General features: G+C 31.0%; 2 protein-coding genes across 4 annotated transcripts; one reads left to right on the top strand and one right to left on the bottom strand.

Moving 5' to 3' along the window:
• The first annotated feature begins 22413 nt into the window (after positions 1–22413).
• LOC126743126 (sodium-dependent nutrient amino acid transporter 1-like) lies at positions 22414–74521 on the top strand. Of its 3 annotated transcripts, XM_050450128.1 has the most exons (12): positions 22414–22599; positions 33414–33497; positions 46971–47253; positions 56471–56705; positions 56758–57028; positions 66121–66224; positions 67327–67516; positions 67580–67756; positions 67823–67922; positions 67986–68165; positions 68243–68328; positions 74040–74521. In XM_050450128.1, exons 1-12 carry the CDS (start codon positions 22591–22593, stop codon positions 74184–74186), a joined length of 1866 nt encoding a protein of 621 aa, XP_050306085.1. In that variant the 5' UTR covers positions 22414–22590; the 3' UTR covers positions 74187–74521. The 3 variants fall into 3 exon arrangements, with proteins under 3 accessions (XP_050306085.1, XP_050306156.1, XP_050306232.1); XM_050450199.1 differs by lacking the exons at positions 22414–22599; positions 33414–33497 and adding an exon at positions 46550–46709; XM_050450275.1 differs by lacking the exons at positions 22414–22599; positions 33414–33497 and adding an exon at positions 46586–46691.
• Positions 43604–46172, bottom strand: LOC126743319 (piggyBac transposable element-derived protein 3-like). Its single transcript, XM_050450381.1, has 3 exons — positions 45870–46172; positions 45544–45672; positions 43604–45486 (listed from the first exon to the last, which is right to left on the bottom strand). Exons 1-3 carry the CDS (start codon positions 45884–45886, stop codon positions 45129–45131), a joined length of 504 nt encoding a protein of 167 aa, XP_050306338.1. The 5' UTR covers positions 45887–46172; the 3' UTR covers positions 43604–45128.
• Positions 74522–140146: the final 65625 nt, after the last annotated feature.

The raw sequence follows: 140146 nt of genomic DNA, 5'->3' as shown, positions 1-140146 counted from the left end.
TTTTTTCTTAAAAGTGTCTTGTGTGAATTTATTCGCTAAATTCACATCTACATTAAATCACTAAGGGGCTATATACAACTAAGGATTTTAATACACTCTAATATTTTTTCAAAATTTTCTGAAAACTCAAGGAAATTTATTCGCTAAATTTCCACCTTTTACAACAGTGAAACACTTTCTTTAAAACAGTTTAATATTTTTTCTTAAAAGTGTCTTGTGTGAATTTATTTGCTAAATTCACATCTACATTAAATCACTAAGGGGCTATATACAAATAAGGATTTTAATACACTCTAATATTTTTTCAAAATTTTCTGGAAACTCAAGGAAATTTATTCGCTAAATTTCCACCTTTTACAACAGTGAAACATTTTCTTTAAAACAGTTTAATATTTTTTCTTAAAAGTGTCTTGTGTAAATTTATTCGCTAAATTCACATCTACATTAAATCACTTAGAGGCTATATACAACTAAGGATTTTAATACACTCTAATATTTTTTCAAAATTTTCTGAAAACTCAAGGAAATTTATTCGCTAAATTCACATCTACATTAAATCACTTAGAGGCTATATACAACTAAGGATTTTAATACACTCTAATATTTTTTCAAAATTTTCTGAAAACTCAAGGAAATTTATTCGCTAAATTTCCACCTTTTACAACAGTGAAATATTTTCTTTAAAACAGTTTAATATTTTTTCTTAAAAGTGTCTTGTGTGAATTTATTCGCTAAATTCACATCTACATGAAATCACTAAGGGGCTATAAACAAATAAAAATTTTAATACACTCTAATATTTTTTCAAAATTTTCTGAAAACTCAAAGAAATTTATTCGCTAAATTTCCACCTTTTACAACAGTGAAACACTTTCTTTAAAACAGTTTACTATTTTTTCTCAAAAGTGTCTTGTGTGAATTTATTCGCTAAATTCACATCTACATTAAATCACTAAGGGGCTATATACAAATAAGGATTTTAATACACTCTAATATTTTTTCAAAATTTTCTGAAAACTCAAGGAAATTTATTCGCTAAATTTCCACCTTTTACAACAGTGAAACACTTTCTTTAAAACACTTTACTATTTTTTCTCAAAAGTGTCTTGTGTGAATTTATTCGCTAAATTCACATCTACATTAAATCACTAAGGGGCTATATACAAATAAGGATTTTAATACACTCTAATATTTTTTCAAAATTTTCTGAAAACTCAAGGAAATTTATTCGCTAAATTTCCACCTTTTAAAACAGTGAAACACTTTCTTTAAAACACTTTACTATTTTTTCTCAAAAGTGTCTTGTGTGAATTTATTCGCTAAATTCACATCTACATTAAATCACTAAGGGGCTATATACAAATAAGGATTTTAATACACTCTAATATTTTTTCAAAATTTTCTGAAAACTCAAGGAAATTTATTCGCTAAATTTCCACCTTTTACAACAGTAAAACACTTTCTTTAAAACAGTTTAATATTTTTTCTTAAAAGTGTCTTATGTGAATTTATTCGCTAAATTCACATCTACATGAAATCACTAAGGGGCTATATACAAATAAGGATTTTAATACACTCTAATAATTTTTCAAAATTTTCTGAAAACTCAAGGAAATTTATTCGCTAAATTTCCACCTTTTAAAACAGTGAAATACTTTCTTTAAAACACTTTACTATTTTTTCTCAAAAGTGTCTTGTGTGAATTTATTCGCTAAATTCACATCTACATGAAATCACTAAGGGGCTATAAACAAATAAAAATTTTAATACACTCTAATATTTTTTCAAAATTTTCTGAAAACTCAAAGAAAATTTATTCGCTAAATTTCCACCTTTTACAACAGTGAAACACTTTCTTTAAAACACTTTACTGTTTTTTCTCAAAAGTGTCTTGTGTGAATTTATTCGCTAAATTCACATCTACATTAAATCACTAAGGGGCTATATACAAATAAGGATTTTAATACACTCTAATATTTTTTCAAAATTTTCTGAAAACTCAAGGAAATTTATTCGCTAAATTTCCACCTTTTTACAACAGTGAAATATTTTCTTTAAAACAGTTTAATATTTTTTCTTAAAAGTGTCTTGTGTGAATTTATTCGCTAAATTCGCATCTACATTAAATTACTCAGGGGTTATAATACAAATACAGATTTTAATACACTCTAATATTTTTTCAAAATTTTCTGAAAACTCAAGGAAATTTATTCGCTAAATGTCCACCTTTTACAACAGTGAAACACTTTCTTTAAAACAGTTTAATATTTTTTCTTAAAAGTGTCTTATGTGAATTTATTCGCTAAATTCACATCTACATTAAATCACTAAGGGGCTATATACAAATAAGGATTTTAATACACTCTAATATTTTTTCAAAATTTTCTGAAAACTCAAGGAAATTTATTCGCTAAATTTCCACCTTTTTACAACAGTGAAATATTTTCTTTAAAACAGTTTAATATTTTTTCTTAAAAGTGTCTTGTGTGAATTTATTCGCTAAATTCACATCTACATTAAATCACTAAGGGGTTATAATATAAATACAGATTTTAATACACTCTAATAATTTTTAAAAATTTTCTGAAAACTCAAGGAAATTTATTCGCTAAATTTCCACCTTTTTACAACAGTGAAATATTTTCTTTAAAACAGTTTAATATTTTTTCTTAAAAGTGTCTTGCGTGAATTTATTCGCTAAATTCACATCTACATGAAATCACTAAGGGGCTATAAACAAATAAAAATTTTAATACACTCTAATATTTGTTCAAAATTTTCTGAAAACTCAAGGAAATTTATTCGCTAAATTTCCACCTTTTACAACAGTGAAACACTTTCTTTAAAACAGTTTACTATTTTTTCTCAAAAGTGTCTTGTGTGAATTTATTCGCTAAATTCACATCTACATGAAATCACTAAGGGGCTATAAACAAATAAAAATTTTAATACACTCTAATATTTTTTCAAAATTTTCCGAAAACTCAAGGAAATTTATTCGCTAAATTTCCACCTTTTACAACAGTAAAATATTTTCTTTAAAACAGTTTAATATTTTTTCTCAAAAGTGTCTTGTGTGAATTTATTCGTTAAATTCACATCTATATTAAATCACTAAGGGGCTATATATAAATAAGGATTTTAATACACTCTAATATTTTTTCAAAATTTTCTGAAAACTCAAGGAAATTTATTCGCTAAATTTCCACCTTTTACAACAGTGAAATATTTTCTTTAAAACACTTTACTATTTTTTCTTAAAAGTGTCTTGTGTGAATTTATTCGCTAAATTCACATCTACATTAAATCACTAAGGGGCTATATACAACTAAGGATTTTAATACACTCTAATATTTTTTCAAAATTTTCTGAAAACTCAAGGAAATTTATTCGCTAAATTTCCACCTTTTACAACAGTGAAACACTTTCTTTAAAACAGTTTACTATTTTTTCTCAAAAGTGTCTTGTGTGAATTTATTCGCTAAATTCACATCTACATGAAATCACTAAGGGGCTATAAACAAATAAAAATTTTAATACACTCTAATATTTTTTCAAAATTTTCTGAAAACTCAAGGAAATTTATTCGCTAAATTTCCACCTTTTACAACAGTGAAACACTTTCTTTAAAACAGTTTACTATTTTTTCTCAAAAGTGTCTTGTGTGAATTTATTCGCTAAATTCACATCTACATGAAATCACTAAGGGGCTATAAACAAATAAAAATTTTAATACACTCTAATATTTTTTCAAAATTTTCTGAAAACTCAAGGAAATTTATTCGCTAAATTTCCACCTTTTACAACAGTGAAACACTTTCTTTAAAACAGTTTACTATTTTTTCTCAAAAGTGTCTTGTGTGAATTTATTCGCTAAATTCACATCTACATGAAATCACTAAGGGGCTATAAACAAATAAAAATTTTAATACACTCTAATATTTTTTCAAAATTTTCTGAAAACTCAAGGAAATTTATTCGTTAAATTTCCACCTTTTAAAACAGTGAAACACTTTCTTTAAAACACTTTACTATTTTTTCTCAAAAGTGTCTTGTGTGAATTTATTCGCTAAATTCACATCTACATTAAATCACTAAGGGGCTATATACAAATAAGGATTTTAATACACTCTAATATTTTTTCAAAATTTTCTGAAAACTTAAGGAAATTTATTCGCTAAATTTCCACCTTTTTACAACAGTGAAATATTTTCTTTAAAACAGTTTAATATTTTTTCTTAAAAGTGTCTTGTGTGAATTTATTCGCTAAATTCACATCTACATTAAATTACTCAGGGGTTATAATACAAATACAGATTTTAATACACTCTAATAATTTTTAAAAATTTTCTGAAAACTCAAGGAAATTTATTCGCTAAATTTCCACCTTTTACAACAGTGAAATATTTTTTTTAAAACAGTTTAATATTTTTTCTTAAAAGTGTCTTGTGTGAATTTATTCGCTAAATTCACATCTACATGAAATCACTAAGGGGCTATAAACAAATAAAAATTTTAATACACTCTAATATTTTTTCAAAATTTTCTGAAAACTCAAGGAAATTTATTCGCTAAATTTCCACCTTTTACAACAGTGAAACACTTTCTTTAAAACAGTTTACTATTTTTTCTCAAAAGTGTCTTGTGTGAATTTATTCGCTAAATTCACATCTACATGAAATCACTAAGGGGCTATAAACAAATAAAAATTTTAATACACTCTAATATTTTTTCAAAATTTTCTGAAAACTCAAGGAAATTTATTCGTTAAATTTCCACCTTTTAAAACAGTGAAACACTTTCTTTAAAACACTTTACTATTTTTTCTCAAAAGTGTCTTGTGTGAATTTATTCGCTAAATTCACATCTACATTAAATCACTAAGGGGCTATATACAAATAAGGATTTTAATACACTCTAATATTTTTTCAAAATTTTCTGAAAACTTAAGGAAATTTATTCGCTAAATTTCCACCTTTTTACAACAGTGAAATATTTTCTTTAAAACAGTTTAATATTTTTTCTTAAAAGTGTCTTGTGTGAATTTATTCGCTAAATTCACATCTACATTAAATTACTCAGGGGTTATAATACAAATACAGATTTTAATACACTCTAATAATTTTTAAAAATTTTCTGAAAACTCAAGGAAATTTATTCGCTAAATTTCCACCTTTTACAACAGTGAAATATTTTTTTTAAAACAGTTTAATATTTTTTCTTAAAAGTGTCTTGTGTGAATTTATTCGCTAAATTCACATCTACATTAAATCACTCAGGGGTTATAATACAAATACAGATTTTAATACACTCTAATAATTTTTAAAAATTTTCTGAAAACTCAAGGAAATTTATTCGCTAAATTTCCACCTTTTACAACAGTGAAATATTTTTTTTAAAACAGTTTAATATTTTTTCTTAAAAGTGTCTTGTGTGAATTTATTCGCTAAATTCACATCTACATGAAATCACTAAGGGGCTATAAACAAATAAAAATTTTAATACACTCTAATATTTTTTCAAAATTTTCTGAAAACTCAAGGAAATTTATTCGCTAAATTTCCACCTTTTACAACAGTGAAATATTTTCTTTAAAACAGTTTAATATTTTTTCTTAAAAGTGTCTTGTGTGAATTTATTCGCTAAATTCACATCTACATGAAATCACTAAGGGGCTATAAACAAATAAAAATTTTAATACACTCTAATATTTTTTCAAAATTTTCTGAAAACTCAAGGAAATTTATTCGCTAAATTTCCACCTTTTACAACAGTGAAACACTTTCTTTAAAACAGTTTACTATTTTTTCTCAAAAGTGTCTTGTGTGAATTTATTCGCTAAATTCACATCTACATGAAATCACTAAGGGGCTATAAAAAAATAAAAATTTTAATACACTCTAATATTTGTTCAAAATTTTCTGAAAACTCAAGGAAATTTATTCGCTAAATTTCCACCTTTTACAACAGTGAAACACTTTCTTTAAAACAGTTTACTATTTTTTCTCAAAAGTGTCTTGTGTGAATTTATTCGCTAAATTCACATCTACATGAAATCACTAAGGGGCTATAAACAAATAAAAATTTTAATACACTCTAATATTTTTTCAAAATTTTCCGAAAACTCAAGGAAATTTATTCGCTAAATTTCCACCTTTTACAACAGTAAAATATTTTCTTTAAAACAGTTTAATATTTTTTCTCAAAAGTGTCTTGTGTGAATTTATTCGTTAAATTCACATCTATATTAAATCACTAAGGGGCTATATATAAATAAGGATTTTAATACACTCTAATATTTTTTCAAAATTTTCTGAAAACTCAAGGAAATTTATTCGCTAAATTTCCACCTTTTACAACAGTGAAATATTTTCTTTAAAACACTTTACTATTTTTTCTTAAAAGTGTCTTGTGTGAATTTATTCGCTAAATTCACATCTACATTAAATCACTAAGGGGCTATATACAACTAAGGATTTTAATACACTCTAATATTTTTTCAAAATTTTCTGAAAACTCAAGGAAATTTATTCGCTAAATTTCCACCTTTTACAACAGTGAAACACTTTCTTTAAAACAGTTTACTATTTTTTCTCAAAAGTGTCTTGTGTGAATTTATTCGCTAAATTCACATCTACATGAAATCACTAAGGGGCTATAAACAAATAAAAATTTTAATACACTCTAATATTTTTTCAAAATTTTCTGAAAACTCAAGGAAATTTATTCGCTAAATTTCCACCTTTTACAACAGTGAAACACTTTCTTTAAAACAGTTTACTATTTTTTCTCAAAAGTGTCTTGTGTGAATTTATTCGCTAAATTCACATCTACATGAAATCACTAAGGGGCTATAAACAAATAATAATTTTAATACACTCTAATATTTTTTCAAAATTTTCTGAAAACTCAAGGAAATTTATTCGCTAAATTTCCACCTTTTACAACAGTGAAACACTTTCTTTAAAACAGTTTACTATTTTTTCTCAAAAGTGTCTTGTGTGAATTTATTCGCTAAATTCACATCTACATGAAATCACTAAGGGGCTATAAACAAATAAAAATTTTAATACACTCTAATATTTTTTCAAAATTTTCTGAAAACTCAAGGAAATTTATTCGCTAAATTTCCACCTTTTACAACAGTGAAACACTTTCTTTAAAACAGTTTACTATTTTTTCTCAAAAGTGTCTTGTGTGAATTTATTCGCTAAATTCACATCTACATGAAATCACTAAGGGGCTATAAACAAATAATAATTTTAATACACTCTAATATTTTTTCAAAATTTTCTGAAAACTCAAGGAAATTTATTCGCTAAATTTCCACCTTTTACAACAGTGAAACACTTTCTTTAAAACAGTTTACTATTTTTTCTCAAAAGTGTCTTGTGTGAATTTATTCGCTAAATTCACATCTACATGAAATCACTAAGGGGCTATAAACAAATAATAATTTTAATACACTCTAATATTTTTTCAAAATTTTCTGAAAACTCAAGGAAATTTATTCGCTAAATTTCCACCTTTTACAACAGTGAAACACTTTCTTTAAAACAGTTTACTATTTTTTCTCAAAAGTGTCTTGTGTGAATTTATTCGCTAAATTCACATCTACATGAAATCACTAAGGGGCTATAAACAAATAAAAATTTTAATACACTCTAATATTTTTTCAAAATTTTCCGAAAACTCAAGGAAATTTATTCGCTAAATTTCCACCTTTTACAACAGTAAAATATTTTCTTTAAAACAGTTTAATATTTTTTCTCAAAAGTGTCTTGTGTGAATTTATTCGTTAAATTCACATCTATATTAAATCACTAAGGGGCTATATACAAATAAGGATTATAATACACTCTAATATTTTTTCAAAATTTTCTGAAAACTCAAGGAAATTTATTCGCTAAATTTCCACCTTTTACAACAGTGAAATATTTTCTTTAAAACACTTTACTATTTTTTCTTAAAAGTGTCTTGTGTGAATTTATTCGCTAAATTCACATCTACATTAAATCACTAAGGGGCTATATACAACTAAGGATTTTAATACACTCTAATATTTTTTCAAAATTTTCTGAAAACTCAAGGAAATTTATTCGCTAAATTTCCACCTTTTACAACAGTGAAACACTTTCTTTAAAACAGTTTACTATTTTTTCTCAAAAGTGTCTTGTGTGAATTTATTCGCTAAATTCACATCTACATGAAATCACTAAGGGGCTATAAACAAATAAAAATTTTAATACACTCTAATATTTTTTCAAAATTTTCTGAAAACTCAAGGAAATTTATTCGCTAAATTTCCACCTTTTACAACAGTGAAATATTTTCTTTAAAACAGTTTAATATTTTTTCTCAAAAGTGTGTTGTGTGAATTTATTCGCTAAATTCACATCTATATTAAATCACTAAGGGGCTATATACAAATAAGGATTTTAATACACTCTAATATTTGTTCAAAATTTTCTGAAAACTCAAGGAAATTTATTCGCTAAATTTCCACCTTTTACAACAGTGAAATATTTTCTTTAAAACAGTTTAATATTTTTTCTCAAAAGTGTGTTGTGTGAATTTATTCGCTAAATTCACATCTATATTAAATCACTAAGGGGCTATATACAAATAAGGATTTTAATACACTCTAATATTTTTTCAAAATTTTCTGAAAACTCAAGGAAATTTATTCGCTAAATTTCCACCTTTTACAACAGTGAAACACTTTCTTTAAAACACTTTACTATTTTTTCTCAAAAGTGTCTTGTGTGAATTTATTCGCTAAATTCACATCTACATTAAATCACTAAGGGGCTATATACAAATAAGGATTTTAATACACTCTAATATTTTTTCAAAATTTTCTGAAAACTCAAGGAAATTTATTCGCTAAATTTCCACCTTTTAAAACAGTGAAACACTTTCTTTAAAACACTTTACTATTTTTTCTCAAAAGTGTCTTGTGTGAATTTATTCGCTAAATTCACATCTACATTAAATCACTAAGGGGCTATATACAAATAAGGATTTTAATACACTCTAATATTTTTTCAAAATTTTCTGAAAACTCAAGGAAATTTATTCGCTAAATTTCCACCTTTTACAACAGTGAAATATTTTCTTTAAAACAGTTTAATATTTTTTCTCAAAAGTGTGTTGTGTGAATTTATTCGCTAAATTCACATCTATATTAAATCACTAAGGGGCTATATACAAATAAGGATTTTAATACACTCTAATATTTTTTCAAAATTTTCTGAAAACTCAAGGAAATTTATTCGCTAAATTTCCACCTTTTACAACAGTGAAACACTTTCTTTAAAACACTTTACTATTTTTTCTCAAAAGTGTCTTGTGTGAATTTATTCGCTAAATTCACATCTACATTAAATCACTAAGGGGCTATATACAAATAAGGATTTTAATACACTCTAATATTTTTTCAAAATTTTCTGAAAACTCAAGGAAATTTATTCGCTAAATTTCCACCTTTTAAAACAGTGAAACACTTTCTTTAAAACACTTTACTATTTTTTCTCAAAAGTGTCTTGTGTGAATTTATTCGCTAAATTCACATCTACATTAAATCACTAAGGGGCTATATACAAATAAGGATTTTAATACACTCTAATATTTTTTCAAAATTTTCTGAAAACTCAAGGAAATTTATTCGCTAAATTTCCACCTTTTACAACAGTGAAACACTTTCTTTAAAACAGTTTAATATTTTTTCTTAAAAGTGTCTTATGTGAATTTATTCGCTAAATTCACATCTACATGAAATCACTAAGGGGCTATAAACAAATAAAAATTTTAATACACTCTAATATTTTTTCAAAATTTTCTGAAAACTCAAGGAAATTTATTCGCTAAATTTCCACCTTTTACAACAGTGAAACACTTTCTTTAAAACAATTTAATATTTTTTCTTAAAAGTGTCTTATGTGAATTTATTCGCTAAATTCACATCTACATTAAATCACTAAGAGGCTATATACAAATAAGGATTTTAATACACTCTAATATTTTTTCAAAATTTTCTGAAAACTCAAGGAAATTTATTCGCTAAATTTCCACCTTTTACAACAGTGAAACACTTTCTTTAAAACAGTTTACTATTTTTTCTCAAAAGTGTCTTGTGTGAATTTATTCGCTAAATTCACATCTACATGAAATCACTAAGAGGCTATATACAAATAAGGATTTTAATACACTCTAATATTTTTTCAAAATTTTCTGAAAACTCAAGGAAATTTATTCGCTAAATTTCCACCTTTTACAACAGTGAAATATTTTCTTTAAAACACTTTACTATTTTTTCTTAAAAGTGTCTTGTGTGAATTTATTCGCTAAATTCACATCTACATTAAATCACTAAGGGGCTATATACAACTAAGGATTTTAATACACTCTAATATTTTTTCAAAATTTTCTGAAAACTCAAGGAAATTTATTCGCTAAATTTCCACCTTTTTACAACAGTGAAATATTTTCTTTAAAACAGTTTAATATTTTTTCTTAAAAGTGTCTTGTGTGAATTTATTCGCTAAATTCACATCTACATTAAATCACTAAGGGGTTATAATATAAATACAGATTTTAATACACTCTAATAATTTTTAAAAATTTTCTGAAAACTCAAGGAAATTTATTCGCTAAATTCACATCTACATGAAATCACTAAGGGGCTATATACAAATAAGGATTTTAATACACTCTAATAATTTTTCAAAATTTTCTGAAAACTCAAGGAAATTTATTCGCTAAATTTCCACCTTTTAAAACAGTGAAACACTTTCTTTAAAACAGTTTAATATTTTTTCTTAAAAATGTCTTGTGTGAATTTATTCGCTAAATTCACATCTACATTAAATCACTAAGGGGCTATATACAAATAAGGATTTTAATACCCTCTAATATTTTTTCAAAATTTTCTGAAAACTCAAGGAAATTTATTCGCTAAATTTCCACCTTTTACAACAGTGAAACACTTTCTTTAAAACAGTTTAATATATTTTTTTTAAAAGTGTCTTGTGTGAATTTATTCGCTAAATTCACATCTACATCAAATCACTAAGGGGCTATATACAATTAAGGATTTTAATACACTCTAATATTTTTTCAAAATTTTCTGAAAACTCAAGGAAATTTATTCGCTAAATTTCCACCTTTTAAAACAATGAAACACTTTCTTTAAAACACTTTACTATTTTTTCTCAAAAGTGTCTTCTGTGAATTTATTCGCTAAATTCACATCTACATTAAATCACTAAGGGGCTATATACAAATAATGATTTTAATACACTCTAATATTTTTTCAAAATTTTCTGAAAACTCAAGGAAATTTATTTGTTAAATTTCCATAATTTAAAACAATAAACTATTCTCTTTAATACTCTTTAATATTTTTTCTGAAAAGTGTCTTGTGTGAATTTATTCGCTAAATTCACATCTACATGAAATCACTAAGGGGCTATATACAAATAAGGATTTTAATTCACTCTAATATTTTTTCAAAATTTTCTGAAAACTCAAGGAAATTTATTCGCTAAATTTACTTATTAAAATTGCTTTCTCTTCATAATATATTTAAAATAAAAGTTTTTTTAAGTTCAACTAAATGGAATCTCAATAAACTAATATCCAGTCGTAGATAAGCAGCACATGCATTTATAATTTATCAATTTTTTTTCAAACGTTCATTTTTGTAATTTTAAGTTTAATTATCTAATATAACGTGACCTGACTTGACTGTACCTAACTGTACTTAACTAATAATTTTGACAAAGCATGTAACCAGTGTGCTATTTTTTCCTTGAAATATTGACCAAGCATGTATCAGTGTGCTTCCCTGAATAAAATTGACAAATCATGTATCAGTGTGCTTCCTTGAATAAAATTGACAAATCATGTATCAGTGTGCAACTTTCTCCCTTGAAAAATTGACAAAGCATGTATCAGTGTGCTTCCTTGAATAAAATTAACAAATCATGTATCAGTGTGCTATTTTCTCCCTTAAAAAATTGACAAAGCATGTATCAGTGTGCTTCCTTGAATAAAATTGACAAATCATGTATCAGTGTGCTATTTTCTCCCTTAAAAAAGTGACCAAGCATGTATCAGTGTGCTTCCCTGAATAAAATTGACAAATCATGTATCAGTGTGCTATTTTCTCCCTTAAAAAATTGACCAAGCATGTATCAGTGTGCTTCCTTGAATAAAATTGACAAATCATGTATCAGTGTGCTATTTTCTCCCTTGAAAAATTGACAAAGCATGTATCAGTGTGCTTCCCTGAATAAAATTGACAAATCATGTATCAGTGTGCTATTTTCTCCCTTGAAAAATTGACAGAGCATGTATCAGTGTGCTTCCTTGAATAAAATTGACAAATCGTGTATCAGTGTGCTATTTTTTCCCTTGCAAAATTGACAAAGCATGTATCAGTGTGCTATTTTTTCCCTTGCAAAATTGACAGAGCATGTATCAGTGTGCTTCCTTGAATAAAATTGACAAATCATGTATAAGTGTGCTATTTTTTCCCTTGAAAAATTGACAAAGCATGTATCAGTGTGCTTCCCTGAATAAAATTGACAAATCATGTATCAGTGTGCTATTTTCTACCTTGAAAAATTGAGAAGCATGTATCAGTGTGCTTCCTTGAATAAAATTGACAAATCATGTATCAGTGTGCTATTTTCTCCCTTGAAAAATTGACCAAGCATGTATCAGTGTGCTTCCTTGAATAAAATTGACAAATCATGTATCAGTGTGCAACTTTCTCCCTTGAAAAATTGACAAAGCATGTATCAGTGTGCTTCCTTGAATAAAATTAACAAATCATGTATCAGTGTGCTATTTTCTCCCTTAAAAAATTGACAAAGCATGTATCAGTGTGCTTCCTTGAATAAAATTGACAAATCATGTATCAGTGTGCTATTTTCTCCCTTAAAAAAGTGACCAAGCATGTATCAGTGTGCTTCCCTGAATAAAATTGACAAATCATGTATCAGTGTGCTATTTTCTCCCTTAAAAAATTGACCAAGCATGTATCAGTGTGCTTCCTTGAATAAAATTGACAAATCATGTATCAGTGTGCTATTTTCTCCCTTGAAAAATTGACAAAGCATGTATCAGTGTGCTTCCCTGAATAAAATTGACAAATCATGTGTCAGTGTGCTATTTTCTCCCTTGAAAAATTGACAGAGCATGTATCAGTGTGCTTCCTTGAATAAAATTGACAAATCGTGTATCAGTGTGCTATTTTTTCCCTTGCAAAATTGACAAAGCATGTATCAGTGTGCTTCCTTGAATAAAATTGACAAATCATGTATCAGTGTGCTATTTTCTCCCTTGAAAAATTGACAAAGCATGTATCAGTGTGCTTCCCTGAATAAAATTGACAAATCATGTATCAGTGTGCTATTTTCTCCCTTGAAAAATTGACAGAGCATGTATCAGTGTGCTTCCTTGAATAAAATTGACAAATCATGTATAAGTGTGCTATTTTTTCCCTTGAAAAATTGACAAAGCATGTATCAGTGTGCTTCCCTGAATAAAATTGACAAATCATGTATCAGTGTGCTATTTTCTACCTTGAAAAATTGACCAAGCATGTATCAGTGTGCTTCCTTGAATAAAATTGACAAATCATGTATCAGTGTGCTATTTTTTCCCTTGAAAAATTGACAAAGCATGTATCAGTGTGCTTCCCTGAATAAAATTGACAAATCATGTATCAGTGTGCTATTTTTTCCCTTGAAAAATTGACTTAGAGGAATGGTTTTTAGTGGGTCGGGGCTGAAAAAGGCCTTAACCCCACACTACCCCGGGCCGGCCCGGGGTGTCTGTTAGCAGATTTTTTTAACCTCTCTAAAAAATAAAAAAAAAAAAAACGATGGTAAGTATGTTTCAGGCAATCCCATAGACATAGAGGAATCTGCATTAGAGGATAATAAAGTTTAAAAAGACGATATACCTGGCAAACTAGTTGGAGACATTTACAATTTAAACACTTTTGCTCGTTGCATTAAGAATTCTTCTTTCATAGGTAGTTGAGGAACCTTTAACTGCCTGGACTGGAACTACTGGATATAATTTCAAGCAGTTAACGATTAGAATATAAAAAATACATAAGTTATTAAGAAAATTTCCCAAAAATTATTAAAAGATTTGAAAAGAACACTTTAAGTATTAAGCACTAATATACAGGGAGTTCTAAAAATAGACGGAGATATTTCAATGGATATTATTCAAAGATTTCATGGCATCGCCGGTTTTCCTGAAGTATGTGGTGCTGTCGATGGAACACTGATAAATATAGATGCCCCTACTATAGACGAGCCAGCCTTATGTTTACCATGACGATCTTTTGTAGATCGTCATGGTAAACATTCAATTAATTGCATGGCTGTTTGTGGTCCTGACCTAAAATTTTATTATGTTAGTGCTAACTGGCCCGGTAGCGTTCATGACGCAAGAGTACTTCGTAACAGTAATTTATTTCGAAGGATGGAAAATCCATGAACATGAACCGGGACACCCTGTATAAAAAGCACATAGCCATAATTGAAAATGAATTGAAATCAGATTTTTTAGAGCCCATTCATAAAAATTGATCTTATAGTAAGAAGGCATACTTAAAAAATAAAATAAAAATATGTATAGTATAAACTTAAAATATGAAATGAATGGTGGATTACCTCCATTTACTGCGTTTTATGGCAGTAATTGATTCTCGTACTAGAGAAAATTTATTTTTAATCGAAATCGTTCGTTCTGGTCGAAATTTGAATCAACATCTCGTAGAACATAATTCTGTATAGAAATTGAACACCCTCATGTAAGGTACCATAATTAGCTGCAGATGAAGCCTAACCGCAGGAGAAATTAGAATTTTCTATGAGCTGGACAAAGTGGTAAATAGAAATCTGCTTCTTCGTTGTTTGATTGTTAAGCAAACTATAGGGAAAAAAAGGAATTAAGAGGAATATGCGAAGTTGTAAGTGAAGTAATGTGAAGATGTAAATGTTCCTTTAACATGTTTTACAAAAATATATTGCTACTAAGATTTAAAAATAATAAAATTGAAGTGAAAAACTTTATTAACTTATGAATACTTTCTTCTTGCTGCGGTTGAATATGTAGATATTATTATAATTAGGTAATTGGCAAAATTATCTAATGGATACTTCAACAAGAAAATGATTACTTGAACATACATGCGTCCATTGAACCAAGACTGTGAAATTAGGACTCTACGGCAACCAAGAAATATGTCCTTTTCCCGAATCTAGTGCACGGAAAGCTGTGGACTTATCTAATTCCTCACAGTATTCTATGATAGATCATTTTATGCACACGAAGTCCATTTATTAAACAATAGCATGTTACGTAAATTATCAGAAGAAAATTTATTAAGTATTTCCACATAACCATGCTGAATCATATTTTTATTAAAGACGTAGGGTCAAAAATTAGAATATTGTAAGTAATTGCATATCAAACGAGGACTTCTTAACAATGACCGGTAGCGCGAATTTTTGGAATTAATTACACCATATTTGTAAAGGTTTGTATTTAGAGTATAAATAAATTTAGATTTATTTGCTATTATCTTATAGGATGCAAAATTCATTTTAAATGTGAATTACTAACGTTCCCAATCTTAGAATAGGAGTGATGTTTCGGCAAATGTCATCAGACATATATAATAAATATAATTATAATAAATAGGAAGAAAAACGTAAAATTACTATTGAGATAAATAATTTTTAAGATTACAGTGTATTTTTAAGTTTCTACTTAATACATTTGTAAAATCACCACTGAAATTTATCTGTTTTAAAATATGAGTTGGATCCTTGCCAAAACAATTATTATTATTTTATTATTTTTAAAAAAAGGAAAAGTTTTAAAAATTTCCAATACGTTAAACTAACGAATTTCATTAAAAAAAATATTAGTGTTTACTTGTTATTTAATTTATTTCCTTATAACTTTATTTTAGGCCATTTCGTCGATGTTTAAACATACAGACTGGGGACCAAAAGACGCAATCCGTCAAATTCAAATTCAAATTCAAAACAAATTTATTTATCATGAAGGTAAATAAATAATCATATACAATATTGTAGCATAATAATATACATATGTTGTACAACCTACCAAATACATGATAAATAGGACCATGCCTCGATTATAGAGAACCGTTTACACAGGTTCATCATAAGATAGAACCTGTGTGGCATAGCCCTTCAAAAACCTTAAAAGTAAAAAGTAAAAAAAAAAAAAAGATTTTCTTAATTAATCGAGACATGCATGTGTGGAGTATCATATTCAAGTATTTAAGTAAGGCGAAGCAGGCGGGGGTTCTGGATATGCAGGAAAGGTAAATTATTTAATATTTATAACGATAATAAGTAGACAGCAATAGAAGACCGAGCGGCTCAGCTCTTTTAATTTTTATTGTAGATTAAGTATTGTTTTTTTGAGAATCAAGCAGTTTATTATGAATATATTTTTTATATGCAGTAAACGGAAAACTTTTGCAATTAGCCGGAAGTCTATTCCAAAGTTGAGAGGCGACAAAAACAAAAGATTTTTGAAAATTTGCTGTTCTATGTTGTGGTATTCTAAATAAATTTATAAATCTAGTGTTATGCTCATGAAGAAAATTTGTAAAATTGTTAGCTAAATATAATGGCTCCCTAGTTTTTATAACTTTATACACGAAGGAATACATGTGATATTTTCTACGATTTTTCATATTTAGAATTAAGTTATTGTTTAAATAAGGAGAAATGTGACTTCTAAATGGAATTTTGTAGGAAAAACGCATACAACAATTCTGAAGTTTTTGTATTAAGTAAGCGGAGTCTTCAGTCAATGAATCCGAATATACCACATCACAATAATCAAATAAGGATAAAACAAGTGTGTTACATAAAAAATATTTAGTTTTAGGAGGTAAATGATTTTTTAAGTCGTAAAGTTTTCTTAAGCGCATGTATGCAATTTTGAGCTTATTCTTTATATGTGTTTGAAATGAAATACCGCTATCAATGTATACTCCTAAGTTTTTGACCTCTCGTACTACTGGTAGCTGCTCATTACGAATTTTTGCATTTAAAGTTGTTGCTGCATTAAGGGCGTTCTTTCCACCACCCAGAAAAATTATACATGATTTAGACGAATTTAATTTCAAATTATGGTCGCAGGAAAAGTTATCTATATTTTCTAAATCCTTATTAAATTGTTCTTCTATTATGGGTAGAGTTTCACGTGAAAATGAAGTATACAGCTGGGAATCGTCAGCATATTGTTGTAACATTGAATACTTTATGCAGGATTTCATATCTGCAACATACAATGAAAAAAGCAACGGCCCCAAAATAGAACCCTGGGGAACATCGGTAGATACAGGATAATAACTTGATTTTTCAGTTGTAGAAGCCTTGTTGATTACTACGCAATTCACTCTATTATTAAGATATGACTTAAAGAAATCAATCGCGTTATTCGAAAAACCAAAATAATAAAGCTTTGCTAATAACATTTCGTGGTTTAAAGTATCGAAAGCTCTACTAAAATCCAATAATCCAAGACATGTTATTTCCTTTTTTTCCTCATTTATCCTACAGTTATAAGGAAGGTGTACTAGACTCGTGGTAGTGCTAAAGTTCTTTCTAAAACCCGATTGGCAGTCCGGGATGATATTGCAAAAATCGATAAAGTTGCATATTTGTTGGTGCACAAACCTTTCTAAAATTTTAGAAACCAGAGGCAGTATACTAATGGGTCTGAGGTCTTTAAACCCTTTTGGATCAGCCACCTTTGCTAGAGGTTTTAAAATAGCTTTTTTCCAAATTGTAGGATAAAAATTTTGTAATAAGCAGCTATTTAAAATATTTAATAATGGTTTTGTAAGATATGGTAGGCACATTTCTAGATCTTTTAAGCCTATGGAGTCTTCACCTATTGCGTTACAGTGTATTGTTTTAATGATTTTAATTAATGTTGGCTCATCCAATTGTGTAAAATTTAGGTAAGACCTTGTGTCAAAATACCTATTAGCTTTATAAAAATTAATTTTTTCATTTGAAGTTGTATCAGCTGTAGTATTTAAACCTGAAAAATAGTTCCTAAGAGCAGTTGCATTTAAAAACTTGTCTGGTAAGCCAGAATTCCTCTTACAGCCAAGGTTTAATTTTCTTGCAGCATTCCAAAATTCTCTTCCATGCTTTTGTGACATTGTGTTGAAATAGGTGATTTTTTCCCTCGCAACAGCATGCTTAGTGAAATTCCTTAATTGCCTATAGTACTGGAGGTGTGCTTCAGTTTTTTGTTTCAAATATCTACGATGAGCCTTATCTCTTTCTTTCATAAGAAATTTAATATTATTTGTAATCCACGGCGTAAACGGTTTTTCTTTTACCTTTTTGGATAATAGCGGAGCATGTTTATTTATTAAAAATAATATATTCCTATTAAATATGTCAATCTTTTTATCTATATCTTGTGTATAATATATATTATCCCATGGTAGCTGTTCTGCGTCTAAGTTAAACTGATCGCGATTTATATTATTATAATTTCTATACTGGATGTATTTAACAGTATCACGTCCCTTGGCAAAATCCAAAACAGTATATACCATATTATGGTCTGAAATGTCTGGCGAAATACTTACTGAACCTGATTTTTTTATGATTGATGATTGGTTTGTTATAATAACATCAATGAGGCTGAAACTATTTGCAACAAAATTTATTCGAGTAGGTTCTGTAATAACCTGTTTTAGGTTAAAAATTTCTAAGAGTCTTTCAAGTTTTTTTTTCGGTGAATGTTGTTTTAAAAAGTCAATGTTAATATCTCCAACAAAGATAACCTGATCGTAAAATGGCAAGGATAAGCTACATATTTCCTCTAACCAATCAATAAAATGATCCGCATTAGATGAAGGCGGACGATATACAGTTGTAAACAGAATTGATCTTTTATTTATATTAAGTTTAATGCTAGCATATTCAAAATCAGCTGAAATTACATTAAAATATATATTTTCATTTTTATATTTGTTTTTAATGTATATCCCTACGCCTCCACCCCTTCCTACTCGATCTCTCCTAATAAGTTTGTATCCAGGAATTTCGAAGCTACTGCTATCATGCTCAGGAGTTAACCACGTTTCTGACAGTCCCAAAATGTCAAAGTCGTAATCAAACACATAATTTGAAAATTCGTCAAATCCGGTATTCATCGATCGAATATTAGAATGCGCAACAGTAAAATTCATATCTACCCTCTTATAATCTTGATTAATCAAATTATCTTGCTGATTAACCGCTCGTATTGCTGTATTAACCGCCATCACCCCATAAAATATATCCTGACCCACGCACATCCACCCACCCCCTTCGCCATGACACTAAAACTAACAAATATTTAATGCAAACTATCAACCATACATTCTCAAAACATAAATTTAATTGAAACAAAACGCATATCACAACAGCAGCACTCACTATGCTTTTTCTAAACATTATTGCATAGGTGCACCTTGGCCTATTTAAATAATATTCACAAGATATAAGATTACATCCTTGAGATTTAAATACATCAAAAAGAAAATTAATAAATGAAGTGATCACATTGGATCTTGTGTCGTAACTTAGAACCAGAAGTTATTTTTTAACTAAACTATTTTATAATTGTAATTTAAGATGAAAATAATTATAATTAATCAGTGTTATATAAATATACACACCAAACTTATACACATAACTGTGATTAGAAAAACTGGATATGAAAGACAAAAGTTCATAAGCTTTAATCATTATATTATTATAATTTTAATAGAGTGAGAGTAAAAAAGATATACAATATAGGCCTTGTCCTTCCCATCTGTATAGACCCAATTACTCAAATACTGAAGATAGAGAATCTTAATACTACAAACTAAATAACTAATAACCCAAAAAATAAATGATACACAGAGAGCGTAAGTTTTTTGAAAAGCATTTTGAAAGGTAAATAATATAATATGGAGTTTCCTGATATAAACAATATAAAAAATGCAAGATACATGAACTGAAAAAAAAAATAAAACAAAAACCAAAAAAAAGAAAATTACAATAAACCGGAAAAAAAAACACCATATTCAAGTCGTTAACCTTCTTTGATCAATTCAACACATTTACACTTTGAACCCAACTTAAAAATAAAAACACTTACATTAGTAATTACTCGGGTCCTGATTGTTGTCGTTCTTCCTTGTAAGTTCACCCAGTTTGTCTTCAGAATTTATTAGCACTTTAACACCTTTATGCACAACAAACACTTGCCCCCCTTTGGTCCAGCAGGAGTTTTTATATTGAACTTGAACTTTTTTTAACAAACTATGCTGGGAAACCGTAAGCAGCTCGGATAACATGACTTTTGTCCCCTTCAACGACCGTTTACTGTAGAAAATTTTATCGCGCAACCATCTCTGGCAAAATGAGACTACAACTGGCCTAGGTTTTAAGGCTAGCTGTTGATCTTTACTGCCCAGCCGGTGACAAAAATTTATATCATATTTGCGTACCGGAATATTTATTTTTGTAGAAATGAGATCAATAATACCTTCGTACAGATCGTCATTTGAATGTTCTTCAATGCCGTGAACTAATACGGTGTTTCTATTGGTTGCCGTACTGTGTTTTGACACTTGAAGGTTTAATTGCGTAATGTTTTGACGGATATTATTTATGTTTTCTAATACAGTTTTTTCAAAGGTAGAAAATCTTACTGATAACTCAGCAATATCCTCCAAATGAGAGTTATCCCTTGAGGTGGATGTCGATGTGGTTCTTGCTTTTAGATTCTTCTTAAAGCTGTCAAATTCGGTTTTAAACTGGGACGCCATTTGCTCTACTCGTTCATTCAACTTTTGGATTTCGGGATTTTGACTTACTTGGGCGTTTGATGAATTAACTGTATTTCTCCCCATGGCTGGAACTACTTAAAATAACACCTTAAACACTTGTAACTAATTATTTTTACATTAATAGGATATAAATTAATGAAATTTATGGACCGAGGTGACCGAACGTTGTACTTATCTACGCCGGTGCATAATCCCTTTCCGTCACAGAAAATGGACCGAGTTTAAAACTCTAAAGAAAGCAGACAGAAAAATGAAATTAAGAAACAGATTTAAGAATCAACTTTGTATTTTAATAGGAAAATAAAAATATTAAAATAATTTAAATATAAAAACAGTTTTTTTTTAATTTAAAGACAGTCAAGGGTACTATTAGTTATATAATTCGATATTTAAAGGAATTGACTATAACGTCTAATTCCAAACTTAAACCACGTAATTAATCATTTATTACATTATTTTTGGGAAATAATTAAGCTATATAATTGGTTTTATATTTTGATCAATCTGCAATAATTTCATTCAATATTTTGAAAATCAATTAAGCTTTTATTGATCCAATTAACGATATTCACAACATTTGAAATTTCGCAATGTAATGAACATAGAGTATAATATAAAAATTGTTTTTTTTTTAAGTACCACTAGTATGTATATATGACGTAGTATATAAAGTAATATGTTAATAGTTATTTAACTGAATATTGAACGGAAATAGCTAGTAACGTTTTTTTATTCTAATAGTAAATAGCGAATAACCCATTTTATACTTTATTTTTTGTAACTGGGCGATATATTTAGTTTTATATACTCATCGATACGAAAAACGAAGCACTTAACATTTTATAAATATTTTTTTTTAATACTGAATTATTTTTTTAAAAGTTTTCTGGTTAATTGTTGTAATATTTTACACATAAATAAAACAACATGTCTTAAGTAATTTCTAACAATAATCAACCAATTATTAAAAAAAAAAATTATGGCAACACTACGAAAACATTAAGGAAATTAATCGTTTGTCAAATTAATCAATTTAATTTAAAATTTACAATATTTAAATCAGTTCATCAACATTAAATTTCTATTTAAAATGCGTTCAATGGAATTTAGTTAACAATTTGCTATAATATTATAGTAATTTCATTAAATATGTAATATAAGGAGAATATAGTTAATACATAAAAATATCCGATACCGTTAATATTAAGCTTTGAGACATTTTTTTTTATTGACGCAAAAAGCGATATCTAACCAGACTGATAAAAAGAGGAAGTTCAATTTTTATGTCTAAGCTAAATTCCTTAAACAATAACATGTAAGCACCTTTCATATCAAATATATATCCTTTTTGTTTTACGACCAATAATTAGCGGTTTTATCTAATTAATAAAGTACGGCAATAAATATTAATCACCATATAAATAATAGAAACTTTCGCAAAGACGTTCCTCCCCCCCACCATTTTCGATGATTTGCGCCTGTATAATTCATAAAAATAATTGGCTCTTATGCTTTTCGTCTGGCGCTGTGAATGGAACGCTATTTACAATAGATGGTATCTATGTGCGGAAAATTATTACAAAGTCACTTTTACTTATTAAAACTTTATTTTTTGTCGTTTGATTTTAAAAAGTTCACTTGACTAGTGTGGAAATTTAATAAAAATGTCAAAGGTAAGATATTTTAAACAATATAATTTTTTTAAATAATAATCAGATTTTTAAAAGTTACTAGTTTACTTTAATAACCACTTTGTAATAAGAAACATTTATTTAAAGATAAAAATTATTTTAAAATTAAATAATAAAATATTTTCTTATCACAATTTACATAATTTTTAACATATTTTTTAAGTATTAATAGTAAATAATAATTTAAAATGAAAAAAAAAAAACAAATAAAATATTTATACAATTATTGCTTAATGATTGTTGTAATATATATTTTATGATATCTTATTATTTCATTTCTGTTAAAAGACTTTCAACTTTTCAACATATAATTTATTGCTTATATTTATGTTATCTTTATTAATCTAAAGTTTTTTTATAATGTTTGAATTTTGGATACTATGAAAAGAAATCAATAAGAAAGTAAATAAATAATTAAAACTACATTACATACTTAAATATTTTTCATGAAAAATATGTAATATAAGCTCAACAATTAATTGTGTATATAATATCATAAAAAAATAAAAGTGTTTTTATATACATATTATTTGACAAACTAATTACATACTGATATAATTTTTTCAGGTGTTAGAACATTATATATATCTTTAAAATAAATATTTTTATAGAACTTAGTAGGAGTTTAATTAATGTTAGTAAAATTTATTACTGTTCTTAGTAACTTAAAAATTTCCTTTTTCTAATTAATGTTACTAGTTTACTTTGATATAATATGTTAATTGCATCTTAATAACCAATTTTTATTAAAAAACATTTATCTAAAAATTAAAATTATTTTAAAGTTAGATAAAAAAATATTTTCTTATCACGATTGACATAATTTTTAACATATTTTTTAAGTGTTAATTTAAAATAAAAAAAAAACAAATAAAACACTTATACAAATATTGCTCAAATTATTTGTTTTTTTTTTTAATGATTGTTGTTATAATATTGTATATCTTATAATTTCTTATTATTTCATTTCTGTTAAAAAACTTTTTCAATTTATCAAAAGATAATTTATCTCGAGAAATCTCGTCTCGAAGGCGATTTCTCGTCTCGTCTCGATCATCGAGACGAGATTTTAAGAAACTCTCGTCTCGATGTTTTTCTCGCTCTCGATTCGAGATTCTCGAAATTGTTAAAAACAATTATATACAATTTAAACAAATAATCGATTATTATTAAAAAATACCATGTTGTATATAAAGTCTATACTAGATTTTTTTTCTGTAAAAAAATACTTGAAAAAAAATACAGAGCTATAGGTATAGTATGAACTAAATACTAAATATGTCACTTGTAGCCAAAAAAAACGCAGAAAATAAAAACATATTGTTTAAAAAAGTATAAATCCAAACGAATCGTAAATTTTTTAATAATAATATTTTATCCATGGATTTAAAATTGTTTAAAATTAAAATTTAGTTGGTTAAATACAAAGACTCCGCACTGCGCTACTTGTTCTTCATTGATTAACATGACATGACTTTGATGATTATTATTTTATTAAGGTAGGTATTAATATTTTAATAGGCGCGGTAAAAAAATCCATTTTAGTTACAGAACACTTAAATCTATTAAACAATAAAACACTTTTAATTGATTATGCTTGATATTGTTATGCTCGCTTGATAATTGGTTATTTTTTATAAAGATTAATATTATGTTTTCATTTATAATAATGTATTTTGCCCTGATCGTTTTGGTTAAGTCCAGAAATAAACATTTATTTCCAAATACTTATATTGATACAACGTCTTTTCTTTTGGACACAAAATCTACTAAATTATAGAGAATAGCATGTTTTTTTTAATGGGTCTTAAAGAGAAGGAACAAATGATGATGTTGGTTGTTTTATTTTTTTTTAAAACACCCCATAATGGCATCTACAGGCCAATAAAAAAAGGCAAATTTTCATCATTTTTAGGAGGTGATATTTTCATTTTTTTTTATTTAAAAAAATTAAAATAACCAATATAAAGAGTAATCCTTGATGTATCCAAAATGGTTTATACATTTAAAAATTTTTACATATTAGCCGAGTTTGAAGGTCCGAGAAATGCCCTGTTTTTCATGCGATTTTCGAACTGAGTGGGCCTCTTATCTTAATTATCGTTGTGTCTTTTACAACAATAATTAATAAGTTTTATAGCTGACACCTGCAGAAGCGATGATGAAGACGAGAATTACGAAAAACTTGCCGATACTGAAATTGTTGATGTAAACAATAAATGGCCAGTAGATAATATTAGAACGCTAGCTCTTAAATGTAAACTGGGCTATGGTAAAATATATACTAAAATATGGTAAACTGGGCTCTTAGAATGAAAAAACGTCTAAATATTTTGTGTTAAAATAATGATGACTTAAAGGATTATCTTATTTCGTCTCAAGATTGGGAGCTAGTAAGCAGAATTTTTAATTATTTAAAAGTGTTTAAAACATTATTCGATTCATTTCAAGGCGAAAAATACTGCACATTACCTATGGTCGTCTTAGGAGTTAATATGCTTCTAGACAAATTGGAAACCTGGGCTTTTGGACTGGATAAACGTCCAAATAGGAATACAACCGACGAAAAAGTTATAGAAGCTCTTCAAGCAGCAAGGGATAAAATCGTCAAACACTATTCAAAAACCAATTGGATATATTGTGTTGCATTAATATTGGATCCACGACATAAGACTGAGACATTTAACTTTACGAACGAGGGAAAAAACTTAAAACAAGAAGCCATAACTAAATTCGAAAACTTATATAAAGAAATATATTACGTTAGTTCTAATATTGATATTCCTTTAGCATCTCAACCTTTCACCAATGATATTGATGACAATACTGATGAACTTAATCTGCAAAGTTTGTTTGAAAAAAGCAATGGCGACAGAGGGAACTGAAGAAAAGGGATATTGGGTATCTAAGAGAGCTGAAGGCAATCAAGATATTTTAGAGTGGTGGAGAAAGAACGAAGCCATTTATCCAAATTTATCGAAAATGACTCGTGATTTTTTAGGTATACAAGCCACTTCAGTTCCTGCAGAAAGACTGTTCTCAAGGGCAATACTGACAATTAGAAAAGAACGAAGCCGATTGACTGGAGAATCGGCTCAATTTTTAATATGTTTAAATCCTTGGCTATGCAACAAAGATATATTTATGAGTGCATAAGCAATAATTTTGTTATCTATACTTTTCATATTTTTTATTAATCTTTATTTTATGTTTTGTTCATTTTTAAATATTTAGAATTTATGTTTTAGTTTAGAAGTTTTTTTCCTTTAAAAATATAAAATTATTTGAGTTTTAGCTTTGTTATGCTTCTTTTGCTTTATTTTCTAACATAGTTTTTTATTTTCATTCTTCTAACCTTTTAAAGGCTGTTGAGTTATTGCAGCATCTACAGTCTTTCGAGATCGAGAAAAACTCGAAAAAATTTCTCGATCTCGAAAAATCTCGAAGTGATTTTCTCGCGATCTCGTCTCGAAAAAACAACCTCAGTCTTGTCTCGATCTCGTCTCGAAATCGAGACGAAACGAGACGAGAACTCTCGAATTTCGAGAATCTCGTGAAACCCTAAAAGTAATTAAATACTGGTATAATTTTTTCAGGTGCTAGAACATTATATTTATCTTTAAAATATTTTTATAGAACTTAGTAGGAGTTTAATTAATGTTGTTAGTAAAGTTAATTACTATTCTTAGTAACTTAAATATTTCCTTTTTTTAATTAATGTATTAAAATTATATAAGAACTTTTGATTAAGAGGTGTTTAGAAATTCATAAATCAATATACAGGGTCTTACAGAATAAGTTGCTGGTCCTTAAGGGTGTTAATCTTTATAGGCCGATTTAAGAAAAAAATTTCAAATAAAGCTATGTCCTAAAAAAATCGTAGCAACAGCCATTTTTGGATATTGTACGCCACTGCTTTTCCGTTAAATAAAACCTATTCTTATAATTCCCATTCATTTAAGGGCTAATTTGATTTTTTGTCTTTTTTTCGTCCGACATTACCGCGTATAAAAAACATTTTGATGCATGATTAATTTATAAGTAAAAGAATTAATTTTTTTTACAATTACAGTGTAACAAACTCTAATTATAGAAGTCTTGTGGCACCATAATATTAAATAGTTTTACACCCTTAAGGATCAGCATTTTATTCTGCAACACCCTGTATGTATGTAAAAAGTTTATATAATTAAATATTTTGAAAAAAAAACAAAATAGTATACAAGTACATACGTCGCCAAAATGCTTGGACCCCGCCATTTTTTTAGAAAAGGGTCAGTTTTTTTTACATCGCTAGTACCCTTTTTTTATTCATTGAATTATGAAAGATGCATTTTGGTGTCCTAACAATTTTCTACACAGGGAAAAAAAACAATATGCACAAAATCAATAACATTTTTATAATGTTACATAAAAAAAGGTATTAACGCGTTTAATAATCAATATGTCTTCCCCTATTCTGCCACAAGAAATTGACTATGGATGTCTATGGATAGAAACATGGATTGAACATAATCCCATACATTTGTCTTCGGATTCATAACAGGAGAGTTGGCCGAAAGTCACGTCTTGCGAAAGATACAAAGTATCTTTACTTTCGCATGGAATCTTTTTTTATTTTAATAAAAATAATAAAATGATATTTAAATAACATGTAGAAAGTTAAAGTACTCCCTTGGAGGCATAAAATATGATAAAAAATATACAAAAATGCAATAGTTTATAGAGAATTTATAAAGAAATTGTCAGTACCCTATATTTTTTTAATAAAGAATTCTTTTATTTTCTTTTTACCCCTAAAGGGTTCTTCTAACTAGAACACAAGCCTTAATAATTAACGATAGAGCATCTTCTCTTTATACACTTAAACTTTTATTTACTTTAACGTCACTTTACTGCTTTCTTGACGCAATATTTGGAATATCTTAAGAAACCATCGAAATTAATTAAATTGGCGAAACTTTTCCAATAAATAAATCGATTTGATGTACCCTGTCAACAAATATCAGAAAATGTAAACAGAAGTTAATGGAAAAAGTTTTTTTTGCATCTGATTAAGATGAAGTGTTTTGATTTAAATAACTCTTTTAAAATCCTTTTTTTTAACAAAGAATATTTAAATGGAAAATCTGTATTTTAGGCTTTATTCTACAGGACAAATATTGTGTTAAATGTGATTTTATTGTACCAATTTTAAACCAAGACGTCTATTTTCTACAACTAGTTAGAAAGTAACACGCATCTATTTAAAAAAAAATCTCCGACTTCATGTATCACAAACCTTGACTGTTTATTGTCCCGAATTTCCCAAGTGTTTATATTCCCAATAAAATCTAAGACTTTCTTTTTATGCGAAAAAGGAATTTCGTCACTAGGTGCCTCGATCAACGCACACCTACGCGGATTTAATAAGTTTTTATTATTTACTATCTAGATTATTATTAAAGCGTTTATTATTTTACGAGCCTCATTGAAGTCGTATCGCGCAATAATTGTTTACCACTTTGTTAATTTATTGTACCCTAATTATTGATAATGCAAGAATACTGCGGTGCGTGAATGTAAGAAACTAAGTATAATTTATGTAAATTCATTTTTCTATACTTTTTTAGGATTATTCACAATGAGCGTAAACTTAGATATTATTCTTGTTAAAGCATTATAAAAGCAAGGACAATTATGCATAATTTTTATTACATTTTTGTATACTTTTTAATTCAGTTTTCTTGCTATTGGCTTTAGATCAAAATAAAATAGTCATAGATGACCAACATTTATAGGCTTCGTTTTGACCTTTATTTGATCATCTTCAGGACTCTACAAAGGAATAAGATCAGAAAAATGACAAAATCCTTAAAATATGTGCTAATACTAAAACTAAAAAACTTTAATAGAAAAACATATTTAAATGATTTCTATACAAGTAACTAAAAATATTTTCTTTTAAGCACTTTTTAAACTCTATATAATAATTTTCGATTTTATAAAAATATTTATTGCAACAATTTAAAAGAATTGAAAAAATCAATAATACTAAAAATAAATATAGAGAAATAATATGAAAAGCAAAGGTTTAGAATACCTTTTATTTTTAAAAGACCAATTTGTTGGTTATCAAAGAAAACTAAACTTTTAAATTATACACTTTGAAAAAAGTGAAAAGGCAATACAATCTATTATATTATACAATACAAGAAACTTTATATATAAATAATTATGTTAATGTTTAACATTTTTTCTAAATTCAAACCTGTCTCTATGTTAAAAATGAAAAATACTCTAAAAAACTTATAAAATGTTGGTGGTGGTGAATCTGGTATATCAAAACATATCCTCCATGTGATGTCTCTCTTGTGGTTGGTCATAGATTGTTAGATATTACTAATACTTCTTTGTCTAACGGTGCTTTCCCAGATGATTGGAAACTGTCTACTGTTATTCCTGTTCCCAAAGAACAAAACACAAATGTGCATAATGAATTTAGACCCATTAACACGGTACCTGTCTATGAAAAGCTCCTTGAGAATTGTGTTAAGGAACAACTTGTTGAGTTTTGTGATAAAGGCAAAATAATTGTTCCTAGACAGTCGGGATTTTGTGAGCATCTATCTTGTGAATCCGTTGTCGTTAATAATTGTGATGATTTTCTCAAAGCTATCGACTGTGATAATCTTGTTTTAGCGGTATTTTTAGATTTTAAGAGAGCCTTCAAAACGATAGATAGACAAATGTTAATTACCAAACTACAGCAATTAGGAATTAGGGATAATGCTTTAAGTTGGTTTAAGTTGTATGTGTCCAACAGAGTTCAACGTGTAATGTTTAAAAATAGTATATCTCAGTGTGTTTCTGTTAATTATGATGTGCCTCAAGGAACTGTCATAGGACCATTGTTATTTCTACTGTACATTAATGATATAGTAAAAGTTTTTGAAAAGTGTGGGATGGTATTATTTGCAGATGATACAATGGTGTATATTATAGGCAAACACTTACAGCAAATGCAAATCGACCTAAATAATGAATTGAACAGTTTATTTGTATGGCTTTGCACTAACAAATTGTGTTTAAATACAGCTAAATCGAAGTTTTGCATATTTGGCAAAAAGTCACGACTTAATCAAATAGACATGGATAGTGTGACCACTACTGTAAATGGGGATAGAATTCTTTATGAGAGTGAAATTAAGTATTTGGATACTATTCTAGATGCCAATTTAAACTTTTGTGCACATGCAGACTACGTCATGCGAAAATTCTCCAAATAAGTTGGATTTATCACCAGAGTGGGAAGAAACCTCTCCATGAACACAAAGTTGCTTTTGTTTGATAGCATTGCACTTCCGCATTTGCAGTATTGCTCCACGTTGTTGTTTAATCTGCCACAATATAAAATACACCAGTTGGAAGTAATACAGAATAGAGCTATGAAACTGATTTTAAAATGTGATCGATATACACCAATTAAATGTATGTTCAAGTGTTGTTAAAGTGTTCTAAATATGATGTCTGTGACTGAACGTTCAGTTACTTAATTTGATTTTATTTAGAGGCTCAATAGAATTTAATTAATTGCCTGTGATAATGAACCAGTAAACCAGTTTAGGAGGCTATTGAGAAAACATCTTTTAAAAAGGGATAGCTAAGAGTATTTCTATTTTTTTTTGTGATGTATATTATATTCTTTTATGATTTTAGTTATAAGTTTGATTATACCATTTGTGTTATTCTAGGTTAGGTTTTATTTATACCAATCATTGTTGTGTACGTTTTCTTTTATTACGCTGATTACCACTCTATTATACCTAATGTAGCCCTGTATGTAATGAACTTTTATTGGTTTATTATTATTATTGTAGTTTATTTTCTTTGTAGACTTTAGTACTCCTTTATATTAAAATTATAATTATTGTAATATATGTAGCTATAAATAAATTTCTTTATTTATTTATTTATTTCTAAAAAATCCAATTTTACGTGGACGTTTAATTAAATACGGGTGATCAGATCCATTTAAGTTATGCAGATTATCTTGTTCATTCTAGCTTTCTATCGAATAAGAATAAAGTAATTAAACAAATAAACAGAATAAAGCTATACAATACAATATACAGCTTATTTGAAAACTGAGTAATTTAAAAAAAAATAATTTCATTTAAAATTACGATTAAATTTTTTTAAATCAAAGAAATTAATTAATATACACGAATAAGGTATAGGAAAAATTATAAAATATAACCAAAAAATGTTAGCACAAAGTTTTTTCTGTTTTAAATATTACTTAGGTTAAAATTTATAATACATTTTTATATATTTTTGCTATAAAAATAAAAAATATTGAAACAGAAAATAAAAATATTAAAACATTAATATCTTGGTATCTTAGAAAAAGAAACAAAATGTTATACAATACAACAAATTAAATAAACAACATATTTTTATATTTATTTAATCATGTTATGACACATTATTTTAAATGTGCGTAGTGATAATCTTTTCAATTATTAATAATTTATGTTCAAATATATTTTATTCTATTTGTAAATAACAAATTATTTATATAACAATTTTATTTTAACATCGTTTCATAATGTAAATGTGAATGACCTCATAGAAAACCTTCTATTTTAATCTAAATGGAACAACTTAATAAAACTTAACACAAACTGAGATCATGGAGAGTTACTTAATATATTTCTTATATTTTTTGTAAAAGTAAGTATATTTCACAAAATTATTTATGCAAAAATTAATAAAAAATATGTAATTTAGTCACAATAAATTGCAAATATATTTTTCAGGTAAAACCAAGTAAGTGTACAATAATCAATAAAATTTCAACTTTTAAGCTAGATTTATTTACTTTTAAAAATTATCAAGAAATATGGATTAGTCGCAAGTTAAGTCAACAACGTGTTAAATATTTGTTTCTTACTTATTAAAAAAATGGCTTATATTAATGCATTCATTAATGAATATTGTAGTTATTAAGGTAGTTTTTGTTTTTATGCTGCAGTATGTTAAATTGGCTCAAAAATATCTACTTAGCATCTAAAAAAAGTTGTTTTTTCAAAAAATAAAACTTAATTTTAGCATTTATTATTAGAGTATCTTATAAATATATCTTTAAATACTAATAAAAATTAGTAGCCACAAAGCTGTATTTTTTATGTAAAAGTCTGACCATGGGAAATTAATTACTTGTAAAATTAAGTAACTAATATAGATATTAATCTTCAAATAACCTTATAAAACTTTAGAAGAATAGTATTATTAATTTCCATCTAGGGTCATATTTCGCATAAATATTGTTTTTATTATGATCGTATCTATTACATTATTAATTGGTGAAGCAAAGCGTCTTTGCATGAACCTGCGTGAAGCCAAGCACATAATATAATATAACACCTAGGTTAAAGTATATTATGTGTGCTTGTTTTATTCAATATATTATGTGCATCGTTTACTATATGTATTTTAAAATTATATGTATCGGAAATCATTTTTATATTAAAAATATTACTATTATAAAATAATGTGTAATGAAATAGAACAAAAAATATTTATGTATAATTAATTATTAATTTTGTAATGTTCTCTTATTCTATTTTAATTTTTGTTAATTAAATAACTAAAAAAATGTAATGTAAATTATTCTGTAAATTATCATGTTTTGCAAATTTTCAATATTAAAATTAGGAATTTTTAATTTTTTTTTAACTATCTGAGTTTTTAATTAAATAGAACTCAAAACAATGTAAAAATTTCACTACGATTTTTTTATTACATCCCATTCAGTAATTTTTTTAATGGAAAAACAAAATTTATTTTATGTTATATTAATTTCCGCTAGCGCAAAAGCCATCAGATGGAGATCTTCATATAGAATTGCACATATACAGTCGTGGTCATATAAATAGCACACCCTTAATTTTGCAAAAAAAAAATTCTCTATTAATTATTATAAAGAACTAATACCGCATTTTGAAACTTCAATCCAATTCTCAGTTGACGTGTTTCGGCGATTTTTTAAAAAAGTTTTTATAATGCCTTTTTGTCACCATTAAAAAATGCTATAAAAATGTAACTTTTTTCTGTGTAATTTTAGATCAAATTTACTGATCCCATTCGAAAGAGCAGGAAAAATTATATACCCCCTGAAAATTTCATGACAATTGAACCTTAAATAGTCTAGATATAACATTTTAAAAATGAGAAAAATCGCCTATTTTTGCAGAAATCGTAAAAAAAGCGGTATTTTTGCCATTTTTTATATCTTATATATAGACTATTTATTGGTCAATTGTCATGAAATATTCAAGGGGTATATAATTTTTCCTGCTCTTTCGAATGGGACCAGTAAATTTGATCTAAATCTACACAGAAAAAAGTTACATTTTTATACCTTTTTTTAATGGTGACAAAAAGGCATTATAAAAACTTTTTAAAAAAATCACCGAGACACGTCAACTGAGAATTGGATTGAAGTTTCAAAATGGGGTTTTAGTTGTTTATAATAATTGATACAACATTTTTTATTTACAAAATTTAGGGTGTGCTATTTATGTGACCGCCACTGTATAAAAAACATCACAAATGTTATAAGAAATTATTTTTTAACTGTAATATAAAACCGATGTTTAAGTAAAATTTTAAGACTTTTATAATGTGTTTTTCATTGTTCTTTACCTAAATAATGGGTATTACAATAGACTTACATCCTGACTTAGCTTAAGTAGTTAGACTCCTTTACTTTTAGCATGGACTGCTACATTATAATTAATTTTTATTTATAGGCAAACGGAATCGATAATCCATCATTTGTAGGACAAGAGGAAACACCAAATGGAAATAATATTCAGAATATTATACAAAACGAGGTTAGTAGAAATCCGAATTTTTATGTTTTATTTTTCCATGTGCCTTCTTCATATTTAAAAAAACAAATTTTTAACGCACTATATTTAGATTTCATCAAATTACATTTCAATCACAGAATTTATTTTATTAAGTGCTCAAAATGTGCTTCGTTTTATTTATCGATTGTTGTATTTTTGGCGATAAGTAATTGTTTTTTTGATCGTTGTCATTTGTTATGATAATCGTAACTTAGCGGTAATTTACGGGTTGAGTCAGAGTAGCTTACGACTAGACTTCGCCGAGCGGGTTTCTCGAATCTGTCTAAAAAAAAGAATGTATTTTATATTTCTTTTCCTATTCTATAATTATTATATTATGTGTTAAAATTTGCATTTATTCAGGAAAGGCATTATCTATCTATCTATCATCTATGTTAAATGGTGATCGATTAGTTGATTGGTACAAAAGATTTGTTTAAAGGTAGATGTTGATTTTTACAAAAAAGTGCCTGTATCTCAGTAGTCATTCATGTTGAAATTTTAGTTAGTTTAAAAGAGATATTTGTTAACATCTGGATTTTCCCTATCCCTTATATTATACAGGATGTTTTCAACGTTAAGTCATTTATTTTAACTGCTTTTAAGACTCGTCAAAAGGACTTGATATACCAAAAATAAAAAACACCTATATAAAAGTGGCGTAATCAAAGAGATAATAAATCCTTAAAAATTCGAAAAGATAAAAATATCAATAAACAAATTTTTTGATATTCTCGACGATTGTCGTGTAACTTCTTAACATTTTTTGTTTACCGCTCTTACCGTTAATCAAAATTTGCGTTATTGTATACTCTTCAGTACCAACCTTTGGTTTGATCAGTTGTAGCAGTCTTTAAATAGTGCGTATTTTATTTGGTTAATTATTTTGTATAAAAAAATGGCCATATTTACGAAATTGATTTAAATTTTTCAGATGTTTCTTTAAATATGATACAGAATATATTATATAGATCTCACATGATACTGATCCATCACATTTTAGACGAAAAGTTCGTGAACATCTAAATATAAAATTTTTTATATAGATGGATATAGCGTAATGGACACATTTGACTTGGTCGCCTCACTCCCACGATTTAACGCCTCGCGATTTTGTTATGTGGGGCTATTTCAGAAAGTTGGTGTATCATAATGGAGAAATTATAAAAAGAAAATAATGGAAAAATTAAATACTCAGGATCAACTTCAAGCGCCCATTGAAAATTCCTGTGATTTAATTTGTTGATTTTAATTTTTGTCAAAAAGGTTTAAAAAAGTATATTATTTTTTTTTCACGATAATTTTCAATAATGAGTAAGTACCTCTTTTATTATTCAACTTTTATATAGGTGACTTTTGGTATATTAATTCTTGTAGTATTTTTGACAAATTCTACAAGATGTTAAAATAAATGAAGCCATATTTCCTATAAGAATTTCCCAGCTATTTGTTAAATGGGCCAAAAAGAAGTTTCCAGTTATAAAAATTGAACATTGCTTACAATAGGTCTAAGATAATGGCTAATCTGTAATTTCTTCTTTTCTTATTATTTATTTAATATTTGTTAAGACTGTAAGAGACAAACAACGTAAATATCGAACAAATAACAAATATGGCCAATATACAGGGTGTTCGAAAAATAGATAGAGATATCTTAATGGGTGATTTCTTGTAAAAAATTACGAGAAAAGGTTTCTATAAACAGGGGTCCGGAAATGCACAGTTTTCAAGATAGGTGAAATTTGACAGTATTATTTGTTGTATTAAGAGGCTAATTTAGCCCTAATTAGATTAAAAATTATTGGCAAAAAAATGTACGCCATGAAATATCTCCGTCTATTTTTCGAACAGCCTGTAGAATGGCAAATATACAAGAAATTAGCAACTTTTCTCCATTTTGACTCTCATTTAAAAAATACCACGAAGTGTTAGTGATTAAACCTTATTAATTTATTGGACACATTTAATGTCTACATAAAAAAATATATATATCAAAAACGTTGAACCAACATTTATATGTCATGTTTATTTTAATAATACTAATCCCATTAATCTCACAAAAGACAAGATCCCTCTAGACATTATCGTGCAAAAACCTATATTCATTTATTAATGTAATATAGTAAGGAAAATCCTTATTTATAATCATTGTTAATGTTATTTTAATCCAAATAATCAATTTACTTCGTGTGGGTGAACCGAACGTATGTGTATGACTTGCTTAAAAAATCTAATCCTTTATAAATGATAGGGATTTACTCTTTAATTTCAATTGCCTAATGCGTTTAACTTAGGGTATAAAATGCGTAAAATATGTAGTCAAATAAGGCGTTTAGCGCAATAATGGCCTAAGGTAAAAATTACAGTTTGTAGAAAATTGAGTTGAAAAAAATTGTAATTTTTGATTTTTATATTTTGATATCTATTTTTTTATTATTTCGATTTGTTTTGGTCAAAATGCTAAAAAAGCTATTTTTTAAACTAGGATTCGAAAGGAAATTGAAAATATTGTTTTTCTTTTGTTTTTAAATAAGGTTTAGGCCACTTTTGCACTATCATTTTGGTAAAAAAATATACAACTCATCTGTTTACAATATATTTTTAGTCATATTAAGTTTTGAACAAAAATGAACATAATGAAACCAAAATGAATTCAAATAGGTACTTCGTTAGATTAGGAAGTCAAAGGAGTATCTTCAACCGAGTACAGAACATTGTCGTATGTGTTATCTCCAATGTTATTATTCTGGCTTTCCACATTATTAATGTCTTTAATTTTTAAATTATTGTAAAATGTATGTAAATAAGGAGAAACATACGCTAATAATTCTTGCAGATTGTTATACTTGTTATACTATAACGGTCGGGGTTGCGCTTTATGAATTCATACTACTCTGTAGCACGCTGACGTGTTAAAATGCAGGAGAAATTAAATGAATAATTGTTTTTACAATATCGCAAAAATGCTACCACGCGTCAGCACAAATATTGCGTAGTGATTTAAAAGTAGCGCGCGGAAAGCACCTCTATAATTTAACGATCAAATGAACTTACCTGAAGTTCGATCGAAATTATATTAGTCAGCCAGTCCAAAGATGTTAATTATTTTACCATGTAGGATGTTTAAAGATTATTCAAGGTTATGAATTAAAACATCATAATCATATCAAATCCCAAAATGTGTATATAGAAGACCCATTTTATTTGACAAAACTTCCATATATATAGATTAAATGCTTACAGCTTAAATCCAGTCTGCAACTTAATTTTAAATTAAAATATTCGCATAAATGCATATGTTAAATAAAAATATACATTTACATGTGCAGCAAAAAATATTTAAGTGTAGATAGAATAAACAAAATAACAAATTAACTGTTAAAAATACTAAAAGCAAATTGGTCTCTTTCTATTAGAGGCCGATCATAAAACTTCGCAAAGGTACTCGAACTTTTGCTCCATCCAGCAGAATCTTTAATAAGATCTATCGATACGCCAGCTCTTCGGGCTGAAGATGTCGAAGCATGCCTTCCTGAGTACGATGTAAATATATTCGTATCAATACCAGCTAGATCTAAGGTACATTTTACCCAACGACTGAGGGTTGGTTTTGAAGCAGTCTTATGTGGCTTTTGAATGGTTGTAAATAGATAGTCACTATCTTTATTCCTCAGATTCTCTGTAAGTTTCAAGTATTGATGTAAGCAAGAGACAACGCATTGATTTGGCAATTCTTCAATTTTTGGTAAATGAAGGCAAGGTTGTTTTACATTTACACCGGACGTTTTAATTCTATCTTCAATTAGAATTTGAAGTCCTCCTTTGTAAGGTCTAATATTTGGAACTCTAATAAGGCTAATGGTTTGTAGCCTTTGACCTGTGGCCAGTACTAAAAGAGTGACCAACTTATAACATAACTGTATTAAATTCTCGGCAGGATTTTTGTCGAAATAATCAAAAATAGTTTTTGGATCCCAAATAGAATTATAACGAGGTGTTTGGGGCCTCATCCTTAAAACGCTCTTCATAAACCGTTTAATTATTGGGTTCTTTCCTATTTTAATAGGCAAAATTAAAGATAGTGCTGCTCTGTGAGAGTTAAATGTACCATATAAATTCTGGGATTTACTTAAAACATTCTGTAAAAACAGTATTACCTCTTTTATATTTGCTTCAAACATGTTGAGATTTTGTTCTTTACAAAACTCCCACCAAAGTTTGTAAGTGACTCCGTATTGTTTAATGGTTGCCTCCGATAGTGAGAGTAATGTTGTCTCAATGGCACACTCCGGTACTTGTTGTAGTATTAGAGACTTCCGGATAGTCTCGCGGCTACCAAGGTAAGACTCGCAGATAATGGGTGGGGCTTTTTGCTAAAAGGACAAACCAAAAGATTGAGGTGTGGTTCAAGTAAAATTGGGTCTTCGACGCAAAGTTTTACGAAAAGTGGATACCATGCTTGAGATTGCCAATACGGTACCACTAAGATACCCTCCGCCTTGTCTTGTATTATTTTTTGTAAAACCCTTAAAATTACCGCGAATGGAGGGAAGGCTTAAAAATGTAAATTTTTCCATGAAAGGGTGAAAGCATCGCAAGCATAGGCACCTGGGTCTCTTAGCCAAGAAATGTATTTTCTACATTTGAAATTACTGCTGGAGGCAAATAAGTCCACATCTGGAACCCCGAACCTTCGAGTAATACGATCAAATGCATAATTAGCTAAAGACCATTCAGTCTCGGATTGTAAAGCTCGCGACTCTAAGTCTGCCTTCCAGTTGTCCTTGGTATTAATATAGGATGCAAAAACCCATAAATTGCGTTGCTCGCACCACTGCCAAATCATTCTGGATAGATCGTGCAGGTTAGGGTATTTTACGCTGCCCATGCGGTTTATACAGGCCACGGCTGTTGTATTGTCACAACGTACCAAAATGTTGCAATTTCTCAATGATCTAGCAAAACATTTAAGACCTATAAAAATAGCTTGAATTTCCAAGAAATTTATGTGATTCTTTTTATCTTCAAAAGTCCACCAACCATGAGTTCCCTCATTATTACAATAAATTCCCCATCCAGAAAGTGAAGAATCTGTAAAAATTTCTAAATTAAAGGAATCTTGTTTGATATCGTTATAAGAATAGTCGATGTTTTGCAACCACCATGAAAAATCTGATAAGGAAGGAATTATCATAGATTTATTAAAATTCATATCATTTTCCTGGAGAGCTTTTAATTTTTCCCTTTCGAATAATTTCGTATACAGCCAGCCATATTTTATTGCAGGACAGGCTGAAATTAATAATCCTATAAATTGAGCAAATTTCCGGATTTTTGTTTTATTAGGTTCTTGAAAATATAAAATCCAGTGTTTAATATTTTCCCTTTTTTCTAAAGGAAGCTCTATTTTTAAGGAGTTAGTATCAAAAATGAAGCCTAAAAATTTACACCTTTTTGAAGGTACCAAAATGCTTTTTTCTGGGTTTATGATGAAACCTAAAGATTTTAGAATATTTATAACTCTTTCAGATTTAATTTTACAATCCGTAAAAGTTTCACCAAAAATTAAAAAATCATCCAGATAATTTACACATATGATGTTCTGCATTCTAAAATATTGTACAACTGGTTTAAGGATTTTGGTAAATCCATGAGGCGCTGATGATAAGCCGAAGGGTAGGCACGTAAATTCATATAATTGATTTTTAAAGACGAAAAGCAAATATTTTCGATATTCATTTGACATAGAAACCAAAAAATAAGCGTCTTTCAAATCAATGGAAACTAGAAACCAATCTTTCTGAATGAGCCTTAAAACAGTTCTAATATCTTCTAGTTTAAAATGGGGAGCTTCGACAAATACATTAAATTGTTTTAAATTGAGAATAAATCGCTTTTTCCCATTTGATTTTTCAGCTAAGAAAAAGTTTGATAAAAATTGGTTGTAAAGTGGCTCGCACTTGACAATCGCCCCCTGTGTTAGTAATTTATCAATTTTCTTTGATAGAAATTCTTCATCTGTTTTAGTAAAAGATATAGATCTAGGGGGATTAGTTTGGATTGGCGGCTTGCTTAAGGGTATGTCGTAACCTTTAATCCATCTTAAAATAATGGAATTTAAAGTTATAAATTTCCAATTTTCGCAAAACTTTGAAAGTCGACCAGCAGTTCGGTATAAACATACCTCGTTTATTTCCTTCCTCTGTATCTCTCTCTGAAGTTGTCCTTCGAGGTTCGCCCTTTCTGCTGTCCCGTCTCCCTCGATTGACGGGCAGGGCGATACCGGTTTAAATTTTTGTATGGTTTCCCTTTATCTGCCCCCTCCCCTTTCATCTCTTTTTTCCTAACACCACCTGCGACCCTAGGAGCTTTAAACCCAGATGTTGAGGGAATAGGCTTCATGTCTTTGCTGGCCGTTTGCAAAGTCTTAGCTGCTTTAATTTTTTCGCAAATATCTGGTCCAAAAAGGAGGTCAGAGGGAGGACATTTTTCTAGGAGTTCCTTGGTATCCTTATTCATATAAGGATAAATGAAAGAGCGTCGTGCCATGGTTAAATCATAAAATAGGCTCGTAAGAAGACGCCCTGTATCTGATAAACCAGGTAGTAAGACTTCTTTGCATAGTGGAGGCATATTATCCGCTTCGTTTAGGATGCCGTCAATATTTTTTCCTAAAATTGCTAAGCCCATACCTAATTTTATCTGAAATTGGACATATGCATTATCCTTATTTCTAATGTTTTGAGGAATAATAGCGTATGATTCTGGGTTTAGTGTTGGAGGAACTAATAACGGGCAATTAACCGGTATTTTGTATTATTGTAAAATACCAGCAGTATCCGCCTCAGACAGTCCTTTTATTAAAATATTACTCCAACGACTTGCTAAGGCAGGGTGCACTTTAACTTGTTCAGAATCCTTTATAGACGGATCATCACCCAAAATGTTGAGAACCTCCTCTGGTAAGTCATAATCATTGTGAATTAATAGTTCATCTGTTGGAGATGCCACGCCGCTTGGACTATGGGCTATACTCTCATCGTAATCTAATGTGCTTGCCAAGCCGCGCGGGTCTTGGGCTACACTCGAACTATTATTAAAATCTGAAATCACCGGACTAATGTCATCCTGTTTTTGCCGCACGGACCGACTAGGCGTGGAAAGTCTAGATCGAGCCACAGTGGGGGAGCGAGAACGGCCGACCGAAGTCGAGCGGCCTCGACGCTTCGTCCGTTCCGCTGGGAAACGGGATCGTGAGCGTGACCTCGATCGTTTTTTAAGAAGAGATTCTAATTTAGCAAGTCTTTTATGCAGTTTTTTATGTTTGGAATCGCTATCCGATTCACTACTAGAAGACCGATGTCTTCTCTTATGTTTCCCCATGCTAAAAGGAGTTTACTTTTTAATTTTATGCAATATAATTATGTACTTACGCGTAATTAATCTCGGCCTCGAGGCTGACGAAAACACAACACAACGCTCGCGTGTAGCACAAGAAGACGAATGAGGATTATTGGAAAGAGTGCCTCGAGTCTGGTGCGATGATGAGGGAATACGGAGCGAAATTGTACTTTAAAATCTTGTAGATAGTAGCGCGAAAAGGCGGACTACATGGTAAAATAATTAACATCTTTGGACTGGCTGACGACATATAATTACTACGCGTGTTGTAACCTGGAATGATTTTAGATACAAGTCTTATTTCTATATTTTAAATTCATACCGTATTGCAGCGCGCGCGCCTTTTTCATGAGTTATTCTGTGCAGGTTTTTGTTGTTTATTGTTGTTTATAACCTAAACTAACTTAAAAATTTTTTTTTAAAAGTATTTGAGGTAGTGTTTTGTCGCTTTCTTATGAAAAACTATTATAAAAATGACCTTTTCAATAGAAGACTTAAAGGATTTCCTTCGAGAAGTTTGTGATGACTGTGAAGTTGTGAGGACACTTTTTATTTGGATATTGTTTGCAAAATAAAAGACTCGAACAAATTGGATTGTAAGATATACTTACCCTAATATTAAAAGATTAGCTTTTAGAAAAACATTTGTCTGTCAGCATTCTTCGCACAACAAAACTGCCCAAAAAGCTAAATGTAGGAGTCGTAACAAATTATGCACTGCTAAGATTTACTTTCGTGCAAAGAAAATAAATAGGTTTATGCAAAGAAATTACAAAAATTTGAAAAGAGGACTCAATGTTGTAATAAATGTGTGTCTTAAACACTCACATCTTATTGAGGTAGCTGAAACATTTAGTTATCTACGTTGTGAGCCTAACACTGAACGGGACTTCGAGACTTATTTTGAATCTGGTATAACACCGAGCGCAGCCAAAACATATCATGAGATGAAACTGATGGAAAAATATGGGACTGAAAGCTTTACATACTTAGCAAATGGTCAATTAAATCCTATTGATAATCATGTATACTATTTATTCCAAGAATGGAGGACTTCAAAATATGGTGACAGAGCAGAACAAAATATAAATGACGTGATTATGCAAAGAAAAATTAAATTAGAAGAAGAAGGTTATGTTGTTACATTTAAGGAAAATCCTAGGATAATAGTAATTATAACACCAATTATGAAACGTGTTTTTATGGAGGCATTTTCTGATGAAATTGTGTTTGTTGATACAACCAGCTCATGTGACCAGAAGAATACGAATGTAACATTTTGTTTTACAGCTCATAAAGTGGGTGCTATTCCTGTGGCTTGTGTTTTACACACTGAACAGTCGGAAGCTAATTATACTTTAGCATTTGCGGCTATCAAAGAAGCACTCGAACAAGATGGCTCTGGAAAGAAACTAAGTCCAAGAGTAATCATGACCGATGACAGTCAAGCTGAAAGGAATTCTCTACAAGCTGTTTTTCCACAATCTCGATTACTACTTTGTGCTTTTCATATTTCGCAAGCTTTTTGGCGTTGGCTTTGCGATGGACGTCATGGTGTTGATAAATCAAAAAGACAAAACATCATGTTACAATTTCGTAATTTGCTGTATACAAATACACTTACTGAAGCGGAAACTCGATTTCATGATTTTTTGGAAACCAACATTGTAAAAGAAAATGAAAAACTATGTTTACATTTAAATGAAATTTGGAAAAGAAGAGAAGAATGGTGTGTAGGATATAGAATTAATATTATTACCCGTGGACAAAATACCAATAATTATAACGAAGCTTCAATTAGGATACTAAAAAGACGTTATTTTGCAAAGATGCAGGGTGTTCAATGTGTGTGCACTTATAGACTTTATATCAACAATTTTTGTTATTGGATTTTGCTAACATGAGACGAAATGAACTCAATTTATATTCCCGATTTTGCAAAAAAAGGAGAAACATTAAAAGTGATTCGAGTAGTAAATTCGCATGAATTCAACGATTCCTCAAGTGAAGACGATACAGTGTTTTATACAATTAACATCGATTCTGCATTTTGTGATTGTGTATTCGGAAAAGGTGGATCATTCTGCAAACATCTTTATGCTGTTGAAAATCAGCATAATATTGTCTTCCAGAACTCTCCAAAAATAGATACAAAGGATCGAATTATATTTGCTAAGCTAGCTTGAGGAGTAGTAAATAAATCATTTTATGAATGTATGGTAAGCTCTAACTCGAACGAAGATGGGTCGAATTTAATCAATTCTAACATTAAGAATACAGATTACACTACTGAAACCAGAGAAACTGATGCTTCTGAAAATGTATCAACAGTTATAAATATCCAAGAGTTTCAAGCCCAGTATCAATCGGCGCTGTCAGATTTCGGAAAAAGATCCAAACAGACTACTGGAAGCGTTTGAGCAGAACCCTAGTTCTAGTGGTTTAAAAGCAATCAATTCACTTACTAATCAGTTAAAACGAATTAGTACCTCAAATCAAGCGATGGATTTAATACTCAATAAAGCGGTTTTTAGAAGAAGCAGGAAAATAAAAGTACAGCCGACAGCAATAAGTCGCAGAAAATCAACATCTGCAGGAGCCAAAACAAGAAACCGAGTTCAGTCAGGAAGAATTGTAAAGAAAAGGAACCACTCTTTAATAGACAATATTAAAAAAAATGTGCCAAACGCTAAAAAGTAAATTTAATAATAAATCATAATAATAAAAATATTCTTTTATCAGTTTTTTTATTATTATTTTCCAAGAAAAAAACAATACTGGGTCGCTCAGTATAGTGTAAGAAAATTCAATATTTTAATATTATAACGATTACTATTCAACAATAATAAAATTATTATATATATTTTTGAGTAGCCTCGAAAATCCCAAGTGCCCATTTACTTAAAAAAATAAAGTGTAATACAATAAAATAATCAAAAATGGGTTGCCAATGCTCATAGTGAAACAATTTTTTAACAAAGAATCACTTCCTAAAACATCTTCTATTCTAACAAATTAATTCCAACACCCTGCATATTTAGCGTTTTAACCGGGTTTCGGACATAGGCTCTAACCCCTAACCCATAATATTTTTGACTATAACTTTAATTTTATAAATATCTAAAATATTATCACCATTTCAATTCACTCAACACAAGAATTTTGTTGAAACAATAAAATCGCCATTTTGTAAGCTAGCGCAATAGAATTATATTTTTAATTTCGCCGAATTTATCACTTGCGATTTTATTTACAGGTATGATTTTAATAGCTTTTACTCGTTTGAACACTTTTAAATTCCTCCTAGACTACAGCACACAATTCACGTATGGTTTAAAGCAAGTAAGGATGGAAGATGATATTCGGTTTTGCTACCGCGTTTTAACACCATGAGTTTGTTGACATGCAGTACGAAATCATAAAACGCGTCGGGGTTAGCTTAGTTATAGCTGATCCATTGCATTTTTAACCAACTCACAACCTCTTCATTCACGGTTTTTTTGCGGTTTGTTATATTTTTTTCTAGAGGGACGGTTGTTATAGTCTTGAGTCTGCATTTCAACTACTGTAAAAGGATTATGCTTTCTGGCAGTTTTAATCACTTTTATACAATCACTAGGAACATACATTTAATTAAATCTCTTTTTATTTTTCTCCACCACCCCAAAGCCACGGTCACAAGCCAAGTAAGAATGACCCAATACTAAAAATTTATTATCAATTTGCTGAACTGAAGAGATTTTGTTTTGTATTATGTAATTACAGATTAAGGACATTTTGTTGTAATTCCTATTTTGCCCTCCACATTGGTCACTGTACATAACTAATTTGGAGCTTTTTACAACATTTTTTATGTAATAAATTAAGCAGGATCCGATCTCTTGAGGTCCTCTAGATGCTATGGCTTTGTGCGTGTGCGCCTGGTTATTTGACAAAATTTTTCAAATAGTTTTTTTTTAACATTTCTATGACAGGCCGAATCTTGTAGAACTTATCATTTTTGTCTAGTTTTGTATTATCAGAGCAATGAAAAAACCGAGTGATCTGTAAAAATCGATCACGGCGCATTGCTTGAGACAGAGCTAAATTTGTAAAGATCTTCGCCACTGCTCCAATATTGCCTTTTAGATGGCAAATTATTATAGCCGCTTACAAATAATATTGCTATGAAGCAACGAATTACATCTGGTGTAATATTAGGGTCTGGACAGTTCAAAAATAATGCATACTGCGAGTTTCCGCCACCAAATGTTTTATAAATTCATCATCTATAAACTCTTCGAAAATTTGAATTACGGACATTTCAAATCTGGAATAATCTGGTGGCGGAAAACATTTTGGCGATACAACTGCATAGTCTGCTCCTTTTTCCCACTGAGCTATAAATGATTTAGACTGGTTTCGTCTATCTTTTAGCCAAGTTATGTATTCCTGTACAAGAACCGGAGTAGGCACAGTATTTGTTTCCTGATCTGCTATATTTGCATCACATTCAACCTCATATTGGGTATTGTATAATCTTATTTCGGCCGGGGCTCGCAACTGTCGAGCTGTCAAATTGTCAACTAGCCTACGAAAAAAAAATTATCAAAAAATAACAAATTACGATAAAAAGTTGGTTTATTACCCGCCATCGTCCTCGTCAGCTGAGTCCTCATCTGTGTCTACATTGGGTTCTGGTGGCTCAATGTAAATATCGCCGTCAAGATCATCGTTACACACCATATCAAGCGCTTCCGCAAGTGAAAAGCCATATCTGTAATTATTTGAAATCACTTAGTGCAAACGCCTAGTGTTGCCATATGGTAACATACAAGTGTACGCCCTTGTAACTCACTAACTTATCAATGGATTTTATTCCAAATTTGGCCAATGATAAGCCATAGTATTCTGAGCATCACAGTGTAACAAAATATCCCCCACTATTACACATAAAAAATAAATGATACTTACTCGAATTGTATATCCATATTTTCACGATGTTTAAATAACTATCAAATTTAACCGCACTAAACACACACAGTTCGGCGTTTTTACGGAAACTAAGCGAACGCGTGGTTTTTGCACACTGTGATTGGTGATATGACACGCTCGCAAAAAATTTACTAGCGCATGGCCAATGCCATCGCACTTTGAGTAGTCACGTGTTTGCCGTAGCCATGTGGTAACGCTAGGCGTTAATGGGTTGGGTAAAAGATAAGCCAGTATTGCACAAGAAATTTTTACGTCGGCTGTTATTCACTAACGTTGGGTCACTATTGCATTATCTTCTATTTCATTAATAGAGTATGCAAAAGTAGTATTGTCGCGCCATCTAGGGCCAGTTTAAAAAAAATCAGATGGACCACTAACGCACTTCATAGATTAACAGAAACAGAAGCGATCTGTAATATTAATAGAATATTAGTTTTTTTTTTTACTTGGGCCACTTTTGCACTAAACGCCTCAAATATATGTTGGAAGATAGTTGGCATTTTGCCATTGGCTTTGGCGTTTACGAAAATTTAATAATTGCTTCATTTGAATAATTCAGGCCATAAGATGCATCGGTGCTTAAATGCAGGTCAAAATGTTACGCTTTTTATCATACAAGATCAAATTGTCATAAAGGGTGATTTTTTTTTGTATTTTTGGGTAACCTTAAATGACAATTTTGTCCAAGTGACAATGCCATAATTTATGTTTTTTTATACCAAAAGTTTTTAAATAATAATGTGCCCAAATATTCAGTTTTTTTCTCGAGCATTTATTAAAGAAAATAAGCGTGGGTTTGGGGTAAGATGTTTTTCGAAGGTAACAAATTATACAAAATTTTATGCATTATTTGTGGTTCAGTTTAATATCTCTCTACCCATCGCTCTTTTTCTTGAGACTATTCTGATTCAGGAACTTTATACTTCTTCTATATATTAGATATGTTTAGTGTATGGTAAACTATTTATAGAGGCTAAGCAGCTTATTAGTTTCTTTTAAACTATTCAACAAAATAATAACTTTTCTTTCCAATATGTTCGGGAAAGCTTTAGTTGAATACACTTTTTAATCTTATTATAGAAAGGAAAACTTGATGACGCCGATGACGACATAGAAGAACGCGCACAATGGGGCCATGGATTGGAATTTCTTATGTCTTGCATAGCGATGTCAGTCGGTCTTGGTAACATTTGGCGGTTTCCATTTACAGCGAAAGAAAATGGAGGTGGGGCATTCTTAATACCTTACGTACTTATCCTGACGGTTATTGGTCGTCCCTTATATTATATGGAAATGGCACTGGGACAGTTTTCCAGTAAAGGAAACGTTAAAATGTACGAGAAGCTATCCCCGGTTTTTAAGGGTTAGTACATTTTTTTTTTTTTAATTATAATTAGAATATTCTATAAACTTTAATGAAGAATGAAATTTGAATTTTGAGCCGGCTTAAATAATAGAGTCTGAAAAACAGAACGTCTTTTAATTTAGTAGCTAATAAAGATGTTTGATTTTTCAAGTGAGCTCAAACTTTAAAGCTAAATTTCTCAAAAGCTAGTTGAAGTACCCTCATAAAACGAAGTGCGTAATATTATGAAGATAATTCTAAATAGATTTAAACCAGTTCAATCAATATAATAATAATAATAATAATTTTTACAAAATTACAAAATTTTAAATATTACAAAATTCCACTAAATATTGAGTATTTCATCATTTAGCAATAACAAAAAAAAATCGAAGAATTTGTGACTAAATAAAAAAGTTAATAATGCAAGGTGACCAACAGGCCATAATATGCAGATTTACAGAGATATCCCTTACACAAAAGGCTGCCTGAATTCTGTTAAGCCCAAAAAAAAATTTAAAAAAAGACAATAAATTTAATATAAAATATTCTACTGAAAAAAGAAAGAACATACCCAACGGGAGCATGGGAATAAGATAGGATATGAAAGAAAATATGAGGGGAAGGGAAGATGAGGAAATATAGCGATTTATGGCAACGTTTAAAACCTTTCAGGAACAAAATCATGAACAATATTATCCAGAAAAACGTTAAAAAAAATTCACTTATACACATAATTAACCAAGGAGAAGCAGCTTAATGTTAACGTTAAAAGCTTTTCTGTCAATGTAAAATCATTTATTTTAAACCTATTTATATAGTGTGTAATCAAGTATGAAAATAACTTTTTAAATAATTCCTTATTGTGCGCCGGAATAGTAAGCGAATTTTTTCTTCCAATATTCAGGTTATGTAATACAGCCGTTCGGAATCTAATCTTTCTATGCAAATATGATGGAGACTTCCACTTAAGTAATTTATAAAAAAACAAATAAGATGTAATACTCGTCGATTAATAGAATAAATAAAAAATAAATTATTAGAGAAATACTGAGGAAATAAATTTCCTATACTTTTTGACCTGTCACTAAGCTATTTGAAGTATTCTTATTAAATAAAAAGTTTCTTATTAAAGTATTCTTAATAAGCAATTCAGTCAATAGTCTCGGAAAAATAGAACATCTTCCTCAGTAGTATTTAAGTATGACGTTTGTTCTGTAAAGTGAGCACTTACTTCAGGGCCAAAAATTTCAAAAATGACTTGTTGACAAAAAGCGAAATTAAAAAGAAAAATCCTTAATAGATATTGTTTCCAGTAAGTATAACCCGCTCAAATAATAATCTTGAAAAAATAAAATATTTGTTGAGTTATTATCCAAAAGAAGATAGTTGATTTTCAAGATATACATCTCGAAAATTATCTGAAGTATATTCATAAAACTAAAAAGTTATGTTAAAAAAAGAATAATTTTGGTTTATATATGTTACGGTTTTTATTTAATAAATGATACACCAATGCATGTCTAAATTCAACTGTCTTTACAGAGACAACCAAAGAGACGTGCAACTAGATAGAAATTTTTATCCTATTGTTGTTGTTCTCTTTAATCTGTATATATTGTATTTCGTTGTCTCTCTCTTCCTTTATAAAAGGTGAGTTAAGGTGGCGCCACGATACTAATCTTTCGCAATGCTAAATGTATTTAATTATCAGAGCAGTCAAGAAAAAACATTCTTCCATCTACGTCTAAATGAATGCAAAAATACGGGATAGCTTGTATCCAATTCTCTAGTATTTCTAAAATTATAATTAAGTACGGCAACAGTGCAATCCTTGATCAACATGAACACGTGAATTTCAATATGGCTGAATAGTTGTTGCTGTTAATTAATTTTGTTTTGTTTTACATCATTAGTTGAAATTTTGGACGAGTGCTTAAATTTTACGTATTTTATTACCTACCGGATTTAGGTGAACTTGGTTACAGTAGTTAGTTGTTGGAGTTTTTTGTAGGATACAGATTTCAGTGTTTTGACTTGTGTTAGAAACAGAAATATGTTCATCAAGGTAATTGTCAAGGCTGTAGTTATAATAGGTATTTCATGGAGTGTTACACCAAAGGATATGTTTTTTGGAATATTATTATAGTACTGTGATAATTAAAATCTTTCTGTATTTTAATTGCATTTATGTATATGCATGTTACTGTTACCATCTTAAATTATAAATTATGAAAATAATTAAGAAAATGCATGCACATCTTATTGTTATACCATCTACTGAAAATACAATACAAAACGTTTCAGAATTATATTTAGTTTATTTAGTTCCCCAATTTAAATGTTATTAAATTGCATTGTTTTAATATATATCATAATATTTGATTATAATATTTGATTTAATTAAAATCAGCCGTTCTATCTCAGAACATAATTATGATGTTCTGACTTCTGAGACATAACGGCTGATTTTAATTAAAATAATTCATTAAATGCTTAATAGCCGAGGTTTGAATTATGGCGGCAAACGCTATCTGCACCATCTATGTTCACCTTTCACGAAGAGAGACAAAGATGGAAAATCATCGGATATTTTATTAGCGCACAGTTGCGCGTCTCTTTGGTTGTCTCTGGTCTTTATTCTCTAGGCTTATAAGATATTTACAGCTTAGTAGAAATTAGATGTATAGTCGCGGCACCTGAACTGAGATGCGCATATCATGACAAAATTAATATTGATTTTCTGTCAAATATAATTAAATAACTATTGTCTACATTTTGAATGTACAGTGGTGGCCAAAAGTATGGAAACTTTAAACTTTTTCAAAAAATGCAGAAAATATCGCAATGCGAAAACTCTCAAAAATATAAATAAATAGCTTATCAGCAAATAAAGAAATTCCAATGGAGGTAAAGCAAAAGAATGTTGTTTATTAGTTTTCATGAAAGAGGAGTTATTTCTCTGTGGCCAAATGTATGGAAACCTTTAATAAAATCATAATTAATAGTTCAATTGACTTACCTTAAGGAAAATTGATCGAAATTATATGAATATTGCCGTTCGAAGAATTACAATAATGGTACTTTCGTAGTAGCAATTTTTCTGCGTCCGGCATTCACGATTTTAAAGCAAATCCGGCCCTGTCTCCACTCGATCTCAGTCCTTACATCTTGCATCAGCTCATTGCAATTTTGGTAAAAGCAGAGGAAGGAAACCAAATCAAAAAAAGGGGGATTGGGATCTGGGAGGGATTGTTAAGTTTTCTAACTTGGTACCACAACGATACCTCTCTCTTTATCATTGATAATTTTCCGTAGACATTTAGAAATTAAGCAGAATGGCGGGAATGCATAAAAGAATTCTCCTCTCCAAGAGATTTTAACAGCATCTACCTGTAAAGACTCTGGTTCAGGTTTCCAAGAAATATACCGTGAACATTTAGTATTCAGCAAAGTTGCAAATAAATCTATATCTGGAGTTCCAAAGTAAGAATAGAGTATTTCAAAAAAATGCTTGGATAATTCATATTCCGTATCTATTTTTGTTATCCTTGATTCTCGATCGGCGAGGATGTTATCAGAAGTATTAATATATGAAGCAACCAGGAATATATCGCGATTTTCACACCAAGTCCACAAAGCTTTTGAAACTGCGTTAAGAGGCCCAAATCTTAGACTTCCCATTCGATTGATGCAAGCAATGGCTGTGGTATTATTAATTCTAATAAGAATCGAACATTTAGAGATTACACTTTCAAAAGATTTAACAGCATGAAAAGCGGCAACAAGTTCTAAATAATTTATATGTTTGGTCTGCTGCACCGGATGCCAAAAACCATTAGTAGCTTGACCTTCAGAAAATGCTCCCCAACCGGAGCGTGATGCATCAGAAAAGATTTCTAATCTGAAGTCATGACTCGGAAGTATAGGAACACCTTTATTATAAGAGAGGGCTCTTATCCACCATTTTAAATCTATCTGTGAGGAAACTGAGATATTCATAAAGCTATTATAATTTTGATCGCTTTTCCGTAACGCTAAAAATTTCTCACGTTCTAAAGTTTTTAAATGGACCCACCCATACTGAATAGCTGGGCAAACCGCTACTAATCTGCCTAATAATTTTGCAAAAGAATGTATAGATACTCTATTTCTTTTAGTTATTTCCACAATATTTAGTATAAGCGATAACTTTTTTCCTCTGGTAACAATAGTAAAAGCCGCTGGGAATTAAAAAGGAAGCCTAGATACTGACATCGTTGAGAAGAGACCATAGAGCTCTTCTTGACATTTATAATAAGTCCCAGAGATTGTAAGAAGTGTGAGGTAAAGAGTATATCTTTGCTTCCCTCTCTCTTTGTTTTGCTTATAATAATAAGATCATCTAGGTATGATACACAGGTTATATTATTTGTTCGAAGATACTTAATTACCACCCTCATTATTTTTGTAAATAAAAGGATGGCTGTGCAAAGGCCAAAGGGATTGACAACAATTGAACATATAATACTAATTATCCCACTTGAACATCAAGTATTTTTTGTACCTATTATGAACAGGAATGAGAAAATAAGCATCCTTTAAATCTAATGTTCTAAAAAAAACAATCTTTATATATCAATTGTAACACCGTCCGATAATCTTCCATTTTAAAATGAGGGGGGTCATGAAAACGATTTTTTTTTTAAATTTAAGATAAAACGAGAAGTATTATCTAATTTAGGTACCAGGAAAAAAGAAAAAAGAAACTGATTTGACTGCGGACAAGTTTCTGAAACTGCCCCAATTCTTATAAGTTTATTTATACTTTCCACCATATCTTTTGAATTGATTTGATTCAAATTTATTACAGGCTGTTGTAATTGTTTTGGTTTCCTGATAATAGGAATTTTGTACCCAGAAAGCCATGCCAAAATGTTAGAATTTTTAGTTATTAATGACCATTGATCTAAATAATTAACCAAACAGCCAGCATAATTTGCACAAGGTACCTGATTTAACGATGATCCATGCGTTTCTGGGATGGGTATTTCCGCATTCCTTCCTCTTCCTTCTTGTACTGAGATCGTGCTGTGGGTCGGCTCGAGGCTAAAAAAGAATTCCTATTTCTAGCCTGATAATTGAAACGTGGTGTCGACGATGTAGATCCAGCAGCAGAGATCGACTGGGTGGTTACATTTTGTGTTGGTCTTGAAAATTTCGGCGGCTTCTTTTTAAGTGATGCTCCTAACCTCTTTGCTTCTTTGGAAATCTTCAATTTCTATGGGAAATCCACTCCAAACAAAAAGGAATCAACTGGACAGGCGTCTAAGACATCTCGTATGGACGGGTCTAAAGATAAAACAATCAAGTACCTTCGATGACTTGAAATAGAATGAAAAACATCTGCAATTAATATCACAGGATCCCCAGCTTTTTTTTAAATTTCCTCTGTTGTCTGAGTTGATTTAGACTTGGAGGATACATAGATATCATTAAATGGTACCGCCAAAGCGCTCAGAATCGCCGCTAACTCATTCTGAACCTTTACTAAAAAAGCATCTTGCCTCAGTACAGCCGAGCCCAAGCAGATCTTAATTTCAGCATTTAAGTCCGGAGGGTTCAATGCATTACAGTCTTTTAACAAAGGATACGAATCAATAGCCAATTTTCGAGTTTCATTACCCAGGCCTTTTGTCAAAAACACAGACAATAGCTGCTGAATATCAGCGTGAACCTCTGGTTCATTATTTGAGGTTGATCCTTTTCCTTCAAGGAGGGCCAATAAAGCATTAGCAGGTTTTTGCTTCGCTCCTAGCTGGGCAAGACGAATATTTATCTCCTCATCCTCTTCCTCTACCGCCGTGACATCCTCAGCCATTAAGGATTCAGAGTGTTCAGACTGATCAGATTCACCTGAAACCCAAAATGGAACGACTCAGTAAATCCGACCCTGTATAAATCGGAGAAACCCAAGCCAGGCAGTGCTTTAGGCCAGAGCAGTATAAAAACATAAACACGTGTGCGTAAAAATGCTCTTATCAGTTCTCGGAACTATTTTCGTTGGGTATTGGCAAAGTTTACAGAATTATAATACGGTGCATTCTTGCACTAATAAAAAATGCATTTCAATGGGAAATGTTCTTGTAGGGATAAAAATTAACTCATTTCTGTGAGAAATGAAATTTATAGATACCAAAAACTCGATAGTCCAGTAGGACTACGTCTTAGTTTATGGCTTAATACACCGTTTCTGTAGGAAACGTGTGTTTTTAAAGAATGCATTATTGCCTTTACTCATAATATTACATTAGTATGCTCCAAAAACTATAATCTGAAAAGAAAATATAAGATGAAATATACTCACTTCCACTTTCTAGAAGATCCTCTAAAAGCCGGACGCACGAAAAAATTGCAATGAGCTGATGCGAGATGTAAGGACGGAGATCGAGTGGAGACAGGGCCGGATTTGCTTTAAAATCGTGAATGCTGGACGCAGAAATATTGCTACTACGAGTGTATCATTATTGTAATTCGAGATTGTTTACTATAAGCTGTTTAACGGTACGATTTTGTTTGAGTGAAGACAGTCATCATGCCTAAGTGTAAATACTTATCTAGTGATTTAAAAAGTAAAATAGTTGAACTATACCAGAAGGGTTATAAACAAATTGAAATAAGTAAAAATGTAAACATTTTAAACGGCACTGTTTCAAAAATAATTAAAAAATTTGAAGAGATAGGAAACGTTTCGTTAGCCCACAAGCAAGGAAGTTGTCCAAAAACGCTATGAAGGTGATGAAACGAATATCGATGAACGACCCAAAGAAAACTTCTATAGATATTTCTGGAGAAATGAGTGAAATGGGGATTTCTGTGCCTACTCTCACGGTGAGAAGAAAGCTAAATAAAGTGGGGCTTTTTGGAAGAGTTGCTGTAAAGAAACCACTAATATCAAAGAAAAATAGAAAAGATCGCTTGAAATTTGCATAAGATCATCTAGCTGGTCTCACCAAAATTGGAATACTGTATTGTTTAGTGACGAAAGTAAGTTTCAATTATTTGGGAGTGAAGGGAGACGTTATGTCCGGCGACCAAAAGGTACAAGGTACAGCCACAAATACCAAATGCCTACGGTAAAACATGATGGTGGAAGCGTAATGGTGTGGGGTTGATTCTCCCGATCAGGTGTTGGCCCCCTGGTTAAAATTGATGGAATAATGGACCGTTTTCTATACAACGACATATTGGAGAACAACATGTTGTCTTATGCTGAGGAGGAAATGCCATTGAGATGGTGGTTTCAGTAAGACAACGACCCTAAACACAAGTCCCAATTTGTGAAAAACTGGTTAAATGAACAGAGATACTACTAATGAGAAAAATACTGCAAACTGAGTGGGCTGCCATTTTGAGTGAAGACTGTCCAAGACTTGTCGATTCTATGCCACGAAGATGTAGAGAAGTAATAAATTCGGAGGGATATGCCACAAAATATTAGCAGATTTTGATTTAGATGTAATTTATATAAATAACTTTCTTCAGTTTTCAAACTTTTGGCCAAGAAAATATTAATTTTATTTCATTTTCCTTTTTATAATACGTTTAATTTCAAATTAATATGTTAAGCTAGGTAATATATTATATATCCTTTATCACAATATTAGTAACTTTATTATAGTTCCTGGTTTCTTTAAAAAATCCAAATTAAAAAAGTTTCCATACTTTTGGCCACCACTGTATTACACTTGAAATTCCTATATCTAATACCACTACTATAATCGTACAAACAAACTTTAAAATATGTTCCATCTCGAGGATAAGAATCTCTTGTGAAAATATGTCCCCACATTTTTAGACATACCTACTTATGTATATACAATGTATGTATGTACATAGTATTTACATATTAATTTCAGCAATTTCATTCCTTTTTACCAAACTAATTCATGGTGCACCTAGTTTCTTAATATAATATTTTTATATTAAAAATGTAACATGTTCAAGATTAATTATGTTATATAAAAATTTATTCAGATCTAAATCGAAGAATAGGCTTGCAAATTCGTCCATATTATTATCTTATTCGATAAAGTCCAATATCACTTTTATTTAGACTTTTATTTGTAGCTTTGGAAAAATCAAATTTTTAGTCAATAAAAACTTATGGTTGATGTGGGTCAATTTTAATTCTATGACGATTTCTGTGAATTATTTTGCCCGAATCATGAAGTTTTATTACGTAACTCCTGGGTTTTTTGCCATCTTCTTTAATTACAACACCCGGTAAAGAAAAATATCCATTCTTTTTAATTAATACATTTTCATTATTTTTTAATGGAAATAATTTTTTGGCTTTTTTATCGAAATAAATTTTTTGTAATTTTTGTTTATTTTTTAAATGTTTAATGTGTGAATTTGTTGAATTTAGTTTAGGCTTTTAAGCATTTTCTCTGAAATTGGACGTATACTTCTTAAATTTTTATTAAGTAAGAGTTGAGCTGGACTTGGCTTATTATTATCGTATTGCGTTCTAATCAGGCAAGGTATGGGTCGGTGTTCTCGTACTTGCATTTTTTGAAAATGGACTTTACTGTTTGTACCGCTCTTTCTACTTGCCCGTTTAATTGTGAATAATAAGGGCTACTAGTTATATGTTCAAAATTCCAATCTCTAGCAAAATTTTTAAATGAAAGTGAGGAAAATTGTGGTCTATTATCTGAGAAGACTAAATTGGGTATACCTAAAAGTGAAAAAACATGTTTCATTTCTAAAATGTTCCTTTCAGATGAGGTTGCTTTTTTCAAGGGCACAACTTCAATGTATTTTGAAAAATAATCTATTATTATTAAGTAATTTTGTTCATACAGTTCAAACAAATCTATACCAATTTTTTGCCATGCTCTTACAGGAACGTTATGAGAAATTATAGATTCTTTTTGATAATCTTTTGAGTACATTATACATGAGCGGCAATTTAAAATTAAATTATCAATGTCTCTTGACATTAGGGGCCAATAAAATAGAGATCTTGCTCTGGCTTTTGTTTTTTCTTTTCCTAAATGACTTTTATGTAGATTAGTTAGAATTGAGGGTTGCATTGATTTAGGAATTATTAGTTTTTTATTTTTATACAATAAGTCATTGCAAAATGTTATCTCAAATCTATTTGAATAAATTAGTTTTAAGTTAGGTGAATTATTTGGCCAACCCTTTTTATATACTTATAAACATTCAATTTGTCAAATTTTTCCAGCAATTGGTTTTGGACAATTAATCGGAACAATCTGCGTGGCAACTTACTACTGCTGCCTGATGGCTATTACGCTGTTTTACTTAGCACATTCTTTTACAAACGACTTGCCATGGACCATTTGTAACCCATCATGGAATTCTGATTACCTAGATGACCGTAAGCTAACCTGCATTAATTCAACCGGATCTGAACTAGCTGGTGACAATCGCGTAAGCTCTTCCGAACTATGGTTTAGGTAATTATAAAAAAAATTTAAAAATTATTCAATAATTTAAAAAAAATTTTAGATTAGAAGTTTTAAGACAAAAAGACGACATATCCGATGGCATCGGCATACCAGATTGGAGGCTCACTTTGTGCCTCTTAGCTTCTTGGATCGTCACATTTTTGGTTTCCATCAGGGGGGTGAAAAGTTCCGGGAAAGCTGCATATTTTCTTGCATTGTTTCCTTACGTCATTATGATTGCTTTACTTATAAGGGCCGCCACTTTAGAAGGGGCAGATAAAGGAATGTTGTACTTCATTGAAACGGACTGGAATAAGCTCAAAGATGCTTCAGTAAGTTCAATGTAACAATTCATTTTATTGAAAAATCATCACACCTTAGAATATTAAAAGGTTAGAGTTAGTAAACAACAACTTTGTTTGGGTTCAACATGTGCACAGGGGCAAGGGGGGTGTTTTGTTTACATATTCACCATTTCTTTGTTGTCAAGTTTAATCGCATTTTCAAAAGAGGAAAATTTCAGATATATATTAATTATGTTATAATAATATTTATTTACCTTATTGATGTTAGATTATGGATTAAGAATTAAAAGTAGAAATAGATATATGTTATTCTAAGCGCAAAGCAAAAAAAAATATTAATTTTTAATTTCCATAAAAATGCTACTTATCTCTTTTTATTAGATAAGTACCTTTACTCTAATAAAGTATGTTAAAAAAACGCATAAACGGTAATATTGTTTATAATTTAAAGCATCATCTATTAATAATAAATATTTATCATGTAAATATCTTAAGACGATAGTGACTGGTATAGTCCAGTTCAGAGATCTATTAGAATCTTTGATCTGCCGCGAATAGTTCGTGTGCCGATGTTGCTTGTATTGTCACATGACATGCATGTTTAAATCGCAAAATTGTATGTGGAAAGAGTCATAAAGTAATATTCAAATTAATATTTAATCATTCCATTAAATAAATAAATGTTTTAAACATACCTTTTTTTAATTTATACATTTGATTCATAGAATTTGACTTCAGACGTCCACGTACTATGAGCCACTCAAGCGTGAAAAGTTGCACAGGTTCGGCCTTAAAATTTATTTGTATTTAAAATTTTATTATTACGGATTTTTGGGTTTAGTTTTATAAAACTAGACATTGAGGGTAGTTGATAGCAAGATAATATTTAATTTAAAGATAAGATTTAGGTACGTAAAATCAGTTCAACCAGAAATTTTAATTTAATAAGTTTAGTTTTTAGCGCCATCAGTGGGGTGTTTATAATAAGTGATGAGAGAATAGGTGGTACCAATTACTAAGGCCCATTTATTCTATGGATTAAGGCATTAAAAATTTACTTTTTGACACAAAAGGGTAAAATGATTTGGTTTGTTTAAATTTTATATATTTCCTTTTTTTGGGTATTGAGATTTACTTTTAATTACTAGTTATTATTAACAAGGATTTTGGCTGCCACATTCAATGTGCTTTATTATTGTGTGTTTTTTTTTAAATTTATACATGTATATTATTATAAAAACTTACTTATGAAAACCCTATCTCTATATTTAGTACCAACATCTTTTGATAAAAAGTAATTATGTAGTCGGAAAAGTGGAAATATACTTTTTTAAATAAACTTTTACATTAAAAATCATCTAGCTATCTATATCTTATGCGTGTAAAAGACACAAGTTAGTATAAATCAATTATTTCTCCCATGATAAAGTTCTATTGTTAATTGTATTTTATTATTGTATCACTGGTAGCAAAAGCGTCATCTTACGAGCATTATTCCTAGTTTTTCCTAAATATGCGTTAGTTTTCGTATTTTTCTTGTTTAATTTTTTTATTATTTTTCCACTTTATTCGTTTCTTTGTTTTCATGTTTTAATTTTTTTTAGTTTGATGTAATTTATTAATTTCTTTTAGGTAATTACCTAGTCAATTGAGCAGGAAGATCAGTATGCTATTATTTTTAGTTAATCTTTGATAATAAAAGCAAATTTCAGTGCCCAAAAGAAATTAGTTTGATCAGTCAAATCTCTTTTTTCACAATAAGATCTTTTAATAAATTTAGCAAATTTACCTTATTGAATGTTGTATTTAACCACAGGTCCCATTTTCGTCGGCAATTTGTACTTATACCTATATTATTTTACTTATAAAAAAATACACTTTGCATCCTGAATGTAATATTTATTAATTTGTTTGCCTCATATTTAGTTATTATGCATAATTGAGAGAATATATGAAATATAACAAAAATAAATGCTTATACTAAAAGCTAAAAATCTTATACAAAACACTACATTTTAAATATACTGGCTCCTAAGGCTACAGCGAGGATACTAAATACTTTTATAAATTTAACCACTCATTTGAATCTGGCCCAAAGAGTTAATACAATTTTCTAAACTCTGTTTTTTTCTTAGCAGTTTCTTCCATTAAGGAAGAAAACAGTTTCTCTGTTGCCACTATGGAAGTTTATCTTGCACTGAAGCATATGGACACTAAAACAGATTTAAAAATGTACGCACGAGTAGCAGAAATAATTTTTAAATTTAATTAATAATAATAAATTTACAATATTTTTTTTAAACTCAGATGTAAAATAGCCTTTTTTCTTTCAGTGAATTATAAAAGAAGTAGTCTTGCCTTTCTGGGACAGGACAAGTGTGGCAGTAATTGTAAAAATCAAAATTTTAAGCTTGTTTAATTAATAAAAATATGGTTGTCTTATTATGGCAAAAAAGGGACTTTTTCCCAGAGAATGGAAATCATCAATCATAAAAGTATCATGTTTCAGCTAAATAATATATGAATCTTTCTTCCTCCCAAAATTTTTTAATTTTCTCCATCTCTATGGTCGGAACCTCATTGTTTATGTATTTAGAATACACAACTTCCCTTAGCAATTTAGCAATATCCGTGTCAAGTCCCTTTAACCTTTAACTACTCGCGCACTTTTTTTTCACGCTACTACTCGCGCGGTGTACTTTGTACACCATTGCATTTTATGGTCTAAATTTGTTTTTGTTTTATTTTATTTACTCTATGATTTATAAATATACGTATAATAGATAATTGCCTAATTTAAGTGCATATTTTTGGCAAAAAATCAGTAAATATAAACAGAAATAATATTACACAAAAAGTAAATTCAAAAAATATATTCTAACAACACGAACACAAAAAGTTATCTATTCACTGCCAGATCCGCCTTCCTTACATTTATGTTATATAATTAGGTTATCACTGTGTTCTTTACACACTAATTGATGACAAGTATTGCATGTAATTGTAGTAACTCTACTCTTTTTTTTCCTCTGATTTTTTTAGGTGGCTCTTCCTCTGCGTCATTTACTTGAGCTTTTCTATACCTAGATAGAAAATGTGTGATATCTATAGGTAAAGTAGATATTGCAGCTCTTTCAGACAAATAAGGTCTCATCAATGACAGAGAAAGCGATTTTAGGAAAAGTCTTCTGTATTTGTGAGGAGAATAAGGATGAGTGGCGTTATATAAAATTTGGCTATTGATTCCTGCTATATTTAGTAAGTAAAAGAAAAAAGCCAATGGCCATCTCCTTGTTCTTGTTCCAACAGAAAACGTACTGCACATTGTGTCCACTATGTCCACACCCCCCTTTGTGATATTATAATTCAATATAATTTCAGGTTTGTTGGTATCTGGGTTAATGGAAGAGTCGTCGTGAATAGTAGAAATCAAAATAACGCATTTATTTATTTTTTTTGGACACTTGAAACTATGGTTACATCCTTTTGAAATCCGAAAATGGATGACCCCGTTTATTTTTTTTTAGAGTCCCGATAAATGTTATTTTATCTTCTAACAGCTCCAGTGCCAAAGGGTAACTTGAATACTAATTGTGGCAAGTTAAATTCCGGTTACTTCCTTTCAGTTCTTCCAATAATCGGTAATCTATGGCAGTTGGCGAGTTTAATTGAATGTATTGACCGTCTGGTTGTTTTCCACAGTAGAGCTCTAATTTACTGACATAAAATGTTTTAGCATCACAAAGCACAAACACCTTCAACCCATATTTGGCAGGTTTGTTGGGTATGTACTGGATAAAGCTGCACCTCCCTCTAAATGCAATCAACATTTCATCTATGGTCATAAATTCACCAAGAGAATAGTTTTTTCCTGAATTATAAACAAATTTATCCAAAATAAATTGCACCGGGGTCGTCCATAATTCCAAAAAATTGGTGTGATTTTGCTTCTTACATCCAGATAAAAACAATAACTCGATAAAAGTTACAAAAACATTTCCGTTTTTGTAACGTCCTTTGCGTCTCTTTCTCGATTAAAATTTGCCCGAACTTTTCAAATTTCCAAATTAGTATACTGAATGATATGTTCAATCATTTCATCATTAACAATTTTTGAGAAAGCACTCATCTCATCAGTTATGTAACGGGCGCATTGCTTTGGCCCTGGTAGTATTTTTATTATATTTTTGCTTTTGGGTTTAGTAGATTTACACATAGGGTAACTTTTATACCAAATAGTTGTTTTATCCTTGCCAACATACTGACCTTCTCTATTGGCCACTAACACGGAGAGAGGAACATCTTCGGAGCCTGAACTTTGATCATCTTCTACTTTATCTTGTTCTTCTTGCTCGCTTATTTCTTGTTCGGAATTTGAATTGTGTTTATCTTCCTCTATATCTTTATTTTCATCAGATATGTCACCTTCCCCGCCAATTTCTTCTTCGGAATCCGTATCACGTATAACCTGGGCCACAGCTTCCAATTCACTTTGGGTTAAGCTTTTCAGATTTTTTATCTTTATTCGATGCCTGAAAATAAAAAATATATAAATTAAATATACAAACGTGTATAGGTGGCACCTTCGTGGCACCAACAGAGGTAATCTTGTACTCCCATTTAGATTTTTACTTTTAAACTACATACCTATCTTTCAACTTATTTATTCACACTCAAAACAAATCCATTACTAATAATATTTACATATGCACACACTTCAAAATAAACGATTTTTCGTTGAAAAACTAAAAAATATATTATTTTAATGTACTTACATAATTACTCGCGTTGGTGTATTCTGTACACCACGACAAACTTCTCTACTTAGGCGATCAAAATCGTATTGGCACTGCATTTGGAAGACACAAGCGAAGCATAGCTAGCTCGGTGACGCCGAAAAAGTGATCGAATAGAATCGGCAGCGGTTGACGCCAATTTGGTGTATTTTTTACACCAGTGCGAGCAGTTAAAGGTTAATAATTGTCCTGCATCTTTCCTTTTTTTCTGTTTTTAATCTTTTTTTTTACAAAATAGCATATTGTACCCTATAGTACAATATGCTATTTTGTAACCCCTGTTAAAAAAGGCTGTTTTTTGCAAAGCACTGTAGCTTCTACTTTCCTTGCTTCTTTAACACTAGAGTATTAACTATCAAAACTATATAAGTCTAAATCACTGTCCAGTATTGTTTTTATCACAAATGTTATTGTCTTTCTTGTGCACCCGCGGTCTCCATAAGCCCACACAAACGCTTTTCTCTTCATTTACCAACTTTTCCTGCCTATTTTCCCAGGGTCGAAACATTTTAATGTATTTAGGTATAATACTAAAACAAATCCACAAACACAAATAAAAAAACACGCTTCCTTACAGTAAAAACTGCAAAAAATTTAGACGAATACAGGCCAAATTCTAAATTCTCCACTTTCATAAACGTGTAAAAAGCAAAACCGACAAAACCCATCAAATAATAATAAGCTCACATGACCGCCCTCCCAACTATTAAAGGCGATAGACCCATCCTTAAAGATCTGTTTAACCCTCCATTAGTCGCGTGGATATTTGTAACGCTAAGTGGGTGGACATAACGGAGCGCCGACCATCGCTCTGACCATAACATTGCACCATAGCTCTGCTCGCCATAAAAAATAAATACACACTGTTAGATCTGTGTGGCAACATTGGAGCGCCGACCATCGCTCCGCGCATAGGTCGGAGCTAAGGTCTCTACATCGTACCAGGGTAAAAATCGAGCTTAGTATTTTTTTACACCCTCGACCGAAGAACGTCGCGTTAAGTCGCTGCCGTCGCTTAACATGGATAAAGAAAAATTAATCGGGCTTGTTTTTGCTCGAGAGCCTATTTGGAACAAAATAGACAAAAATCATTATAGCTGCATTATTCTTAAAAAAATGTGGAATTAAATAGCAAATGAGTGTGATGTGCCAGGTAAGTAAAACATTTTTTTTTTAAACTACCAGTTTATAATTTGGTTCTGTTGCATAAAATAAGTTTTAAAATTTTCTCGTACAAATTTTGCCTCATCGTTGTATTTTCGTATTTTGATACCTTTTATATAGGTTCCACTTTTTAGCACTAGAACTCAAAATAATATCTTCTTCATCTAATGAAGAGGAGGTTAAAAAATTCATGTTTATGCGACGCTTGTTTACGCCAAACTAGTGTAAAAATGCGATGCTCCGAACCTCGATGTGACCACTGCGGCGCATGGGTCAGAGCGAGGGTCGGACCAATGGTCGAGGGGGCTTTGCTATGGTCGAGGATCAATGATCCCCGTTATGTCCATACCCTAAGAGTCGCGCGGATGACTGTTGTCCATCCAGTTATTATTTTTAAAAAAATGATTTACAAACGAAAAGTTTAGTGGAAAAATGTTTTATTTTATAATAATTTTGAATAATATAAACTAATGAATCAACCTGATTTTGATTTTAATAGAACTAAAATTAATTAATAATAAGTAACCAAAAGTACTGAACTAAATATAAGTATTTACTGATTCTCAACACAACTGGTACAAATATTTTTAAGGTGGTCTAGACAGGTCCAATTATTACATTTGTAACACCATTTTCTGCTCATTTTGTTACGTTGCCTCCCATACTGATAGCACCGTCCTCGTGAACCGGTTTTATCAAGTTGTTGCACTGCTTCCTCCTGGATCCCAACAAGTAACTTAGCTCTTCTGCGAAGCTTCCTTGGGAGGGTTTCGATGCTCGCCCTCCGTTTTATTTGTGGTTTTATTACAGCCCAACTTTCAAGATTTTCTAGAAATTCAGCTCTTTTGGTATTTGTTGTTGAAGCTGCACAATGGTGCCTATAGATACAGAACGAATTTATTGCCGCTATGTTCAGAAAATCATAAAACAGTACCATGGGCCATCGTCTTGTACTGCGTTGTACGTTATTGTTTTGACACAATTGATCCGAAAGGTCAACCCCAACTTTTGTCATATTATAAAAAGTGACCATTTCTGGCTTTTGTGCTTCCTCTGTTGAAGCATCTATGGCTCCATCAAAATGCATTGTAGATAATATTAGAACTGCTTCACCTTTTTTGGGGCAGTAGGATACCAGACTACAATCTTTCTGGAATCCAAAGATTGACGAATTTATTTGTCGGCTCTTGTTTGGTAAAAAGTCTTTGGGTATTTCCCTCTTATTTTGACGTATAGTACTAACATACGTGAGGTTTACACTTTGTAGCTTTTTTGCTAAGGAAAGGCTAGAAAACCAGTTATCACCAGTAATGTTCCTATTTGTTCCTCTTACTGGTTCCACTAAACGAAGGACGATATCTTCAGCCGCATTGCTAATGCTATATGGCCCATCTGGCTGCTTGCCAACATATGGTTCTAAGTTTAGCGTGTAAGCTGTTTTCGACTCGACAAGCGCAAAAAACTTCATATTTGGCAGGTTTTGCAGGTTATATTGTCGAAATGAACATCTTCCTCGAAATGACAATAGCTGCTTGTCGACAGTAAGATATTCACTTGGACAAAAATACTTCTGAAAATTTTTATTGAACAGTTCCATTATTTTTCGAACTGGTGCTAGTTTATCAAGGGCCTTTCTTTGTTCCCTATCCGAATGTCATCAAACCTTAGACATCTCAAAAGAAATCTAAAACGCCTTTCCGACATACATAAATAACATGATTCGAGACCGTTGCCTTTTGAATTGTCCCATAATTTACTGACATTTTTTTTAGAACCGCGTAAAGATCCAATAAGGTATAACAAACCGATAAAAGCTCGAGCCTCTAAAGCATCAGTCTCCCTAGCATCTCTTTCCCTTCCAAATTTAGCACGAACTTTCTGGATATAAATATTTGTTGATTATACCATTGCAACCATTTCATGGGATCTTTGCTACGTTCATCTCTTGATCTTTTTGGTTGTGACATTTTCGAAAATCTAAAAAAAAAAACAGATTTTTTACAATTTTTACAGTAAAATATTATACACATTGTGCCAGTTAGAAATTACAATGGCCAATTTTTGCGCCAATGCGTGGAACAGAGACGGGAGACTGTAGAAAGCAAGATAGAACTTTGCTCCGCCATCTATCGTATTTGTTTACATGCATGCATTCTTTGTCTAATCTCGATCTGTCTCTGTTTTACACAATGAAACTCAAGTGATAGAATCCAACTGGCAAAACGTGTATATAACCCTACATTTTGTCACTGAAAACAATATACATATTTTACATAAAAAAGTATCAATTTCAAAAAAAATTAGACAATGCAAACTGCGATAATAGTAAAAACAAATAATACTTACCAAAATCCAATTTGATAGCACTATTAGTCGCGCGGATGACCAATGTCATCCACTGTCAAATATGTGTGAAAACCCAAACAACTGTAACGAGGCGATAACAACTAATAAGTGATACACGTACCTAAATCACTTGTAGGAAGGTACATAGAAGCTCGCGTGATAAATCCTAACCAATGAAATGCAGTATTAGACTAATGAGGCGTGGATGACCAGTGTCATCGGCGCGACTAATGAAGGGTTAAAAACACGATGAAAGTAATACAAAAACAGTTCAAAAATGTATCTGGGTACGGCCCCGTAATCCTCAAAATCAGTGGGATAGAGAGAGATACACAATCACTGGCACAGTCTAAAATAGGAATCGCCAGAACGCAGATGTTTTATCTTTGTTTAATAGACTGGCTAAAAAGAGGTGAAAAGTCTGCGAGTACTGGAAGGGTTTAAAAGATTTTGTAAGATGCTTGAGTTTTAGTCCGCGGTCAATTTTTTGATATCATTTTCTTTCTAAAAATTTACATTTTTGAAAGGAAAATAAAAAATAGTGTAAAACACGGGGTTTTACGTATATTTAAAATGATTTCATAGATAAACTATATAAAATTTTGCTATTTAAACATGTATATCATGCGACAATAAATAATATGACATAGGCGCACGGACTAGTTAGTACGGCATCTGCGACGGCATCTGCGACACATCAAAGATTCTAATAGATCTCTGAACTGGACTTTAAAGATTACTTGTGTATTTTTAAATGGTCACCGATTGACTATGAAACTTAAACTAATATTTAAAATGGTACTTATATTTTAGGTTTGGTATGCGGCAGTTACTCAATGTTTCTTTTCATTGAACGTTGGTTTTGGATCAATTATTATGTATTCATCTTACAACCCATTCAGACACAATATAAACAGGTACGATTTATTGGTAAATTATTAAAGGATGTTAGAAAGCTTAGAACCATTTTAGGACAGACACAGAACGTTTAAAAAAAAAAAGAAATATTCACGAATTAATTTTGTCCCTTTCTAGCATTATTTCAAAATCAATCTTTATGTCTAAGACGTTTTGACTTTTGGCAACCTTTAGTTTTTTTTGTATTGGATGATGATGCCATAGAGTAAGATAAATAAAATTGTTAAATATTATCAAAGGCTCTTTTAAGGTCCACAGAAGCTCCAATAATTATTTTATGAATTTTTCTTTATTGGTCCGAATAAATAAATAAATTAATTAATACTTTTTCTGTGCTAGTTTATGTTCTCTTAACAGTGTCTAACGCGATTTAAAACACTAATAGGAAATTGCTTAATATTATCAAAAGCTTTCTGACGATCTGCAAAAACACTAAACACAAATTATAAAAGTGTTTATTTATTTGCTCTGGGGGTAGATAAAACTATACTCGTTTCAAGTATTTGTAGATATTGATTTCATAAGAATTATCCAGGAAGAAGAGAGAAAAACTAATCATATAAAAAAGCTGTTTAATATAAAGAAACTATCACTTTCGCTTGAATTCTAACTTAAACTGGAATTTTCCTAATTAAATACTCAATACTCTATGAGGAATTAGAGCAGAAACTTTTGACATTTTCCCTTAAAAAACTTAATAAAATGATTTAGCAGCACATTCCAAAATTTTTCATTGTGTCCTTTGTAGTTTTCATAATTTAGTTTTGTAATTATTTATATTTTTTTTATAATATTTTAATCTGTTCCCTAGAACTACTTAAAACTGCTATAATTTAATATGATATCTATATGAAAGTCAGATGGTAAGTTTAAGCGTTAGCTATCGGTGACGAATAAATATTTTTTAACTAACGCCAGAAGCCATTTTTCAAAATTTAAGTTTTTTAGGTGCCTTCTAACTTGTCCAAATCCTTGTTTTAATCAAGAAAATATGTAACCAACCTCTTCGTACTTATTAAAGTTCCAAGATCTCAATGTTAGTCCTTATACTTGTACTTTTTATTCAAATAATTGCATTTTTTTAAACGTATACTTCCTTAGGGATGCTCTTATAGTAACAACACTGGATACATTCACATCATTACTATCTGGAGCAACAATTTTCGGAATATTAGGAAATTTAGCATTCGAAATGGACGAGGAACCTGCTAATGTTATCACCTCAGGTGGTACTGGTCTGGCTTTTATATCCTATCCAGAAGCTATTGCCAAATTTAATCATGTGCCTTGGGTGAGTGCCAGAATTGAAAAAAAAATGTGTTTATAAAATATATGAATGCTCCCTATATTTTAGCTCTTTGCTATACTCTTCTTCTTTATGTTGTTTATTCTTGCCATCGGAAGCCTCGCGGCACTCCAAAATTGCGTAAATACGGTCATCAAAGATTCATTTCCATCCCTGAAAACCTGGATGATATCGGCTATCACAGCATCAGCAATGTTTTTTGTCGGATTAATTTATGTCACACCTGTAAGTTAATTAATTTTAAACATATTTGTTATATTCCATTTATATTTCATACAATTACAATTTTAGGGGGGTCAATACATGCTGGACCTTGTGGATCACTTTGGGGGTACCTTTATTATTTTCGTTTTTGCCATATTGGAAGTATATGCTGTTGTTTATCTTTACGGCAAGTATATTCTATATTATAATAGAAACTCTTCTTATAGTATATTTTTTAAATAATTTTTAGGTATAGAAAACTTATGTTTAGATCTTGAATATATGACAGGGCATAAGCCAGGAATCTACTGGAGATTTTGCTGGGGCATAATCATGCCTATTCTCTTAGTGGTGATTTTCGTCTATTTTGTCGCCACTTTAAAACCGCTTACCTATGGAGAGCACTTATTATATCCTCCTGGAATATTAGGTAGGTTTATGATAATTTACCATAAATATCATAATTTCGACTTATTATACCGAATAATTTATATTTGAATATTGTAGCGTTTGGTTGGTGTATTCTTGGAGTTGGCGTTCTTCAAACTATTATCTGGGTTGGATATTATGCATTTATTGATAAGGAGTACCCGGTAAGTAAGATAACAAATGGAGTTAATGTCTGGCTATTCTTTCTGCGGCTACTGGGCATCGGTAAGGGGAACGCCGCCGTAAATAAGGCATGGCTGATTTCATTCATCAAATGCTCAGTGGCGTGCGAAATTTTATAAAGTATTGAAAGTTAAAAAAATATTTCGTAAAATTTTAATATTTTTTTTTTATTTGATACATACATATAGGTATTTTGATATCATGATATACAGGGTGATCCAATGCGAAATAGCCACCCCCGTTTTTTTTGCTAATGCTGTCTAGGGAGCAAATTAATTTGATATTATCAACCCCTCAACTTTTTTTTTTAGTTTTTCTTCTTTTCTTTTTTTGATTCAATGAGTTGAAACAAAAAAAAATACACTATTTATAATTCAATTTTATTAATTCTCAAAATCATCTTCCTCTTCACTTATATCATCGTTATCATCCTCACTGTCGTCGGTATCGTCATCACTAGCAGAAAAAGTAATTATAATTAGTTCAATTTCCTCTATAATCTCATCTGTTTCCCAAAATTTATCTTCAACGCCTCTAACATGTTTGCCAGTCTTCCCTGGAAATTAATAAAATTGCTTCTTCAGTAATATTTTATGGTTGTTAAGGAAAAATTTCCCGTGATATTTCTGCTTCTTATGATATATTTAACCTTTGCTCATGCCAATTCTATAGGATTTAGTTCACACATATAAGGTGGTGTCCTAAGTGGGGTATGTCCATGTGACTTGATAATTCTATCAATCACATAATTTTTTTGATCAGATTTGTCTATGGAGGACAACAAGATCAAAGAGATCGGCTTTCCTGGCTTTTGGGTCATGATTTATGCCTGTAAGAAATATTTCAATCGTAAAGTTGTTACATAAAATGTCTAAAATAAGTATAGTATTTTTTTCTCAGGACCCATACCTCAATATTTAAATTAAATTTAGACTTATTTGACTACAAATTAAGACTTATTTTATTATATTTTATACAAAACATGCCGCATATACCAAAATATCAATTTAATTAATAACCTTTCTTTGTAAGCCAATTCACTACATCTTGTTTTAGAGCTGATTTGGTTGGAGTCTTATCTTCCTAAACAGAATGATAGGGAGCATTATCCAAGACAATAACCGAGTTGGCAGGAATGTTAGGAAGAAGTTTTTCAGTAAGCCATCGAGTAAAATTTTCCCTATTCATCTGTCCATGATAATCACCCGTAGCAAGTCCAGCTTTGAATATTAAACAGGCATTTTTAATAAAGCCATTTTCAGAACCTGCATGTACAACTATGAGTCGACCTAAAATTTGGTTTCAAATTCAGTGATATAAAACATGAATATAAATATTACAAATTATATTCCACGACCACATAATATAGCAAAATATTTACTTTAATTAATTAGATTATTCCTTACCTGTAGATGATATATTTCTATATCATCTACATGATGATACATTTTCTATCCATGTTTCGTCCAAATAAATAATATTTCGTCCCTCTTGCCCATGTTTTCGAATTTTTCGAAGGTACTTATATCTCAGAGTTAAGATATTAGGCTGCACCATCAAAATTTTTCTTTTATTTTGGCATTTACGCCAATAAAATCCATTGGATTTTAGTAATCTCCTTAGTGTCTCTCGGCAATAAGGAAAGTTGCCATCTTCCCGCAATTTTTTAAGTAATTTTTTTGTGATTGGCACAACCTTAAACTCTAAATAAAACCTATTTATAAGATGTCTTATTATTTGGAAGTCGAAAGTTTCGTCCTTTTCTACTAAGGTCTGGCTGGATTTTTTTTTTCCTGGAGTCGAAAGCATTTAATTGGGGTCCGTTTCCATCCTTTCAACATCTTCTTTGTGATTTTTTTTGACACTGGAAATGCCGACACCAGTGTATAGCGATACTCTTTCCAATTTTCGCTTTACTGGCAATTTATAACAGTTATTTGTTGTTTCTTTATCGCAAATCCTATAAACACAAAAAAGGGTGGACTGTTTAAAAAACCTAATCATTATTATTATTATTATTTTTAAGTAGAATTAATTAAAAAAAAATCTTTTCGCGACTTATAAATGGAATGTTGAATGCATATTTTATTAAAATGAAACAGATTCATAGTTGAAATAAAAATGTCTTACCTATAAACATTTGCCACAACCTCTCTTACTTGACTATTTAGTGTCTTTTCACTGTAAATTGGTTCATTTTAATAAAAATCTCAATGTCAACGATAAAATAAGCACAAAAATAATAACAAAATTACCATACAACAAATATTAAGATAACAAAGAAACGAATAATACAACTTGAACGAAACGTAAATAAACACACTGCTAAGCTATCACTGAAGGCAAGAAAGGAAAAAAGCTCCGCCACTGAATAAATCCATAAAAATCGAGACAGATAAAAAAGCACGTGGCAGCGCACGACTCTTTGCTCAATCGCAACTGAAACGTCTCCATAGCAACGAAACGTTAACCAATTGCAACGTGCCATACTGCATTCCTTTCGTAGCCGCAGAAAGAATAGCCTCAAATTCAAATTCAAATTCAAATTCAAATTCAAATTCAAATTCAAATTCAAATTCAAATTCAAATTCAAATTCAAATTCAAATTCAAATTCAAATTCAAATTCAAATTCAAATTCAAATTCAAATTCAAATTCAAATTCAAATTCAAATTCAAATTCAAATTCAAATTCAAATTCAAATTCAAATTCAAATTCAAATTCAAATTCAAATTCAAATTCAAATTCAAATTCAAATTCAAATTCAAATTCAAATTCAAATTCAAATTCAAATTCAAATTCAAATTCAAATTCAAATTCAAATTCAAATTCAAATTCAAATTCAAATTCAAATTCAAATTCAAATTCAAATTCAAATTCAAATTCAAATTCAAATTCAAATTCAAATTCAAATTCAAATTCAAATTCAAATTCAAATTCAAATTCAAATTCAAATTCAAATTCAAATTCAAATTCAAATTCAAATTCAAATTCAAATTCAAATTCAAATTCAAATTCAAATTCAATATAAAAAGAAAAACAATTCTAAATAATAGCAGAAGAATCACATAGTTTTCTTCAGACAAAAAGGATGGTAACTCGGTTTTTTAAAACCGTGGACACCTGGCATTATCCAGTATCCAGGTATCGATTACTTACAAACTAAGAACACTGCTAAGAACACTAACAAAAAAAAAACACAGAATATGCCATTACATTTGGCTTTTATAAATAATCGAAAGGCCTTCGATTTTGTCAGAACATCGCTCAATTCTAAAAGTTGCAGTTAATGCAAGGGTTGACTCTAAATATTCAACTTTTATTTAACATATCTATCTGCACGAAGACTTCTATTCAAATCAAGATAAATAAAGAAACAACAACAAATAAAATACCTAAAACTTTTTAGACAAGCACTGGAAGACTTAAAGGGGGATGGAGTATATTTAGGCCACTTGCATTTTGTAGATGATATAGTCATCGTAGGTAGCTCAAAACTTGAACATCTAACGAGTTTGAAGAAACTAATGAATCTAGAAAAATTATGAACCGCGAAGAATATGAATAGAAAACAGATCGGACTACATAAATCGACATAAAATCCAAATAGGTGAAAAAAATCAAAAAAAGATCTAGGAGAATATGACTAAGCTAGGCGGTATTCAGCCAGTTGAGATTGAGACTTAAATGTCAACACGAAATACTCTGAGGCCAAGAAAAACGAGGAAAAGCACGGGAAAACCTCAGAATACATGCTTCAATAATATTCAGATTGTCGCAGAGAAAATGTATGTGATAATGCATAGAAAGATTCGAAGGACCTGGAAGAGGACTACATTCACGAATGGATTAAAACAGTCTGAGGAAAGAAACATTCGATATAAAACAGAAGTCGTCTAATATGGCTAAGATACATTTCGCTTTATTTCTTTAGCCTGTATAGTTACTTTCATTTTTTTTAATACAAATTAATATTATACAAAATAATAATTAATTTAATACAAAGATAAAAATCTTCTTTAGACTCAAAAGCTTTACATAATGAATTATTAAATAATTTTTATATTTAATTTTTAGATGTTATAAGACCCACAAAAACAATATAATTTTGCCTTAATCATGTATCTTAATTTTATGAGAAAAGGATAATCTCTACTTTAAGTAACCATAAGAAGAAAATTTTAAGCTCGCTGTTTGTAATATCCTGAAGTTGCAACTTTATTTTAAAAATAGGTTTTTGATTATTGATTGGGGGAGATTTGCTCCGTGGCGTCTTCCCCAAACACAAGGGGGACACAATTGTATAATTGTGTCTATGAAGAGGCGGTGCACTGTATAATTATTCCCTTGAAAAATTAATTGTAATCTAATAAATGAAACACATTTATTTTCTAAATATGTCCATCTATTAGTAGTCACAGGAACTTGGAATAACAGTAATTGGGTAGACTTAAATTACCACTTTTTCCGCTGTCTCTATAAACTGTTTCTAACCACTTGTACTAACTCTACTTTATTTACACTTGCTACTTTCACTGATTTTATTACACTCACTAATTTCATTCCTTAAAAAACTAGCAACAGTTTACTTATGTCTATAATTCTAGGTTAACAATTACCATACGTTAACTTCACACCAACTAACGACGACCGGGCACGTTTTTATGTAATTAGTAAAATATTTAAAGAGTTTAGAGAGTGTGATGAACCTGCACTAGGTTACCACTAGTATTGACAATACGTGTACGCGAAACGGGAGCTCTACGAACGTTTCAGGGCAACGACCACTACTCGACTGATCCCCTTCCCAAGTTTATTGGGCTTTGCGCTTGCGGTGTCAGCGTCAGCGGTTAGAAGAACTGCTGGCACCCGATAATTCTAGATTTTTAGACGCAATATAATTATAACCTAACATCGAGCAGAACGAGAAAATAAATAAACTGTTGGGAGATTTATTTCCCAACAATTATGGCTTTGAAAGTATAGTGGATTTTTTGGAACTTTTAATACTTATATTCTAATTAAATTTTAAAAATGTAGTTTATTTAAATTTGGAGGTAACTATGTTATTTTCCTAAACAGAATTTCTCTTTTAAATTACTCAGAGTGAGGGGGAAGCGGGTTCAATAGAAATAGACGCTTTTATTATTTTTATTTATTAACTAAAAATCATTGGATGGAAGTACTCAACGTAATTTAACCATGAATAAATTTTATTACTGGATAAAATACTATTATTCCTCAAGGAAAATAGTGGTTCAAGAAGTATAATACTCGGTAAAATGGTCCTAAGAAAATATATTTTGGAAAATTATCGTTCGAGAAATTGATTGTTCAATAAAAAAACTATAAGGGAAAATTAGTTATTCAAAAAACATTTATGAAATTTGCGGAACAATACTATTCAAAAAAATTACGATTCATAAAATGTATTGATTGTATATTTTTTTGAAATATCAAATTTTGGGTAATTTCCTGTCAAAAAAACTATTTTTTAATATTTATTTTAATAAAATTGTACTTAACTAGAGTTATTAACAAAAAAATGCATTTTCACTTTTAATTATTTTTATAACTTCTTTTGGAAAAAATGTCTTACTTTTGAAAATAATTTAATTTATTAATGGAATTATTTTTTTAACCTTTAACAATTTAATTCTCTTAAAATTGCAAAAGATCATTTTCTGTTTTAGATCTTTTCGACGGAAACTTGGGGTCCCTCTGGTACCAAACGTACAGCAGACTGGAAGAGATTCAAAATTGCTGAACTGGAACGAAGAGAACCAAAACCCAGTAACTGTTTTACGCGACAAATGAGATTTATATTTTTAGGACGCTAATGTAAAAAATCAAAAAAAAAAAACGTGTAAAAATGTGTAGTTAAATTAAATAAATTTGGGCGATTTAAACTGTATTTGTAAAACAGACAAGTTATTTGTTTAAAAATGATTTGTTTATTGTTTAATGGAACATTAAAATATAATTCGTTTTTGTTTGTTATTCTATAAGAAAAATCCATTTAATCAAAAGCCGTAAAAAATGTGGAATAGTGAAACCTAATTTTTTAGCAACACCTACTGTGATAAAATGCCTATATCTCTAATTCTTACATATTTTAGGTGATTTGTTAGAATTAATCCTAATATGTATAAAATAAATAAAATAATTGGTATTATATAGATGTTTCCATGTGCAGTATTTATTTACATGAAAATATTTGATGCCCGTTGTTTGATGTATCACACTTAGGACAAGTAAACTTGTTGAAAAAAGAAAAATGGTGTTGATCGACCCAAATTCTTACAAAGACGTATTAAAGTGGTAGGTGTAAATGATAATGAAAATATGAATAGTGACAGTGATATAATAATAAAGGTAATTTTTGTAATAATATATTTAATATTTAAACAGAAACATAAAGTAATTTACATTGAATTTTAACAAAATAGAAAAGCTATATAAATATTAGCACCTAGGTACGGTATATGTGCTTGAAAAATACAACAAATACTCTAAAAATTACAACAATTGCCTCATTTTCTAAACGCTCTAGTTACTTCTAACGCGCTTAATAAATTTATAATACACAAGATAAACTTAATTTTGATTTATGGTACATCGTTTTTAATTATTATTGAAAAATTTCTAAAAAATTTAAGATGTTACATAAGATGTATTCTTTAGATTTCTTCTTAAATGTACCCATGATTTCTATAGTTCTTATGTTGTGAGATAACAAGTTTCGGCCCTAAATAATCTACAAAATGTTGTTCCATAGTATTTTTACATAAGATAGAGTTATGTAGTTGGTTTGATTTACCTCTTGTAGGATAGTTATGTGATATGATGGTGCAATTAAATTTATTATTTAAATGGACATAATTACAAACTTCTATTACATATAATGTTCTAATATTAGATATTTCTTTTGAGTATAACATGTAAGTAGGGTAGAGTTTTGTTTTTTTTTAAATGATTTTAATTATGTAACTTTGTATAACCCTTAACTGTTCCATATTCATACTGTACTTACCACTCCACACCAACATACCATACCTAAGCAACGGTTCAACAAGTGCCTTATACACTACAATTAAATTTTTTATTACAATTAAATTGTTATCTAAAATAATTCCTAAGGATTTTATTTCGTTTTGCTCTTTAATTAAATTGTTATCATTTATTTTAATGTTGCTAAAATTTGGTCTATTTGCTGCTGTAAGTGAAAAGGCTACATAATATGTTTTAGAAATATTTAAACTTAGTTTGAATGTATTCAGAAAATCTTTAGTTTTTTTGAAACCAACCTTAAGTTTTTCTCTCACCCCTTCCCAAGTTTTATCCGAAAACATTATTACCGTGTCATCAGCATAAGCTATAACTTTCCCACCCACATTAAGATTACAAAGCATGTTTATGTAAAGAATAAACAAAATTGGTCCGAGAACGGTACCTTGAGGTACGCCATGTTTAATTTTTTTGGGAGAGCTTAATATATTATTTATTTTGACAAATTGAGTACGATTTGTGAGATAATTCTCAAAGATGCTCAAAACCGGTCCCCGCACACCATTTCTTTCAAGGACATTAATGAGGAGGGAATGGGATACGCTATCAAACGCTTTTTGCAAGTCGAGGAATAGAGCTATCGTTTTTTGCCTACTTTAAATTACCAGTAACATTTTTTACCAATTCATACATTGCATCAGTTGTCCGCTTACCTTCAAGAAATACAAATTGATTTTCTGATATGCCGTCAATGGTATTTAAAAAATCAACAAGTCGTGTTTTAAGGCATTTCTCGTAAATTTTAGCAAAATTTGAAATAACGCTTATTGACCTATAATTTACTATATCGAGCTTATCTCCTGATTTATGAATTGGTGTAACGATAGAAGCCTGTTTTGAAAATTTGGTTTATTATATGTGTAATTGGATCCTTAAGTTTTAAATATAGAAGTTTTATTGTTTTAGAAGTAATTTGATCAATACCAGGGAAGCAATTATTTTTAAGGGAATTTATATGTTTTACTATTTCTGTTGAATTTGTAGGTCTTAAATACATAGAGTTAGGAATTGATTCTTTTATAGGGGTTGGCGTTTCTGGGATATTAAGGGCACCAGAAATTTGAGCACCAATATTAACAAAATAATCATTAGCATAATCAGCAATTTCATTGCTTTTAGTCAGAATCATATTTTGCTTTTTAATTTGGTATGTCTGTGGTTTTTTGTCATTTTGATTTGTGGCCTCATTAATTAATTTGTACAATTTTCTAATTTCATGTTCATGCTCAAAAACTTGAGTTTTATAGTATTCATTTTTGGTGACCGTAATTAACTTTTTTAATTTATTTCTGTAATTAGCATATTCTAATTTATTTTCGTCAGTAGGATATAATCTCAAATTTCTTTTCATTTTATATCTTTTTTTAATAGAAACAATTAACCCAGTTGAAATCCATGGTTTTGCTCTTTTGTATTTTAGTTTTATTTCAGTTTTTATTTCAGATTTTTTTATTATGTCAGTGAGGTTGTTTATTAAATATTTGCATGCTTCTTCTGGATCATTAATGGCTAAAATAGCATTCCAATCAACTAACTCAGCTTCATGTCTTAGTCGTGTGTAATCAGTTTTTTTTAGTGTATTTATGTCAGTGCTGTCTATATTTTCTTTGTCTTGACTTATCTATCATAATAGGCAGGTGGTCAGTAATGTCGTGGTTAATAATAAATGTTGTAGCTTTTTTTACCTTGGCTTTCATTTTATTTGTCATAAATATATGGTCTATACAAGTATTACTAATTTCTCTTGTAGTTTTGTTACACATGGAAACAAATCTAATTGAATTCATTAAGGCTAGGTATTTTATCACTTTTTGATCACTACTTTTCAACAAATCTATATGTCGCCCAAAATCAAGGTCATCCAAAAATTGAAGTACATTGGTTGACGGGGATCGGTAGGTAGAGAATATATTATAATCTAGATGATCTATGCGAATTTTCATAGTAGTGACAGTACTACCTGATTGCAGTTTGTTATTTGAAAATACAGGATTTAGATGATTTTTGTAGTAAATAACTACTCCATCAAATGAATTGTAATGTGCCTCATTATAATATATACTATATCCAGGAATATTGACAGCATTTGTGGTATCTAAATTATGACATTCTGAGAGAACTATTATATCACAATAGGATAGACATAGATTTTCCTTGTAATGAAATTGTTGAGAATTCCAACACTTTAACAAACCAATATCTTCGTACACACTAAGTCTCTCCCATCCTATATAAATCTTCTTAGTGTACCTAAAATGATGGAAAACTTTAGGTGCACACTCTGCATAGTTGGTCATAGTGTTTTTATTTAGAATCGTTTTAATAAATGTGACTTTAAGGTAATCATTCTCAGATATAAAATTATTTTGCTTTTTAATCATATCTTCAATTTCCCTATCTGTGTGGTTGTTTACAAAACCTGGTATTTTGATTCTGGGGTTTTTCAAACTAGTCTCTACTATATCATAATTTTCAGTAAGATTTTTTTCTACTGAGGTCTTAAGAGCAATAAGGTCTTCTTTAGAAGGAAAATTTATTATAATCTTACCTTCTGATAGCCCCTTCCTACTTGAAATTTTAACTCCCAGAGCTTCAGGCTTAATCTTTTGTTCTAGATCCAAACAAGTTTTTTTCGCATCTTGTGTCTGTTTTGGCTTTAACAAAATACTAGGTATATTTTTCTTTGTTGGTTCATCCTTGTTTGTAGTTTTAGACCTATAATCAGCATTTTCCAGAACCATAGCGCAGTTTTTTTGCATTTTATTTTCTATATGTGCAATTTTACCCTGTAGATTTTCCAGTATTCCAAACATTTTCTTTGTGCTGTCCTCATATTTTGTTTTTGTCATCAACACTTTAAGTTCCTTTTTAAAGCAGTCGCACATCCATAATAGGATTTTGCCAAGATCGCCCTTGATTTTTTTATACAGTTGAGAGCCTATGTCTAGGCAGGAGACATGATACCACGATTGACATTTACCTTTGCAGAAAAGCCCCTGTTCATCACCTCTAACTTCCCTTTTGCAGATCTTGCACTCTGCATCCTCTTGATCACTTTCACTCATATTTAAAGCTTTTGGTGTTTAATATGTTAAACCACCTGGATATTGGAACGCAGCACATGAGTATATAAACACAGAACACGAGGCAGCTTAATGTAAACAATGCAGATTTAGGCAAATTGTGGCACTTTTATGAAAAAAAAAACGTACTGATTACCGCACAGGCACTTATGCTTTATAATATACTGGTTTTTAATCTTTAATTTGCATTTAAAATACCAAAATATAATGAATTTTATAGAGCAACTCTTCGACCGGTATGTATGTCCGTATGTTTTTGACTTGATCAAAATGAATTTGAATATGATCGTAATACGGCAAACAAATCATGTTCGAAATAGATTTAATTTAATATTTCGATTGGATGAAAGTAAGGATGTGCGATACGATACGATTTTTTCGAGTACCGGTATTTTTTCTTCCGATACTCGATATTTTGTACCGGTACTTTAACGTACGATTCGGTCCGATCCGTTTGAGTTTTATGCAGTACCTATCGTATCCCGTATCGAAGAATGCTATGAAATAAATTTAATTTAATCAAAAAGATACCACATAAATTATTATGAATGAAGCAGTGAAGCACGGATTTAGACTCCTGTTTCCTTCTGTCTTTCTATTTATGTTTATCCGTAGTGTTGGCAGATGCAACCCATTTTCTGAACGCCTATTTTCAAAGGCTGATGCGATATTGGATGAATGCCGTAACTGACCTCTTGGAGATAGACTTTCAAGGCTATTATTTTCAAATTCGTTAGAATTAAGTTACTTGAATTTGTAATTATTTTTTCAATTTCTAGAATATTTATTTTTGTCTTACGTTTTAATGTTTTCTGTTGTTCGGTTTTAATTTTAGTGACGACAAATGTCAAATTTTCACTTGTAGCTATTTCGAAATAAATGCTGTTAATAAATAATACTAAAAATATCAGTATTGACCATACCAGTCCGCGCTAATTTAACATTTATAAAAAATATATATATTTAGTTAAATCGTACCGGTACTTAAAATATCGGTACTGAACTTGTCGATATTGTAACAAACCGGTACTTTTAAAAACGATACGATACGATCCGAAATACCGGTACTTTCCTCAGTATCGCACATCCCTAGATGAAAGTACTTACAGTTTGATTATAGAAAGAGAAAGAATGAATATAGGATCTTTCGCTGTCCTGTGTTATTAATATGGTCATGTTAGTAAAGAATGTAATAGTACTCTTTTTAAATGTCCAAATTGTATATTGTCAAATAAAATATATAGCTTGCCTCCTAATATTAAGCATGTAGTTTGAGATAGAACTAATTGTGAAACTCTTAAAAGAATCGAAAATATTCAAAAGGGTGAATTTATTAAATAGCAATTAGATTCTGAAATATTATGTTCAAATGTTATATATTTTAATTGCCAGGGACACTTAAATAATAAAGATAATATTAATGTATTTGTAAGTGATTGGCAGCCACAGCTTTTTTGCTTTGATCCGAAACTCATGTTTGTGCAGATATTGATTTGTGTGAGTTGAATGTCGATGGTTACCATATTGAACAATGCTTGACAGATATAATAAAAGAATTGGAGGAGTCATGGCATTAATAAAAAGTGATCTCAAATATAAATTAAAATATATACAGAGTATTCCGTTCATTATGTTACAAATTTCTAGGGTAGATAGCAAACGTAAAAAAAAAATCATATGAACATGGGTTCCGAAATGCTTCGTCAGGAAAATAGAGCTCTTTGAAGGTAACCTTTAAGAACTAGTTTTCGTTTTATAGCTTAGGAACTACTTCAGCTCTCGAATTTTGGGACATAAATTATTGTTAGTACGTTTATTCTTTTAAACCTACTAAGTAAAAATAATTTTTACCAGGGGCCTGGACACCATATCGGATAAATTTAACCCCATTTCTTCAAGACTTTAATTTCTGCCCATTTAGGTATCGGATTATGATGCCCCTATGCCTTTTGCATAAGAAAGGAAAATAATCAAATCACTAAATATGACCGTTTTTGTAAAAAAAGTAAATAAAGATACGGTAAGTAATCGATAGTATAATTAAGATAGCACCAATACCAATACCCGCCTTGGTTCGCACGTCCCTGGTTAAAATAATTTTTGTTTAATAGATTTAAGAGAATAAACGTACTTACAATAATTTCTATCTCAAAATCGGTTGCGGTAGCTAAAGTGGCTCTGAAGCTATAAAACTAAAACTAGTTTTTTAAGGTTCTCTCCAAGGAGATCTAGCTCCTTGAGGAAGCATTTCCAGAACCATATTCATATGAAGTTTTCTTTTTTTTTGACGTTTTTCTATCTACTCTAGAAGTTTGTAACATAATCAACGGAATACCCCGGCAAATATGGGAAATCTCTCATTCAGGTATTCTCAGATTTAGGTAGAAAGTAAAAAAATAATATGGAAATTTTCAGTTCCTACCTATCTATCACCTATATCAAAACAAAGGTAAGAACACAAAGTCACGGTCTCATCAAATACATATAATTTTTTTTTATAACACACTTCCATTTCTAGACATTCTATTAAATAGAAACAGAACTGAACAGAAGATAATACAATTTGTCACTGATTGGTATCACAAGCCTACTTTCTCTGAGAGATTTCTTAACTACCAATCAAATCACTCATGTAAACATAATTAGCAACCTAAAATCCCGCGCAATAGCCTTATCTCATTTCAGTTTTCATCAAAAAAAATGTTAACAAAATTATTTTACTAAAAAACAATTTTCCTCATAAACTATTAAACAAAATCCTTAACAACAACTCTACACCTATTAAAGTCAAAGAAAACTAAAACCATAAATTTGCAAAAATTCCTTATGTCAAAGGTTTGTCTGAAAAGCTAACAGGAGTGGTTTCTGATGATGAAGTCAAAATAGCATTCAAAAATGAAAATACCATTAACAAATACCTCTCAAAACTCAAGGGTAAAACACCGAATGTGTTACAAAATGGCGTGGTTTATAACATTCCCTGTTCTGGTTGTCAAGGTCTGTATGTGGGTCGAACGGGCAGGTACTTAAAAACTAGAATTAGCGAACACAAAAGAAGCGTAAAACCAACGAATTACGCAGCATCTAAGAAGACTGCTCTAGCAGAATACTCCTTCAATCAACAACACCAATTTGATTTTAACAGCACTCAGATCATTGGCAGAAATTCAAATTACAAAAAAAGAAATTTCCTAGAAATGATTAATATAAAAAAGAACCAAGAAAGTATTAACAAAAAACAAGACACCGATGAACTGAGTGCAAGTTACTATAATTTAATTAATTTATTTCCAAAAAGATAAAACTAAAACACAAAATTTTATTTTTGTCAAAGAGTGTATGTCCCAAAACTAGATCTCACAGTGTATTAAAAAATTAAGTTTCTGGTTTTGAACGTATAGGTTCATACATCTTCCTTATCTACCAATCCTTAACTTATCAACATAACATTGAATCATCACAAATTGCCCAAACTCATAATTTTTCTCCCAATTTAGTAGACAAAATAAAAAATAAATTTCTATTACGTAATGCACTCCAAAATGTCTACATACCACATCAAACAACATTATCCAATCAGCCAGTAAATTAGTTAATTTCGCAACGAGTTCTAACTTCTTTAAATGTTAAGGTTGCTTTTAAATCAAGCATTTTTCTAGGTAACCTATTGATTAATAATAGACAAAACGGATACATTATCTTGTAAAGGAATTTATAAGCTTTATTGTGAGTGTGATTATTTTTATGTAAGTAGAACGAAGCGTAGTTTTAAAGCTCGGTTTAGCGAACATGACCGATGCATTAGACAAAATAATCCTGAGTCATTATTTGCTAAGCATATTATGGCGACCGGTCACCCATCAAATCTACTAAATAATTACAAGATCTTACATAGAGTTCAGGACTATGTTGTAATCTAAATTTTAGCTAAAAAAGACCAACATTTTCAAACGCGAAACTTAGCAAAAATTATGACCGTGGGAGACCAGGAAACGGAAAGCAACAATGATTTTCATCTAGTCCAGAGGCGCAAAAAACTAGGAAAAACTTAGGCACAGGTGAGCAGGACCAACATTTTGAGGGTGGAGACCGCAAACTTTGGCTCTACATAAATAGGGTTAAACGAGCCGCCACGGAAGAAATAATTATAAATTATATTCGTAAAAAAAACGGGTTTGATAATGTTAACATATTTGTGAAAGAAATTCCCACTGAGGAACATAGACTTAAAAACTTTTTAGTAATTGCAGCCTTAGAAAAAAAAGGTTTGACTTTAAAAAACATAAGGACTTCTTAGATAGTATAAATATAGGACTAGGTCAACAAGAGAGGGGGCCATTTTTTATAAATATAGATAGGGGTATTCAACGCCAATATGGGTTAAATGGATCAAATTGCAATGAGATCCAATTAAGGTCCAGCATTGATGGTGTCAAAGATGGTTTATGCTATTTCCAGAATGTTCGGGATCTCTGTACCATTCTATGAATCTGAACAACCTGACAGTAAAGCTCATAACCTAAAATCTTTTGCAGACCTCTCAGGTCTAGCTCAATTCAATATTAAACATAAATATCATTAATATAAAATTCATCAATATATTATCATCCCGCACTTTTAATATCTTTTGATTGGCAAGTAGCTAAACTATCCAATTTTACAACAAATAATTTATGTAAGTCATATAACTTTAAGAGAGCTGATTTTCCAGGTCCTTATACATCTTTGTATAATGTAGACTGGTCGTTTCTAAATAATTTAAATAACATTAATTTGGCCTGTCAATTATTTTATGACAGGCTTTACCAACTGCTTAATTTGTATGTTCCTTTATTTAAAATTAATAAAGAGAAGAGGTGGTTTCCATCCTGGTATTCTACTGAACTTAAACACAATATAAAACTTAAAGCAAAATATCACAAGCCATTTAAAAATTCAGTTAGTAACTACCACTTTACTGAATTTAAAAGATTTAGAACTGTTGTTAAATCACAGATAAATACTTGTTATGCATCTTATATAAATGAAATTCAAAATAGTATATCTACTAATCCTGCTTTATTCTGGTCATATATACAGACAAAGAAGGGTTGTTCAAGAATACCAGGTAGAATGGACATGACCATAACGGAGTGTATGAGGAACCGAATCACATAGTAAATGCATTTGCGTCCTATTTCCAAAGTGTTTATACCTCTACAAACAATGATGAAACTGACCATCTGTTATTCAATCCAAATGATAACCATGTAGTTTCAAATCTCTGTGTGCATATAGATGATATTTCTAAGTTGGAAATTGAGCAAACTTTGAAAAATATGAAGAGTAAGTCTAGTTCCGACCATGATCTTATTCCCTGTTTTCTACTAAAAGATTGTAGTGCTGTTTTCGCTGAGCCTCTTAAATATCTTTTTAATTTGGCCTTAAAGACATGCACATTTCCGTCATGCTGGAAACTGGCTAGGGTATGTCCGATATTGGAAAAGGGGAATTGTCAATTACAGACCAATTGCGATTCTCAGTAGTTTTGGAAAGGTCTTTGAGAAAGTCATATACAACCGTATGTTTCCAGCAGTTCATAGACTCATCGCCACTCAGCAACATGGATTTATGCCCCAATGTTCTACAATGTCTAATCTGCTTCAATTTACTCAATTTTTAAGTGAGGCTATTGATGACGTCGGCCAGACTGATGTAGTTTACACAGACTTCTCAAAGGAAAGGGCTGCATTGATCATTTAACTGTACTTAAAAAACTATGCTCTTTTGGATTCAGTCCATCACTTGTCTCTTTTTTAGATCATATCTTACTTTAAGGCAACAATTTGTTTCTTATAACGGATTCAAGTCTGAGTTGTATTTGGCTTCATCTGGGGTGCATCAAGGATCGAATTAGCCTTAACTTGTGAAAACTTACTGTTTGCCGACGATTTGAAAATATATAGCAGAAACAATAATATTGACGACTGTGTATTTCTCCAACATCAACTTAATATTTTACACACCTGGTGTATAAAGAATAAACTTAAAGTAAATATATCTAAACGTAAAGTAGTAACATTTACTCGGAAACGTAAACCAATAAATTACGTATACAGTATCAGTTCTGAAGAATTAGAGCAATATGAAAATATGCATGATTTGGGGGTTACATTTGTTACCCAACTGACATTATTCCCCACACTCAGTCAGTCCTTTCATCCGCAAATAGAGTTTTAGGTTTTATAATAATAATAAGCCTTTATTTCCAACAGGCAACTTGCCCAATAACAGGAAACAGTTGCAAAACAATGAAAAATATAGTTAAAAAAAAAACACACACAAACAAACCTAAAAGAATGAAAAGAAAAGAAAAAGAGTAAAGTAAAGTCACATTCTCAAAAGTTATCCAAAGAATTAGAACAAATAACTATTAATATGATATAAAAACCCAATTATAAAAGTTTAACAAGATAATCACATATTCAACAAAATTAAATTAAATTAAATTAAATTAACTGCAATATACCTACTAACTATAACTCAAACACATGGGTCTTAATCCCAAGAGTAATGATCCACCAAGATATCGACAATCACATGAACCGGAGAGAAATTTATATCGCACATGTGACAGATCCGATTAAATATAGCGCATATTGTATATAGTGGCGATTTCAACAGGATGTTAGTATGAGGCCTTGGCAGAAAGAATGTTAGGGGATGTCTAGCATTAAGCCTAGGCACCATGAAACGTACACCAGAAAGAAGTACAGGACTATCAATGAATCCATTCAGTAACCCATGCAGGAATTTTACAGAGAAGATCATTCTTCTGAGTTGTAATGGATGTAGATTGAAGCGTTCCAATAGTTGCCGATGATCAAACCCTCTTACCGGATATATGCCATCCTGCCTGAAGACCAAAAACTTAGCAAATCTACGCTGAACAGATTTAAGGAGACCAACATGATTCTGATAGAGCGGGTTCCATATAATGCAGCCAAACTCCAGTTTTGATCTCACAAAGCAACAGAAAAGCAGTTTTAATGTAGACTCCAAAGTAAAACTCTGAGAACTTCTAATTATGAACCCAAGCCTTCTCAGGGCTGACTTGACTATGTTATTGAAGTGTGGAACGAATGTAAATTCAGAGTCAAAGGTTATACCAAGATCAGTAATTTGCTCTAATCTACTCAAAATAGTATCATTAATAAAGTAATTAAAATTTAAGGGTGTTTTTGATCTAGAGTAACTGACCACACTACACTTAGCCGCATTCAAGCCTAACCTGTTAACAGCACACCATACCTCCAATGTATTTAGACAGTTCTGAAGAAAAACACAATCCTCCAAACCATATACATTTAAATATAGCTTCAAATCATCGGCAAAAGCCAGCCTATGACAAGTGAGTGACTCAATCAAGTCATTTATAAAAAAACTAAACAGGAGCGGACCCAGGTTCGAGCCCTGTGGCACACCCGACGTTACGTTAAAAAGTTTCGATTTAAAGCCCTCATATTCGACATATTGAGATCTACCAATCAAGTAGGAATGAAATAAATTAAGTAATCTCCCTGAAAAACCATACTGAGTTAATTTATGCAGCAAAATATAGTGATCTATCCGATCAAAGGCTTTTTGGAAGTCGGTATAAATAACATCGACTTGAGTATTAACATCAAGTGATTCACAGATGTGACTAGACAGACAGGATAAGTTAGTAACACAAGATCGCCCGCTAAAAAATCCATGCTGGTCTACAGAGATGAGTTCTTTTGCGTGACTAAATAGCGACCGATTCAGGATAATTTCGAAAAGTTTTGAGAAGTTACAGAGTAATGAGATTGGCCTGTAGTTCACGATTAAATCAGAGTCCCCAGCTTTTAAAATAGGTATTATTTTGGCAGTCTTCCAAATTTCAGGGATTTGTTCTGTTGACAGTATTAAGTTGAAAATGTAGGTCAGCGGATCTGCCAGGACACCAATGCAATCTTTAACCAAGAAGCTAGGCACACCGTCTACACCAGATGTTAACTTATTTTTGAGTTTTTTACTGGCCAAAATAATCTGGGAAGCATCAACGTTGGCAATGTCAAAGTGGGGCACATTATCAGACGTCGACGAATGGTTAATGAAATTTGATTGTATAAATGCCTCACCAAAGAACAGTGCAAAAGCATCAACTATGTCTTGTGGGTCTTTAATTACCACGTCATCGGGTAGCCTCATCATACCAGGAATCCTGGTGCCAGCCTTCTTAGAACCAATAAAATTCCAAAAGCTAGATGGGTCCAAAGAAATATTCCTTTCGGTGTTTGATATATACAACTTATATTCATTGCGTATTTGTAGTTTGATAAGGCATCTAAGAGAATGGAATTTATTTTGAAAGAATGGAGAATTGTACATTTTAACGTCCTTGAAAGCCTTTTCTTTCCTATAAATGTTCCTAATCAATTCTCGAGAATAATAATTTGGAAATCTTCTTTTACGTTGCTGCTTAAGAGGAATGTGTGCGGCAAATATGCCATTCAGTATATCATATAAGGCTCCACATGCGTCATTAACGTTAGAGGATAAATACACAGTAGACCAGTCAGCTTCAAGGATCGAGTCATAAAGGAGATGGAAGTTGGCCTTTCTAAAATTAAAAGAATGAGATAAGTTTTTATTAAGCTGAAAATTATGGACACGTTGGCCTGAGACGGTAAAATCAATTTCCAGTGCAGGGTGATGCAAATCCTCCAAGACAAAAGGCACGTCACTACGCGAAACAGTACAGGTGAAGTTAGATAAAACAAGATCCAATAGTCTGTTATTATAGTTTAGGATGTGATTACATTGAACAAGATTAAAAGTGTTAGCAAAATTATTCACAGCAATAGACTTCTGACTAACATGATTACCTGTAGGTGAGTTAATAGAGAAATCAGACACGTTAAAATCGCCCACTATTATTACATTATGGTTTAGCTTTGATATTAAAAGTGTAAACTGATCCAGAAATTGCTCGAAAATTACAGATGTGATAGATGGTGGGATGTACAAAACAATCATGTAAAATATCTGTAACCTAATAGTAAATTTACAGCCAACTACATCGATAGAGGGCGCAATACTGTTGCAAAAATCAGACAAACTAATTTTTTCAGACACAACGTTTTTAGAAACTCCACAGAGAACTCCGCCACCTCGTGTGGCAATTACGGATTCAAATTTTCGGTCCGACCGGTAAACATCATAAGTCTTTGGAAATATTTCACCACTAGATATCTCTGGCCTCAACCATGTCTCGGTGATGCATATGGTGTGAAAATCCTGAGCAATGGCGGCAAGAAAAAAAGTCTCAGTTTTAGTGTTAAGACCACGAACATTTTGATAAAAACAAGTTAAGTGGGCATCACCAGCATGTGAAAATAAAGGCGAATCTAGTTTTTTGCTACAATTCTGGGGGAACCATTGATGTATCTTATATAAAGATTATTTTCTCCTTCCTCTTTGCGCCGCTTTAACTCCGATCTGGCTGCCATAAGCTCATTGCGCTGCCGAGGCGTCATGTCTGTCTCGATGAAGAATTTACCGACAGTCTTCAATTTGTTCTTCAAAACAAGCCTAACATCGTCTGTACCACCAAGGGTCACCCTAGCAGCCTGCCGCCCATTACGATTCGGCTTCCCAAATTTACTAACAGCCAGCACATTGACGGTAGTTTCGCACAAGTCAGTCAGCAGCTTCTTAGTCTGGACAACATCTTTCAAATCAAAGTTAAAAAGTATAATGTTGTTGGCCCTTTTCTGGCGCTCATGCAGCTCACTTAGGATGGCTTCGTCGATTGGCGCGGGCGTGACACTCGTGCTAGGAGCGGAAATAGGCGCAGTAGATGCCCGACAGCTGTAATCTGCTGAGAGAGCAGGCAAGTTATGCAGGGTTTCTTCAAGTACAACAATACGTTGCTCCAATGTGACAGTTCTCTCGATGGATTCTGAGTTGTAGTTCTGCATAGTGGTTTCCAAATCATTTATTCTTTTTATTAACTTCGGAATATTAAATAAACCTTCCCTGCAGAGGGGACAAGCAAATGGCATCATTCTCGAAACCATGACAATAACTCTAATTTCACTGGAGGATATGCTACCACATTCTCTGCAAATAACTTTCTTGCAGAAATCGCACGGATATCCAAAAAGTTCATTTTTGATTTCCCTGAATGAGCAATTCTTACTGCACATATAACAAACTCCACTACCAGACATTTTTAATAAACTTGAATTATCGATATTACCAGCCCAGCTCCACTTGAAGATAATGAGAAACTGTAAACAATTCACTAATATTACATCTCTTAAAACACTGTTTTAATCACTAGTTCGATCAAGACTTGAATATTGCTGCTTAGTGTGGTATCCAATATATCAGATTCATGTTATGGCTCTAGAGAATGTTCAAAGAAAATTCCTCAAATTTTTGCATTTGAAGGAAACTGGTGTCTATTCTCAAAGAGGATTTGATAATGCTCTTTTACTGTCTCAGTTTAATATCGATTCTCTTAACTTTAGAAGGATGCTTGTTTCTAATAACTTTGTATATAAGCTTACTCACAATCTTATTGATTCGCCCCATCTTTTATCAATGTTAAACTTAAGAGTACCAAGATGTAACTCACGGCTTACCGAAACATTTTATTGTCCTCATTCGAGAACTAACATTGGTAAGAAGTCACCAATTTTTGTTATGACCACAAATTTTAACAGCATCTCTGCTTTGTGCGATATACATAACTGTTCACTTAGACAAGTAGGTATTTTCACTAGGGAAATTTTCCCCCTTCTTATTTAAGTTAGATGTGTAGGTCTTATAGCTTAAGCACATATTGTATTTTTAAGTTTTTTTTTCATATTTTGTATCTGTTGCTTGGTGTGTTAGCTTTGTTCTGTAAATGGTTTTGTACTGTTGAACAATAAACAATAAATAAATAAATAAATAATCTTGAATTACTTCAGATAAAAAGATTTCTCAAAAAAGAATATGATAAATCTCTTAATATTCAAATAAACATTCCCAAAACTAATTTAATTAATATTTTATTTGAATAACTCTTCCCTCCCTTTCCGGTTAATTTATTTTAATAAAAAAGCCTGTTGTTTTCTTAATGTAAACTGGTGGGGACATCTGTTTAACTGTTTTAAAAAATATTTTAAAGTTACTGTGGGTACCGCTAGCTAGTACCCATTCAGTTATATGATTTCTTTGTAACGTTCTTTCTTAATTATGAAAACAAGATATTGATGACTCCGTTGGTCAGATTAGTTTAAATGGCGGTTATCATAGTTTTTAGATCGTTTTGTCTAAGTGATCTTAAATATAAATTAAAATATATACAGGAGTGTTCCGTTCATTATGTTACAAATTTCTAGGGTAGATAGAAAACGTGAAAAAAATATTTATATGAACATCGGTCTGGAAATGCTTCGTCAGGACAATAGAGCTCTTTGAGGAGAACCTTTAAAAACTAGTTTTCGTTTTATAGCTTCGGAACTACTTTAGCTATCGCAACCAATTTTGGGACATAAATTATTTTTAGTACGTTTATTTTTTTGAACCTACTAAGTAAAAATAATTTTAACCAGGAGCCTGGAGACCAGGGGGATATCAGGCAAATTTAACGCCACTTCTCCAAGACTTAATGACTGTATTCAACTTTGGAACAATTTTATTTCATCAATTTATACGTTTTTGGATAGTTCTTCTACTTTTATTTTATTTATATTGCTATTATTGTGGAATGTATAATTTGTTTTTTGTATTGTTAAGTCAAGTCGGTCATGCGCTAGGTAGCTTTTTTTTTCTTTTTTTAAGTCTAAATTTTTATTTAATTTTTTGTATATTAAGTTAGTTAAATAATTTCTTTATGTTTTGTTTGCTTTTTTAAAAGAAGTTATATTAATATTGTAATTTTATGTGTACTCGGTTAAGCAGCATTCGCTGCCCTTCGCTGGCTATAAAATAAAGGCCTAATTTATTTCTATTTATTTATTTACTTCAATTTCTGCCTATTGAAGTATCAGATTATATCTTTACCTTTTGCATAAGAAAGGTGCTCTTAGCAAAAATCGCTAAATATCACCGTTTTTGTAAAAATTAACTAAAAGTAAATTAATATACAGCACCAATACCAATACCCCCCCCCTGGTTAAAATAATTTTTGTTCAATGATTTAAAAGAATAAACGTACTAATAATAACTTACGTCTCAAAACCCACGTTCAGATGAACTTTTCTTTTTTTTTTACGTGTTTCTATCTACCCTAGAAGTTTGTAACATAATCAATGGATATAGTGCCCCAGAAAATGTGGGAAATCTCTCGGATTTAAGTAGAAAAAAAATAATATGGAACTTTAAAGAAAAATTTTTTCGTAGGCCCTCCATACGAAGATAGGGTCCCTTAAAGACGCCACTGGAAATCCGTTTTTCTTGAATAACTTTTGAAGTACTTAGTATAAATTAATAAAAATTTTATATAATCAATACTACTAAGAACGTCTTAAGACGGACTCCTTAAAACACATTTACTTTGTTTATTTTACTAGGGTCGGACTAGGATGTAAATTATAATACTTACATTTTTAGCACCCTGTATGATAAAGACTCTAAAATAATAAATAGGGATAGCTTAAGCCTTAAACCAAAGAAAAGGCACTTTTTTTCAATATCGATAAAATTAACCGTTTTGGAGAAAAAAATAATTAAAGAATCGCTGTTTTGTTTTGTTTTGAGTAGCTGTCATTTTTATAAGAAAAAATGTTCCGTTCTGTAATTTTATATTTAAAGCAATATGATTATAGAAAAATATTAAAAAATAAAAAAACCTAATTATTGACTCAAATATTTTATAAAAAATATATTGATTTTAAAAATAAACACTTTCCTACACCAATTATAACGTTACTTATATCAAATTCATTATAAAAATTATATATATCAAATTCATTATAAACTCTATGCTCGATTAGCATGTTTAGTATTAATTAGTCAGCATATATATAGTTTATTCGTAAAACACCCCCGGGATATAGAGCAACCATCATAGATGTCATGTCCATATACAAACAACACTGATTTACACGTTGTACCTATAATTTCCTGACAACGAGGGAACTAATGCTAATTGAAATAAATGCTTAAAACATTATTTAATTATATTACGTGGGTTTTACGTAGCATTAATCAAGACACTTCATCAAAAAGGGTAGATTCTAGGGGTTAATATTTGATGGAATGTGTTTTGAATTTATCTAGCTTAATTTTAATAGTATATAACATTTTATTTACTCTTCTTTTTTTATTAATATTAAAATTTTATTTATTAGGTAAAAACCAATTCACACCCTTTCTGTTATAGGTAGCTATAGTTCTTCCGACCCTTCTCTTAATACTTTCTTAAAAGTGTAAAATTTGATATAATATTTAGTTAAAATTGGGCAAATAAATATTGCGAGTAGACTTTTTCTTGTAGGTGCCAATAAGAATTTAATTGTTGTTTCTTATGTACAAGATATACAGTGACCGCCTAAAGTTCCGCATAAATTCGATAAAAACTAGAGACATGATTTTTTGACAAAACGCTTGGACCTGTCAATTTTTATTTTAAGTTGCGCATTATTTCACATAAATTTTTGTATACAGGGTGGAACAAAAGAAAAAGATATGACGTCATCGGTCATTTTTTTAAATGGAATGCTATATTTTTTATTCCATTTATAAATAGGCGAAATTCCAAGCAAACTTTGTATAACACACCTTATCTCAAAACTCAACTGTTTCTAAAATATTTACATTTAACCAACAAGAAAGCAAGTAAGTACGTCTATTTACAAATTAAGATAAAATGTTATAAATTGTGAAAACTCTTACTAATGTATCAAGTGTTCAAACTGGTCCCTATTTACTTCTTGGCAGAAAGCAAGACGGTTTACAAACTCATGTAAAACACTTATCAATTATTTCGGGTGATATACGTCTAATTTCATATCTAATTCTATTTTTTAAATCTTCTACGTTGTTTGGCTTCTCAATATAAGCTTTACTTTTCAGGTACCCCCCCATAGAAAATAGTCGCAGGGATTTAGGTCTGGTGACCTGGCCGGCCACTCTCTTGGAATAAAATTTTTTATTAGAATTAATCATAAAAAATTACCTCCTCTTTCTAGTACATTAAATAAATTATTTAAAAAATCCTTATGTTTTTTAAAATCAAATCTGTTAACCCCTACATACTTAGGCCAAAAAGAATGTTAGTTATTTCTTTTCTCATTCTATAATTACTATTTATATCCGTTAAAATTTTAATTTTTTCAATAGAGGCATTATCTATTTATCTATCTATAAACCTTACACAATGGCTCATGTTTAGAACTTTTATGTTTGCAGATTTTCTTCTTGATGTTGGTTTTTTTGAAAATTCTGAATGTAAAAATAAAAAAATCACCAAGAAGCTTTCGTTTATCAAAAGTTAGCAAGTTTGCATTTGAAAGTCTCTCGCTGAGGGTAGGTCTCGATCTTTATTAACTAGGATCTTTATTAACTAGCCATTAAATATAACTTCTGTATCCTTTAGGAAACTCCTAATAATACATCAAGCTAAAATAACTGAAATAATTCATTTCTGCTAGAGATAATCATATTACAGATCGAAGAAGACCAAGAATTCGAGCGTCTGGACTGTTTTGGCAGCCACCGTAGCATTTCTGACACCAGGAGGCGACGGCGGCGGCGACGGCGTCGTCTGTATATGCCACGTCGCGACGCTAGTGCACCGACCTTTGACCTAGAGATGTTGCATGGACCGAACAACTCCGATGGCACACTCCACTGAACTGACGTGAATCTTTTTGAATTTTCGGATTGGTTATGCAACAGTGGTTGAGCTCGATATAAGCTGCATTATCGAAGTTGCGTGGAAGGGATTCCGGGATGATCGTTTGTATATTGGATTCGTTTCTTTTTAAGTAAAGCTCGTTGAGTTTTATATGGACTGAGTAAGGAAATAAACAGATCAAATCTTTATAAACATCACAGACAACACTGCCTAATTCGGTCTTAGCTTTATTTTCAAGGGTGATAAATACAGTGACCGCCTAAAGTTCCGCATAAATTCGATAAAAATTAAAGACATGATTTTTTGTGAAAACGCTCGGACCGGTCGATTTTAATTTTTAAGTTTTATTTTTGTATCCAGGGTGGAACAAATAAATTATATAACGAATAAATGATGGCTAATTTAACGGAAACCCAACGAATTTAAATTTTGATGATGCTAGGGTACGGGGATTGAGTGCGCACGCAAAAAAAAGGAAGTGAACCGTTTAATGCCAAATACCCAAACCATCTTTCACAAGTTTTACCTGAACCGAAAATTTGATAATTTTGCTCGTTCGCGTTGCGAAAGATTCGCGTATTAAAATTTTTTGAAACTTTGTACGAGGGTTTGCCAGATTGGTCTCTTCAAAAAGTTATCTTACATTTTTTCTGTAAAATGTACAGGGAAGCCAATAATTGATCCCCTTAAAATTTACATGGGATTTCCTATGTTCCGCTAGGCGACGCACCACCCGGTATATTGGTATTACGCAGGGAAAATTTTATGAACCTTTTTACCTTAGGCATATCAGCCTTAACCGTGTTGCATCTACTTAAATACCAAAAAGGGTACTAAAAAATACTAAACAAAAAATAATTAATATTAAAGATAAGAAAATGACGTATTAAATTCTGAAATTGATTAAATATTTGTACTATTAAATTGAAATAAAAAGTATATTAATAAAAATTTAAACAAAAATTCTATGGTTAGTCATATTTAAATAAATGGAATAAACTGGCCTATATATTCCTCCAAGAAATAAACGGCTAGCCTTCAAAACCGAGGTTATGGATGTATGCCATTTGTAGCTCAGATATCCGGACTGTAAATCTCTAATACTAGCTCTAACTCTAGCTCCGGCTCCACCGCTTTCAGCAATTTCCCAGGGAAATCAAAAGCCGGCAGCCATCAACAATTGAAGAAGAATAAAGAGGAAAACGGAAAAGTAAAAGCCTAAAACAATGGTTGCCATTATATTCACTCTCGATAAAAAATGAATGGCGTTAAAAATGTGACACACTCACCTTGCTAAGTTTCATTATCTATCCATCAAAATCTTGGGCATCCTGCACCAGAATTATGAAATAAGCGAATTCCTAAAGGAACAAGATTAAAGACCATAAACTATAAATCATATTGGCCACTTCCTGCTTCACAAATTTCGGAAATTAAAAAAAAATGATCTTTTACGTGCGCTCCTACTTGCAACACGGGAACAAGTCGTCGAAAAATGGACGCAGTACCGACTCAATCAATAATGACCCCACCTGTCGCCTGAGCTGTCAATATCAGCCAATCAGAGAAAATATTAATAATAATAATAATAATAATAATAAATATTTTTTATTTGCATAGAAGAAACAAAAAAAATACAAGTTTACAAAATCTAGCAATAAATTTACGCAAATAAAAGGCCTACAAATTCAGAATTCTGCCATGGCAGATTCTGGTCTTTAACATTGTGGCACCACACTTCATTAAAAAAAAATGGTAATTTCAGTAACGCTCATTAACAGTAACGCTTAACTAATAACTGATTAAATACAGCTTTTTCTTTAATCATATACCTAATAAACCTACATATAAGAGTTCTAAATTCTAAATTTGACAGTTTAACATCAAGCAAAACAATACACATTGTAAATACCCAAAAAAACAGATTAAATTTTTTGTTAAATAACAAAAAATAGAAAAATTATTGCAGACAATAAATAAATAAATAAAATGATCCCAATACCAAAAATTGTAATAAATTACTCAAGAAAACAACCATTCAAAAAGTTAAAAAAGAAGAGCTTAAATTATATACCCTGCTGATTCATTAGATGTACAATCATCCTATTACGAAAAGTATTACAAGAAATTGATAATTGGTCCGGATCCAAATTTAAAGAATTTATTTGATAAGCAAAATTGTAAGAAAATGATCGTTTAAATAACTGTGTTTTATGTCTCGGAATGAGAATAGTATTTCTTCTTAAATTTAAATGGTGTAATTATGACCAAGATCAGATCTACATCATAAGATCAGATCACTATCCAATCAGAGAAGTGAGGGACCGTCAACAGAAAGCATGGATAATTAAACCAGGAGAGTGATGCGTTACAGTAGTAATGTGTCATTGACAGTGTGAATTTATGATCGACGATTTATGATAGGTGAGTAGATTTGAGATAGGTGAATAATAGCAGTCCAACTCTACAGTTCATTCAGCTTTACTCCTATTGTATCAACTCTCCCCTTTTAGCAATTTCCTATAAAATCAAACTTTGCGCTGTGCCAAATGCGGTCCTAAATTAATCAAGGAAATGCTGAATGCTAGTTCTAATTAAATTAAGTTTACGGCCGTAATAGGTTACCTAGCATAGCTAATAAATTAATGGAGAATATGGAATAAGCTAGATAATTTATTTTCCTGAAATAAATTGATTCAACTACAGTTTTGGACCTTCATTTCCATCTCACCTCCTCATAGGAGTCGTTAAGTTCTTTTAGCTATAAAACATAGAGGCGCCATGTGGCGTGTTATTCTCATACACATTTTCCAACTAATTGAATAAGGGATTGGAAAAAGGATAACATTCTTGTGAACCTTAATTTTGGACAATCAAAAAAAAACTGTTTTGCGGCGAAGCCGCTAGTTTTACTAAAAATATATCTATTGGACAATTGTGTACTTTGACAAGGTACGTTTCATGCCAAAGTACTAACGGTCCATGCCTATTAGGTAAGTCGTTATTGATATTTGAAAGTACAAAAATCTTATCCTTTTTCCACTCAAAATTAAAAACGCGAGTAAAAGAAAATAAAAAAGGGCATTTATGAAGAACTAATTTTTATTTAAGAAACAAACATGACACAAACTTCAAAACAAGTGACATTCATATCCCTTTCAGTCTTCTGGGTCACTGTGGTCTCTATTTGTTGTGGGATTTGTGAGTATATCATCGTAGAAAGCCCTGTATTCATCTGGTATATAATGTATTATTTTAGAAACATCTTCTAGCTTTTTGGAGTTGATAGGAATTTTACCATTGTATGCTTTCGAATTGGGAATTCATTGCCTTGTTTTTTCATATTAAAAAGACCATAGGTAAAACCATCAATGAATTCAGAAGCCTTGTTATAGCCTTTCATTGTTTGGGTATATATTAAATACCTGTATTTACTTATGGTAAAGGACTGTTTTTTTCAACATATTTCACAGTCTTTTTAAAATATTGCCACCAGGCTTTAAAATCCAGTATATCGGCATTTGTTAGCCGTTTCACTTGGAACTTATTATTGTTCTTTTTCTTGGAAGACGTAATGATTTCGTTGTATTGATCAGGAGAATAAATCCTATCGAATTTTTTTAAAGAGCGCTTAATAACTGAAAAGTTTCTGTCACAATGCAGAAAACTGTGGCCCCGGATTGGAAAATACTGATGAATTTCTTGAAATCTATTATTCATGGTCAGTGCAGTAAACAACCTGGTTAAAGTATGATTGAGGTTTTGACCTGCACATGCATCACTAAAGACATGCAAGATTTTTACTTCTTCAGGAATATGATTGGCAATGTGGTACAATAATATAATAGTGATATATGTTATTTATTTTCAAGTATCATACTGTATATTAATTTGTTATACAATGAATTATTATTATTGTTAAATATTTATGCAATACTATTGCATACGTATGCACGACAATTATGTAGAACACTGTTTTTAAAATAACTACTAATATACCAGATATCATCGAAGAGAGTAATATACAATGGTGTAAGCGCATTTGGCATTCTTATTTATAATTCCTAAATCGAACCTTCACATGGCGATCCTGCCAGTGCCAAACACCATTTTTTAGTGCATTTTTCAGTAAGAGTAGTAATTGTTCTTTATGTATATAGTACAAAAAGAAAAATGTTTATAGTAAAACCGTGGTAAAAGTATGATAGCTAGTTGCTGTAAAGTGTGCTAATGTACAGTAACATACAGTGTGAGTCAATATGGGTACTACTAACACCAAGCATGCTGAAGTTACGGACACAGGTGTTATAAACTCCAATTTTATAGTGGAAGAACAAGCTATAAATGTCCCTATGGATATCCATATTCTGCTGTATATAATCACTGTGGCCGTTGTAACCTTGGTGTTACTAAAAATTAGGAAGGCTTACCGCAGAAACATGAAAAGAGACTTGTCAAGAAGTCTTATGCTGAAAGCTCCAGTTGGTGATGTCTAAGTAAGACTATTACATAGTGGTTTGTGTTTGTGAGCCCGTGTTAGTGAAAGAAGAAACAATGTGTTGGTGTAGAAAAACATTTTAGTAAAACCTGAAAGCAGTGACATTAAGGACGAGCGATTAAACGCCACCTGCTTATTGGAAGATGGAAGAAGGAGATGTAATGGAGATTTTGCATCCGTCCCAGGACATGGACCACACAAATGTTATATTATAGTTGGTATGTAATTTTATTTATTTGTGTATATTTAGAATAAGATTTTTTTGGCTATTTAGCAGTTTTAAAATATTTTTGGGGGTAAAACTATTTTTTTTATTAGTTCATAAAGTAATCGAAAGTTATAATATTATAATATATTAAATAATATATTATAAAGTTACATATTACATATATAGAGCTGAATAATAATTTTTATGTTGGATTTTTGTTTACATTTTTCATGTACTACTATTATGTTCGATTTTTTTTACCATAATTTAGGCTAAATTTAGTTATTTTTATGTCATCAACTTGGGAAGAACTTTATACCAAGTTATCAAATTTAAAAATATTAATTACTAACGAATCAAAAAGAGTCTTAAAGAAAAAAAATACTTAAATCAGAGGAAATTAAAAAAGAAGTTAGGGATAATTTACTTAAATACTATAATACCTTTGTGCAACTTGTATTACATGATTACAAAAATTGAAGTCAAGAACAGTATTTTGCTATTAAAAAACTTTTTTCCGTCTCAAGAGATAAAGTAGTCAGGGTATATCAAGTATTAAATGTTTCGTATAAAATACCTACATCGTGCACTGAACTAATTGATCCAAACGTGATTGAGGATATTATTGACAGTGAAAACTCTTCAGAGGGTTCAGACGAAGAAAATACAAACACTGAAATTAAAATTGAAAGTGGCAAAATGGCGATGACTAAAATGGATTTTTTTAATTTCACCAGCAGGGTTTTGTGCAATGATTTTGATGGCTCAGCGGATAAACTTCGATCTTTTATTGACGCACTAACTTTAATCCAAGAAAATTGCGAAGGGCACGAAGCTTAGCTCTTATTAAAACTAAATTAGTTAGTAAAGCAAGAGACCTTATTGGCGATAATGATACCATACCAATTATAATTCAAAAACTAACAAGCAATATTAAGGGTGAAAGTTTGCAGTTAGTTTCGGCAAAATTATTAGCTCTTAAACAAGGATCCAGCGATACATCAAAATATGTATCTGACATAGAAGCTTTAGCAACAAGCTTAAAAAGAGCGTACATAAATGAAGGTGTACCAGTAAATGTAGCAGAGGGTTATACAACTAATATTACAGTTAAAGGCCTAAAATCGAATGCAACCTCAGATAGATCCAGGTTGATAATGGAAGCAGGCACATTCAACACAACTCAAGACGCCTTGACAAAGTTTGTTAGCGTCGAAACTGAATTAAAAAATTCTACAGTCCTTTTTACTCAAAATCGATTCAACAATAGAGGAAATCCAAATTATAGAGGTCATTATCCTAGGGCGCAAGGACAATGGAAAAGAGGAGGATTTAATAGAAATCCTGAAGTTCCTATCCATAATAATTATCATGGTGGCCATAGCAGATATAGAGGTCACAGGGGCTATTCTCAACGAGGCAGAGGAAACTAATTCGGGAAACGAATTATCACCCCAATCAGGTCCATTGGGGGAGCAATAAATATTTTTAACATGGACCTATCGTTGTCAAATTTTATCGTCGTTCAGAACCAAATGACACAAAATGAAACAATAACCTTAATCGTAGATACTGGTGCCGATATTTCTTTAATTAAGCGAACAAAAATCGATAAAAACCAAATAGTTGACAGAGAAAATGCTAGCAGGATAAACGGTGTTACAGAAGGACATATAACTTCCATAGGTACTACTAAAACTGTAATGTTTATTGACAATTTTTCTTTAAAACAAAGTTTTCACATAGTTGAGGATAATTTTCCCATACCAGCAGATGGAATTCTTGGTAGAGATTTTATTACACAATATCAATGTCAATTGGACTACTCTAATTGGACAATGCAAATAAGACTGCATAATAATTTAATCTCTATACCAATTTATGACAGCCCTGCAAAAGATATGGTAATTATCCCCCCGAGATGTGAAATAATTAGAAAAGTAGAAAAGTTAAAATATCTTAAAGAAGATTCGGTTGTATTAAATAACGAAATATCCCCAGGCGTTTTCATAGCATCAACCATAATTTCTAGGTCAATTCCAATAATTAAAATTCTAAATACAACATGCGAAACCATAACCATAAATAATCCTAAAATTGTAACCGAACCCCTAAAAAACTTTTCGTGTTATCAATTGCATTGTAATCAAAATAACCGAAAAGATCAACTATTAAAGGAATTAAATAAAAACATCCCGGAATGCGCGAAAAAGGAAACCACCGAATTATGCATGGAATTTGCTGATATATTTGGGTTAAAATGTGATAAATTAACAACAAACAATTTTTATAAACAAAAAATTAAATTAGCTGATGAGCAACCTTTCTATATAAAAAATTATCGAACACCGCTTTCCCAATCTAAAGAAATAAATGCACAGGTAAGTAAAATGTTAGAGGAAAACATAATAGAGGAATCTAATGCTGTTTACAATAGTCCAATCCTTTTGGTACCTAAGAAATCTAAGGGTCATGATAAAAAATGGCGACTAGTAGTGGATTTTAGAGAGACAAATAAGAAAATTATCCCTGATAAATTTCCATTGCCTCGAATTGACGATATTTTAGACCAACTAGGCCGTGCTAAATGGTTTTCAACCCTAGATTTAAAGGCGGGCTTTCATCAAATACCACTTGCAGAAGAATCTAGAGATTTCACAACTTTTAGTACAAGTACAGGTAGCTACAGATTTACAAGGTTACCATTTGGCCTCAGAATAAGCCCAAACAGTTTCCAGAGGATGATGAATATAGCATTTGCTGGAATAACACCTGAAAAGGCTTTCTTGTACATGGATGACGTAATTGTAATTGGTTGTTCAAAAAATCATCATTTACAAAATTTACGTAGTGTATTTGAAACGTGCAGAAAATACAATTTAAAATTAAATCCCGAAAAATGCAATTTTTTTTCGCAAGAAGTTACTTACCTAGGTCACAGGATTACTAGTAATGGAATTTTGCCTGACGAGTCAAAATACGAGATTATTAATAAATACCCAGAGCCTAGAAATGCTGATGAAGTAAAACGCTTTATAGCATTTTGTAACTATTATCGCAGGTTTATTCGAAACCTTGCAGAAATTGCAAAACCTCTTAATATGTTAACAAGAAAAAATGCGCAATTCGAATGGAGTGAAAAATGTAAACAAGCTTTTATTTATCTTAAAAATTCGTTGTTGCAACCCGAAATTTTGCAATACCCAGACTTTAATAAACAATTTATTTTAACAACAGACGCATCAAAAAATGCTTGTGGCGCTATATTATCACAAAACTTTAATGGGCAAGAATTACGAATAGCTTACGCTTCAAAATCATTCACTAAAAGAGAATCTAATAAAGCGACTATAGAACAAGAATTAGTAGCCATCCACTGGGCCATTCAGTATTTTAGGCCATATTTGTACGGAAATAAATTTTTGGTAAAATCTGACCATAAGCCTTTAGTGTATCTCTTTTCTATGAAAGACCCATCTTCAAAACTTACCAGGATGCGATTAGATTTAGAAGAATATAATTTTGAAATTGAATATATTAAAGAAAAGGACAATGTAGGAGCAGATGCATTATTGAGAATTTGTATTAGCGAACTAAGCGATTTGGCGATAAATAACAAAACAGTCAACGTATTTGCAGTAACACGGGCTATGGCAAAAAAGGATACTACCTTAACAGAAGATAATAGCAAGAATGCTAGCATGCCGTTTACGGTTAAACCAAAAGTCCTAGAGACTTTAGAAAATAGTAATGTTTTAAAATTAGCTTATGTAAAATTTAAAATTCAGCATAAATATCTATGGATACTTATGGGTAAGAATAAAGATTTTATGATCGAGGATAAAATGTTAATCAGTAATGACAAAACATTCTTAGGAACAGTTTTGTCTAAGCTGGAAAAAATGGCTGCTGATTGCAACATCAAGGAACTAAAGCTAAAAATAACAGATGAAATATTTAAATTGTGCACAATAAACGAATTAAAAAATATTGCTTTAAGTAAATTAAAAAATCTTACTATTTTTCTATATGAAGAGCCCAAAATTATTAAAAATAATGATGACAAGTTAGCGTTAGTACAGGAATATCATGATAATCCACTTACCGGAGGTCACTGTGGACAGAAAAAATTGCTTAAGAAGCTAAGAGCAAATTACCGATGGAAAGGAATGTCCCGCGATGTCAACAAATACGTTAAAAAATGTCAAAAGTGTCAAATTAATAAGAGAAAAATAACTCATTCAGAGCCAATGGTAATAACACCTACACCACAAAAAGCATTTGACATCACATGTATCGACACGATTGGACCATTCAGAAAAACTCCTAACAACAATATTTATGCAATAACAATCCAGTGCGAGTTAACTAAATTTGTCAAAATTATCCCTATTCCGAATAACGAAACTATAGCTAGGGCAATGTTTAATGAATTTATTCTTAATTATGGCCCAATGCAGGAAATCAGAATCGATATGGGCACTGAGTATAAAAACGAAGTACTTACATCACTTTCTGAACTTCTAAAAATTAAACATTCTATTTCGACAGCCTACCATAGTCAAACTATAGGTGGTTGCGAAAGAAATCATATAGTCTTAAATGAGTTTCTTAGAATGTACATAAACGAAATGCAAGACGATTGGGATGAATGGACAAACTATTTCAGCTTTTGTTATAACACAACTCCCAGTGTATATCACGAATATACGCCATTTGAATTAGTTTTTGCACGTAAGGTTGATTTTTCTAATATTTTAAATGGTACTTTGATAGACCCTGTATATAATATCGACGCATATTATCAAGAAGTCAGATATCGCTTACAAATTGCAAATAGACGAGCCAATGATTTTATTCAAAAAGCAAAAGTTCAGCGAAAATTAGAATACGATAAACAGTCTAAAGAAATATATTTAAAATCCGGTGACTCAGTACTTTTAAATAATGAAAATAGAACGAAATTTGACCCTTGGTATAAAGGCCCTTTCCTAGTAGAGGAGGTAGAAGGTGTAAATTGTATATTAAGCAATAGTAAAAGTGACGCTAAAGTGAAAGTGCATAAAAATAGATTACAGCATTTTTATAAGTGATTAAAGTGAAAAAGCCATTTTCAGTGTTTATCGTAGAAAAATTAAAAGAAAAACAATTAATTATGTCAATTATAGCAGTTGTACCGAAAAGAAAACATGTACTAGTTTTAATTTACTAACCTTGTAACCTAATATTTTATAATACATATTATGTACTCATAAGTCAATGCAAAGCTTCGCAAAAATTGAGGTTCATAATTTAATAACTTAACACGTATTGTTTAGGCATGTACATGTACATGCAAGTACATGTGTACTTTAATTAAGTAATAAGTTTATTCAGGTAATAAGTTTGTTTAAGTAAAATCAGGGTTAACATTTTAGGTTTCATTTTTAAATTAAAAAAAAAATATTTAAATCTATACTCGATCGATAAATACTTTTCTTTTCTATCCTTTCTTTATTATTTATTTTCTTTCTATTATTCCACTTATCTTTTTCTTAACACTTTCCTTAAACCTCTAATAATTTTATTTTTATTGTAAAATAGAAGTGTAAAATGTAGTAAAAAAAAAAGCGCATATACCTTATGAATATTTATTTTTGTACGAAAGTACTCCATTTTTATTTCATTTCAAATGTAGTTTATTCTTTCGAAAGGGGGAGATGTGGTACAATAATATAATAGTGATATATGTTATTTATTTTCAAGTATCATACTGTATATTAATTTGTTATACAATGAATTATTATTATTGTTAAATATTTATGCAATACTATTGCATACGTATGCACGACAATTATGTAGAACACTGTTTTTAAAATAACTACTAATATACCAGATATCATCGAAGAGAGTAATATACAATGGTGTAAGCGCATTTGGCATTCTTATTTATAATTCCTAAATCGAACCTTCACAGCAATAAAGTCCAAAACCGACGTACTGACTTCATTGAGGCCTCTCTGAGCATCACCCTCTGTATGTGTATAGAACACGGATATATCGTTACCAAGGCTATGGACATTAAAAACGTAGTACCAGAGTTTACGTAAATAAAACATTTCCTGAACTGGCATTAAAGGAAGGGGAATTAAAGACTATTGCTCCAACGTGACTTTTCTCCTTACAGGTCTCTTTGATTTCTTAGAGTTTCTTATAAAATTTAGATGCTCGTCTTCTATGAATCATAAGTTCTGCCACTGCGCATCTTTTTGCTGTTTCATTAAGAGCTGATTTTTACATTCAAATCTTCATAGGTTGAGCAAATATCGACCTGGGGTCTACCAAACCGATATACGTAGTTTTCTCGGAAATGTCGCAGATAATATTAGTAGTAGTAGTAGTAGTATTTATTAATAATAATATACATACAATGCATTATTACAAGTCAAGTTACAGTCAAGTCACTTACTTACAAATAAAGATAAAAGATAAAATACAAATTAACAAGTTTTGCCCAAAAGCAGATAAAATATAACATCTAATCACAATATTTGCACTAAACCTAAAACACTTAACATACATTCTTATTAAGACAATATTAACATATAAGATTAAAATTAAAATTGGGATGAGAAGTACTCCTCAAATGAGTAGGATGCACCCCTCAAAAGATGCATTTTTATTTGTTTTTTAAACTGCGGAAGGCTAAGAGATTTAATGTTTGTTGGAAGACAATTATCAAATTTTGGTGCAAAGTATCTGGTTCCATTTCTTGATCTCTCAAGCCGGCTAAACTGAGGCACTAGCTCATTACAATTCCTAGTTTCATAATTATGAAAATGTAGGTGGGTTCTATAGTGATCCAGATTTTGGTGATCACGCAACAGGCACTGCATAATGTACACGGACGGCAAAGTTAATATTTTAATCTTCCGAAAAGATTCCCTACAGTCATCTCGGTAACCCTGACCAGTCACAATACGAATACACTTTCTCTGCAGCCCAAATACTTTATCTATATGGCAGGAATGACCCCATGTCAGTATGGCATAAGTTAGCTGTGAGTGAAAACTACTATGATATGCTGTAAGTAAGACCTGCAAGGAAGTAATTCCCGCTAGATTTCTAAAGAGGAATAACAGACTGGACAGTTTACTAGACAGTTTGACTATATGTTGTTCCCAAGTCAATCCTGGATCAAGGTGAACACCAAGAAACTTAGCCTCATCTGAACAGCTTCCAAAAGCAGGATGCTCAGTCAATGTATTGTGCCGCAAAGTAAAATTAAGTGTTTGTGACTTTGAACTATTGAGAGAAAGACGATTTGCCAAGAACCATTGAAAGAGGTTATTCTCCGGGGTCTGGAGATCTAAATTAATGATATTTGAAGGGTGATAACTTTGATAATAAGTTGTGTCGTCAGCAAACAGAACAGTACTAACAGAGCCCCCCTGTGAAAAGGCCAGATCATTTATGTAGATAAGAAATAGTATGGGTCCCAAGACAGACCCCTGTGGAACTCCATATTTCAAAGGCTTAATATCAGACTTATTCTGATTAAAGACAACAAACTGAACTCTATTCGATAGGTATGACTTAAGCATCTTAATTGCTTCCCGGTGAAAATTGTAGGCTTCCAGTTTTTTTAGAAGAATGCTATGTGTCACACAGTCAAAAGCCTTTGTGAGATCCAGGAACGAGGCCAAGGTATCAAGAAACTTTTCAAATCCTTCCAGGATATTACTTGTAAAATGGTCTATAGCTAAAGTTGTTGTCCTGTTTTTCCTGAAGCCAAATTGAGTTACTGCAAAAAGCTAATTTGACTCAAAATAGTCATTAATCTGGTTTTTTAAGATTCGTTCATGCACTTTAGACAGAATAGGTAAGAGGGAGATGGGACGATAACTATTTTAGTCATCAGCAGATCCTTTACCTTTAAAAAGAGGTACAACTTTTGCAGTTTTAAATGCTGCTGGAAAAATGCCAGTGAGTATTGAGTGGTTGATTAATTTAGTTAAGGGAATGATAATTTCATTTTTTATAGCTTTGATAGTTTTTGTGTTTATTCCATCAGAGTCTTTACTGTGGCTATTTTTTAATGCATCAATGGCTTCCATAACCTCATTAGGGCTAGCTGTTCTAAACCTGAAGGGTAACAAGTTGGTATGTGGAATGGAGTTCAGATATACTTGAAAAGTTTGGTCAGTATGTTCAAGTTTACTTAATTCTTTCTTAGCGATGGAACAAAAATGATGATTAAAACTAGTTGCATTAAGTGATGAGCTTTTTTTTGATAAATTTTGATTTTTATTATTTATAATGCTCCACATAGCCTGCTGGCGGTTACTTGAATTCATAATAAAATCATCATTTGATTTAATTTTAGCATTTTTAATTGCATGTCTATACCTTTTCCTATAATCAGATAACATTTCTTTTGGCACGAGAATGGGGTCTCTTTTATGTAATGATACAAGGAACCTTAGCCTCTCCCGCATATCTCTCAAGTTACCATCAAACCAATTCACCACCCTAGGAGATTTATCATGCCCAAGTAGTCTTGATTTTTCAGGAAAAGAAAATTTAATTGCATCATTTATAGAATCAATAAACAGTTGAAAGACCTGGGGTCTACCAAACCGATATCCGTAGTTTTCTCGGAAATGTCGCAGATAATATTAAGTAGACAGTTAACTTAGAAGAATAATGAGACTCTTTTTTCGGAAATGATTGTATGTGATCTTCAATTTTGGCGACAATTGTGACATCAAGTTTATTTGCACGATTTGCATGTCTTCCTCTCATATCAACTGGTAAAATTTTGGTTTTAACTATTTTAGCTAAGTGTTGTACGGCTTTGTTGGAGTGAGCATGTAAACTTATGTAAGCATTGCGGCAAATTTCAACTCTGCACACACCTTTCATAGCAAAATAATTGAAAGAAGAAGAAAACTGTCTAGCTCCTGCTGACACAGGACGATGTCATCATGTCTTTTTTATCAATCCGATTAGATATGTATCTTTTTCATTTTTTGGTCTTCGACTATAAACGATTTCGATGATTGAACGTTTTTGTTCAAATGTAAAATCCGCCATACATTTCTTACGACAGGTGCAATCTGGCCCGGTTACTTTAGCATTAACTAGTTTACCTTTATGTGTAACAAACTCTGCTCCTTTCTGTCTTGCCAATTATTCCATTTCTTTTGTGTGTAATTTTTTATTAAGCTTTCGCTTCTTGCCCAAGTTTGCGGGTTCTTCCTCCGAATAGTCTGAATCCGACATTTCTATAAACAAAGATCAAATTTTAATATTTCTATTCAACAATAACTACATACGGACTTACCCACTAAATACCAAACTTTTAAATTCTAAATAACTTTAATATTCACGACAGGTCAATGTTAAATAATATTCACTTTTTAAACAACTCTTAAAACACTTTTCAACAATATCTAAACAACGCTGTTTACTGAAGAAATCGCAAAACAAACTGAAATCCCGCTGTTACCGACTCCGAAGGTGTGCGTGGATAAACGATAATATTCCAGTAATATTATCCTTTTTCCGCTCAACGACAATGTTTTTATATGAAGGCGTCCGGCGATCTTATCGTTTTTGAGCTCAGCGGTTCCTAATAATTAACGTTTTAAAACCAAATATTTAAATATTAATCTTTATAACCTCTTCAGCGTTACATAAGCATTCCCCTTCTAAATTTCCCTATGAAATCTAATTAACGTAACCAAGGAAATGCTAATGCTAACTGATAATAGGTTACTTGGCATAGCTGATCGACGATTTATGATAGGTGAGTAGATTTGAGATAGGTGAATAATATTTTTTTATATGTAAATTGATTCAACTACAGTTTTGGGCTTAGTCTGTCACAAGAGTTTCCTAATTTCCACACATTGACAGTTGAATGCTATTATCGTAAATCTTTTCCAACTAAACACTCTCTCTAAAAAAAGAGTTTGGAAAAATTTAAATAGTAGCCTCTACAGTCCATTAAGCTTTACTTCTATTGTATAAACTTCCCCCTTTTAGCAATTTCCTATAAAATCAAACTTTACGCTGTGCCAAATGCGGTCCTAACTTAATCAAGGAAATGCTGAATGCTAGTTCTAATTGAATCAAGTTTACGGCCGTAATAGGTTACCTGGCATAGCTATTATCCGGGTAGAGGATATATGATAGGTGCCGTCAGTAAATTTCTTCTTGGATTGGCAACTACGATGCACTGAGAGCTCCGGCTTTGGAGAGATTCGTTTTGCTGCGTCAGACTGCTTTTGATTTATTGAGTGTAAGCGAGGAAGGAAGGTCGTAAATTGCCATCCAGGATAGTTCGTAAGAAAATTCTATATAGGTAGTTCCAAATTTAAGAGTGTTGTAGTTTAAAAATAAGCTATAAAAACGTAAAATAAAAGTCAATTTTGCAACAGGTAAATCTTTAGGCAAGAGAGAAGATATTTGCCAGGAAGGAATTATTTTTTAAACTTCCTTTACTTCTCTTTAAAGAGATTATATTACTTTTGTATGTTTGAAAAATCAAAAGTTACTTTAACTGTAGCCTATAAGGATTTCTCTTTAATAGAACTCCCTGGAATAAATAAAAAATACCCTAAAGTTATTGAAAAAATTAACGAGAATTTGCTTTCGCGTCGTTTTTTTTTAGTATCGACAATTAATTGAATTGATTATTTCAGAAACCCGTCAAGTGTCAAAATTATAGTTTAGAGAAAAGCAAAGAAAACTGTTTTATTATAAAAACAATTTTTTTTAAAGGGAAAATGTAATTTTTTACTGAAAGTACTTATAATATCAAGCGTTTTTATGAAAACAACAATTTTTTTTTGTGGTACCTAAACAATTTTTTTTTTGAAAATCGTGTACTTAACGTGTTTTTGCACTAAATCTCGTTTTCTTGATGTTTATGGGTACCTGAAAAAATGTTCAAATTTATCAAGTCATCAAGACTCATGGAGCCAATTTTTTTACCTTTCCCCCCTCTGGATAAGCTACTTCCACTGGTAAGTTTGTAGGATTCGCAGTCTTCAGTAGAGAGAATGTGGATTTTACTAATCCGTCCATGTATTCACTAACTACTACTTTTCCTTTGGTTTCTTTACTATAGAAGAACTGCTTGTAGGTAGATATTTTAAAACTCTCTTTTTGTGCTTGTGGCATTCCTCTGCCATGACTGTCAACAGAATATGTGCTTTTTTTGTAATGTGTTGGCCACCATTTCTTGAAACTAAAGACTTCTGACGTTTTTATTAAGTGAACCTTAAAGCGGTTCTTCGTACTAGCCTTTAAAATTAGCTCAACGTATTGCTATGACGTGTAGACGCGATCCACTTTTCTCAATATATGCTTTATACTTCCAAAGTCGCCATCACATGCTGAATAGGAATGTCCTCTGACTGGAAATTTGTGTGTTATTGTAGAAAACCTTTTCCTGTCACAAAGACTCATCAAAAAACGAGTAACTGTATGGTTTTTATTTTGGCCTGAGGGACCATCGCTGAATAGAACAAGGTGTTTTACAGTTGCAGGTACTTCAGTGTTGATGTAGTTTAAAATCATACTACAAACTTCATCAAGGGATTTGTTTGCTTCCCCCTCATGATATACGTATAGCTTTGACTTATTAGTTTTCAGATCATGTATACTAAAGACATTTACCCAAAGTTGACGCATATAAAATATTTCTTGCATGGGAATGTTCGACAGAGGCAGATTTTGCATAAAATCAAAGCACAGGAAACGAGTAGTATCATCATCTTTATTCTCTGATGCAGCTTTCATACTTGCATAGAACTTTTTTGCTCTTCTCTTATGAATGACTAACTTTGCTACTGCAACCCGTTTTGCAGTGTCTTTGAGAGCTTAATCTTTTATCTTTACAATTTGAAACTTGAGACCCCGATGAGGCCCGAATGAATAACCGAAGTTGTCCTCGAAATACATATAATAATAGTTATATTTAACTTAATTTCCCAAGTCCTCATTTTCGGATATAAACATTTGATACATTAGTTTAATATTCAAACGTGCATCTATATATTTTTTTGGCTTTCCGCCATAGTGCGTCTCTTTTACATCAAATTTGGAAATATGTTAATGGATACGAAAACAAACCGCTCCAGGCTTAGCATCTCCACTTTTATTTTTACCTCTTTTATCAGTTGGCGTTCCAAGTTTTTTTCCAAGTAGCTAACAGATTCTATCTACCCTGTCACGTGAAATTCCGTGTATTTGCAAAAAACAATTTTTACATACAACTTTAAGTACACCATGTACTTTTACAATGTATCTATATGTAACTTTTCTTTTAGATTCTAGAGGTTCTTCGGTCTTTTTTCGTCTTCGCTTGACGTCTTCGACTTGTATCAAAATTTGTAAATAGGTATCTTGAAGATCCTTGGTTTGTAGTAAATAAAATTTATGCCGTGTATCATCTATTATATTTTAATTTATTTCTAAATGACATTTGTTAGCACACTTACAAGTTATTGCATTTGGCTTAACTTTCTGAGGAACTACATTATTCTTATAGTTTGTATAAGTCTCATCTTTTAATCTAGCATTGCGCATTTTATTACGCTTGTACATTATTCCACGTCTTCTTTTAGGTATAGGTTCATCCTCTTCTAAACTGCTTAACATGACTGACCGAGCACTAACACTATTATTATCATGCAGAACTACATACAATTACTTTTAAATGATTATTATTCACTTTACGTAACGTTCAGGAACACCGACAAACAAAGACTAATAAGAACAGCACAAACACAAACGCCTGGCAGCTAATAATGGCGGCCATGTTCGGTTAATATTCGGTTTGGCGCAGAAAACCGTTAAGCGACATCCCTTGATTAACTAATAGCATAGCTTTTAAAAATGACGCAGAACAACTCCCGTGGCATGATATTATTAGACTTATAATATTACTGAAAAAATTGCAATACTAAAAAATAGTATTACTTACTTAATTAATAAATATGCACCTTTTAAAACTACAATATTACAAGAGAAACCTTTTACTCCCTGGATTACGAGCAATATAAAATTTTTAATGAAACTTAGAGATAAGGCACGTCACAAACATTCAAAACATAAAACTCCTGGGAATTTAAATTACTACAGACAGCTTCGAAATTTCACCAAACATGCCATAAGTAGAGAGAAAACGGCATATTTCAAACAATTTTCCTTAAAAAAAGGTAAAGATTTTTGGAATACCGCTAAAAAATTTAATTTTACAAAAACTAAAAACAATCCTTTACCAGAAACACTAAATAATGCAGTAGACCTAAACTCATTTTTTTCTAATACCGTGGCTTTTACAAAATCAACCTCAAATGAAAAAATTAACTTTAACAAAAATAATAAACTAAATGTTAATCAGGAAGAATTTTATATCAGTTTAATTGATGAGGAAAAAACTGCGAATATCATAAAAAACATTGGAAGTAGTGCAATGGGAGTTGATGAAATCTGTATTAAAGATTTAAATATATGTCTTCCTTATTGTTTAGAGGCTTTAGTTAATATTATTAATAGTTGTATTTTGCAGAAAATTTATCCTAGTGAATGGAAACAAGCTATTCTTATTTCTTTACCTAAAATTTCCTCCCCTGAAGAATTTAAAGACATAAGACCAATAAGCATTTTACCAGTTATATCAAAAATATTAGAACGTCACGTTTATAATGAACTCTCTAAATATTTATATAATTTTAAAATAATTCCTGATTGTCAGTCGGGATTTCGAAAATCTTTTAGTACTACAACAAGTCTCATAAGCCTTATTAATGATATTAGAATTAAAGAAGACAAAAAACAGATAACTTGCTTAGCCCTACTTGATTTTAGTAAAGCATTCGACACCATTGATCATAAATTACTATTAGCTAAATTACACTATTTTGGGTTGTCAACAAATGCCATTATATTTTTCCAATCTTATCGTAAGGGTCGGTCTCACTGCGTTCGGGAAATCAAAAAGTTAAACTATGAGCTCTCCAACTTCTTGCCTCTTACCATGGGTGTTCCACAAGGATCCATATTAGGACCGTTGCTGTTTTCTCTATGTGGCTGATATGGAAAAGTGTCTTCAAAATTCAAAACTCCAACAGTATGCTGACGATTCCCAGGTATATATTGCTTTTGATACTCCAGGTCTGCATGAGACGCAAAATAAAATAAATACTGATCTACAGAGCTTGGCCATGTTTACTGAGAATCATAACTTAAAACTTAACGCATTAAAATCGTATGTAATGTTTGTAACACATAACAAGAGTCAGCTGCAAAAGGTTTCAAACAGATTTAAAGTAGTTGTTAATGGCGAGTCTGTTCCAGTTGTAACTGAAAAACGTAATTTAGGTGTAGTTATTAATTCAAATCCTAACTTTACTTCCAATATTAAAGTCAAACTTGAAGCCGCCTACATCAGATTAAAGGGCCTTTATCAGTATAAGAAAATGTTGCCTTCAAAATTAAAATATTGGCTGTGTGATACACTAGTTCTTTCATTACTTGACTATGGGGATATTGTATACGGCGATTCTTTAACTAAATATTTATCGAACAAAATACAAAAACTTCAGAATAGTTGCATGAGATATTCATTTAATATTGCCTCTAGAAACCGCATAACTCCATATTTAAATTCTAATTTAATTATGAATATGAGCAATAGAAGGAAAGTCCATATGTTTAATTTAATTTATAAAATAATGAAAACCGGACAGCCTGCAAATTTAAGAAATTTATTTTTTAATCAAGATATTCCTTATAATACAAGAAATATTTGCTTAGAATTTCTTTACATAGAACTCGCAGTTCTTACATACACTCGCTAGTTCATTGTAAAATGCACATATTGTCCCTTTTGATTTTGGTGTGGACCTTATTGTAAATACATAATATTACATTTTTTAAAAAATAGTTTATTTAGGAACAAGGGGTTGTACAGCATATGTACAAGTAATCTATGTACTTGCATGTGTATCGGTTTTTTTTATAAAAATCGCGTTGCACTCCGATTACCAAACAAATTGTTGTAATTTTGAATTATTTGTATATTTATGGAATTTTGTTTTGTATATTCTGTAATAATATTTAATAATTTTGAATGGTAATAAAAGTATTAAAAAGAAAAATCATACTTGACGGATTTCTGCACTAAACGGTATATATGGTCCGTATACCCTTATACGGCAACGGCGTTTCCGGGTTTATGCGCTAAACGATGCAACTATATCCAAAGGAATTTTTTCCGTTCGTAACTCATTTTTGCATACTTTGGCGCTTGACGGGTTTCTGAAATAATCGATTCAATTTAGAGTCCAGTTAAAATTTTATTTTTCTTCCAGTCTACTCTTTTATTATTTCTTATTACATATTTTTATGTCATTTTTGATTACTATTTAATTTCTATAAGTATTCAAAATCAATTTTTTGCAGGTTATATTTGAACTAATTTGGAAATTTTTATGATATTTATTTTTATATAGCAATAAAATATGAAATATTATGGTTGGTTAATTTTGCTTGTCGGATATAGGTAAAAAAAACTTCTTTAGACGACCGACTTATATACAGGGTGTAAATAAATAAATGTGAAAAAATTCAAGAGCTGATTCTTGGATAAATTTTAAGAAGAAAACTTTATATGGACGTATGTCCTAAAAGGCGTAACTTTTGTGATACCGCGTGGCAAAGATTGAAGAAAAATATATGTTTTTTTTTATAATACCTGTAAAATCCCTGTAGATATTTTAATAAAATTTGGTATGCATTTTCTATGTATCAAAAGGCATTTTCTGAGCTCACTTATTTTTTTTATTTGTACCAGTGACGTTCGTGTAGGGTTTAAACTAAATATTTTTGATGAAAAATATGGTAGGCCATAACCTACCTAAATGTATTACGTGTTTATCATTAATGTTTAGATGTGATTCTAATTTTTCTTATGAAATCAAATGAAAGAAAAAGTAAAATTAAATAATTATAAAAAAATTTGAAAATGACCACCCTCTGCCATTATGCAAGAGTCTATGCGTCATAAATTAATGATTCGATTTCTCCAGTCATCAACATCCAGTATCGGAATCCTGTACACTAAAGTTTTTAAATGACATGTGGTAAAATCTAGTGGATTCATATCTGGTGACCGAAGTGGCCTAAAACTAAGCACCGCATCCAACGAGAAAATTGAAGACGCCTAGAAAAATTTCGTAGTAATAGAGCCTGGACTCGTTGTTTGTGATATGGATATAATAACTGATCCTTTAAAATAGTCCATACCGACATATGATTAACCAGTAGCTGCAGACCAATTTTTCTAGAACTGATGTCAGGTTGTTCATCAATTAAATTAAGTACTGCTTCTTTCAATTCCGATGTTCTAATATCACGTTGGCGACCACAGTCAGGCTTTCTTGTTTGAAAAGTTCCAGTTTCTCGTAGTATTTGATGAAAAAATATCTACATGACTAAAATATCTACAAGGGTTTTACAGGTATTATAAAAGACATACAGTTTTTTTCAATCTTTACCACCTCACAACCAAGTTAGGACCTTTAGGATATAAGTTCATATACTGTTTTTTTCTTAAAACTTACTCAAGAATCAGCCCCTGAATTTTTTCGTTTATTCTTTTAAACCCTGGATTTTGGGCGACGTTTTGATCTCTGTAAGATTATCTTGAAGACTATACATCGTTAATAATAATATTTTTTTTCCAAGATATAGGGTTCTCGTGGTCTAAAGTTTTTTTTAAATTTTTAACCATCTACTTTGAAGCTGAATTTGGACAATGGCTTTGAACCACTGGTTTTTCAAGCTTGAAAACAAGCATTTGATCGATCAGTACTTTTTCCAAGTCATATTTAAATTAACTTTTTAATTTGCAAGGAATTTTGCGTCAAATAATTATTTTATTATCCAAATGAGGAGGTCTTTAGTCTTGGCTCCCTAAATCTCGAGATCAGACTTAGAGAGGAGTATCTCAAGTATCGTGTACATACAACACTAAAAATCCATAGGAAATGAACAGAAATTCAATAGAAACGTATCTAGAAAATAAAATGATAAAACCAATATGTTTCTCTTTTCGGACTCATATGAATTCTTTCAAATTAATTGTTATTAATTATTAAAAATGCCGAACGTCATTAAACTAAACCAATAAAACGACAAATTCCATTTTATAATTTTCACAAGGTTTGAACACTCCTCAATCATCAAAAACCCTCTTGGCAGATAAACTTCTTGCGATGTTTTATGTAAAACGTATGTAAATGTTACACCAAGGCGGCCTGGCAGGAAAATCCTTTTAACCCATTAGTAATTATTTCAAACTTTAACAGGGGCTTGAGTTATTCAATTTGTTGCTTTAAAAACTTAAAATTATTATTCTTTCTCTCAAGAAAATTTACATAATGAGGAGGTAACGTAATATTTTCTAGGTAGTAATATATTTAATTGCAATAATATGACATTCGGACATTAATTGCTGTTGTGTTAATCGCAATAATTAGTTTGACGTAGTTGGATTTATAGGGAATACTGAGGACGGTATATTACAAAATTCAGTCATTGGTCAATATTTCTTAGGAAAGCAACAAATTGTTTAATTAATTTGTTTTTTTTTTTATTATGAGCATCATAATTGCATAAATTATTATATTTGTCTTTTTATTTAATTCATAATGTATATGGATTTGTCATCGGAAATTCAGAACAATTTACTGATAGGACAAGCCAAACACCGTGTGTCATTACTATTAGCAACAATTGATCATTGGTGGAATCAAAACTCGTTCGAGTACGTTTCGAGTTTTTATCGAACAGATGGGAACCAATATAAAGTCATTGGCCATGGATGAGAAATTCAAATTTTCGATGCAACGCTTTCGTCATAATAAAGCTGTTCTTCTTGACTTTAAGAAAAAATACCTATCAGCCACAAAGGTAATTAATAACGAAACTGTCCCAGCTGTATTTGGTGTTTAAATGTACAATTCAAATCAATTCAATAGTGAAATTAGGTTGCCAATGGCACAAATTTTGAACGATGATTCCTTGGAAGAATCTAGTGGAATTGATTTGGTTCCTCCAACGTATATGCATGCGTTGTTATTGCTCTCAGTTAATGGCTTCAAAATAACAAGGAGCGGAATATCATTAGACACTGAGGTAAATTACTTACTTTATCGCATCTTTAAACGTGCAAAACGTACCAAACAAAGCCCTTTTGCTTTAAAAAAACATAACATACAAAAGAGGTTCAATTCTTCATCAACTTCATTCAATCACTCGTCGAGCAATTTGAGCGAAGTCGACGATGAAGGGCCAACTAAAAAAAAATGTTCAGATGGGTTTAAGCTGGAATGGTAAATTTAACATACATTATGTATAAAAAGAAATGATGTTCTTTTTTTAATTTTTTACTAATTAGGCATACCTCTTTACAGGTTTTTTTAACGGTTGCATTATTAACGTCGGTATCAAAAATCTTTTTAAGTCTTTGAGTTGCTTCTTTTTCTTTACAATTATGTATTAATTTTTATTAAATTTACTAATTTTTAGGAATTTTTAGATTTATAGGTATAAACGTTTGTTATATTATTAGCTTATGATTATTTATAATCTATGCTATCTTATAAAACAATAATTGTATTGGAATTAGGTATTGAATAGTAGCAATTAGGTATATGCTAATTTTTAAAAGGTTTTCTACGCTATACATATAATATTGTAATGTATATTTAAATAAATTGTTTTAATTGATGTTTATTTTTTATATTAATAATTTGCACCTAATATAAACCTTAAAAATTTATTTTAGCTCTAAATTGTAACAATGCATGTTTTATGGCTTCGGCCTTTTGTACCCAGTGTTGAATTTTTTTGGTAATGAATAAAATCTATGTTTTAAAATACATATTGATGTTTCTATTTTGGTTATTGAACCAAGGACATTACAGTAAAACTTATTTGGTTAATAATAATAACAGGTAATTATAGGTACTGTACTGCTCACTCTGCTTATTATGCCCAGTAACAATATCGAAAAAGTAATAAAAATTGTTTCCCTTTTTTCATATAATCACCTTCTGAAATAGGCTGTGTAAATGTAAATTATGGGTAATTACTGGCATACTGGCATCACTTTTACAGCCTGTTGCCTATTTCCAAAAAACGGACCAATAAAAACACACTCAGTATGGCAATCAAGTAACTTACTTAATATGGTACCTACATTGGACGAATAAAATAGGTATAGGGCTAACAGATCTAAATACTTATTGCCTAATCTTGTAATTAATAAATATTGCGACCCCGACCGCACTTTCTATCTATTAAAAATAAATAAGTAGGTAATGATTATTATTATTAAACTTTTTACTTATTTGTAACTTATTTGACAACCGCAAATCATAGGGTATGTCTCGCAATTGATAAAGTAATAATAATAATTAAAAAGGACACAAGTCTTATAGTAAACTCTGAGCAGAAAATTAAGCTTAAGAGGCCGTTTAGTAAAAGGTACAATAATCGAAAAATTACTGCTCGGAGTATACTAAGCATTAAAATCCGAAAGAATTACTGTAAAAGAGGATGGGTACGCCTCCTTTTGTCAACGCGCATCTTTGGGATGTACGAAGTCACACGCAAACCGAAGTTTGTCAGGTTGTATATAGGAGTAATCTTATCGGAGGTCATAAAATTATTTGGTTATTTTCAATACGCCCATGATACTTGCGCGAGTTGCAAGATCTGTGAATTTTTCTTTAGATTTGGAGAGCATACAGAAGGTGCAAAATGTTTGCTTAAGCTTTATCTGTGGTTTGCGCAAATTAGATCATATTTCACACTTATATAAGGACCTTGGGTGGTTAAAGATGAATGATCGTAAAATTTTATACTTTTCCTGTTTCTTATTAACCCTTTCGAGACTAACGAGACAATAAATCCCAAGGCAGATTTTATTTAGACTAGTGGGAAATGTGATCCCAAATAAGCGTGTAAAAACGCCAGTTCAGTCTTTTTAACGCCCAGGGTCATTTAGCCGTTGTTTGTTTACAAATAAAACAATATAACCTCAATATTCTCGTACTTGTGGGTGCATGTGGTGCATTTATTTGCAATTTTGAAGTATTTTTTTGATGAATAATCTGCTGTATATGGCGTATATTCATGTAAGTACCTCTGTAGTAGTATGTCTAATGTTAGCATCATATTTAGTGTTTTGGCTGAGGCAATATGAATGATTTTTTTTCGTGGGACGTTATATCCCAGCAGGCTACATTAGTGGGATTATTTATCCCAGTAGGCGTGAACATGTTTTTTTTCTTTTCAGAATGAGTAAGAAAAAATTCACTTAAAAGGAGCTAGAGGCAATCTCTAAAAATTGGGATCTGTCTGACAGCGATACTGATCCCTATCACAATAGTGAGGATGAAGATCCAGACTGGACCTGCGAAAGTGAGTCTGCATCTGAAGGCGATAACCAGTCTTCAAGTTTTGATAAAAGCGTCATCGAGACTGAAGGTAACGAGGATTTTTTTGATAATAATATACCAGATACAGTTATGTCCGACATCCCAAATGCATCAGCAAGTCCTCAAACAGGGCCTTCAACTTCATCTGCATCAGACAACATAATCTGGAATTCAGTGCCGCAGAACTATACCCCCAGGATATAACTTCCTGTTGCAAGGAATACCGAAATTCTCTTGAGCTCTATAAATAGTCAGTCTACGGAGATTGATATTTTTCTAAAGTTATTCCCAAAAAGCTTATATATATTTATATCTCAGTATACTAATGAAAGATTAACTGATAAAACTAATCCTTCTGAAATTATGATGTTGACTGGTGTTATGATTGTAATGGCTTAAAACACGCTTCCAAGTTTGAGTTGCTATTGGTCAAAGCATACCTCCATGGGTAATACTGCAATAAAAAATGCAATATCACGTGACCGTTATAAACTACTAATATCCAAATTATACTTTAACAGTCCAGAGAAACCAGAGATTGCTCGAAGATTTATTATGTGGAAGAGCTTCTAGTTGAGTTAGCGGTTCATTTTGCTTTGGAAGTTTTACTCTATCAATAATGAGTTTTACACAGTCCCGCTCTGATGGATGCACCTTATTTAACATAGATATCTCCACCAGTATAATTTGCTTGGGTATATTCTCCAAAGGGTTGAATTTTGTGAAAAATACTAAATCAGTCTTTAAAGAATTTTTGTATGCATTCTGTGTCGAGTTTATAGTACTATCTATGCAAGTTTTAAGGCATTCCTATTTTTTACAGAAGTCAGAATGTTTTTCTTTGGCGTCCTCTAGGATTTTTCGAATTATTCCTAAAACAAATCATATAAATTAAATCAGCATATAAATGATATAACTGTAGAACCTAAATAGGGAATTAAGTGAGCTCTTGAGAAAGATGAGAACTACTAACGTTTTTAAATTTTATCCTACTGCTAATATTATTGAATTAAATGTAAGTAGAATTTTTCCAAACAGAATCTTGTACTCTTTAAGAAATATTTACCTGAGCATTGCAAAAGCATGGCAAAGTCATAGAAATAACTCGCTCCAGAATACTTTCATCACTCTGTTGAACCAAGTGATAGAGGTGGAATTATATTTATTAAAGTAGACACCTGAACTGCAGAACACTGCATACGATCTAAAACTATGAAAATACTTAAAAAAATATATTTCTATAAATAGGATTACAGTAAATACCTTCTGACAAACTCTTAGAAGCTGCTACTACTAATATCCATGATAAAAGTTGCCTTACACAATTCTGATTAGTTTCTTCGTAAAGGCAGTAATAAGAAAATGATTTTAATCTTTCGCACAATTCGGTATTTGTTCCGTTATGTGGATGAGATAACAACAACAAAATCATTTAAACAATACGTAGTTTTTCATAATTCACCTAAATGATGGAGAATAAATTTGCATATAGCTTATAGACAAAATCAATAAATAAAATTACCTTCGAGTCTGGAATATATCTCTTTTTAAAATGTTTCATGTATCTTTCTATTAGATGATTTACTATAATTTGACATTCATTTTGAGAGATATGTATCAACTTTTCAATTGCTAATAGAGAAGGTGATAAAGCTGCTAAGTTTGGACTAAAAAAGTATGGAGGTATATAGAATAAAAAAGCTGCCTATCTGTAGAAGTTTGATTCAAAATAATAAAAAATCTAGGAGAGCACTTTTCAAATATTGTTGAAAAAAAAGAAGAGTCTGTGGTTTGAGACATCGGCGGCACTGTTTTGAAAATTACTTGAACCCAGATGCGAAAGTTTTGACCCGATATGTATTTCAATTCTCTACTGTGATACCCACTACTGTTAGGTACAGAGTATTCGATATTTCAGCATGTTATTCCGTCTAGGTCGCATAGATCGCGCACTTGTGTTTTATTTAGTACTGTGATATACTCTGTATATAAAACAACACAAATACCTATTAACAAATATCCAGAGAATGTAAAAACTTAAGTTCGGCGCTCCTCTATCTTGATGCAGTATCAGTATCAGTGTAGATTTACCGATGCCATACCATCAGTTTATATTAATATTATTAGTATTTTTTTGGTCTTAAATAAATCGTTACTATGATAACCTATAAGCAGTTTTCCAATTATTCATTTATGAGAACTTCTAAAGTGCAAGAGAGGATTCGGTCTATCAGTCTATAGATGAAAGTATGGCGAAATTCAAAGGAAGATCGAGTCTAAAGCAGTATTTGCCATTGAAGTCCATCAAAGGTGGAATAAAGTTATGGGTAAGAAGCGACTCTCTTAGCGGTTATGTATATGACCTCGATGTATATAGTGAAAAGCAGGATGGACAAGCAGATGGAACAGTAGGGGAAAGGGTTGTTAGAAAACTCACCACCTCAATAATGAAATCTGATGTTGTGATCTGTTTCGACCAATTTTTTACATCGGTGACATTGATGAAAACATTGTCGTATGCTGCAGTAGGAACCTGTTTTGGTACGCGAAAAAATATACCAAAAAGTCAGGATAAATTAGAAAAAAGTGAAGCAAAATTTTTATGCACGAATAACGGGATAACCTTTACTAAATGGCAGGATATCAAAAAACTATTGGCAATTAGTAACTGTCATGGGGATCAGCGTACATTTGTCGATCGAAAACAAAAGGACAAAGCCAAAAACTTGCTGTCGAATGTCCCGAGATAATTTCCTTTTACAAAAAGTATATGGGAGGCGTCGATTTGACCGATCATTTAGCTGGCCTTTATGAACTCGACCGCAAGTCTACCAAGTGGTGGAAAAAAGTTTTATACAAATTATTAATGATAACAGCCGTAAACTCATTCATTATTTACAATGAAGTTAGATGTAAGAAGATACCATTTTTGGAATTCTTGATAGCCCTAGCCGAAAGCCTAATTGACCAAGGGAAAAGCAAAGCTAGTGTGAAGAGGCGTTCAAATACCGGACGACCATCAAAGCGACAAAAAACTATGGTGAATGTTGGCGACCATATGCCAAAGGTCGAGCAGAAACGGAGAAGGTGTATAAGATGTTCACAAAACAAGGTGGAGAAACGCACAAGAACTGTTTGCAGGGTATGTAGTGTGCCTCTATGCAATGACTGTTTTACCCCTTTTCATATGTGAAATTATGCAATATTTTGATAAAAACTATTTGTTCCACTTATGTATGTCTTTTATTTCAGAGCTGGTGGGACATATTGTCCCAACGGAATCGACTGATATCGGGACGATATGTACCACACTAAAAAAAATTAACGCGTTTGAAAAAAAATGTGAAAAAATTACAAACATCTCTAAGAACTTTTTACTTTTGAAATATGAAATCAATAAGTAAATTATGCTTTTCATAAAAAAAATAAAAATCCGTCTTGAAAGGGTTAAAGATGCTAAATAATCCGTCTTCTCCCAAATTCAATAAAAGAGCATTTAGTATTTCGAAATACCATTCATAATGATGATATTAGAAATGTAAAAAAGTTAACTATGCCGCTGCATACCACTGCAATCTTCCGGCGATCCTTTTCATATAACTCTGTAAAGCAATACAATTCAATACCAGACTGTTATCTTACTTTAGGCCCTAAAATTTTTAAGAGGAAGTATAAAACTTTCTTATTTAATCAAAGTAACCAAATTTAATAATAAAACGTTAAAGTGTAAAACTGATGAAAAATACATTGCATACAGCTTGTTTCATAATTCGTTCTCGACATTCATAAATCAAAATTTTCTGCTTAGGAGTTCTGATTTTTGGAATGTGTTTTTAGGAAGTTTCCTGAATTGTTAAAATTCCAAACATATAAATAAATCATAAATCCTTATTTCCGTATGCAACAGTCGTCAACATGTAGCCCAGAAACACCGTTTCGCAAATAAAACAATAAATTTAAAGTCAACTTCCGACACCTTTACCCACCTCTCGGCGTCCGTTTCCCGTCCAGACGGAAAGTTGTGGATACTTCCCTGGCTGCCGCCCGTCCTGCTCTTCAGCCGTCTCGCTCGCACTCGCAGGGAATTTCTGCGCGTTCACCCGGGTCCAGAATACGGGCTCCTGATATCAGAATTGTGCCGGGACAGTGCTCTCTCGCTTTTCGCAACAGGAACGTGTTCGGGAGTAACCGGAGTTACGACTTTATCTCTCTAGCTCTGTAGTTATCAGCGAAGTTTGGAAGTTTCGAGGTTTTCGGTCGGCCGGGCCGGTGAACTGCAGCAACGGGCGAGCAGCAGGTGTCTTTTGGCAGTGCATCGGATATATTCATCGGTAAGAAAGTGGATTTTGTAGTTTTTGTAAGTTCAGACCACATAAAGTTAGGGAGAATTTGTTATGTTTACATAAAAGTTGCGTAGTTGTTTTTTTTAATATTCCTTTAAATATCTCAGTAACATAGATTCGATTTAATACAGGAATATTGATCTAAAAATAGTAATTTTTTAGTTTTGGAGAAACCATTGATGAACCTAGAAATCCTATTTTACTATTGCATTAGCAAAAAAAAGTATTTAATAAAAAACTTAATATCCTTTTATTATTTTTTAAATGCCGTTAGTATCAAAAAACTAATTTTTTTAAAATTAAATTCCTTGGGTTGGGTTGAACTTTCAATTGTTAATGTACAAACGCACACATATTGTAACTTGATCCTTCTCCTTTTTGAAGAATTATAAGAACAATGAATAAAAATTTAATGAATTAATCTATGAAATTACATTTAAAACTGCTTCTCAATCAGCAGAGTTAAATGCTGTTCAATAACCAATGCCTGACAATTGAACAAATTTGTCAGTTAAGGTGCATTCTATGGAAAAACACAAAGGAGGGTGATAACCATTACGTTTTAGCAAAGGCTCGCTAGCTTCCTCAACGATAATATTATTTGAAGGTACAAATACCAAATCCGATATTAAGCCGGTTGCATTACATAAAGGGTTGACTTGAAATAGATTAAGGAATAGCATAAACTTAACACAATATGGATAGATTGCACGTCATTTGGTATTGCTGAGTTAGAGGCTGCTACTGCTGATCCAACGCAGAAGATCCAAGCAGTGGATTGTAGTAATTATTTTAAAAAGCATAAAAAATAATTTTCAAATTTGAGTTTAGGGCAATCAGAAATAGGTTTTGTCAGGTCATCTAAGAAAATTAAAAGGAATAACGTTTCTAGATTTGATCCCTGCGGGACGCCTGATATTTCTTTATACTTTTAAGTGCGAAACTCATTAATTAAACTCATTAATTTTAACAAACTGATGACGGTTCGTTAAATAGGAGCTAGATAGACTAGCTGAGATATTTGAAAAGCTTTCATTTAAAAAAAAATAATTTTGTGATTAATTCTTTAATGTATTATAAGGGAAACCTCCTTTTCCTGTCAATTTTAAATGAAATACTGGTCCAAAGAATGTCCTGATGTTGCTGAATAATCCGCACTTGGTAGAGAGTGGCATAGGAGCGAGAGTTAACTTTTCAAAGATTAAATTATTTAGGCCAATCCTTTTAAAATTTAAATTGGTTATAGTGGGTACATATAGACTGATGCTGTATCTCCAATTTAGAGATAGAACACTCGTTTTGAGGTACAGAAAGCATGATATTACACATAATTAGATTTAACATTCTACCATTACTGTTTCTGTTTCATTTAGTATTGACCCAAACTATAATATTATAGAAATAAATGATTATGATAGCTAAGACAAAAGAATTATTATAAATTTTACACCCGACAATATTAATTAATGTAAATTGTCCAAACATCAATGAAAAATCGAGTGGCACTTGTCTATGTTTCTCTTTAACGTTGAGAATTTTGTCAAAAAATCAACTTTGCGCAATTTGTCGCAAGCCAATAAGTTTTTATTAGATTGAAAAACTGGACAAGAATCAGAAAAGAGTTGGAGACTCTTTCTTCTTAGCCAAGTCTCTGTTAGAGCAATAACTATACATATATTTTTTTTTTGTATTAAAGCCATGCGCATTTTGATAGTATATTGAAATTATGTATCTTAAGAAGATACCTTATTTAGTTTAAAGAAGTATATTTAGTTATGCCTTGAATATATTTAATTTTGTGATCTCACTCCCCATTATCCTACTGATAATAACTTATCTGTTTTAGTGTATCTGAAAGAAATGGAAATATTTATATCTTGTAATTTCCTGGTATTTTAAATTATTAAATAGGTAAATAAAGGTAATTAATATTTTTTCTAAATTTAAACGCGTCTTAGGGCCGAGGTAGCGTAGTGACGCATTTCCGGACATGGGTTCCTATACTCAAATGGATTTTTCTGTTGCACTGAACAACCCCCAGAAGTTTGATCTCATAGTTCTGAAACACCCTGTATTAATATAATACGGACAAAGTTGAAAAATTAACTAATATATGAAAATTATATTTATATATATAGAAATGTTTGCCAAATGTTCATGATAAAAAAATGAAATTCAAAGTAAGATAGAAATAAAATATTAGAGACAAAATGAATAAACAAAGAAAATGTCATAGTAAAGTAATAGTATATAGTATGCAGTAAAATAGCAGCTTCTCAGACTGGTTAAAGTCATCAATATTTTTAAAAACTTTAGGTGGAAATAATAGTTGATTCTTCATTAAAATTAAAATAATATCGTAAAAATATCTGAGCAAACTATCCTAGATGTTTACACGATATTTTTAGGACACGCTTATATTTATGTAACATTTATATGTTATTATTTACATTTATAAGATATGTTTTTCATTTTTAAATTTTCTGTTGTTTCTGTTGAGAAGTACCATAGCCTAGCATTTGAAAAAATAATGCAGGTCTTTTGCTACTTTTTCAACAATTAATGTGTGATTGATTATGTTTTGTGACCCAAAAATCTTGTATTTTTCTTGCTAATCTTTAGATCTAATAGATCCAACTCGTTTAGCGAGAAGCTTAAAGTGTGATATCATTTCGACCACTACTGAGCAAGTGTTTCTTTTTTTCTTTCTTTTCGTCAATTGTGTAAGCTAGAGCTTTACGTTTTCCTATATTTAATTTTTGTTTTAGATCCGTAATAAATTATCGCTAAAAATCTAAAAAGAAAGTCAACATCTATCGGATCTTGGCAAAGCTCCCAGTCGCTAAACAGCATGGAACGTCTTCTTTACGATCAGCGGTTTAGCTCTGGAGATGGCCTGACTCCAACTTCCAACAGGCTGTCAGGATAAAACTACTTAATATTCTATGTTGCATTATTACTCTGAAAAACATTGGCAGTTTTGGATTTTATCAAAAAGCAATTTATCTTTACTTTATTTACCATCTTTCACTTTTATATACTCCCACGGGGTTTTATTTCATACCAAATTCCATTTTTAATCGGAGCAGGATGATTAAAAGAAAATTTTATTTTGATTAATAAATTATGGCCTAGCTGTAACATAAAATTAATAACGAGCAGGCATTAGTTAGACGTTAAATTAATTATTGATCTTTTTTACATTTAAATATACGTACAGGATGTCCCATTTTGGGTACTTTTATGGGATATCTTCGTTATTTTTAGAGATAGAGAGTTGCAGTTTTCGCGACAATGTGCTACTTTCTAGTAAAACTAAAGATGCTGTTAACAAAATTTTCATAGCCCTTTTATTTTTTAAGATACAGGGCATTTTGGAAATTATTTGAATTTTGGAACTCCCGTCGTATCTCAGTTATTTTTACAGTTTTTGTAAAAGTAAAGACTTATTCTTATAGATTTTTTTCCATAGAATCTAGTGGTGTAGATATATATATTTTTTGATTAATAGTTTTTGAGTTATAACTCAAACTTATATTTTTTTAAATGGAACACTTTATATATTTATAGTTTAAAAAATTGGTATTTTTTTTACCTTTTCAAAAATATATAACAGTATGGACTTATTTTCAAAATTACGCAAATAACTAAGAATTTTCTAAATTAAATGCATAACTTAATTGTAGACCATGAATAACAATAATAGACAAATAAAAAGTTACAAATTAATAACGACGAATTAGAAATTGCATCATTCTTATTTTTATTGTAATAATGGAACATAAAAAGCAAATATATAAATTTAATAAACACTATAAGAAAACAACCATATAACAAAACAACAATGTAACAACAAATAGTAATGTGTAATTGGCACATTTTTGTAACCCTTTGAATAGCATTCAAAATTATAATTTTAAAAGCTATTCAAAGCTATTTGAAGTTTTATGAGATTATTGCATTGTCTTTTATACACTTGATCTTGTATATACCCCCATAAAATGATTTATTTATTTATTAACGGTATCCACCAATTTTACAAAAATAAAATAATACAAAAGATACTAATATTAATTCATCTTAAGCTTGATAATAATAAGACATAAATCAATGTTACCAATTAATTTAAAGAAACATGTTAATTTAATAAAATACAATTTATTTGTCATTGTCTTGTTATAAATAGTAATGGCTTCCCGTTAAATTATGAATTTGATCATTTCAATTTAACCCCTTCAGTCCTAATTTTTAAATGTGCTTACTTGGATAATAAAATATGAATTTTGAAAAAAGTTGTATATTTTTTAGGAAAAAAAATATGTGCATAATTATGCCGACATGGTATGCACATATACACTTGATCTTTAAACAAAACAAAAAATATTTAAGTAAAAGACCTTGAGATTGAAAATTCTTTTTTATTATGCTAAAACTAGCTTATCAGAAATACAAAAATGAATTTTATTTTTTATGATAGGCAACAAAACAATGTCGCTCCTTTTTAATACAGAGGTGAACACGATATTTTTCGCAATAGAAATGAGTTTTTTTGCTGCATTTTCCATTTTTACAGCGTTTTCCTTCTTTGTATCCGTCGAGTTGAGGTAAATGATCAATCGAATCATGCTGTACTTCAGGTACTGGTCTAAACTCTTCATTACACTCATACACACATTCTGGTGTTGCACTTGATGGTCTTCCTCTCTTGTTTACAATGTTTACTTCAAGCAAAAAAGAAAGTCTAGTAAATCCATCTGAGCTTTTTTTGGTATTTTCAAATGGTTACAGTCACATCTGTACTCAAACCAGCTATTAACAATAGCAAAATCAACTGCATGGAATATAAGCCGAAGTGTCTATTTCCTTGAACGAATGTAAATTCTGTAGTGACCGACTATTTAGTCCAAAAGGTCAACACCGCCCATCGCATGATTATATAATTTTACTATTTCTGGACGCGATACAGTAATATATTTTTTTCGGTTTTATCCCACCTGGACACTTTATCTTTGGTGGTAGATGTTGTCCACTTTGACTTTGCGGCGTGAATGGAACTCACGTATCGCCGCCATGTCGATGTGTCCGGTTTCCAAAGGAGAAATGGAGAAGAAAAGTAAATGCATAATGGCGCCTCCACGACCAAAACTTTCCGGAGGTAAACTCGCCTCCCATTTGGATCTCCGGACGGAGGCTGGTCGGGGAGGTCCATCAGACGGATCAAAAAGCCTAAAAATCAATTTCTGCAACATCACAGGCCTAAACACCAATATTAATGCAGTACACCAACACCTGCAATCAAATAAGCCTCACATTCTGGCATTGGCAGAAACAAAGGTGAAACCTTCAACAACAAATGTTTACCTCATTTATCCTGGATACGATCTACACACCCGATTTCGACTAAACTTTGGATTGGCAGTATTTGTCAAGAACGATTTGAGTTGCCAGTGGGAGGAAACGCTACAACCTGCGGACTTCGACGTCATGTGGTTCAAAATAATAGCCAGTGGTGCCACGAAATTTATCTGCTGTATCTACAGACCACCAAGCGACACCCAATATAGACAGCTCTTTTTGAACCTGGTTGATTGCATTAACCATCTGCAAATTGACTACCCAAGCGCAGAAATCATCGTCATGGGTGATTTTAACGTTTACAATATCAACTGGCTGCGCTTCTGCAACAAGAACGACGATGAAGGACAAGAAGCTGAGCTATTTGCCACCATATGCAGGCTTACGCAGCTTGTGGAGGAACCTACCAGAATCCCCGATCAAAACGGCGAGTTAGCGAGTCTCGTAGATCTGTTCATGGCTTCAGACCCTGACTCGTACACTGTATCAGTACATGCCCTCCTAGGAACATCGGATTACAAATTGATAACAGTCTCTTGCCAGTTGGAGGTTAAAACGCAGGATCCTCCGATGCCGCGGAAGGTATGGCACTATAAATCAGCAGAGAGGAACCATCTTCGAGAATTTTATCGCTCATTCCCTTGGAAAGAAGTCTGCTTTAGAACCAATAACATCTCAGAATGTGCAAACCAAATTACAGAGACGATCTTGGCAGGAATGGAAACTTATATCCCTTTTTATACTAAATGGGGATCAAAAAACAAGCAATGGTTCAATCTGAATTGCAAAAAGGCAGTAAACACTAAAAACGCAGCATATCGCAAATGGCGTCAACATCCTTCCATCGAAAATCAGAGGAACTTTTTAGCCTCCAGAAATAGCTGCAAGCGAAATATTGATGAATGCAAAGAGAGTCACAATAACAGGATCAAAATCAAACTGCTAAACTGCCCAAATGGAACAAGATCGTTCTGGTCGGTATCGAAAGCCGTTAGTCAAGGATTTGCTAAGTCGGCCTTGCCACCCCTAACAACAGATGATGGTTCTAGCGCGGTAACAGCAAGGGAACTTATTGGGTAAACTTTTCGCGTCCAATTTTACTCTGCACTCGCAAGGCAAAACACCGCCATATTTGCCAAGGGTGAATTCATCGATGGGAGAAATTTCGTTTCCCCAACGAATTATAAATAAAATTCTTAAAAGCGTAGACACCAACAAAGCTTCTGGACCCGATGGAATTCCAGCCCTAATACTAAAACGTTGTGCAGACGAATTGACTCCTCCCTTATGTAGACTGTTCGCGGCATCGTATAAGCAGGGCCAATTTCCAACAAGCTGGAAAACTGCTCGAGTGCAAGTTGTACCCAAAAAGGGTAAAAAGACGATGCCCTCCAATTATCGCCCGATTGCACTAGTTCCAGTAATATCGAAGATTATGGAGAAAGCAGTCAACCAACAACTGTTAAGATATCTGGAATCATCTGGACTAATCAGCGATCATCAAAACGGCTTCCGAAAGCTTAGATCCACCGGCGATCTTCTGGCCTACGTCACACACTTGTGGACGAACGCCATGGAGAAGCACGGCGAGTCGCTCTTGACATTTCCAAGGCATTTGATAGAGTGTGGCATGAGGGACTACTAACCAAGCTCTCCTCAATCGGCATACAAAACTTATTATTGAATTGGATCAAAAGTTTTCTTGAACAACGAACAATTCAAGTAGCCGTCGATGGATACCTCTCCGACAAATTTAACATTAACGCTGGAGTCCCTCAAGGATGCATTCTATTCCCACCCTTTTCTTGATATATATCAACGATTTGCTAGGAACTACAGTCAATCCAATCTACAGCTTTGCGGACGATGGCACACTTATTTCCACATTTAAATCCGCCAAACCAACGACAGCCGCAAGTTCTCAGAATCTTAGGCAGCAACAAGTAGCTTTGACCAACAACGATATTAGAACAATCTTTGCGTGGGGCGATAACAATTTGGTCAATTTTAACGCTAAAAAAACACAGGCTGCAGTATTTACGATGAAAACTAACCTTGGTGGCGCGGAGTTGGTTATGGCAGGGAAAACATTGCCAATGAAATCATCTTTACATCTTCTAGAAGTCGAGGTCACCAACAGTGTGTCCTAGCATGACCACGTTGCCGAGGTCGCCAGAGCGGCTTCCTTAAAACTCGGAGTGCTTTTCAAAACGAAAAAAACTGTATACACCAGAACAGCTGCTGACTCTTTATGAGGCTCAAATACGCCCTTCCTTCGAGTATTGCTCGCATATCTGGAGCTCTGCACCCAAGCATAGTTTAAACCTGCTGGATTCTATACAGAAGAGAGCTATTCGTCTTATCGACAAACCAGAACTGACAAAGAGTCTGGATAGTCTGGAACACCGGAGAAAGGTGGCTGATCTCTGTTTATTCTATCGTCATTATCACGATAAGTGCTCCTCTGAGCTGGCAGGCCTGATTCCACCCAGGGCTGTTCCGGCAAGAAGGACGCGTCTAACATCGAGTCCACCTGCCTACCCCGAGGACGTCGCTGTATCGGGACTCATTCATCTGGGGAAGATCTTCTTTGTGGAACGGGCTTCCACCTCACATATTTCCCGACGCATACAACCTACAGCGATTCAAGATAAATGCCCACAAATATCTTCGCGCAAGCACCATCTAAGAGTGTTATAGGACTTTCCTCTTGTGCTTGTGTTTACCATTAAAAAAAAAATTTACATCCTACACCTACAAAATTTGAAGCTAGAATAACAGAGCGATTATCCATCCACTTTACCAGCGACATCACTTGTGAGTTCATCGTGAGATCCTCTGCCCCTATTTTTCAGGTACTTATCTTCTAAAAGGGGAGGCTTGCTAAATCTATTTACTCGTGCTGTTCCAGCAGCAAATATTTAATTAGATTTTAGAATTTGAAGAAGTGGATATGAAGAAAAGTAATTAGCGTAATACAATTTATGTCCTTCCTCAGAAATTCTAGTAGACAAATGCAGAACAGTGGCTGCGCCGAGACCAAACTTTTTTAGTGTTTCTTCACTCAATCCCGTTGAAGAACCTTGATAAATAATAAAATCATACGCCATTCCTGATTTGACAGGACAAAAATTTTTACACCCCAAGGAGTTGGCTTGCCTTTGATATATTGTTTGATGGATATGTTTCCACGAAAGGGTACAATCTATTCATCAATGCACAAATTTTCCTCTAATTTTAACTCAAGGCAACGGTTTCTCAAGGCGTCATAAATAGGACGGACTTTATACAATTTATCAGTGCAATCATCAATCAGGGGTTTCTCAATGATATTTACACAGTGAAGATTCGATCGGAGTTGGAAGAATCTATCTCGTGTCATTGTCTCGTGAAATAGATTGATACGAAGTGCTTTATCCCAGAATAAGCGAACTCTTGGAAATTTTAGACTTCCTACAGCTATATGCAAACCAAATAACTTTTTTATTTCTGCAGCGTTAGTGGATCTGAACTGAATGTTATTTTGAAGAGCATACTGCAATAATGTTTCTTTAATGCAATATTTTTTATTTAATTTATAATTGCAATAATATTTCCGGTTCTAAAAAGCCATCTTTGGTCCATTTTATAAATTCTTTATGTGTATAATATTCCGAAGATCTTCTAACAAATGCAGATAACGGTAAAAAATCTTCTTCGTCCCAATGTTCCTCACGAATCAGTATATGATCTGCATGCTCCACATTACATTCCAATTGTAAAACCTTTTCATCCCGGCGCATTTCAGGGTTTTCTATAATATTTGTCCCAATTTTATCATCTCCCAAACGAACAGCTTCAGTGTAATTATCAAACACATTTTCTTCTGTCCCTAGTTCGTAATTCTGTCCCTAATTGTAAATATTTTCACTAGATGGGGACAATTGCCTATATATTTAGAATTAATAGAAGTGTATTATTATGCCGGGTTAGTCCAAGAGTATAGAAATAAGATTTGTGTAGGCAAATTATACTTTGAAAATTGTGGGCATAATTATTGCCTTGGGGTCTTAAAGGGTTAAATAATTGTAATTTTTTTGCGCATTTTTAAAAATAAGTCCATACTGTTATATATTTTTAAAAAGGTAAAGAAAGGCTAATATTATGAATTAAAAATATACAAGGTGTTCCATAAAAAAAACATAAGTTTGCGTTATAACTCAGAAACTGCTGATCAAAAAAAAACACATCTACACCACTGGATTCTACGGAAAAAATCTATAAGAAAAAATTTTTACTTTTACAAAAACTTTAAAGATAACGGAGATACGACGGGGGTCCCAAAATGCAAAAATTTGGCAAAAAATGCAAAAATGCCTTGGTGTTTTAGACGAATAAAGTTTTATTTGATTTGATAACCACAATAGTTTAGGTGCTTTAACCTATTGCATCAATGCACAACGACCAAATTTAAGATAGCCTTTAACTGGGTTTAAAGTATAAGAGCATTTAATGACGTTCACTAAGTCACTAAGATTGGAAAGGTAAAGTTGGTTTCTGTATTATTAGTGATTGTAGATCTAAATGTGGCCACTAAAGGTGTAATGGAAGCGAGAAAGAGAAAAACCCACCTTGAATAATGGCGTAATAGTAGAAATAGGGAAAACTCTTTGACGAACTTCTTAGTGCGTCTACTGCAACTCTTGGATCTGGTCACCAAGAATGTGGTGAGAGACACGCTTTAGGATTTAAGGAGTAATGGAAAATAGGAGTAACTTGTGAGCAACTTCTTACTTTAATCACAACTACAACTCGTGACTCGACTGATATACTATATTTTAGTAACATCGACTAATATCGACTGTAACATCTTAACTTTAATCGTGTCAGTCTTTTTACATTTAAGTGCTAATTAGGTGCATTTTTCATCAAAAATTGATGTGAAAAAAGATCTACGACCTAAGGAATTGATAGTTTTATTAGAATTTTGGAATATACATCTTGATGAGACAAAGCGGTCTACGCAATTTATCGAACTATAAATTTTTCTTAGTATCGTATAGCTAACAATTTTTTTGCTTAATTTTATCCAAAAAATCACGTGCTAGCTTATTTAGCTTATGTTTTAATTTTAGAAGTAAACTGAGAAGAAAATTTGGTCATTAGTACCATGTTATTAGTAAATGGCTATAGAATCGTATTGAGTTATGCATTGCAAATTCAAAGATAATATTTGTGATTTTTTATAAAATTATATAATTTTTAGCTTCTATTTTATATATTTGTTTCAATTTACAATTAAGCCTCCTAAAATATTTTAATTAAAACATACAAGAGTAGAGATGTTAATCTCGAAATCCGGATAGAGGTTAGGCAAAAACTTTATTAGGATGGACATAAAAACAGCTAAAGCCCATTCGCTGACAAATCGACCGTCGATTTTTTGGACGAAAAAACAACAAATTGGACTTATGAGCCAATTTGGACCGTAGAGACAAGGCTAAAGTAATTCGTGTTTTAGGTTAGAGGGGATTCCAGACGCTTTTTTATTGATACAACAAAAAAAAAGTAAAGCTGTAGTAAAGCCGTTGATTTATGCCTTTTTTTGTGGCAAACCTTTTTTATCTGCATGTTTTAAAAACAAATCCAATTTTGAAAGGTATTCTAGGGTCTAGGGTCTTAGTAAAATAAACAGTGTTAAAATGGTATTAGTTATTATTATTAAGGTTTATCCAAAGTTTGTTGATTACTATATTGAAAACGTTTTCTGATGAATAAGATTTCATTAATTTATTTATTTTTTTGATGCACTGTATTTAAAACTATTAATTTCTAGTGATATTTCGTTTTAGGTAGTATTTGATAAATGATTATGAAAAATACAAGTTTAAATAATATGAAAAACACTCCTGAAACGTTTTTTTAATAAGGAGACTTTATTTTAATATTTTATGTTTAATTTATGCTGTATCTAAATCCAATACGGATTTCCAACTCTAATAGCAGATTCATTTTTTTCATTCAATGTTTGCGCTCTATGAACAGTATTTAGCAAATTTAATATAGTCATACAAACATTTACAGAGGCTAATAATAATTGGCATCCAGTACTTCAATTAGCCAAATATTCATTCATTTGAATAAAGTAAATTATATTGTTGAAACATCGAACATTTTCAATATTTTGATTGGTTATTATTTCCGTGGCTATTATAAAACAGCACCAAATTATGATGTATTTTTTTTATTGTAAAACAAATAGAATTTTATTAAAATCACGTTTTAAAAACCTTTTTTAAAATCCGTTATCAATGTAGGTCATGATTTTTTGTTCGTTTTATGGTGTTATTATCTCACTTTTACACAGATACTTATTATATTTAGGTTAACAAAAGGTAGTAATAATAATATTAATAATTATTAGTAATATTAATATAGGGCTGGAGTTGTCGCAGGATAATCTCGTTAAGTAGCTGTAATTGAAGCTTCTCCACAGGAAAATAAACTAGCCTTATAAGCGCGTCAATGCACTACAGTAATATCATTATTTAGCAACTACTTGAGCAAATAGTATCAAAATAAAAATAGCATCAGGGATCGTTGTAGTTTAGATGAACACTATGTTGAGGAAGTCAACAGATTATCGTTGAAAAAAGTAATTCCTTACAGCAATTTTTCGATATGATGTTCGCTTTAGCAATAACTGTATGCCAGATGCATAAAGTACCTATTTATCACCAACAAGGTGAGACAGCAAGTAAGCCGAAAAGAGAACCAACTTGAAAGGTAAGACTTATGATCAAACTTAATAAAACAAGAAAAGATAGCGGCATTACACCAGTATCTCCTAAAAACGGCAGCGTCTGATAATAAATAAGAAAGTAAAAAGTATCAAAAAATCTAGATAATCAAATCATTTCATTTAGACTACGAACAACAACTTACAAGACTACTGAAAAAATTGAAATAAAAACTAAAAGTTTTGAGGTATCGTTTCACAAGATACAAGAAATAGAGCAATACATAAATATAAGCAAGCGATATTGTTTTAACGAAATGTTCTACAAACAATTCAACATCAAATATGCGATAAAAGATTACGAGATGGGTACAAATATTGGGCAAATGTTACCTGTACAGATTACAAAGAAGTATATAAAAGAAGCACTTGAAAGAGTGGAAAACTGGAAGGCTTATGGTATAGAGAACAGAAGAACAGCTATTGTCGCAGTACTTACTCAACCATTTCAACAAGTTATAAGGAACAAAAGCAAAACATTTGCCAAGGATGAACTTCAATCTGATCGCGAGAAGTATTGCCGAGTAACTCGTCTTCCAACCGTCTACAAGTTTTACATCAGTTATCGCGAACTCAATTAACGTCCACATGAAGCGCAATAACATAATGACTCTGGAGCAAAATCGCTATAGGAAGAGAGGAAGAGGGCACAAGGAAGCAAGGAACAGGATGTTAAAGTTAAGAATAATTAATTGTTTATTTTTCATAACTTTTAAACTACCAGGTCAATTTTAATTAAATTTCGCGTGCAGGTCATTGTAGTGGATTATCAGTTACTGATTAAGCCAATTTTTAAAAAAATAGCCAGTGGCATATATAAGCTAAAACATAGGGTTATATATTTTTATTCTTTTATTTATTTTTTATCCATATCCTTAAATAACAATAAAACCATATACTGTCATAATAAAAACCACAGAAAAAGTGTTTTCGGTAAGGATCGATACCGATATTTTCGTTTCAAAAGAAAGCGATCCGCCTCCGGGGAATAATATCCATTAGTAATTGTTGTCAGACATTCTTTGAAACTTTAAAATCGGGAATAAATGACTTGCGTTGCTACTTTATACAGCGCAAACTTTTTAAAATGTCGAGAGGAGATTTAAAAGCGTAATAGACGAGCATTCTTTATTGAGGTTTGTTTACGTTAAACAAGAAACCCTTTAGACATTTTTAATGTAAATACTTGTCCCTCTAACTTTAATGGCGACGATATAATTAACGTTAATGCGTTTTTTGTTCGGGGAAGAGAACTTTTAAGACCATTTTGGAAATTCCCAAGTTTCCAAGATTTCAACGTGCGTATATGCAATATATTTTCTAAAACAACAAGGGGGCTAAAAAGGTTTCCTTTATAAACAGGTATCCATGTGACCTATATACGTGAATTAACTTCTAAAGACCACCTGTTAAAGTATATTTTAAATAACTTTATGTAGAACAGACTTTGTAGTTATCGTATGTTTTTTTAAAATAAGTTTGATAATATAAGATTAAAATTCATTAAACTGTAAATCGTTTCGGATACGTTTCGAATTTTATAAGTGTACTGATTTCTGCTATATATCCTTTACATTTCTGTACTTAATTATTCTGCAGTTATTCTGAAAATTATATTTTTCTTGGTCAGCTTACCTAACTATATATCAGGCATAATAACTCACCAACATTATATCAAATAAACTGAGGAATAGTTTTAACAATTTTTAAAGTATTATAAATAATGCAGTCTTTGCACTGTGTTTCTTGCTTGTATATTTACATTGTCATGTCAAAAATTGCGTTTGCTTAAATGCCAACAAAAATCTTGGAGAGAAATATCTTAGATAGGAAAAAATGAAGCTTTGAAATGGCTTAGGATTTATTAAAAAAAAATAGAATAGTTATTAATAATTCGCCTATTTAACTCGTAAAGTACCGTAGTGGGTCGATGCTGTCCACCAATTAAATGGAAAAAAAATTATCCATATTGGTCTTGGTGGATAATGTGTTCCACCATGCTTTTATTTACTTCGAACAAAATAATTACGGAAGTGACATACCTGAAATATCTATATTGGGTTTAGTATATTCAATAATACACTTAGGTTTCATTACATTATCAAATCTTCTCGCTACAGCATCTCGTTTATCTTTTCACTTTTCCACGAATATTCCGATAATATTTTCTTCTGCTATAATTTTCCCTTTTTTTGGTTATTACATTTTTAGGATTGTTTTGCAGTTGCTTTGTAACGTGTCTAATATGTATGCGTCATCTACTAGCAACTCCTTAACTAGTGCTATGGAAATATTATAATTATCGACGCAAATCGTTCGGCCCTTGCCAAGTAAATCTGTTATCAAACTAATTACAACGGTTGTGAACACTTCATTTTTTATTTTCTTCTTGTTCTATTCCGCCATATTCCTTCAAATCATACAAGTATTTACCTGGTTAACATAACCTATAGAGTTTTATTCCGAATTTATGCCGTTTATTACTAATCTATTGCTTGAATTTCAATCTTCCTTTGAATGACACTAGGGTCAGAATGTATCGTTGGCTTTTTAAAAATTTTTGTTAGCTTCATTGTCGGCAAAATGCCACTGTTACTAGAAAGTTCATTCTTATATAAAATGTGTTTAACCAATATAATGATATTATAAGGATTACCTATGCATATAATACTGGCTACAAATTTTTCCATCTCATCTAGTGTCGTCTTTTTCCATTGTTGAATTCGCGACACCAACAAAACAGAAGAATGTTAGAAAAGGAACTATTCGAAAGTATTTTTAACACTTAAGTAGTTCTATTAAACCAAGAGGAAGTAAATAAATAATTAAAATTTAAAATTAACCTTTAATGCATGTCTAATTTATGAATTAAATTTCATCAAATAGTATGCCTATTAAAGGAATAATTAGACTAATAGTTCATTATTTAAATTTATTATATATTAGGCAATAAATTTTCAATTTTCATTAGATCGGTAAATTCTCATATACAACCAGCGGAAAATATCAAGCAATATTTTACGGAGAGCAATTTTAAAGGGCAAAAGTTTCCCCGCAGGTAGGGCAATAATTAATTTTTCTTTGCGCTGGCTCAGTTTTCCTCATTCCTTATACTAATTACCTTCGATGTAACGTAAGAACCAACTTCGAAAGCTCCAGATGCAGGCAGGCCTTAAGATACGTAGTAAAGTTTTATAGTTTCACCGTAAAGTATTTACTAGTTAAGGCTTTCCAGGATACGGGTAATGGTAGTAAATTAAAATCAGGAAATAGGTTAAAAAGAAATTTTTAGATTTAAAGGAGCCTAACAAAGGTAGGTTTAGTTATTTAGTAAATAAAATAATAAGGAAAAATTTACGTATAAAATATGGAAAATATTTTTTTTTAAATCTTCATTTGTTTTATAGCATAAACTTTAAAATACGGTGCAATAATCAAATTTAGACTTTTCATTTATAATTGCAATGATACTCATTCCAAATTATTTTTTTAATACCATATAACCAATAAGGCTACATGATTTAACTGAGCCGCATTGTCAAAGAGCTCAAATGCGCTATCCTCTAAACTTTTAAATAACGGCGATTATGCATATCCAGGGAATCCTGGATGAAAGTCGTTAAATTGCTTTGAAACTTTTATTATGCATTCGCTTTCCTAGTAAACTTTTGCTATTAACTCATTGTAGTTTTAGTATAAATGGATCTTATAATTTTGTAAGTTACTCAATTAAAAATGCTGAAGATGTGCATTAGGTTAATATAACATGATATCATGAGTATGAAGTGAGTGATTTTACCAGAAAATAGAAAAAAATTGCAATTTAATTTCTTTTAAAATTATACTAACATTTATGTGTAAACCCTCCCTTGTCTTATTAATTACCACTCATATAAGCCATGCGGAATATTCATCGAGTTTACATTAAGCTCGTGAATTAATCAGCAAAACTTTCAGAAATGCATAGCAACCAATTTAAACAGAATACAGAAATATTACGTTAAAAGTATATGTTTTAGTTTTGGTAATATTATGAACATTTTAGTAGTATATTTAGCGATTGGTAAAAAAACTTATTTACATAAATTTAGGGTTTAATTAAACATTTACAAAATGATAATAAAATATTTATTAAGCTGAAATAATAATATTTTAGTTTAGTTAATAAAAGTTAAAAGTTTTAATCAGGCTAATATTTGTCCTATAATAAAATCTTGATCTCCTAGCGGCATTTAAATAAAATAATTTTTTTGAAATATTGTTGGAACAATTCCCATTAAGCTTAATAACTACCTTACTATGGAAGTAGTGATTTTTTTATACTTTTAAACAACAAAATTCCATTTTTATTCCTTTAAGTTTTACACTATAGGAATTTATAAAATTTTAAAACAATTGAATTTTTCTAAATTACCTGATTTTTAAAATCCCTTCCCATTTAAACATCAGGTTTTAAAATGCTATTCTGATTCGCCGTACCATCAAGTCGTGTCATTGAAACAATGGAAATGCGGTAAAAGGAAAGATCTCAATTTTTTTTCCCGTTTTTTTTTTACAAAGCTCGTTTTTTCGAGGCATGTTTGCCCGAATATTAACAGCTTTGTATATCAGTTATTGTTCCGAAAAAAAGTTGATTTTTGATGGCTTATGTATGCTTGCCTTGCACTATTCGCCAAATGAATAAAAGGGATGATATTCAAGCGTCACACGTGAATAGGATTTTTGTATTCAAAAGGAGTTTCGATGGTGTCGTTATGTCATTTGAACGATTTTTTCCACCAAGTTTGTTAGAGCTTATTGATTCAAATGTTTATTCCTTTTCAATTTATTTAAATTAATATTTGTTACTAAGACTATTTGCTAAAAATCGACAGTTTTTACATAAAATGCCAAATTTTAAATTCAATAAGTCTTAAACCATAAGATCAAGAAATATTTTATACGCCATAATGTATACCTATGCATGAAAATTGTGACACATAATAGGAACAAAAATTAAATTCACAAATATTATATTTTTGAGGCTTTTTTTGACTTATTTTAAAAATTAGTAGCATGGGCTTTAGTAGGACAAGTATATTCTTTATACTTTATGAAAGGAGA

This window comes from Anthonomus grandis, chromosome 1 (assembly GCF_022605725.1).
Source record: "Anthonomus grandis grandis chromosome 1, icAntGran1.3, whole genome shotgun sequence".
NCBI classification, from domain to species: domain Eukaryota; kingdom Metazoa; phylum Arthropoda; class Insecta; order Coleoptera; family Curculionidae; genus Anthonomus; species Anthonomus grandis.
This window is presented reverse-complemented; position numbering and strand designations above follow the sequence as displayed.

Excerpts from the sequence above, each read along its gene's own strand:
- LOC126743126 (XM_050450128.1), top strand. Across the intron at positions 66,225-67,326 it reads TTCAGACACAATATAAACAG|GGATGCTCTTATAGTAACAA; the intron begins GTACGATTTATT and ends ATACTTCCTTAG. Across the intron at positions 67,757-67,822 it reads GATTAATTTATGTCACACCT|GGGGGTCAATACATGCTGGA; the intron begins GTAAGTTAATTA and ends TTACAATTTTAG.
- LOC126743319 (XM_050450381.1), bottom strand. Across the intron at positions 45,487-45,543 it reads GCTGACGAGGACGATGGCGG|GCTAGTTGACAATTTGACAG; the intron begins GTAATAAACCAA and ends TTTTTTTCGTAG.